This window comes from Gambusia affinis, linkage group LG02 (genome assembly GCF_019740435.1).
Source record: "Gambusia affinis linkage group LG02, SWU_Gaff_1.0, whole genome shotgun sequence".
NCBI classification, from domain to species: domain Eukaryota; kingdom Metazoa; phylum Chordata; class Actinopteri; order Cyprinodontiformes; family Poeciliidae; genus Gambusia; species Gambusia affinis.
This window is the reverse complement of record NC_057869.1, coordinates 22,247,646-22,386,840: the sequence shown is the minus strand read 5'-3', so window position 1 is coordinate 22,386,840 and position 139,195 is coordinate 22,247,646. Positions and strand designations below refer to the sequence as shown.

At 39.4% G+C, this 139,195-nt stretch overlaps 8 protein-coding genes, 1 long non-coding RNA gene and 1 pseudogene across 18 annotated transcripts; 6 read left to right on the top strand and 4 right to left on the bottom strand.

Annotated features, from left to right (window-relative positions):
• Nucleotides 1–16,740: 16,740 nt before the first annotated feature.
• Nucleotides 16,741–25,230, bottom strand: LOC122821378. The gene is made up of 2 exons (XR_006369003.1): nt 20,596–25,230; nt 16,741–20,374 (listed from the first exon to the last, which is right to left on the bottom strand). It is a non-coding gene; the product is annotated as an uncharacterized LOC122821378 (long non-coding RNA).
• An 8,192-nt stretch (nt 25,231–33,422) lies between these two features.
• LOC122821320 (coiled-coil domain-containing protein 81-like) lies at nt 33,423–45,226 on the bottom strand. Of its 3 annotated transcripts, XM_044099125.1 has the most exons (13): nt 45,168–45,226; nt 42,870–43,054; nt 42,699–42,773; nt 42,445–42,616; nt 39,759–39,864; nt 39,026–39,104; nt 36,487–36,582; nt 35,362–35,531; nt 35,191–35,269; nt 34,560–34,670; nt 34,346–34,455; nt 34,134–34,259; nt 33,423–33,821 (listed from the first exon to the last, which is right to left on the bottom strand). In XM_044099125.1, the coding sequence occupies exons 3-13, from the start codon at nt 42,765–42,767 to the stop codon at nt 33,743–33,745; spliced, it is 1,197 nt and encodes a 398-aa protein (XP_043955060.1). In that variant the 5' UTR covers nt 42,768–42,773; nt 42,870–43,054; nt 45,168–45,226; the 3' UTR covers nt 33,423–33,742. The 3 variants fall into 3 exon arrangements, with proteins under 3 accessions (XP_043955060.1, XP_043955051.1, XP_043955068.1); XM_044099116.1 differs by lacking the exon at nt 45,168–45,226 and having other exon boundaries at nt 42,870–43,538; XM_044099133.1 differs by lacking the exons at nt 33,423–33,821; nt 35,191–35,269; nt 45,168–45,226 and having other exon boundaries at nt 34,135–34,259; nt 42,870–43,538.
• Nucleotides 45,227–45,894: 668 nt separating this feature from the next.
• On the top strand, nt 45,895–58,468 carry LOC122819580 (interleukin-1 receptor-like 1). 2 transcript variants are annotated; one of them, XM_044096409.1, is made up of 10 exons: nt 45,895–46,360; nt 47,505–47,757; nt 49,326–49,512; nt 49,670–49,814; nt 49,903–49,962; nt 50,044–50,167; nt 50,297–50,442; nt 56,970–57,122; nt 57,479–57,631; nt 57,710–58,468. In XM_044096409.1, exons 1-10 carry the CDS (start codon nt 46,318–46,320, stop codon nt 58,042–58,044), a joined length of 1,599 nt encoding a protein of 532 aa, XP_043952344.1. In that variant the 5' UTR covers nt 45,895–46,317; the 3' UTR covers nt 58,045–58,468. The 2 variants fall into 2 exon arrangements, with proteins under 2 accessions (XP_043952344.1, XP_043952334.1); XM_044096399.1 differs by lacking the exons at nt 45,895–46,360; nt 47,505–47,757; nt 49,326–49,512; ... (2 more) ...; nt 50,044–50,167; nt 50,297–50,442 and adding exons at nt 50,719–53,716; nt 55,305–55,554; nt 55,723–55,912; ... (2 more) ...; nt 56,475–56,586; nt 56,702–56,844.
• Nucleotides 58,469–58,665: 197 nt separating this feature from the next.
• On the top strand, nt 58,666–66,741 carry LOC122821304 (annotated as a pseudogene).
• Nucleotides 66,742–68,907: 2,166 nt separating this feature from the next.
• On the top strand, nt 68,908–76,085 carry LOC122825300 (interleukin-18 receptor accessory protein-like). The gene is made up of 12 exons (XM_044106600.1): nt 68,908–69,043; nt 69,175–69,337; nt 69,536–69,686; nt 69,846–70,011; nt 72,643–72,714; nt 72,878–73,007; nt 73,085–73,233; nt 73,955–74,092; nt 74,315–74,416; nt 74,491–74,598; nt 74,688–74,803; nt 75,540–76,085. Exons 1-12 carry the CDS (start codon nt 68,956–68,958, stop codon nt 75,771–75,773), a joined length of 1,617 nt encoding a protein of 538 aa, XP_043962535.1. The 5' UTR covers nt 68,908–68,955; the 3' UTR covers nt 75,774–76,085.
• Nucleotides 76,086–76,191: 106 nt separating this feature from the next.
• On the bottom strand, nt 76,192–79,503 carry LOC122825310 (PEST proteolytic signal-containing nuclear protein-like). Of its 2 annotated transcripts, none has more exons than XM_044106649.1 (5): nt 79,394–79,503; nt 77,959–78,185; nt 77,606–77,674; nt 77,466–77,521; nt 76,192–77,220 (listed from the first exon to the last, which is right to left on the bottom strand). In XM_044106649.1, exons 1-5 carry the CDS (start codon nt 79,440–79,442, stop codon nt 77,109–77,111), a joined length of 513 nt encoding a protein of 170 aa, XP_043962584.1. In that variant the 5' UTR covers nt 79,443–79,503; the 3' UTR covers nt 76,192–77,108. The 2 variants fall into 2 exon arrangements, with proteins under 2 accessions (XP_043962584.1, XP_043962573.1); XM_044106638.1 differs by having other exon boundaries at nt 77,959–78,188; nt 79,394–79,492.
• An 8-nt stretch (nt 79,504–79,511) lies between these two features.
• On the top strand, nt 79,512–85,692 carry stk16 (serine/threonine kinase 16). Of its 2 annotated transcripts, none has more exons than XM_044106615.1 (8): nt 79,512–79,596; nt 80,551–80,677; nt 80,906–81,125; nt 81,210–81,343; nt 82,110–82,197; nt 82,818–82,946; nt 83,095–83,216; nt 83,601–85,692. In XM_044106615.1, the coding sequence occupies exons 2-8, from the start codon at nt 80,592–80,594 to the stop codon at nt 83,737–83,739; spliced, it is 918 nt and encodes a 305-aa protein (XP_043962550.1). In that variant the 5' UTR covers nt 79,512–79,596; nt 80,551–80,591; the 3' UTR covers nt 83,740–85,692. The 2 variants fall into 2 exon arrangements, with proteins under 2 accessions (XP_043962550.1, XP_043962558.1); XM_044106623.1 differs by having other exon boundaries at nt 79,542–79,619.
• Nucleotides 85,693–101,064: 15,372 nt separating this feature from the next.
• mnx2b (motor neuron and pancreas homeobox 2b) lies at nt 101,065–107,023 on the top strand. 3 transcript variants are annotated; one of them, XM_044143869.1, is made up of 4 exons: nt 101,065–101,085; nt 103,668–104,106; nt 105,082–105,242; nt 105,956–107,023. In XM_044143869.1, the coding sequence occupies exons 2-4, from the start codon at nt 103,674–103,676 to the stop codon at nt 106,412–106,414; spliced, it is 1,053 nt and encodes a 350-aa protein (XP_043999804.1). In that variant the 5' UTR covers nt 101,065–101,085; nt 103,668–103,673; the 3' UTR covers nt 106,415–107,023. The 3 variants fall into 3 exon arrangements, with proteins under 3 accessions (XP_043999804.1, XP_043999813.1, XP_043999794.1); XM_044143878.1 differs by lacking the exon at nt 101,065–101,085 and having other exon boundaries at nt 103,203–104,106; nt 105,085–105,242; XM_044143859.1 differs by lacking the exon at nt 101,065–101,085 and having other exon boundaries at nt 103,203–104,106.
• Nucleotides 107,024–110,794: 3,771 nt separating this feature from the next.
• Nucleotides 110,795–117,775, top strand: atic (5-aminoimidazole-4-carboxamide ribonucleotide formyltransferase/IMP cyclohydrolase). Its single transcript, XM_044143858.1, has 15 exons — nt 110,795–111,025; nt 111,185–111,311; nt 111,398–111,541; nt 112,412–112,500; nt 112,607–112,758; nt 114,496–114,652; nt 115,018–115,143; nt 115,238–115,345; nt 115,428–115,513; nt 115,601–115,690; nt 115,890–116,015; nt 116,096–116,188; nt 116,263–116,445; nt 117,252–117,407; nt 117,501–117,775. Exons 1-15 carry the CDS (start codon nt 111,007–111,009, stop codon nt 117,618–117,620), a joined length of 1,776 nt encoding a protein of 591 aa, XP_043999793.1. The 5' UTR covers nt 110,795–111,006; the 3' UTR covers nt 117,621–117,775.
• Nucleotides 117,776–118,308: 533 nt separating this feature from the next.
• Nucleotides 118,309–138,096, bottom strand: fn1b (fibronectin 1b). Of its 3 annotated transcripts, XM_044143850.1 has the most exons (46): nt 137,766–138,088; nt 137,486–137,611; nt 137,153–137,284; nt 136,841–136,972; nt 136,614–136,751; nt 136,382–136,528; nt 136,124–136,297; nt 135,791–135,973; nt 135,475–135,651; nt 134,893–135,048; nt 134,643–134,771; nt 134,390–134,533; nt 132,789–132,910; nt 132,158–132,326; nt 131,880–132,056; nt 131,617–131,748; nt 131,401–131,490; nt 131,131–131,325; nt 129,933–130,211; nt 129,540–129,803; nt 129,357–129,451; nt 128,956–129,124; nt 128,689–128,775; nt 128,321–128,512; nt 127,145–127,423; nt 126,688–126,879; nt 126,508–126,597; nt 125,779–126,045; nt 125,554–125,670; nt 125,304–125,465; nt 125,049–125,204; nt 124,844–124,960; nt 123,992–124,261; nt 123,724–123,911; nt 123,547–123,634; nt 122,667–122,846; nt 122,481–122,570; nt 121,739–121,927; nt 121,510–121,599; nt 120,721–121,145; nt 120,494–120,632; nt 119,670–119,825; nt 119,463–119,588; nt 119,268–119,374; nt 119,095–119,181; nt 118,309–119,002 (listed from the first exon to the last, which is right to left on the bottom strand). In XM_044143850.1, exons 1-46 carry the CDS (start codon nt 137,905–137,907, stop codon nt 118,925–118,927), a joined length of 7,344 nt encoding a protein of 2,447 aa, XP_043999785.1. In that variant the 5' UTR covers nt 137,908–138,088; the 3' UTR covers nt 118,309–118,924. The 3 variants fall into 3 exon arrangements, with proteins under 3 accessions (XP_043999785.1, XP_043999769.1, XP_043999777.1); XM_044143834.1 differs by lacking the exon at nt 127,145–127,423 and having other exon boundaries at nt 137,766–138,096; XM_044143842.1 differs by lacking the exon at nt 127,145–127,423 and having other exon boundaries at nt 136,124–136,294.
• Nucleotides 138,097–139,195: the final 1,099 nt, after the last annotated feature.

Here is a 139,195-nt window from a genome sequence, read left to right as displayed (position 1 = left end):
GTTCTCTGTTCTTCTATATTGTGAAGACTGGCTAAAAGTTTTATTTCTATTTACTTCTGAGGCCTTTTCAGTGTGAGGTCATAGGGAAAGGAACGAGGATATTTCAGATATTTCTCTTCATCTCTACAAAGTTTGGCAGTAATTGTGAGATGGTGCTGTTTTTATCACCAACGGTGCCTTCAACGTTTTCCATGTTACCAAGACAATGAGATCCACAAAAGACCACAAACCCTTGTTGCTTATGATCCTTGTTTTCCATTTCACTGTAAACCCCTGCAATCTGTTTAGGTCCTAACAAGGAGGACGCATTCTGGATCTTGTTTGCATGTTTGTGTTTTTGCATGGTGCAGATTTTTGGGAGGATTTGTAGATGCAGCAGTAACTCTGTGGATAATGTTTAGAGGACTTTTGAGCTGTTTGGAGTGATTTCAAAAAGAAACACGTCTGTTTTCAATGCAGCACCTCCTCAGAGGAAGACAAGCGTGGTCCTTTGGTTCACTTTGCATGACGGGATGTTGTCATATTTATCAAATATTGCAGCAAAATATTCAATATGAAGTTGTTGGAATCACATTTTTACATGGGATACCACATGATGGATTTTGTTTCCTAAGTCAGAGCAATTTGGAGACCACATATACTGCGTACACTGTGGCATTTGTACAAGCCAAAGGTAAAGCTGCTCCCATTGTAGTTGCAAAGAAGAAAACCTTTTATTACTTTTTTTATGGTTTTTGGCAAGGAAGCGCATACAATTCAAAAACACTTTTCAAGGTCTTCTGTAACTGATTACGGATCAGCACCTTTGCCAGAACACAGGGCGGACCTGCTGGCTCATCGAACACTGCTGAGAATAAAAAAGAAAAGAGCCACACCCAGTCTGCAAATTGGCTCGCAGTCATTTACACACTTGGACTGTGTCTAAAAAGTGGGCTGATTAAACACTCACAATTTAACCTTTTTGTTGTGATTCTCCCGGGTCTAATCAGCTCCACATTCCTCAGACCAGCTGATTTGATCCTTTCTAAAGATAAAAACCTGTTGAAGAAGCGCATGACAAAAAAAAGCGGCATTAGAGCTAAATGAGATACAAGGGAAGAATTATTTTCTTCCTTTTTACTTCAACTGGAGGGGATGCTTCCATCTTACCAAAGCCAGAGAGCTAATATGAGAGACATGTCTGTTTGCTTTGAAATGTTATGAAAGGACCCGTCTGTTTGGCTTTGCCGACTGTCGTCTAGGTAACCGGCATTCCCCGGAGTGCTGTTCATGTTAATTGTTTTATTCCTCCCACCGTCCTCCTCTCGCTGCTGGCCACAGACACAATCAAGCGAGTGTGGACAGGCTCACCAGTGAGAATGACGTCTCTCGATGCTCCTCTGCCTGTCCTCCGTTCTGTCGCCGTGTTTTCCCGTCTCTGTGCCTCTCGTGTTTGATTAATCTCTCCCATCCTGGAACTCTTCTCTCTCACCCATCCCTTGTGGTCGCAGAACAGCTGTTAGGCGAAATGAGATAACCGAGGAGGTCTTCGGAGAAATGATTTGCTGTGAAATCTTTGGATGACCTTGAGCCAAGTCCACCACTCACTGCAAGGCAGGATAATAAAAGTGCTGGCAGGCATATGTGACATCTAGCGTTTACTTCCTCTTATAAAAGCCTGTTAACACTCGTTCAGTTGCAGTCAAAGGAAATGAGCTTTTTCATGCATGTGGAGTTTTTGCTTTCCGCCATCCTGCAGTAAGCCACATGCTGTCATTTTGCCAATCCTTGTGTTGCCATGTAAAAACACAGCAGATTTCCCACAGTAATAATGTTTATGATTGCATGCAGCAGCTAGAGAGAAATGTTATAGGGTAAATGGGTTGCAGCCATGTACTCACTTCATGTTCTGCACAATGAATGCAGATAATGCAAAGTTTCCAAACAACAGAGTGTTAACAGTTAATCCCCCACTGAGAAATGAAGTTATGGGGGCCAGCTGGATCAGGACTGAGGTAAATCGTTGAAAGACGAACCCTTTATTAGATTAGCTTTTTGTATTTTTCTCATGAGGTGTTTAATTTTACAACACTGCATTCAGATTTATCCATTAAAATGGATAAATGTACTTTCTGGGCACATAGTGCCACTTTATTTCACAGTTTATTTACGTTTAGTTGTTATAAAAATGCTGTATATCAAACATGACATAAAATAATAAAACTTCGTCTTTTAATGCCTGGCTGCACGGTGGGCAGTTGGTAGCACTGAAGGTTCTGGATTCAAATCCTGGAAGTCTTTCTGCGTGGAGTTTGCATGTTCTCCCTGTGCATGCGTGGGTTCTCTCCGGGCACTCCAGCTTCCTCCCACAGTCCGTCAGTTTCATCCTTTCACCCTGGCGACCTGTCCAGGGTGTTGCTTGTTCATTGCTGGAGATAGGCACCAGCACTCTTCGTGATCCCACTAGGGGTAAGAGTGTTGAACAATGGATTGATTGATGGATTTTAACGCCTTGGAATGGGGCTTCTGTCTCTTTAAGAAATTCCTGCTCTTTCTGACACACTGCCTTCACCACATCATCACAACAACATTGCTATAGCAAACCTCTAACAACGTTTTTTTTTTTGTAGGCATTTCAATAACTGTGGCTAATTTATTAGGGAAGCATCAATCACAAGATATAACAATTCAGGCACTTATTAAATATTTAAATTACATTTAAATATTTAATAATATTTAAATGTCATTAATTGGGAGGATTTTAGTATGCATGTGTATGTGTGTGCATGTATGTATGTATACAATATAGTTATTGTATTGTCCTTTAGGGTTTTAAAAGATAAATTGAATTTCTGGATTACACCTCCGTTCAGTTGATAGCGGTAAAACTCCAAGCCTGTAAACACCAAAGAAGAAGTTTTTACCCGCATTTCACTGAGAAAAAGAGGCTGTCCCACCAGGTATTTGCTAATTGCTGCTGCCATTTGTGCGCGCGTGTCAGTCGATCTCGCGCGTGACTGTACGTGTCTAGCTTTTAGCCGATTTAGCTCTTCATGTTCTTCAGCTCTGAGGATGAGCTTCGTGGAAAAGGCAACGCCTTTTGAGACCAAGTTTCTGCAAACACAATGGCTACCAGGAGAGATTTAAAGGATTTCTCAAACATGAAAGAATCAAAGTAACATGCCAGGTATGTTTTTGAGTTTCCATAATACTGATCCTTTACAACAGGATGATGGGACTTAATGAACATTATGTAGAAATGCATAAAGTGGTAAACATATGTGGCAGAGAGAAAATTTAAAAGTAAATGAGCAAGATTTATAATATCTTTGTTGCGTAGGTGTTAACACTGTTAGCACAGCGTAACTAAAAGATTGTTTACCTGACAATTAGTTCAATTCCTGCATTTAGTTTCTTTCATTAGGCGTCTATTTCACAGCTTGACTTGATCATATTTGCCCAGGTAGTGATGACATTATCTTGTCCACAGCTTTCTATAGCTGACCTCATTCAAAAACTTCTATTTTCTTCTGGTGAAACCATTCTTTTGTCGAATTAGCTAAATGTTTGAAGTCACAAGGATGCTGAACAGTTCAATCTTATTTTTACCTTCAGTTGCTGAGCAGACACTTGAAGGTTTGGGGTCAAAACTAAGCGGTATTTAGAACTGTTCATAATTTTATCTGCTATGTTGGAGAAATGTTGTCTTAGGAAGAAAAGGCTTCTGTCTTTCAATCCTACTCGTCAGACCAAACATATGGAGACATATAATAATTACAGGAGATGGCTGTCACATGTGGAAAACAACCAGTTCTAACCAGAAATTCCTACAGATCCCTCAGTGCTCTTGGCAACCCTCCTGAACATTTTCTGTTCAGTTTTGGAAAAATGGCCAATTTGAGTTATTTCCCAACGGCTCCATGTTTTATCAAATTACTGATGACTGTATTTACTGTGTCATGGTTGGGTTTTTGTGCCTCTCTGGTGACTAAGACTTTCACACAATTGATCCTTTTTAACCGCTTCAAACTATGGCTTTAACCACAGGATAAAAATTAGTAAAGCATTGAGTGGATTGTATTTACAGTTAGTAAAACTCTAGAGCTAATAGAAGTTTAAATTCAAAAATACTGAATGTTGGAATTGAATTTAAAGGTTATACAAAGTATTAGTCAAAGTGTGTGCATGCCACATGACCAGGACAAATGCAGTTTGACATGACGTGGGGCTCAAGCTTGAATGACTCACGGTGCAGTGAAATTCACGGCAAAGCATTTATGGCATCCTATGAGAATTGGGGTTTTTCTATGTCAATTTTTATTTTGGGTGATGTACTTGATGTTCTCACAAACCCAGTTGTGTTTTATAGGCAGGTAATAATTATTTGAACTTTGATTTCGCTGATGTTATTTTTTTCCTCATAAGGCTGGAGCTTGTAATAGAGTTACAACATAACGTCGTCTGACAATGAGTCGTGTAATGCAACATTCTGTGGTAATTAACTGTAAGTCACAGGAACGAGGGTCATGGGAGGACGTTTTATGTGAGTTATCCGACAGAACAGATGGAGGAGAAATAAAACAAAGCGGGTAAATCAGTTGTTGAGGCAAAACTTAAACTTGGCAGGTCCAATTGATGGCGTCTAGGAGGCTGGATTGAATTAACATAAGTAAATCTGATGTTTTTGTCCTCCACCCTGAAGACCACAAATCTACAAACGCAGCATCTGCTTTATGTTAGCGAGATCAAACGATCATTGCATTATTATTTTGACCTTTTGATCAGGGTCTAATCCTGTGCAACTACAATATGTATAAAATGCAGTTTTTAGCTTAAATGAGTGACTCAGCGGACTGATGTCTTGAAGTTTCCATTGAGCATGCCAATTTGATCTACAAAAGTTGTGAGTCTCAAGCACGCAAATCTCCGGTAGTGTTTGATGGTCTGAAGAGCATCGTTGCTATGCCAGAAAATTAAAAGATAACCATGATGGCTTGCCTTAAGGAGCAGGGGGGAAAAAACCCAGAAGAATCTGAAACATTGGGAAATTTTACCGTAAGAATATTTATTTTATTGTATTTATACGGTATAATTCTGGAAACCACAGCTGCCAGTATGTTATCGTAAATTAGAGATTTCTTTTACAGTGTAAGGGTTTTGACCTGTCTCTCTTGATCTTTAACTTGACCCACTGACTTGTCTAACACCTCTTAATATCTTGTTGAGCTACCCTTAGAGGACCATCAGCATCCAGAGTCTTGTTATAATTCCTTGTCTCAAGCAACAGTCAACTATCTTATCTTGTTAGCGTGTTAAAAGGTCAAATTCCCTCCATAAATATATTTGTGAGTACTTTATCATATCTCAAAATTCAGTCCATGACATAAACCTGTTTAGCATAAAGGCCACATTCAGGAAAGCCGTGTTGCAGTTGAAGCTTTTTCAGTCTGACTCCGCTTCTTGCCGTTTTATCACAGCATCTTGAAACTGATTCCAAACTTCATCTGTTTCTTGAAAACAAATCATTTCAACGGCTCTGTTTCTCAGATGAAAACAGTACCAAACATGACCCCAACATGAATCCCAACAAAGCACAATAAATCTAATAGACTTGTCATCATACCATTCACATGACTGCTCATAATATATGAACATGCTTTTATAAATCAAACCACCAGCTTGCCTGAAGAGACGGTGACTAAGACGAGCTCCATCTTTGCTCATGGTTGATTGTTGTCTGATCCAAGTTGTGTCTCAGGGTATCCACCCATCCCTGAGAGAGCAACCACACACTGCAGAACGTGCAGCCGTCAGCCACTGATAAGCCACAGATCCCAGAAATCCTTCTGAATCCAATTAATCTTTAAACCTTGTGACTATTTTTCAATGCTTTTGCCTGGCCACCATCCAAAGCTTGCTACATTGTTCAGTTCAAAATCTTGTCCCACGGCTATCAAACTGTGTGTAAGTGCGGCAAGCCTCACTAGTTTAGCCCCTTAAAGCTCTTTCGAACGCGACACTTTCTTCTTAAAAAAGGAGGTCTTGAATCCGACGGTATTTTCTAGGTCTTTACTGAACTTAAAAGAAATAAAAATAACAAACAGATTCAAAACAAATAAAGTGACGGTCAAAAGACTGTGTTTCTCCTAAGGTGCCAAACTTCTACAAAGAGCAAGTCCTTTTTTCTTTCATAAACCAAATATTCGAAAACCAATCAAAAGGCACCACGTCATAAGCTTAACAACGATTCAATTACAGATGCTTATCAATTCCAAAAATTTACATATGGCTCCTACATTTTCCGGCCCCTAATTGACTATGTATTAGCATATCAATTACAAACTCAACTTAAACTGGAGCCATAAATATTCAAACAACTTAACAAAAAACCTTTGTTTTAACTTGGTAACAAAACAATCTACTAAAAAGTCCTCTATTGTTTCATTCTCCTTGCAATAAGCACAATTTTGTAATCGGCCTTTGGATGATGCTCGTCTTCGTCTTGATTTCTGCACTCCGGACTGTCCCTTTGGAGTCTGGCATGACGTTGACGATTCTCCCCAACATCCAAGAATTTCTCGGAGATGATGAATCAGCAACTAGGACGACATCTCCGACCTTGAAGTTTCTTCTGAGGTCAAGCCATTTTTGTCGCTCCTGCAGTAGAGGCAGGTACTCCTGTGACCATCTTCGCCAGAACAGATCTGCCATGTACTGGACTTGTCTCCATCGACGGCGAGAATAGATATCCTCCTTGATAAACGTACCAGGAGAAAGGGTAGGTTGTCCCTTCAGCAGAAGCAGATGGTTCGGCGTAAGAGGCTCAAGATCATTAGGATCGTCTGTGTTCATAGTTAATGGTCTTCCATTAATGATGCTCTCGACTTCACATAAAAGAGTCTGCAGTCCTTCATCATCCAGTATCTGTTGCTTAACAACGGAACTTATGACTTTTCTAACGGTGCGTATCTGGCGTTCCCAGACTCCTCCATGATGAGATGCAGCAGGTGAATTGAAAATCCACTGTACTCCTTTTTGCATCATGGCGTCATTAATGCGAGAGTGGTCCAGCTCTTTCAATGCCTCCCTTAACTCTCTCTCTGCTCCAACAAAATTTGTCCCATTGTCAGAACGAATGATGGAAACTTGTCCTCTTCTGCTTTGAAAACGACGCAGAGCGTTAATACATGAATCTGTATCAAGAGACTGAGCAACTTCAATATGTACAGCTCTGACAGTTAGACATGTGAAAAGCACTCCATAACGTTTGACCCTGACACGCCCTCTTTTGACCTCAAAAGGGCCAAAATAATCCACACCTGTGTTGGTAAAAGGTGGTTTATCAGGAAGCAGGCGGTCATGTGGCAGATCTGCCATTTTCTGTTGCCCTGGTCTTGCATGCAGTCTCCTGCAGAGATTGCACTCTGAGAATACCTTTCTAACAGCTGCATTGGCTGCTGGTATCCAATATTTTTGTCGCATTCTGGCCAGAACATAATTTCTGCCACCATGTCCTGCCACTTGATGGATATGATGCAGAATGAGGTTGGCTATTCTGTGATGTTTATGCAGAATGGCAGGATGCTTGACCTCTTCTGGCATTTTCAATCTATTCAGACGTCCCCCTACTCTCAAAACACCATCTTGTAGGTATGGATCTAATCTGGAGATTGAACTGGTTCTGCCCACATGTGTACTTCCGTGCTGCAAAGCTTTGATTTCAGCTGCATAAGCTTGTCTCTGACTGAACTTGATCAGCTCTGTTTCAGCGTTGGACAAATCTTCAACAGTGAGCATTTTCTTTTCCAACTTTCTTCTAAATGTGATCATCTGTTGTTTAACAAAAGTCTCAACTTTCTTTGGTTCATTTTCAGACTGTTGCACTTTTAGTACAGTTTCTTTTCTCTTTTTACTCAGATGTCTCAGAGTCTCTTTGAGGCGCAGAATCCAGGCAACGGCTTTTTTGAGCTTATGCCAGCTGGAGTAATGGTCAATAAGTCGACTCATTGTCTCATCATTTCTCCATGGTTTTGCACACGTCGTTGCAACTGTTGTCCTAACTTCATTCTGTTCCATTAACCTAGAATGTTTAGGTTGTTTTGGCCAATGCTCTTCATTTAACAGGAAACTTGGTCCCTGAAACCAAATTACACTTTTGATGAAGTTTTCAATTTTCAAACCTCTTGATGCCAGATCCGCTGGATTTTGTGAACTGCTCACATATTTCCACTGAGATCGGTCTGTCAGTTCCCTGATCAAAGAGATTCGGTTTGCCACAAATGTTTTAAAGCGAATGCTGTCACTTTCAATGTAGCTCAGTACTGTGGTACTGTCGGTCCAGAAGACTGATTTCTTCAGTGGTAGTTGAAGTTCTTCTCTCAGCATCCGATCCACTTTGACTGCAACCACTGCTGCTGTTAATTCCATTCTGGGAATTGTCATTTGTTTAAGAGGTGCTACCCTGGATTTTCCTATCAGAAATGACACTTGTGTTTCACCTTGTTCATTAGTCAACAAAAGATATGACACAACTCCATATCCATCCTGGCTAGCGTCGGAAAAGAGATGAATTTGTGCAGACTCTGTGGGTCCGAATGAAGCAGGCTTAACACATCTGCTCACACTGAGTTCAGAAAGCTTGTCGAGATCTGACAACCACCTTAGCCATGTCCGCGTGACTGTTCTGAGATTTCTTCATCCCATCCTCGCTTCTCTTTACAAAGTTCTCTCAGAATAAGCTTAACAGGTAGTAGAAGTGGTGCCAAAAATCCTAAAGGATCATACACAGAGCTGGCAACAGATAAAATACCTCTTCTTGTGCATGGCTTGTCTGGCAGCTGCACTTTGAACTTGAAGCTGTCAGAACTTGTGCACCACTGAACGCCCAAAGCTCGTTCTACAGGAAGCTCATTGGGTTGCAAATCCAAGTCTTTAACAACAGGTGCTCTTTCACTGTCAGGAATGGAGTACAACAGAGCTTTATTATTGCTCATCCACTTAGTCAAATGGAACCCACCACTTTCACACAATGTCATCAGTTCTTTTGCCAGTTTAACTGCTTCTTTTTCTGTTGGCACTGACTTTAGACAGTCATCTATGTAGAAGTTCTTCAGAACTGTCTGTGTCGCTTCTGCTGATGTATTTGTGGCTCCATCTTCAGCAGTTCTTCTCAGTGCATATGAAGCACAGCTGGGTGATGACGTGGCTCCAAACAGATGCACGCACATTCTGTATTCTGCTGCTTCTTTAGTTTCGTCACCATCTGGCCACCAAAGGAATCGCAGCAAGTCTGCATCTTCATCTGGGACTCTGACTTGATAGAACATAGATTCAATATCTGCCATCATGGCAACAGGCTCCTGTCTAAATCTGAGCAAAACTCCAATAAGAGTATTCGTGAGATCAGGTCCTTGCAGTAATTGATCGTTCAATGAAACTCCCTGATAAGATGCGGTACAGTCAAACACAACTCGCAGTTTTTTCTTTTTTGGGTGGTACACTCCATGGTGTGGAATGAACCATACTCGACCATCACTGCGACTCAGTTGTTCTTCAGGGACTTTTACAGCATAACCTTTTTTCAATATGTTGTCCATGAAAGCTTTGTAGTCTTGACAAAAGTCTGAATTTCTACTTAGCTTCCTCTTCAAAGAGTTAAGCCTTTGTTCAGCAATACCACGGTTGTGTGGCATTATCACACTGTCATTTTTCAGAGGCAACTTGATGCAATAATGACCATCGATGAGCTGTGCTGATGTAGTTACAGCATGCATGAACTGCTTATCCTGCTGAGACAGTTCTTGCTTCTCCTCATACTGTCGCTCTGGGAAATCTGCATTATATTGCTTCTCCAGCATGTCTTCAATGTTCAATACAGATATTCGATTGACAAGAAAATCTTGTTTTTCAGTGAGACGTGATTCACTATCTTGACATCTGCTGACTGGTCCATTTACCACCCAACCCAGGGCTGTTTTCACGGCGTATGGTCCGTCATTCTGGCTGTTGACAATCTTCCATGGCTCCATAGCCTTGTGCGCATTAGCACCAATGAGAAGTCCAATATCTGACTCTAAACTTGGAAGATGAACTTGTTTCAGGTAAGGCCATCTCTCCAAATCTTCTTCCTTTGGTATATTACCCTTTGTTGCAGGAATGTCTGGTTGCGTGTACACATCTGGCAACATAATGAAGTCTTGTTCATCAAGTCCACAAACCTCTAAATCTGTAAGGACATAACTACAGACTTTCTGTTCCTGCGTCATGGTTCGAAGAAGGATTTCTTTCTTTTTTCCATGTACATTCAACTTTCTGGCGAGATCCTCGGTGCAAAAAGTTGCTGTGCTGCCTTGATCCAGGAATGCATATGTCTTGATGATGGTTCTGTTTTTCTTGTGTCTTATCTGCACAGGCACAATAGGAAGTATGCATTCATTTTCTCCGGCCCCAGTGACTTCACCTTTTTTATATCCAGTGGACACAAGAGCACTTGTTACTTCACTTGTGTTTTGTGGGTTGTCATCCTTGTTTTCTTCTGACACAACACTCTGCTTCACCACATGTAGAATAGTTGGGTGCTTAAGAGTACAGTCGGAACATGAGGCCTTTTTTCTACAAGCTTTATATAGATGACCTGCTGTTAGACATCCAAAACAAAGACCATGTGACTTCAGAAACTGTATTCTGTCTTTCGAAGGCTTTTCTTTGATTTTGTTACAAACACTCAAAGCATGGCTGTTCTTACAATAAAGACATGGACTTTGAAAAGCACTGATGGTCTTGACTGAAGAAGTTGTTACATCACGCTGGCTCTTGGTGGTATCCTTTTCGGTGCAAGATGTATTCACAGCAAAACTGCTTCTCTTTGAAAGGCCTTTTAGTTGGTCAGATTTTTTCTTCAAGCTGCTCTGATTAGCTGGTGTGACATCCAGAATATCTCCAAAATGCGGATCATTAGCAACCTTTGATTGTTGGTAGATGAACTCTTCAAGATCAGGAAATTTGGCTCGTTCCTTTTCTTTCTTGAATGCTGTAAGCATGGTTTCTCCACTTTTCTTTCAGTTTATATGGTAGTTTGTACAAAATGCTTTTCATGTTGGTTGGATTGTTCATCTCACTCATGTAGTCGACATCATTCACTGTGTTGGAACATCCAATCAGAAATAGTGCAAATGCATTCAGTCCTTTTCTGTCATCTGGTTTTATCTGAGGCCATTCCATAGCCTTTTAATATATGCTGTGGCAATGGTCAACTCATCTCCATAGTGTTGATCAAGCAAAGCCCTTGCTTCTCTGTAAGCTCTGTCTGGCTTCATGTGCTCACAGCTGCGTACAAGATCTAGTGGTTCTCCACCCGTGAACTGTTCTAGATAGTATAGCCGATCTTGTTGGCTGTCAGTTTGGTTCTCAATAGCATGTTCAAAAGCTCTTATGAATGATCTATATGAAAGTGGGTCACCTGTAAATACAGGAATTTCTCTGTGAGGAAGTCGAGATATACTATGTTGTTTTATGAGCATCTCAGTATGTTGATTTTGTTGCTGTAGAACCCGGTACAGATCATCTGAAAAAGAATCAGGACATTGAGCTTGTGTTGAAATCCCTTTTAAGCAAGACTTCCTTGATACTGGAGGATCAATATTTGCCTGTTGTTCATCATCTGAGAACATTTCTTGCCTTTCTGATTTGCTTGCAGAATGAACAGATTCAACTTTAAGTCTTGAAATAGCTTGTAAGGAATTAATCTCAGACTTCTGAGCATCTTCATTTTCGTCATACACCTTTAATTTTGCATCTGAAATGGCAAGCTTCGTTTCAATTTCTAGTTGCTCTTTTCTGAACTTAAGACGGGCTTCTTCCAATTCAATTGCTTCTTTCTTTTTCATTGCTGCTGCTCTTGCTAAAAGCGCTTCACGTTCTGCTTTAATTTTTAGCCGCATTGAACTTGTACTTGATCCTTGGGATGTACAGCTTGCAACCGAGGTAGCCTTTGAAACACTATCATGTGGGTGCACATCTTCCTCTGGAGATCATTTTGCATCTTTTATCCATTCTTTAACGCTTTGTAAGAAAAGTTTAAACTCAGAATGTCTACCCTCGAACACATCTTGGTCTTCACGTTTATCTTCTTCACTTATCAGTTCACATAGTTCGTCATTAATGCGTTCATACTCTCTCAGGCATTTGACAAACAATGGAAAAGATTCTTCATTTATGAAATCAGCATTGCATTCATTCTGTTTCAATCTTTCAATGTTATTCTTCTCTTTTGTCAACTGTGACAGCTTTCCTCTTCTTTCTCCTTTTAGTCTGGTGATTTTGTCATCTCGAGCTCGTTCTGTGGGCTTTGGCTCCCTCTTCTGTCCAACCTGCGCAACTTCACCGTCATCGTCCGCCATTTAGTCCCGTTTAATTTTCTTTTAATTCTTACACATAAACTGTGAGCCTCCAAACAGCTTCTTACTCTTCTAAAACGTTCACAAACATGTGTGACAAGAGTTCCTTTATGTGCAGGATTTCTATGTGTAGTTCACCGGGCTTTTCTAGTCGACACGTGCTGGCTTAGTTAGCAAGTTAGCTTAGCAACCGAGCTGATGCGGGGTAGCTTCTGTGGCCCTTGACGTGGTACTTACGGATTTTACCACTTCAACTCCGTCGTTTCCTTCAGCTGAATTGAATCTCCGTTCGTCTTTAAGTCCTCTTTTCGTTTTTACTTAGTCTTGAAAGAGTCCTTCCATGAGAAAGTCTTTTGACTTGATGTAAGTGCGGCAAGCCTCACTAGTTTAGCCCCTTAAAGCTCTTTCGAACGCGACACTTTCTTCTTAAAAAAGGAGGTCTTGAATCCGACGGTATTTTCTAGGTCTTTACTGAACTTAAAAGAAATAAAAATAACAAACAGATTCAAAACAAATAAAGTGACGGTCAAAAGACTGTGTTTCTCCTAAGGTGCCAAACTTCTACAAAGAGCAAGTCCTTTTTTCTTTCATAAACCAAATATTCGAAAACCAATCAAAAGGCACCACGTCATAAGCTTAACAACGATTCAATTACAGATGCTTATCAATTCCAAAAATGTACATATGGCTCCTACACTGTGTGAGCCTGCATTTGGCTCACCAAGTATTAAAAATTTTAAGGAGAAAGAAAAGAATCTTCTTTTTCCAAAATAATAAATTTACTGTTAGATTCGGATATCAAATAAAAAAATCTTTTCACAGGTTAAAATTTCCTCCTTTTTTTGACTCATTGCCATTCAAACTTTAAAGCTTAGATTGTTTTTGTCCATAAATGGACTGTCAATGTGACACAAGCCTAGGGTCCATCAAAAGAGCAGTAACGTCATCTGTCTATAAAAGCCAGTACACCATAATGAAATATCTTGGCACTGGTGATTTCATGACATGATCACAGTTTCTTACGTCTAAGCTTTGTTGATTGGCTGCATTGTTCTGCATGGAGTTTTAGGTGCCTGTTTGACTGTGTGTGGCCTTGTATTTAATGCATTGTAAGGCCCATTTTTCCAACAAATGCTACACTGTGAGGGGTGGCTGGTCCTTGTGGGCCCAAACCCCGGGTGTGAGGTGTGGAGGATGTTAATAATGGGATTAGGAATAAGTGAGTCACTTTGAGGTTGTTTATCCACTTGATCTGTCCAGTCCCTTTCCTCATGAGTCAGTCTGAATTTGGGTTTTAAGCTTGGGGATTTATTAATATAAGGGCTTAATTTGATATAATTATTACAGACAACCACTTGGTATTTAATTTTGTATTACTTCTAAAAATATATATCCTACATTTTCTTTTACAAAATAGAAAAAGAAAGAAGGAAAGACAAACTTGCATTTATCATGGCATTAAATACGTACAATATCCTCGCTCAAAATGTGAGAAATACATTTTTTGTAAGATGAGAAGTGCAGACTTTACGTAAGATGGCGACTCTGAGGCATGGTGGAGATTTACCAAAGAAAGAAACAAAGTTGCAAACTTGACATAAACATGACTAGATTTAGCATGAAACGTAGAAAAACCAAACTTGGAGCAGGCACTGAAACCAAGACATGGCCAGGCTAGTCAGGAGGGGCAGCTGGCATAAAGCAGCTCCCAACTCCATGTGTGCGCACCTGTGGAGCGGTGGAAGCTGCTGTGCTGTGGCAACTCCATGGAGGCGCTGAAAAGAAAATTTAAACCTTAATTTTGGGTAGGCTGTTTTTCCTACACTGTAACTGGAAAAGTGTCCTTATGATAAGAATCTTTAAAGATTACTAATATTTACAGTGAGGAAAAAAACCCTCTGAAGGCGTTTTCTTAATATGGGAAGAACCTCATTGACTGTTTCACCGACTTAACGGAAGAAAAGGAAAATGTTGCAGTTAGCTTTTGTTACACATTTCAGACACAGATTATGATGGTGAAATCCCAACTTTAACTCACTAAGTGTAAGTTTCCAAACCACTTCCAATTTAAACAGTGTTTTGACCTCTGTTTCCATCTGTTTATATAACGTATTTCCCTTTTTTCCACATACTTTGATTAACTACGGGATGGGACTATCAGTCTCTGAGGCTGAATCCTAACATTTCAAATTCAAGCAGGCAGATAACGGTCTGCTCAGCCACGGCATCCTATTTTAATGGTGTGTTTGGAGGACTCTGCCTTGAGAAGAAGCAGATGTGCTGTATCGCATCCAGAAAACAATGCTGAAGGGGGAAGATGTTTATCTTATGAAACAGAGCACGTCAGGTGGAAAGGCCAAGCTGATGGTTTAACACAATAAAAGCTGGATTGGGCTTCTTGTTTTTTTTTTTTGTTTTTTTGTGTGGAAATTACCTGCATAACTCAGAGGACCCAGAAACACACCAGTAAAGCAGGATCTGTGCAGATTCGCTGAACAAGCTACAAGGTAATTCTCCTTCTATTTGTAGCTTTTTATGAAAATCTTTCGGTTTCAGTCAATAAACCCATTACATCTTTGCATCAGATGACAAACTTAACATCTCATTCCTTTTGGATCTTTTATGTACTCATCAAACTGGCCTCTCCTCCACACTCCCACGAAACCAATGTTCCCATTGTAACACCGTAACCAGGCCGTGGTGACTGACCAGCAGGAAGAGTGCAGGATTTCGGGTTAATGAGTCCACAGCAGGAGGGAGACCTCTGCGTCATTCAGACAAAGGGATTTTCCATGTTTTGATGTGGGAGCACTCTTTCAAAGCATCTCTGCGTTGGGATAATTTAAGCAACCTCACACCACCCAGACAGCTTTGTGTTCAAGGTATTTTTATTTTTCCTGTCAGGGATGCTGTAGGTGGATTCCGACTATTGTGTAGGTTAGGTGTCAACTATTTCCGCCCCACCCTGTCAACTCCAACTCAGAAAGCTTAAAGTTAAAAAAATAAAATAAAATTGCATACCTATTTTTTCTATGTCATCTTGGGTAGATTTGGTGAATATTTGCTGCAGGGTTAGATAGGTGAACTGCTCTTCAAAGCAAACAGATTGTCCTGTAGTTCAGACTGTTTTTCACTGAGCTTGTTGAGTTGTAGCTTTCAGTTCATGTTGCTTGAACCAGGGGCCTGCAGCAGGAAGTGGCCTGGGTCCAGCATGGCTCCGCTTCAGGTCTGTGAGTAATTTTGTTATGATATGTGCTGATTTTGGATCTGAGTTTTAGTTCCCACGCACACATAAACAAATACAGACTGTTTGCTCTATAGTTGTGAGGACAATAGATTGAATCTGCAACCTGTTTTATGTTCTGATCAAATTCATCTCGTACACTTTTTTATCAACAAACTTTAATCTACAGCCTGAAAATTTAACTTTACTGACTGCATGCTGGAGGTGTTTGTCTTTTGATTTCTCTCTGTTATTGTTTGGAAAATTATGCTGATGAGGTTGTAAAGTCACATAAATCTCTGACATACTTCTTCATCCTGTGAGCTTTGAGAACCGCCTCATATGTTATGACAACTCAGATGACTCAGAGCGAACTCATGTGACCTTCATGAGAAACAGTTTAATCAACAATCAGAAATAAAGAAGCTTTTATAATGAGGGGAGAACATTTCCAAATAAGATTTCTTGGTAGGGCCAAACAATATGGCTGAAAAGTGTATCATGATATATAAGTGTTTCACAGCAGTTTATTGATAAGTATTGATTACATCTTGTTGATCTAAATATATTATCGATGAATCGGAAGCATGTGATCACACGTGCAGAAAATCAGTCAAACACAAATAATCAGACTTTACTTATTTTATTCTTTTTAGCGCTAAAAAGAAAGAGACGCTTACCCTCACAGGCTAATTTGTTGTGATGTGAATACACCGGGACTAAACAGCATCTGATCAAAAACGGACGATCCATTCTTTATATCTAAGACACGCCTTATTGGTCGTCTGATGAACTACGTCAGCTAAGGAATGCCATGATATCATGGTGTCAGCTTAAGTTTCACTTCTACTGAAAGCCTTTTGTTTGAAAGTGAAACATGCAAGGTCAAGTTCCATTCCTCCAAAAGCTCTCTGCGCATAAATGAAACATACTATGTGTGAAATACAGCTGTATGTGCATGAGTACACGTGCAACCCTGGATAAGCGTCTCAACAACTCCCCCTTTTGGTCTCTAAGAGACCACAAATAGAACATCGAACAGCTTGGGGAGCATCACACATCCTGAGGAAACACTGCCCACTGTTCGGAAAACTCCCCGGGCCCACTACGATGTTTGTTGTTGTCATTTCATTTCATTCTTATGGGGTAAAAATCGAACAGAGCGCCCCCTGGCCCTGGGCGGCGGGTAGAAACCACAGTGTTCCTCTTACAGGCTAACAAAGAACATTCAACAAAAAATAAATAAAAAATAAATAAATATTATTTAAAAAATTTATGAATAAATGGTAACTGAAATGTAAAATTAATAAAATGTTATTTAATACCTGAAAAGACATGCAAAATGAAGAAAATAATAAAACATTAGATTTTATTTAAAAATAAAATTAAAATGAGAAATGAATAAACATTAGTGAAAATTTTGATTTATTAAACCAAAAGTCAAGAAGATAAACCTTAAAATGAATAATTGTTAGATGATGCTTAAAAATTTTAAACGTAAACAAAGAAATTTTCAGATCCCTTTTTTTAGATGAAAACCATGTGCAATGCACAGAATAAGAGACAAGCACATTTGAAATATGCAAATCAATGTTATTTTCAAAAATTCAGTAGAAGTACAATGTAATTATTCTAGAAGATTCATTAGAATTCAGTAGTATTGAGTTGTAATGCGATCTACAAAGTTTAATCAAGGCAATGTCTTCTAGCAAACCCTATCAATGTCAAACCGGTTTGAATTGCACACTTGCATTCAAATGTGCAATTTGAATGAATAAAGGGAAATTAATGAGTTAAAAGAGTAAATTTAAAAATAAATGTTAGAAAGTGAAGCCGGCATTTGAAATCCGTTTTATATTACTATTAATTTAAAAAAATAAATTTGTGAATACAATGTGAGGTTAATACTGTGAATGCCGGTAAACTATAAATTGAATAATGCAAAATGAATAAAATGTTAGTCAATATGCAAGCTTCAATAAGCCAAAACTTAATGAAAATAGGATAAATGATTAAATGTTAGATATAATACTGACAAATAAAATCCTAAATAAAGTATTGTTAAGATCCCTTTTAGTACTCGAGCGGTGAAATCTTTAAGTTCAAAATGTGAAAGTAGTTAGTGGTCATAAAGAGATGCAAACTTACCAACTGAAAAGAAATATGTTTAGTGAACAAAATGAAAACACATTTTAAACTTGGCAATCAATGTTTTAGATAAAAATTCAGTCTTAACACAATGTAATGATACTGGCCAAATCGTAAGAAGTCAACAGGATTAATTTGTTTTAATGAGATCTACAAACTTAATTCAAAATTGTGTTGTCTAGTATCTGTTGATGTCAACCAGTTTCTACGTGTGTCCAGATGCCTCATTTTCATCCAGGCACACCGAGAAAGGATTGGACTTTTTACATTTAAAATCTGGAAAGTTGCAGCTCCACAGTTGCGCTGCACTTGACCTGTGAAAAAATGCTGTGATTCAGAGGTTGTTGTTCACCTACCATGATGACACAGGCTCTAAGTCTCACCATAGCACAGACACCTGTCACACCTGTCTATATTCTCTCAATTAGTTTATTACCCCTGCATAGATAAAATATCCCATCTCTAGCCTATTAAGTGCCCTGGGAATTTGATGTTACACCAACTTTCAGGGATCCGGCCCACACTGCGGTTACCTGTTGTAAAATTGAAATAGACATAGTTATCTTTAACTGGAATAGCGGCACCATCCGGGCTCCGCTGTTGATTACTGGAAATAAAGCTGTTAAAGTGTCACATCCGGAGGGTTGTTTAAAGTTAGTCATATTAAACATGCAGTTAAAACCCCAAATGTCAGATGGAATCAAAGAAGCAGGTTCAGTACATTCTGGGTCGTCCAGCTGTGCAGGTCACACAGTTAGACATTTGATATTATCGTGCTGTTGCAGTTAATCAGTCTAACCACAAGTTGGTTCCTGTGTAATGTATCGACCTAATTTAATTTTGTTTGTGCACAAACCTTAGCCAATTTTGTTTTAAATTTTGATTCATTCATTCTGCTTTGCCTTGGGAGGTAATGATTGATTAGACATTTTATGATGATTTCACTATCTTCTGTCATTGCTGGCCAGGCTTCAGGCCATCCTGTGAAAGCATCAACACAAATCAGCAAATATTTTTGTCTTGCACCGGGTTTATCATGTCAGTAAAATCCAACACAATTTCTTTCCCTGGACATGTGACTGAAGGAAACTGTCCCTGATGTGGATTCAAAGTTTTCTTAGGATTCAGCTGTCCGCACACCGAACAATTTTTCACAAAATGTTTCACCATGTGGATCATTTGGGGGTGCCACCACTCTTTAAGATTGTGCATCATCTGTTTTGTCCCAACATGTCCAACCCATGAGCTTCTTGGAGTAGCTCTTGTATTTTCCCAGGAGGCAGAATTAACCTGCCATCTGGGCCCCTCCAGCACCCATTTGTTTCACGTTTTTCTCTTCAGGTGATGCCCCCTTTTGGCATCTCACCACCTCTTCCAGGCTCTTAACCCTTGTGTGTTGCTTCTGAAACAACAACCATCTGTAAAGAACTGTCTCACCTCTGGTCCCAGCAGAGGAGCTGCTTGAAGTTCTGGTGTTACCTTGTCTGTCTTTGCCACCAGGTCTGCACACACGTGTGGTTCTCCTTCTGAAAAACAGTCTGCCATATTTATGTCTTGGTGTGTGAATGAAATGTTTGGAGCTTTCAGGACTTTGGAAAGTGTTTGTTGTCTCAACGCTGTCATGGTGAAACTCAGTGAATGTCCCATGACTATGTGTTCAGTTTTTGTATCGGGTATCCCAGCTGCCTGTTGCGTACAAGGGTGATGCCCTTTTCCTCCCCCTTTTTCTGAAACAAAACAGTCAGTTTTGTTACAGAAATATCCTCAAAGAACTGAGGTGGCTTTAACGCAGGTCTCCATAGTTGGTGCAGCAAGCAAAAGGTCTAGTGGGCAGTCCTGCAAAATATCTTGCAAAACCTGATTAAACTAAAATCAATTCTATTATGAGGGAATAGTCCGTCTTAAAAATATTTATATGTATTGCATATCAGATGTTAATTTATTTTAACTAAAGTCTTTAATTCTAGTAATGATAATAATTTTCTGCTCACAGTTAATGGAAATATGACATATTAAATTTGAATATCTTACCAAACAATATAAAGAAACTATTTAAATAAGAAATGTAGGTATGCTGGGAAATATGTTTGAAGATTGTTAATTTTATAAAGCAAGGAGCCTCATCAGAATGCCTAATGTCACTAATTTATGGAAAATTGCATTACATTTTACTTCAAAATTTATTATGTGATCAGATCCTGAATGACTGATCTTATATTTTTCAAGAGAGCGGGAGAAAAACAAACCTAGTGCTGCTGTGGCAATCGAATCTGTGGCTGCCAGGGAACATTTCATCATCACGCCCAATTCTTTCACTTGGTGCTCAGGGTGCAAACAGAGAGAAATGTGAGACATTTAATACCATTCTGATTGTTTGTTTTTTTTTTTTTTTTGTTTTTTTTTTTTTTTGCGAAAGAGACAACAGCAGCTACACCAACAGGAGCTACATAAATGTCCGAGACTTTTACCTGCCAGGTTGTTTCCTTCAAAGTGGAAAGGAAAGGTTCCTGGTACCATTCAGAGACGTCTCTGTCGCAGAACAGGGTCACATGGTGGATCCGGAGGAGGAACACAGAAGCGCAGACACAGGAGCCAGGGCTTCCAGGCCAAGAACGTTGACATTAGGCTGCTGTAGGGTAAATTTGTTAAAAGTTCTCAATAGATGTCAGCAAAGTCAGACACCACTGGCTGGATCAGATACTGTCCTTCTGTTTGGAAATTTCCACAACGAAGGGAGGTGCCATCAGGAAATGCAACAATTAGTCCATCAGCCGAGCACATGATTGTTGCTCCCATCTTTATCAGCAAAGCTCGCTCAAGTAAATTCATGGGAGCCGTAGGAAAACTTACAAAAGAATGTTTCATATTCTGATTACCCAAGGTGAAGGTCAGAGGCATCGTGAATAGCAGACTCTGTTCAGTCCCTGAGAACCCTGTTAAAGACACAGTTCTTGATGTCAGAGAAAAAGGAGGATCAGAGTCCAGAGTGGAATGTGTGGCTCCGGTGTCAACCAGGAAGTCTGTGTGTTTTCCTTCCACTGTTGCAGACAACATGGGGTCTGCTGTACCCACATTGTCTCTGGGGTCCTCAGCAGTGTGTCAGTAGATGTTCTGTGTGGCCTCAGTATTCCCCTGAAAGCAATGTCCAGGAATCACATAAGGATTGTTGGGGATCATACCTGGCAGTCTTTGGTATGTTCACACAGTGTTTTGCCCAGTGTCCAAAATGTCTGCACTGGTAGCACGTCAAGTTCCTTTGGTCCTTGGCCTCGTGCTCCGTGACCTTGCCCCATGGCCCTCATCCACATCCAGCCAAACGCCATCCCCGTCCACGAGGAAACGCTCTGTATCTGTTTGAGGATATAAAAAAGAAAAAGCAGGAGGAGGAACCAGTTCCCCCCCCAGTATGATTAGAGTTTTGCCAGTAATTTGGAATTTTACCCTGTGTAGATTTATTTTGAGAAGATGCTGCTGCAACCATCACATGTTCTTGTTTACTTTTTATTTAATTAATGTAATTTTGTTTTGCTTCCTGCAATTGGAGTTTCAGCGTCTGAGTGTCTAAGCCCTTAAGACTGTTTTTTTAATTATTATTTTATTCGTCCTGCGCCTTTAAGAGGTGATGAAGCAGGTGTCATTTCCATCTCACATGTTCACACCCTGCAAGATCTTGAGTGTGTTTTATAGACTGCATAACATATCCCGGGACGCCTTTTAAAACTGCTTCTTTAAGCATTTCAATTAAGTTTGAGTATGGACCTTTAAGATTAACTGTAGTTTTTCTGAGCCAGGTTTCTAGATATAATGTCATTTAGCTGGGACCAAACATGGGATTTGGGGAGGATGGGGTTTGATCTAATACAGTCCAAGTCGGGGTTCTATTCCCAGTGTGGACTCCTGAAGATTTGTGGGGTAGCAGTTCCCCCTTGACTGTCAAAGTTCCTTCTGTGATATTTAATTATTACGGGATATATCCCCTTAGAGCACGTGTCAAACTGAATCCGGGCCGCTGTGGGTTTGTGAGGCCCTCCAGATTCTAAACTAAACATTAAGTGTGCTTAAATATTATGTTATCAATCAAATTAATGCAGTTCTATCCGTTTACTGCCAAATTATATCAATCAGTCGCTCCAGTTTCTTTTAGAATTATCAGGGAAATTCACCAAAATCAACAAATCCCTGCACTTTTCTGAGCAAAAAAAAAAAAAAAGTGAAACTTCCTTACTTGAACTAAACAGCTGCCTCAAACCTAATTGATGTCACATTATATGACCTGTACAGCGAGTAATAAAAAGTCAAATTTACCGTTATAAATAAGTGCAAATATTTCCAAATAACTACCACAAACACTTTCTATTACAAAAAATCACAAAAATTCAATGATATTTAAGAAATGCGTGATATTTTAACAGTTTGTGAATGGCTTTTATCAATACATTCTGGTACAACTGGCCCTTTAAGAGCAGTCATGTTCTTGATTTTGCCCAAAACGAAAATAGTCAAGTCTGTATTTTTATGCTAGTGTGTTCAGAGCTGGTGGCAATGACCCTTTTTTTAATTTTCTTTTTATGTTATTGTCCCTGTCAGGAACCCAATAGTTTTCATTTTGCCTGAGTTCTGTCTCTGCAGTCTGCCTGTTTTGTCTTCAGCCTCTTTTAGTGAAAACTCCTGCCTCTTTCTGTTTTTATTTTTAATTGAAAAAATTTATTATCATTCAGTGTTGCCCCTTTTAATTATTCTCATTTGTGATCTTGCTATTGGAGCATTTGCCTGCATGTCAGCTAGAACAATTTTATCTATTGTTTGCTCTTTTTTATCTTAATTTAAGAGGATTCCAGTTCTATGTTATCCTGTTGCTGCTTTTGTTATTTAACATTTGATCAGCTGACCTATGTCCCTTATAGAGCCTCATCCTGTCCTGTGGTGTGCATGGCACGCTCACAAATTATTAGTTTTACCTGGCAGTTATATTGTTTGTAGGAGATGTGTCAGCAAAAAAGAAATTAATTAGAAATCTTACATGTAGATGTTGTCAAATTCATCAAAGTGGAACACTTCTGTCTGATTCCTGACAGATGACACAACCCAAAGTTCGCTCCTCTCCAGAACATTGTTTTTTTCTTGGGTTTTTACACTTTTTAAACAAAAATTACCGTCCTAAAATTAGACCAAATCTAAAATCCTCTAATTCAATATTTCTTTATGAATTTAATAATCATCAATCAATCAATCAAACCTAGTTTAAACTTTAGTCTAGAAAATGTTATTCATATTCACAATCATCAGTTTGAAGTAACCAGTTATTTAAATCAAAGTTTCCTTTAATCTTTTATTTTATAGCAGTAGACATCTTTTTATAATTATTCTTTATTAAATAATTAATAACTTCATCAGTTACTCAGTGCTTGAGTACAGTTTGTTTGTTCTCATAATCACACTAATTTTCATCAACCAAAGCAGCACAAACAGAAACATAAATATTTATCTGATTTTCAGTTAGTCACAAATTTTCAGTCTGCTTTTCTTGTTGTCCTATGCTCAAATTATCAATTTTATTGAAGCTTCATGAAATTTCCAATATTAGTTAACATATTTAATATGTTAATATTATCTTTTAGTTGTCAGGTTCCTGTTTGTAGGTAATGCGCACATTTTTATTTATTATTTATTCATTCATGTATTTATTTATTGTTATTAAAACTATCTCAGACATATGTTAGAATCCAGCAGTAACTGAACTACCTGCTGCTAGAGCACTTCACCCATTGTAATAAAATGTAAATTCATTTATAGAATGAAATTCTAAATTAACTGTTCAGTTTAAATGCAACAAATACTTTATGGTATATAAACACTTCAGTCTCAATTATTTTCAGCCCTTAAAACTGTTCAATTTAATTTCAAACTAGCATGTATTACCGGAATATTCCTTCTTTTCTTTTTTAATAAAGGAGAGAAAGTTTACAAATCATTATTAGCTTAGACTCTGATAATTTTAAGTTGGTGAAATTTAGTAGCATAAATTTTGTTAGATCTTTTGCTGAAATTTTAGTGATTGTAGATTTTCTTCTAGTTATGCTAGTTATTCCCTCTATTTGCTCACCAACCATAAACAAAGGTCCTATACCCCCTTTTAAATCAAATTTCTTCCTGTCGACCTCGTCTGCCATGCCTGGAGCAAGAATCACCTCTTCTCTCCTCCCTGCCTTTTTTTTTTTTTTTTTGTTATAATTTATTACTCACACACACGGCGGAGAGCCTCTGTGTCTCTGTTTTTATTTTTGTTCTTCCCCTTTTATTTTGAAATTCATCATGTTCCGCCAGATAAGTCATTAGTCCGTCTATTTGTTCCCCGAGAGTCACCCAAGGGCCTGTGCCCCACTTTGAGTCGTAACCCTCATCCCTGGAGTCACTATCCATTTTGCAAATTCCGAAATCACCTTATGTTTTGTTTAGTGGGCACAGCGGCACCTGCTCGTACGGCGACGAGACAACACCACAGACAAAGTCAAACCCCTTTTACTGTCCGCACGGCGGCGGGACGGCACACAACTGATAAAATTAAAACCTTTTTCCCCAAATTAAAGTTCACAAACGCCAACCATGGTTTCAAAACATATTACAACATTAAACAAGCAGAGAAGCAACACATGAGAGCAAAACGTCTGCAGCTCTCACACACACAGCTGACACACACGCACTCCGCTCGGCGGCGGAGCTAACCAACAAACAGAGAAGTACACATAAAAGGATCCCCGCTTTTCAGCTCCTATTTTAGTCCTGGACGTTCTCTTTTATTCTAACTCTTGTAGGTTCTTTCCACACAAAAGAACTCTTATTCTCTTTTTATTTATTCTCTTATTCTCTTTTCATTTATTCTCTTATTCTCTTTTCATTTATTCTCTTATTCTCTTTTCACTTATATTTCGTCCCAGGAACAGATCGCGATGAACTCTAAACCTTTATTCTCTTATTCTTTTTCTTTTCCTATGATGGCCAGTTATCACCACTTTTTGTGTTTCTCTAACGGGCACAGATTGGCTACGCGTTCTTTTTTGGAGCTTAGTCACTTCTCCGGGACTTAAAAACCGACAAAAACCCAGCCAAACCCTTGGTCGCGTCCGACGCACCCGCACACCTGCCAAGTGTGTGAGTGTCACAAGGGGGAGACGGCCACCTCTCACTAAATAAGCCAATCACCAAACTTTTTTTGTTATATTTTATTATTTTTATATTTTTATTTGATTTTGTTTTTAATTAACTTCCTATGAATATGAGAGACTTTGACCTAACAAACGGAAGCACAACAAACGCCAGTACGAACGCACACACACACACCGACAAATCAGCTTACTCCGTTAACCCCACAGAAATTACTACGTCTGATATTTAACTTTAGGCAGCCCCACAACAGACAGTGCAAATGCGTTCAAGGAAAAAGCTTCCTTACTAGATTTTTTGGGCCCAACGCTGTTACACTGTCCGGCCAGCAGCCCAAACGGCTGGCCAAATCTGCACAACTCTGCACGTGTGTCAACATGCAACCATCCTCTGCGCTACCAAGTTGTTGATCTAAATATATTATCGATGAATCGGAAGCATGTGATCACACGTGCAGAAAATCAGTCAAACACAAATAATCAGACTTTACTTATTTTATTCTTTTTAGCGCTAAAAAGAAAGAGACGCTTACCCTCACAGGCTAATTTGTTGTGATGTGAATACACCGGGACTAAACAGCATCTGATCAAAAACGGACGATCCATTCTTTATATCTAAGACACGCCTTATTGGTCGTCTGATGAACTACGTCAGCTAAGGAATGCCATGATATCATGGTGTCAGCTTAAGTTTCACTTCTACTGAAAGCCTTTTGTTTGAAAGTGAAACATGCAAGGTCAAGTTCCATTCCTCCAAAAGCTCTCTGCGCATAAATGAAACATACTATGTGTGAAATACAGCTGTATGTGCATGAGTACACGTGCAACCCTGGATAAGCGTCTCAACAATCTGAAACACACTGGGGGTGTGGCCTTTCCTGTTTTATCCTCAGTTTCTTCTCATGCTGGTGTACTGTTTTCTCCACAGCATTTAAAAAATTTTTTTTCAGTAGTTATGAAGCATGGTGGCGAAACCTGAAACTGCTGCTGCGCAATGTACTTAACAAAGTTGTTGCTAGGTAACCAAAGATTGAGAGAGTTAGTTGATGCTTCCTACCTTTCTTAGCTAGCTGTGAGAAGTAGAGTGGTTAAAGCCTTTCCTCTGCCTACATCCCCCAGAATGCTGTTCAGTTCTGGATTGGAGTTAAATATTCTATCAGACATATTGTCTATTGATATTGGTCATGTGTTCATCGTGATATATTTTCATTGATATATTGCCCTGCGCTACCTCTTACTTTAATTTGAGGTATTCATTTATGACAATAGTGAGGTGTGTAGTTAAAAAGTGCAACACTCTATTTCACTCCAATTGTACTACATTTAGTATCCATGACATTGCAGATTTTGATTTTGATATTTTTTGTGTGTTGAAGCCCAAATCAATAATGATCAGATTTGATCTAATGTTTTTGTTGTTAACTTTAAGGCAATGTATTTTAGACTAGATATGACAAAAAAAAAAAATCTACTTTGAAGGTTTACCTAAGGAAACCAAATGGTCCATGGCAATTAAATTTATGTACACGCAAACTGATGAACAGTTGATGACATTTATACATCAGGCATCCGATTAATTGCAAGTAGACATCTGGTTTGTGAAGTTCTGTAAACGCAGAGCTTTTGGCATTCGGCTGGTTTGGAACTTTCTTATCAGCCTTACCACGATGCCAATCAGGAAAACAACGACAAATGATTCTTCCAGAGGCAATTGTTGCAGCCTTTCAATTGTTCTCAACGTGGAAAGAGTTACAGAGACATTTCCCAACTGGTCAGAGTTTATCACTCTACTGTGGGAAAGATTATTCACAGGTGGACAGCAGTCGAGTTAGCTGCCAAGTAATAGATGATCTATCAAGTTCAGCCTGAGTTCAGAGGGTTTAATGCAACAAAAACATGAAAAAGGCACAATAACTGAGGACTGCATCTAGTTTTCAACAAGCTAAAATGCAATTAAAACACTGTAAAAAGGAAAGCATTTGTTGTGTTGCTCGTTTGGATAAAAATTCAGAGCTGCATGTGCACATTTAGCCAATCTGTAAAAGTGGAGCGAAAGTGGGAAAATTCTAATAAAAAGGAGGTCAAGAGCAGGTTTTGCAGATACAAACTGTACAATCAACATATGTTTCAGTTTTTACTCAGGAACTTTGGCTCGGTTTATGGTTAAATAATACTAACACGATGTACCAAATCCTATTCGGATTTTTTTTTTTTTTCGGACTGACATCAAACGTAATTAGTCACGGTGCAATACATTTACAGTGGATTTGCTGAAATCCTTTGAGGTTTCTCTCGGCATTATGAGCCAGACTGACTTTAATCTGTTATTTCACAATATAGCAAACAGTCGGCCATCACAGCATACATAACACGTGCAAAGAGATCGGAGAGCATGGGCTGCGTCTGATGAACAGGTGATGACATGCGGCGAGGTCCGAAATACAGCTGTGTACGTTTGTGTGAAGGGGAGATTAAGCACTGTGAGATAGTTTACAGTTTTCTGCAGTGTGAATATTTCCTCCTGTGATAAGACCTCTAACGTATTACCACTTAAACCATCTTGCTATTTAAATTGTTTTCTCTTATATGCAAGTGGCGATGAGTGAATGAATGAGTCTCCGATGAGAAAGTCTTTGTGTGATCACAAAGGACCTGATAAATTTGTGCACACATCCTCAAGACACCACTGGGTGTTGCACTAGAGCTGCAGAACGTCAGACTGGAAGTAAAACACCAACTTGAAGCCTTCAGTGTCCCTGTGTGTCCTAGTCTGAGCTGCAATGTAGTCAGAGATGTTTATGACAAAAAATAATGGTTTATTAAATCTGAAAGTTCTCAGTCAATGCCAAATTGCATTCACCAAAGCCTGCATGAGCTGATAAACTGCAAAGATTTCAAATACTATACCAACATTTAATTATTGGAAAAAGTAACTTTACTTTGTGCAGAATAAACTGGTCATATTCGTTCGATATATGTGTAAATTAACTAATACCACACTGTAAATAAGTGCTTGTCAAAACATCTTCATGCAATGGCTTTTAAGCTTCATTTTACATTTTAATTTTCAAAAAATTGCTGTCTCTATACAGAGAAGAAAAATATTTTTGCCTCCTCTTAGCAGCAGACAAGTCTGAACAGCATGCACCATATAATAAGTAGTGGTTGTCCTACAGCAAACATACTGGCGACAGGTAAACTGAAAAGGTAATTTACGGTAAACGTATGACTCAACTAATGAGTGTGTGATGGATCAGATCTCATGTAAGGACAACCTTCAAGCTAAAGGTCAAATGTTGTGCAAATTAATTTTTCCACAAACACACTGATGCATACACAGGGTGAAAACAGAAATCACAAAAGGCTTTGGTCCTCAGCCAATGAATCCTTCAAGTCAAGACAAGTCTAGAGTTTTACGTAATACAAGTTTCTAATTGTTCTCATCTCAAGGAATAGTACATAGCGTATCTGTCCAATTCATTTCAGAAGAAAACCCACCACAGGCCAATTTGAATCCAAAATTATTAAACTATATAGTCAGATTCAAACCCAATTAATATCCACATTAAATGAAAATTATGATACGAAACAATCAAATTTAGCTGATCTGGTTCTAACCAGATGTGACATTAGATTTCCTACCAACTGGTAAAACGTCGTCTCTCTTAATGCGTCAAATTTGCTAGCAGTGAGCTGTCCTGTCCACAACCTTTAGTGATGCAAGAGTCCTGAACAAATTGTTCAAAACAAGTGAATCACTTCACTGACTCTTAATTAACTTCCAATTAGCTAGCCAATTATAATGTAGAAACCCTCCACAAACATGTAGCAGCACAACAGCTTTTGGTAGCTGCATTTATATTGACATTTCAATTTAACCGCTGTAATTTCCCTATGGGAAAAGCAACTCAACTCACCGTTTCCCTTCCTGCAATGAGCTGTGAAAAAGAAAAAGAATAAAAGTGCCTGCAGGATGGAGGAATCGTTGAACTGGTAACTCAGTCCAGCACAGCATTTTCCAAACTCATTTCCAGTTTAGCACCTCATTCACTCTTCCACTTATGGCTATTAGTTTGCTCTTTCTGAGCTGATTAACGCGGCGTAGAAACACATTTCTTGCAGCTTCTTGAGTCATGTTCAGTCGTTTCACAAAAAGAGAAACAGTTGCAGGATTTATTTTGAGATCAATTTTGTAGAATGGTGAAAATCTTTTCCTTTATTTACAGTTAAAAGTCAGGGGAGTAGCTGAATTGCAAAAGGATACTGTTGCTTGGTTTGGGAAACATTGTGAAATATCAACAGATCACACCACTTATGTCTTTAGGGAAATTGTTATTTTTCTTTGTCCCCTTTTTTCTCGGTCAGCCTGTCACTTTCTCTTTTCCTTTTAATGCCCACTGGCTGAGCAGTGGGAGAGCATGCAGTCATATTTTGACCATAACCAGGCATGAGACACGGAGACCAAGAGAGAGAGAGTGCAGAGTTTTTGAGAAACATAAATATGCACGAACCGTCAGCAAAACCAAACGGTGGAAATATTTACCCACGTCATAGCAAAACGGAAAAAAAATAAAATAAAATTCACCCTTGATCTCATTGTCTACACTGTCAGCAGGACATTAGATGAGATGTTTCCTCCGCCTAATTCGGATGTTCTTCTATTCAGAGTACGTTTGAACTCACTGTTGAGCTTAAGAGATCAATTTTGTCTTGAAAATAAAACTCCTCAGTGCCACAAACCACAGATGTCTCTACTTTAGCACATCCATCCCGTCCTCCCAGTGTTTGCTGCCAGCTGCAGGCCTGTTTTCGTGCTTGAACTGAGCTCCCCTCATTGTATTCTTAGGCAAAACAATGAGGGGAGCATAATTCTATATATATATATGTGGAGGAAAAAGATGGGTTGTCAAGAAGGATGTTAATCACATTAAAAAGAAGAAAAGTAGAGAAAGAGAAACAGTGACGCTGTTCCTGTAAAAGGCCAGAGAGAGAAAAGGATGAAGGAGGGTGAAAAGTGTGTCCAGTAAGAAGAAGTCAACACTGAGTAAACTGAATCAAAACCGGCACTGGACTCAAAGAGTAAATCCCCTCGGATGAAATCCACTCGGTTTTGTGCTGCCTTTTAGAAGCTGTTAACATGACCTCCAGGCTTAGCAGGTAGAAAATAACGCTGGAATTTCAAAACTGGTTTACAAAAAAAAAAGTTTCACTTCAACATAAACTGTAGGTTTGTGTCTGTGTCTCGTGTTTTGGGATAAAATATGTCTGTTCTTCATTTCTTCACAGTGGGTAGTGTCCTGAAATTTTACTCAGGTGAGAGTAGCGTTACTCCATATTAACATTATTCAAGTATAATGAACAGTATGGTATGGTAAAGCTACTCGAGTTTGATGTGGAACATCTTGTCCTCAAACTGGTAGAAAACCTTTAGACTAGTTTCTCGTCCAACATTAGTGTCTGACCTCACAGATTCACTTCCAGAAGAATCAAAGCTTCCCACAACCCCTGACCCCTGTGAAAAACGATCCCAGAAGAGCTGCAAACGATGAGGCAACATCATTTTACATGGATCAAGAAAGGGGATGTTAATCGAGTTAATATCTATTAAACTGACACAAAGTTTAAAATTAAGAGAAATACAAGAAACGTTTACTGTAATTATTTAGTCAGCAGTGTTTGATGGAAGTGCTGAAATTGAACATCTATATCTGCTTGTTTGCACCTGAACTTTCTAGCAAAGGCACAAGATATTTTATCCTGTCTCCTGCAATCCCTCTACCGGGGCTTTTGAAATGAAGACCCCAACCTATCAATAATATAACTTTTCAAGCTGTTTATTGATCAAATTTCTTTCAGCTTTTGATTACATGCAATATTTAGAAGACTTATGAGACACTCTAAAAAGACCTTTCTATGTTGTTGTAAACTGATGCAAACATTTATAATTAAATGTGTTTTTGTTGCTTTTTTCCCACTGTAAACCCTGCAGGGTATTGGCTCACTCAAGTTATATTTTCTGCTCGTTTCTCTCAAACAGTGACTGAACTCTGACATTTAGGAAAGCATTTTGTTTGCACGTCGCAGCTTGTTTATTCGGGTTTCTCTTCTGGTCATTTTAGGGTGGCTTGTGGGGAGGGTGAGACCATTAGGATCTTTAAACAGATGTTTTGGATGGTTACTAAAATAAAGTCAAGCACCATCTGGCCGCCTGTGGACTTGAATGGATTTCTCCCTTTTCTTGGAAACAGAAAGCAGTGAGACATGCAAACACGGAAAGCCTGAAAGAAAGAGAGAAACTGAGAACTGTGTCCGTATTTCACTAAATGAACTATGATCCGCTTTGAACCAAAGGGAACACATTTTATAGTGTTGAACAAAGAAATACATCTTAGCCTCTCAGAACCCTAAGCAGACATTCTGTGGTAAAATGTGGTATGTTTGAGCAAAAAATAGCAGAAATAACAGCCCTTTCCCACAAGTATGCACAAGTTGACGAAAGATCTTTGTCAGGTTTTACTCAAAACATGTAAAATAGTGTGGAAATACCCTAAAGTACCCTGTCTTCAGACCAAATCCCTTTGCAGCAGATTTAATTAGTGTTGGTTTATCCTTGACTCACTTCTGGAGAAAGGTGAAAATTACGTTCAATAACATTTTAGCAAAAAGTTTGCAGTAGCACTCAAATGTCTGCGTACCCAAAGCCTTACCTTTGACCAGGAATTACTTGCTTTGAACAATCTTGTCAACTTGACTAAAGTCTAAACAGACCATTTATCACATCTAGTGAATGTCTACAGCATTATTGCTCTAATTTTTTAAGTTCTTAGAGAAGGCGTACACTTGAGTTAGCCAGCAAGACAGTTTTCATTGGTTGTCTGCAATAAATACAGAGTAAAAATGAATATATATCAATGAATCAACAAACGTTTGACTCAATGACAGTGCTGGCTTTTGTTTCTGGTCCATAAAGTAAACATAACGTTTATAACATTAAAACGTAATGACTCAAACTTTGAAAATTAATTTAGTTTTCTTAGTGTGATATGAAACATTATAAAATATCTATTTGAAACTAAAATAGAAAAGAATAATTTAAAGCAGGTTGTTGGCATGGGGAATCAAACAGGCTGGAGCCGCCCCACTGCTTAAGCTAACAATTAATCAGACTGACTCTTTTGAAACAATAAATGAACAGGTTCAAATAAAGCTTGTCTAGGAATCTGTGGTTGGTATTTATTGTTTTGCTGTCTTTGCTGCAGCACTTTGACCAGTATGTGCAGTCTGTCTGGTTGAAGTCTCCTCCCTAAGGCGTTACTTGAAACGGTCTTCGTATTAGTGCACAGTTTATAACTTTTCACTGAGCGATTACAGGATAACGTGGGATACAGGTGTGGCATTGGGGTTCAGCTCAACTAAGAAAGGCGCAGTTCAGCTTTAGATATTACTGAATTTCTATTTGTGATCCTAGAGACGGTGTAGACAGCTGTCAAAAAGGATTCCCAAACATAAAGAGGGCAATGTAGCTGGGAGCCCTGAGTAATAAGTTAATGTCAAACTCTAATATAACGTGAACCCAAATAAATAGATAAAAATGGAGACGATAAAATGACAACAGCAAGAACCTTACCCATGTTCCTCTTGTTGAAACTTACTTTTGTAGCAGGTTTTTTCTAACTGTGGGCCTCATGTGGGGGCATAAATAGGCAGGAATCTTAGTAAGTTTATGAGATGCCTCTAATCATCACTTTAGAGATGATTACATGCATAACATGAAAAATTAATTCCAGAATATATCAAAATAGTTACTGAGGAGAGTGTTTCCTAAATCTGTTTTTTTAAATTCAATATCATGGACTAATGTTTGTATTTATTAAAGAAAAAAAAAAGCATATCCTGAAGTGAAACAGAATGGCAGATAAAGCTGGAGAATTTGAGGGAAAAAAATCTTTTCTTGCTGTTATTATCTGTAGTTTCTGTTATTTTAAAACGTTATTCACTGCCATGTACAAAGCCTGGACATGTAGGGCAAACAGAGTGGTTTTGTTGAGATACTGTTTTGTTTTGCCATTTCCCATCTTTCAGTCAAAAGAAAAATCCCCACGCTTTGTAGGATGGAAAGTGATCTTCCACACAGGGCTTCTGCAGCCTCACTTTTTGTTGTGGTTTCTGAGGAACTCGCAGGTGGTTCCAGGAGATTTAAGAGTATTATTTAGAAAACCTTTCGAGTGGAATAAATACTGCAAAGCAGGGGGTGTTGCACTCATTCACAGTAACTGCAGCAGAAAATGTGTTGTAATCCTGTTCACGTTGCAGCTGGTTAAATTAGGGGACACTGAGGGATACTTTTTTTCCCAAGAATTTCCTAAGTACTAATTAAGCTTCATTTAGACTCTGCAGTGTAAGTAAAGGTATTTCCATTCCACTTTAAATCTCTCTAAGTACAAGTCGCCTGTTTTGAACAGATTCTCTCTGAGAAAGCTCGTATCATTACAGAAATTCCTTAATTTAATGATAATAAATGCACAGCAATAAAATGAAGCTCACAATCATCAAATCCTATTTAAAACTTATTCTGTAGAAACACTCATTATGGATCTCTGAAAAGAGTTTCCAGAGTTTAAAACGACTAAAAAAATAAATAAAGCACACAGAGCAGATACGAATTGCGTGTGATAATTGTGAAAGAGTGATCAAGAACAATTAAAATAGTGCATATTGCGCTGGGCTGCAATGCAGCAACAACTTGTTGAATTTGTTAGTGTTTTCCTCGTTCTGCTTCAGATCATAAACTGTGAACCTGAAGGGTAACACGAGTCCTTCCATACGCTGGTTTCTCCTCAGTTGGTGGTCCTCCTTCTACACCTCCAGCAGCGTTGGCATTCTTCGAGCTTGTCTACCAGGAGTTTTCCAGCAGACCTGTAATCAGGGAGGCATGGAAGGCAGAGAAGGGGAACGTGTTTGGAGACGAAGTGAATTATATTTTGATTGAAGAAAAAAAAAAAGATATGGAATAGTGATTTACAATCCTTCCACAGAACACGTAGAGTCTGAGCTCAGGAATCACCTGCATCCTTCCTTTCATTTCCCATGGTTTTATTGTGCGCTGTTGAATACCCGTCTAATTTATTGCTTTATTTCCACAAATTTCAATAAAAGAAATTAAATTGAGGAACCCAGATTCATATTTCTATCTGCTTCAGGAAGTTTGAGTGTCTTTCAACAACGCACCTCAGGAAGCGCCTCTCCTCTTCCTCTCGTTTGTGTTTGAGCTCAACACTTCGACTCCAGTCGTCCTCCAGGGATTTTCGGAAGGCACGCTTCTTTTCAAAACGATTAATGTTGTCCTGCATTAACCTGTCCAGAGGGCAGGGGAGCACATTTTAGCTGCACACTTTTTTTTCCCTTGCATTTCTTTCTGGGATCAAATTTTATGTCCTCACTGTGTCTTAGTGTGTTTTAGCATTTCCTTTTCTTTTTCCAGCTGTAGTTGATGATTCTGGATCTCCTCCCTCTTTCTCTGAGTGGCAACGCTGAAGTTCGCATGAAAGAGCTTACGAGTATGAAACACATGTGTGAAAGAGCAGTTCTGATGAATACCCAGGCCCTTAAAAAAACAATCAATAGCTAAAAATCAAAAATCAAAAGGTAGGTAACCTTTTGTGCTCTCTTTCGGTTCTCTGCCCTCCTAATTGCTGTTTCGCAGCGATTTGGTCTTGGTTTGTCAGGCGGACACTCTGGACACGATGTGACAATCTTGTCCTCCACCTAAAAGAAAATCAACACAAAACATTTTGGTTGCAAATGCTTCATAAATTTATGCTGAGCTATGTTTGAGGAGGTTGTGGATGAACATTGGTAAAGCACATTAAAAAAAGATTATATTCACCGTTAATGTCAACCATTGACCTTAATTTACTTGCTATTGCCACTTCCAGAAACAGGAAGGGCACAAAGATAAGTCTTTCCAAGTAAACGAAAGAAAAATGAATAATCAGAGATGGTTTCGTGTTTCTCTCTCCGTGTTCTCTGGTTTCCTCCCACAGTCCAAAAACATGACTGTCAGGTTAATTGGTCTCTAAATTCTCCCTATAGGTGTGAGTGTGTGTGTGAATGGTTGTGTGTCCTGTATGCCTCTGTGTTGCCCTGCGACAGACTGGTGACCTGTTCAGGGTGAACCCCGCCTCTTGCCCAGAACGTAGCTGGAGATTGGCACCAGCAACCCTCCCAACCCCATTAGGGACAAGAGTGAACAGAAAATGGATGGATGGGTTTTGTGTTTCCTAGCCTGAGTGTCCAGAGCCTTCCTGTAATGCTTGGTTTTCTCCAGGTTCTCACGGAGCTGCTGAGCCCTCTGCAAAGCGATCCTGAAATTGAAACATATGGACACACACACACACACACACAGGTTGCAAAACACATAAAATCCAGATATCTGACTTGTTGCTCAGTAACTCACTCCTGTATCAGCTGCATCTGGTCCAGTCGCTCTGTAAGAAGGCGGTACTGCTGGTCCTGAGCCTCGAGTTGCTGTCTCCTTTCCATCTGGCTCCGTAGATCACTCCTGTAACGATGCTGCTGTATCCTCTTCGGGGGAGTGACTGGTCGAGCCGGGAAGATGAATGATCTCTAAGCACAACCCGGAGGAGGCACGGCAATAAAAAAAAAAAAACTAATATTTTTCTTAAGTTAGTCTTGCACAAATTCTCCTGATGTGAACAAGAAATATCTGAAGGATTCTGGAATGAATGCTGACGCATGTGCACTGGCATGGAAAGAGAACTTCCTGCACTGCAGTGAAAACGTCAGTATTCAGTACCAGTAAGACCAGTTCACCTGTTAAACATCAAAGCCCACATGTGATCAGTTAAAGTAGTCCAGTAGAGAGACATGCAGTCATCCTGTATGTCTGCATTCCTCTCATTGGTGGGCAGGATTTTGGTAATGTCTGATTTTGATAATTTTATTATCTGTGAGAATGAAGCAAAAATTATAACAATAACAAATTAATTTCATGCCAAGCAGTCTGGAGGAGTCTGTGACTTGGACATAAAGTTTACTTAAGTTTTCAAGCAAAAACTTGGAAGAGCTTCATTTCAAGCACAGAACCTGGAGGAACTCAACAACTACAGCATATGAGGATGAGTCATGGATTAGACATATAAACTGGAAAAAATCAAGATAAATATAACTTAAAAGGTCTTCAGAGGTCAGTGAACTACAGCCTCAAAAGGGAAAGTTGCTGTGCTTACTTGTGTCATGTTTCCCATCCCCTTTATCACAGTTCTTTCAGAAATATCTAAGCTTCCTGCTAAAACAAACCAAACTGATTCCAGTAAAGTAAAACTGCTTTCTATCGTGGTCAAAACATAAAACTGACGCATGTGACCAGAAGCAAACACAATAAGTCACTGAACTGCAAATAGATGAGCAATTAAAAACACCTTAAGAAATTCCCACAAACCAACTCACTGGTGCAAACCGCTCTCCTACATGTTGCTACCACGGTAACCACCGTTGCCATGACGCTGTACAATAAAAAGGATGTGTAAAGGTTGTTGGTTTTATGTGTACTTTTACTCACAGGACAGTCGAAACAGGAGCTCTTCTCCTGTCTTGACATGAGCAAGTTGAACGCAGCCACCTTCTTTGCCTGTTCACGCCGCTCAGTTAGCTTTGCCTGAAGACAAACACACTTTCAATCAACATGTTGACAATCATTATTAGCATTTTTTCACTTTTACATAAATAAATGTAATTAAACGTATTCTTATGGATGTGGAAATTTAATTTGTTGTAGTCGTTTCATTTTACACAAAGGTCATCTTGTCAATACTGGGATTGTTCTAGTTTTGAGAAAAGCACCTTTGGAATGGGTGCAATAATGTCGATGGCCACTCATCTCCATACTGGCATACATGGCTGAAACATCACAGAAACGGGGGAACCTACAAATTTAATTTCAGCAGTTTGTTACGACAAACTCTTTGCCGTAACAAAGAGTTTACGACTATTGTTGTGGGGATCCGATCTCATCTTCACTGGAAAAATGAGGTAAGGTGACCTCAATAAATCACACAACACGCTCTGCTTTGTTCAGCTGTGTCTCAGCCAATGGAGAGCACTTAAGTAAACCACTGTTCACAGAGTATCCTTTTTTAAATTAGTAAACAGAGATTTGTGAGAGGGATTCATTTCCTCTAGTTCAGTATTAGATCCATGGCCGGAGTTACCCTCATTACTGAGCTTTCGTTGGAATTTTCTGTTTCAGGAATCAGAACATGTCATTATTTGCAGGGAACATTTTCTGGTGAATCACCGTCACAGGATCGAGCAGCTTCTAAATGTGTCCTTTTCTGGATGAACCAGTCCTCTGTTTCCTGGTCATTTCTTTTGTGTTTATTGACCCTGGACTCTATCTGGGAACTCCTGTCATCAGTCAGGAACTCCCTAATTTTGCTGGTAAGTTGGTTTGCTTTTCCATGAAACAATTCGTCCTGATATGTGGAGAGGATTTTCCAGAAAGGAATTCAAAAGTATTAAAAAGAATGAGGTTATCAAGATGAATTAATACTCATAACAGTAAAGCCCCAGTTGTTTTCCAACTAAAGGAAGATATTTTTCGGAAACGTAGGAGATTTTTCTTTTTTTAGTCGTATTCACATTTTTCAGACTTGCACAGCACTCCTTTACCTCGAATGTAGCCTTTTGTAATTAAAACTCTAAATACAAATAAAATGGTGAGTTCTGGATGTACACTGGCACACACCAGCTCTTGCTTCATCTCCTGCTCATCTCTCAGTTGTTCTTTAAGCAGTAAAATGTTTCCATGAGCTTGTACATGCACTTGTAGCTCCTGCTACAAGTGCATGTACAAGTAGCTACTTGTATATGCTACTTGTGCACAAGTAGCTGCACAAGTAGCATGCAGCTACTTGTACTGCATGCACAAGTAGCACAGCTCCTACGGAGAGAGTTGGAAAGTTAGGTCTCTCGGAAGCACAGAGCAACAGTAGCTGCATTCTTAGCCTGGCAAGCATTGTGCCAAAAAAAGCCCAACAGGACTTGAACCTCTCTCAGTCAGCATACTCTACATTATATAATATGTTGGGTGTGTGTGACACAATGAGTCCACAGTGGAATCTTGTCAGAATGATCCAACAAAAAAAATATCAGTTCAACAATAAATACACAAACATTATCACTGTTGTTTTTATTTGGTCTGGTCATAACTTAGAAAAAAGGGACAATAATGACTTATGAGTTGCAGTAACAAGTCATGTTGTCACGCTAAACATCGCTTGATATTCCCCATAGATCAACTTTAGATGTAACAATAGTAAGTCGATGAAAAAACTGCTGACAGTCACACAGTGTGAACCCCATTTTAAATCTCATCCATTCATTCTATGAAAAATTTATTTGACACAGCTTTGCATTAGGACTGGTTATAACATGTCAAGAATTTTGAATGTTTTATAGAGCAAGAAGTGTTCCCTGCTCAAACCACCACATTCAGTGAATTGCAGAGCCCACACTCTCCTCCTGACCTCTAATCTCTATATAAAAAAAAAACATCAACATGGCTGCAAGCAACAGATCTAAGGCAGAGCTAGGTTCACCCGGGCATTTTGCACAGCTGAATGGTTGCCACGGGAGATTAAAGGATTTCTCAAAAATGCATGAAAGAATCAGAGTAACACTCCTGGTAAGTTTTTGATGAGAGAATAACATGATGTAAAACTCAAGAAGTTTATTTTATATAATATTGACCCTTTAAATATTTGTGTAACTTTAGGGATGTTGGAGGAGTCTTCTTCTTCTTCTTTTGAGGAAATTGTCACAACATCCTCACTCAGGAGGAAAATCACTGCTGCTGTGGTGGGCGTCATTTGGTAGATGACTTCTCACCAAGAGGAACTATAAACTGAACTATAGCCACAGTAAATTAAAACTATGACCAAAGTGGGATACACTCACAATTGTAGATTGTAAAGATAGCAACGCAGATATTAATTAAACAATGAGTCAGCAGTGTTCAATTACCAATTACATCAATGGAAAAAGTTGTGGTATCCATGACTGATCAAAGATAATACAGAAAAAAAACTGTGAAAACTTACCTGTTCAGCAAGGATCTGACCAGAGCAGCTGACATTTCTGAGATGCTGGTCCAGTTTGGGAGGTTCTTCATGTAGCACACTGGGAATAGTGGGAATGAGAGTAGAAGCAGACTGCTGCACACATCAGAAAGACCGACAGGATGTTTGAAATAAAAGAAAAGACAAAGAGTTTCTCAACCTCAACACATTTCCATCAGTAGCATTAAACATAACATCCTAACATGATGTAAAGCCCAAAAAAAACATAAATTTTACACAAGACTTCAAGGTTTGAAACAGTTTCATATTTTCTCAGGTGAACCATGGAGAGGTTTCGGTGTTTGGTTACAGTACATGTGCACTTCAGATTGTGTATCTTTCCTGAAACGCACAAAAAGAATCAGCATGATTCAGAGTTTCCTGGATTTCCTTTCAGACGTTCCTTGATGAACTCACTGTTCTTGTGTTAACATTTGTTCCAAAGATTGCTTTCATGTACCATTTGCATTATAAAGGCTTCAGGTGTGCTTGTCCAAGCAGAAGGCTGAAGTGAAAAGAAGGGGGGAACAGAGGAGGATCTGTCCGTTCTACATCATTTATGGCGTCTGAAGCTGTTAAAGAGGCAGTGACATTAATCTGAGACCCCCATGAAGCTCTCAGCTCTCCCTAATTAACCTGCTTATTCAGAGCGCTGAAAACTGACCCGCCGTATGAAGTCTCTGTGTGTGTTTTCATCCACGTGTGTGTTGACTACCTGCTTGAGGGCTCCGCAGGGGGGATTGGATTCAGTTCCTCAGTCAGGCCAACAGCTTTCATCTGCAGTGACTGATTGGATTTAGACTCTCTTTGCTGGGGAACCTCTGCAAAGAAACACGACACTCTGAGTGGCTTCACTGCTTTAAGGTTCTGCTAACTGTCTTGGTTTCACGATGGAAGCTATTAAAATATGTCGTTCTAAAGACTGAATCTAATCCACGTCGTGGGGACATCTTAGGGGACATGTACGAGTTGTGGACTGAAGCTAAAGTCAGAGCCGTCACACAGATGCTTCCAGGACGTAACTGTTGTCTCTGAACCATAAACATCATAAGCAACTTTAAAAACATAACTGTTGATCAGCAGTCCAACAGCGTCTTTTTTGTCGGACGTATGCTTAAGACTGAATTTGAAAATCTCTAGCAGAATGAAAGGTTACAGAACAGGACTTGCTCAAGGTCCAGTGTGAAGTTTCCACAGTCGCTGGTGATTTGAGGAGACATTCAATCCTCTATTTTATTGAGTCCGAACTCAACTTGGCAAGAAGCCCTGATCAAGTGAGTGCATGTATCCAACAGTGACTTACTTTTCCATATACATTTTTGTATTCAAATGTATTTTTATTAGTCTGATGTACTATGTAAATATTCAATGAAACTGGATTTTAGGGTTTCTGTTACTATGAACGTTAAAATGACCCAGAATTACAACTCCAAATACAACCCTTTATTATTTATAATTTCTTAAACTGAATTACTGAAATATTTTGTATGATAAATCTAATTGATTTTAGATGTATCTATTGGTCATATTGAAACACAGCTTAATCCTTTACAATAATAGGCTTGAGTTTCTTCACTGAGAACTAAAAAAAAAATGCTGTTCTGATTATAACTCAGAGTACTAAAGAAAAACTATGAATACCAGCTTCCCTGAAAAGCTCAAGCGATGTTGTCACTGTCGGTAAAACAAATATATCTGGAAATTGAAACAAGAGTGCAGGAAAGTCTATGACCAAAGGGCAGATGAAGATAAGGTCATGAATTGGTTAATAAATGACGTTACAAAAAACAGATCTGCTTTCTGTTTCTTAAATCGCCATGATGCTATTTTTACTATTCTTTTTGAACTTCAAATTCAACAACAGTCTCTCATCCTCACCGTGTGGATCGAGCCTCTTTAAACTGTCTGAGGAAAGTTGAGAGGAAGGGAAAAAGTGCAGCAAAAAAAAATTGCAGCACATACACTGTTTTGATGGAGTTGTGCTGAAAGTAGCTCTGGGTTCCCACATGTACGCTTTTCATTTCAAAGTTTCATTCTGCATTCACACCTGCTCCATTCAGTCTGCTTTAATCAGGGTCATAGTTCGTTTACCTAGAAAGTCCAGTTCGCTTGCTGAGATGTGAATGCATAATTGATCTCTGATGCGGACCAAAAAAGTGAACTCCGCTCTGTGTTTTTAAATTTTTTTTTTAAAGGGTACAGTGTGAAAGTGAACCGCACCAACTGAAAGGTAAACAAATGTTACATTTATTATATTTTGGCATCTGAACTAAGTTCACCTTTATTTCAAAATCTGTGACTCTTGGACTTGTTGAATAAGGATTGGAGTTTCATAAAACATACAAATTCTTGAAAGCACATTTTGTGAGCTTTGATATCTTTAGCGTGTAATAAAAAAAATGGACACAGTTCAAGAGCTACATTGTATTATCTGGTTTTGATATTGACTCTGGTGGAGGCAACAATCAAAAAGGCAGATGTCAGGATAGTTTTTACAGGATTGAAAAGTTCAGTGTGTTTCCAGGGGAGGACACTGAAGGGAGAGGCGAACAATCCAACAGTGTTCAACATTCCAGCTATTAGAGGAGTCAAGAAACTGGGAGGAGGTTTGTCGCTCCATTGATCTGAGCCTGACCGTTCTCTTGTTTTTCCCTCTGGTATTGTCGACTGCTGGTGGTTTTTGTTGGAGGTCGGACTTGCAGGTGATCAGCAGATAGACAAGTGTGAATTCGACCAGGGCAGGAGCGCAGCATGAGGAGCATCCAGGAGAACAAGCTCTGCTTCGGACAAAGAGACCAAAGAGGAGACCACAAGCCACAACTTCAGGAAGAAGAGGAACGGCTTTCCGAGTAGAGAAACAAAGAGCTAGTGTCAGGGTGAGTCAAGCATAACATAGGGGAGAAGAAAAACGATGCCTGATTATGTCTTGGTGGGAGTGAAATCTGGTTATCAGGCTGAGTGGTTTCTATAAGCACCTCTGTGATGAGGCTGATGGGCAGCAGCTGCGAGTGACAACCCTGCACACACATTCGTCCAGCTCAGCCTGAATTTAGACACCAGGGAGGTTGAACAATTGTTCATTTGTAATTCCTAAGCCCATGAGCCTTTAGTTTGTTCGTCAAAAGCAAAATAAAATACATAAAAATTCAAACTTAATGTGTAAATTCAGAAATGAAAGGACAAAGCAGGTCAAATTAATGTAGATCAGTGTGAAAATCCCATTGAACCACATTCAGTGTTAGACCTTTTACCTTTTAGTAATTGAAGGAAATTAAACAAAATAAAATTGTTTTTTTTTTTCTCCAATACTTTTCTAGACCTTAAATATTAGAAAAGTAGATTCCTTTATTGTCCAGATGTGCCAAGGCTGCACAGGGCCTTTCAGCAAAGATCCGTTTCACCTTTTTTGTTCCTCTGGTCCCCAGATGGCAAAACGTTTCCGCCTTCTTTGCTGATTCCTTTGTTATCCATCTGAGAAAAGCCGATAGCTGGGAGGGAGACATGGCAGGCAGCCTGTGGCCTTTGAAGTTCAGTAACGTCACCAGATGACAAGGAAACGCTGCTCCCAGCTCTCTACAGGGACAAAAGTACAATTAATCTGCAGGTATATCTCTGCAGACTCATTGCTAATGTACACACACTTTTAATCCCTTACCAAGCTGGAATCTTTCAGCGTCTGATGTGTCCCACTGATTGTATTAATGAAATCCCTGCTGAACTTCATCTGAACCTTTCAGATATGCAGACAAAGAACACAATTGGTACAGCTGCCGTATCAATCTGGACAAGTGAAACAGAAACTTAGCCGGAACAGACTGGTGGTCACCTTGTTGTTCCTGAAGGACAGAACTCCAATTCCCTTGAAAGGGAGGAATATGTTCCTCTCTGATGCTAAGGCTCTGTGCAGCGCTGCCAGAGTTTCTCTAACGCAGCCCTCCACGACGTCTCGACTGTAGGGCGTCTGCTGTGACACGGCTGCAAAGTTCAGAGGCACTACAGGCACGTGTGCTGCTGGAGCGGACAATACACGGGTCATATCTTGCTTTGTATTTACTGTGTAACTTAGTAAATTCTGGGGAATTACTTCAAATCAAGGTAAGACTGTATTGTTCATCAAATCATCAGAAGCTTTTCAGTGGAAGTGGTCAATGAAATTACAATCTGCTTTGAAAAAGCAAAGGTTTGACTTAAGAAAGGTTTCGACTCTAAGAGATTACGTTGTCAGACAGTGGAGATAAATATCAGTGTTCTTCTTGCCTGGTAAAAAACCAGCCCCCCTTATTCAACGCTTTGCTTCGTATGAGTGTATGGATGTTCGGATATTGAGAAACGGTGGACCTGATTTAACCCAATTGCTAATGTTTGGCTGTGATGTGTGTGACACGCCAGCTCGATCGTGAAGTTAGCTACACTATGACGCTGCCTGGAAATTGCGTGCCCTGTAAACGACCTCATGGGGAGTAGGAGCCCACCACATCTTTGCTGTCTCTCCCAGCAATAAAATGCCTTAAACATTTGTCTTCTTCCATCTTTTATTGCTCAATACTTGGAAGCGTGGCCAGCACGGACTGATTGGCGTCGCTCACTTCTTCTGTTGTCATTGCCAAACTACCATCATGGGCAAATCCCAATTTTAAAACAACACAGAAACTTGACATCATTGTTCAAAACTCCTCCTTCTCTTTGCCAATTTACCAGGATGAAATGCATCTTGAGAAATCAAGCTCAATGGGGCAAATCCCAGATGAAGCACAGGAGGGAGATGAGAATCGAGCGGAATGGCTATGCTGGTATTCCTGTAATTCTGTAGTGATGTGATACATGCCCAAGAACTAGGTACCGCTGGATAAGAAACTAATTAAGGACTTCCAGAATGTCTGATTAGTTTCAGCAAAACGCGACTCTTATTTCTCTGCATTAATCCCTGCAAAGCTTTAGAGATCAAATCGCATCGTGGGAGATGTCCAGCTTAAGAAGTGTCTTTGCCCTGATAATGAGAAGACTTTTCTTTTATCTGTTTCTTTATCGTGGGCAGGGGGGGTTTCCAAACTGTATCACAGCTTTGTTTTGTTGACAGATTCGCAGGTAAACGCATCTTCCGAGAAGAGGGTAGAACTTGTAAGCACAAACAAAAGTTAAGGAATGGCTTTAGGTAATACGATACAGAATCAAAGACTGTCAGCTTTGTGTCACAGTCTGTACAGTGCTGGGAAAACAAAATGGGTCCCCTTCACAGATTCCTTTGTTTTGTCACATTTGAATGCTTTGTATCATCGAGCAAATTTCAACGTCAGACAAGGGTAATCTTATGAAAAACAAGCAATTTTCAAAAGATTTCATCCATGAAAGGAGAACGACAACCAGGTCTGATGAGTGCCATACCAGAAAAAAAAACAACAAAAAAATTATTTGAAAAAGAACCTATGTGTCAACATGAAACAAGCTACAGATAGAGAACCTAGAACCCATCTGTCTTAAAAAAATAAATTACTAATAATAATAATAATACGGTAATAACAATAATAATAGCACAACCAGTTATGTACAGGGGTTATTACTTTTTCACAGAGAAGTTGGGTTTAAGACTTTCTTCTCTTAAAGTATGAAATAACATAATTTCTTTTGTATTTCCTCTTTTCTTTGCCATTATTAACATTTCTCTGAATGATACCAACATTAATACAAAAGCGACAACAGAACAAAGTTGTAAAGAACAAAATATTTTTTTGTTTTTTACAACTTTGTACGGTAGACAGTATCTGTCTACAGTAGACAGATACTGATGTAGAGTTACTGCAGATTAATTATTCCTCTTGAGCAAAATCTCCAAGCTCCAGTTATCCTGCATGTCAAGGTTTCCCTAAGTTAGCTTACATGACCCTAAGGGGTCAATTATTTCCTTGGCTCTTTTCTGCAAAGGCATCTTTAAAGACAAGTGAATTTATAATAGAGAAACATTTAAAACCCCCGATAGGCTAGTTGACTTCTTAGGACAACATTCACTGTGCAACAATAGAGGGAAAACTAAGCAAAGACATGCTATTCCAAAATGCAATAATACATTTGTAATTGTGGCTCATCAAAAAGAGCCGCCTATTAGTTTGTTCTTTGCACATTTGCTCACCTTCGGCCAACCACCTGACCTGGTGTAGACCCAAAGACTGGGATAGTTTCCCTGCCAAGATGAAGATGGGATGATGGACCTTGATGAACCCGTGTCCTGTATTGAAATTCTGCAGAGAAAATGTGAAGGTCCCCAATCCTGATAGGTTGACCCCCTGTTGAAGACAGACAGATAGATAGATAGATAGATAGATAGATAGATAGATAGATAGATAGATAGATAGATAGATAGATAGATAGATAGATAGATAGATAGATAGATAGATAGATAGATAGATAGATAGATAGATAGATAGATAGATAGATAGATAGATAGATAGATAGATAGATAGATAGATAGATAGATAGATAGATAGATAGATAGATAGATAGATAGATAGATAGATAGATGGGTTTACCTTCTGCAAGTTCATCTGACATCGTATATAGAATGATACTTCTGTCCATATACATTCAACATCTGGAATTGGAAAAAAAGGTCGTCATATCTCCTCGCTTTTCTGTACAACCGGCGCCGAACAACCCAAACTATGAAAGTTGGTAAAAACAACAACAAAAAAACATTAATAACCACGTAACGTTATTTGAAGAAAAATATACCGTTTTTCGATAACTGCGACAGACCCCGCAACATCCGCGTGTCCCCTTCGGACACCAGCAGCAGGATGTTGCTCATCTCAGCATCTCATCAAGCCTCAGACCTGGAGAAGCTTTTGAAGTCGACAGGGGCGCGGAGACACACCTGGAGGACAGAGCTGCACGCATCATGCAAAGAAAAGAAAATCAAAGATCGGGCTCTTTATTTCTGTTACCATTAAAGCAAACCGCAACTTAAGCCTAAAGGGAAACCTAAAATATTTAGGAACATGCGTCATATTTTTTACTTGTATAGTTTGTTATTGAATAGGCAGACAGATTCAATAGAAAGGCGTGGGGGAATGATTACATTAGTGATAAGTAGAAGGTTTACCAAGCGTGTGGCGTACACAGTTAAAGAAACAAAAGCAAAAGTAGTGAACATTCAATGGAGTTGTGGACTGCCTGACAACTTGAACATTAACTGACAGATCAAGGAGAAGGGGGAGGATTTCTAGGGAAAAATCACTTCACGCATCAAAGTCATTCACACGTCGGAGTCAATCGAGATCACAATGGAGGCGAACGTTCTCCTGACGCTCCTTCCTTTCCTGACAGGTAATGTAATTTTTATTCTTTACACTACTTGTTAACCTGTTTTGCATGCATTGCTATCTCTCTCTCTCTCTCTCTCTCTCTCTCTCTATATATATATATATATATATATATATATATATATATATATATATGTGAGCTCTGTCTAAACTGTTGAGTACCCTTTATACACCTCCTCATATCCCGCAGTTAGACGTAGCGCTCATGATGTATTTTAAATGTCCGGTTCTCTGGTCAACAGCTGCTGTTTGGAATGTGTTACATAAATATTTTTTTTTTTTAAATTCACAAATAAAATTAACTATCTGTTATTCATTTGTTCTATCTAGTAAAATGTAAAGAATTATGGAGCCAGTATTGTTCATACCGCGATAATAAAGTTTAAAGTATTTATTTTTATTTTTTTTTTTACCAACATCTGGTAATTATTACTGGTAATTTTACCAGTACTCTTGCCAACAACTGTTGACCTTTCTTCTGATTGGTCGTCATATTAACGCTTAGGACTGGACCGGAGCCAAATTCTTACTCCAATCTGATAATCTGTGGAGGAAGCAACAGATTAGGATGGTGGAAAGGGAGGCATCTTTCAACCTCAAAGACTTGAGGCTCATTGTAAAAGATAAGGATCACAGTTTCCCCACGCTGATCAACAAGCCTGTTCATGCGTTTCAATGTCGTGAGAATTGAACAAGCAACAAGAAAAGTTTCGCCTAATTGTCAACATAAAAATGCCCCCACCCAAAGATTAAGTAATTCAAGTTTTGCAATGTCTAAATCATGTTTACTTAAATGTCGCTGAATGCCAAAAATAATTTTTAGTCAAAATGAACAAGACTTTTCATGTTAATGGAAAATATGAACCCTTAACTATGCAGTGTTGTCATGTGCTAGTGATTCACTAAGGAGGCTCCATGTAAATATTTGCTTTAAGATGTTTTTGAAACCGTTTAATGAGATAGCACAGTTATCTCTGCACTATCAGAACCACATAAAAACTTTCCTCTTCTGTTTTTGAGTTTGTCTCTGAACCTCTAATGGATTACAGGCTGCAGCTGCTAAAGCGTGTGCCGTTTTCAAACAGATTTATATTGCCTACAACCAAGTCCAACCACTAAATAAGCTAAAATTTCACTCTCTGTTGCAGGAGTATTTTCACTGAGACCTAAAACAATATACACCAGGGCAGGGGAGATGGTGGTACTGCGCTGCCCTCAGAAAACTTATCCTAACACGAATATTCTGTGGACCAATCAGACGAGACAGGGCATGAATCTGACCAGCATCCTGTCAACACAATCAGCTGATTTGAGTCAGATGGACGTGCTTCTACACGGACACAACCTTGTGATACTCAGAGCCTCTTTGAGCCATCAGGGAAATTACTCATGCTCAGTTAGGTAAGATGAAACACTCAAGACCTTCAAAATGACATTTCTGTGTGAATATTAGCATACATCATCGATTACATGTGGGCTGAATTACAGAAATAAGGGCTGGCTCAATGTGTCATGTGGATGCCTGATCAAATTAGACCAGGAAGTTAAATCCTTACGTCTTCATCAAGCTGTTCCTTAGACATCCGTTGGGTAGGACCTCTGTTCTGAAAGAGTGATGAAATAGGTGTGAAGCGTTCTTCAGTTCAGGTTGAAGTCAAGACAGCCTCTACATTTGTCCTGTGGAACATCGTGTTCAACAATATGATCAGAGTTGTTCATAAAATCTGTAAGTGGTTTCAGAAGAATCTGCTGAGCTGCTATATCTGAACGTAAAAGTCTGTTATTAAGCCTGGAAACACAATATCCACATATTTGGTTTTTCAGTTTTAGACTCATTTATCATCTGAACAGGCAATTCAAAACTGTATTTCACCCCTCTTCACAGTCATTTTATGACATAATCCAATAACTATGTTACCTTCAGTAGTTATAAAATAAAAAAAGGAAAAAGACAAAAGAGTTATATCTATCAAATATGACTCAAAGAAAATTTTATTTCCAGATCTTATGCCTTGAAATTGGGCCTCTGTTGCTTTAATAGTGTCTGAAAGTCTTCCTCCAGGAATTCCTCACAACATCATTCCTCTGGTAACCTTTTACAATCTTTGTTAGCGTTGCTCTGAGAAGTAGCTCATATAATGAGCTCAGCAGATGCACAGTTCCACCAGGTGTTTGCTAATTGCTTCTGACTAGTCTGAAGGAGCTGAGTGTTGGAGCCCCAGGGCAGGGCTGATCTGTGAGGTGGAGGGTTGGAAACTGCAACTTTGAGGAGCCGCTGTGCCTCAAAGCTCAGTGCAAGGGCCTACCAGACGTTTTACACAGTTGAATGGTTGCCATGGGATATTAAAGGATTTCTCAAACGTCCATGAAAGAATCAAGCTATGTTTTAGACAAGGATAACATGACATATGGCTCAAAACAGTAGATTTTTACACAATACTGCCCTGCTAAGTCTTATTGGACTATATTTTTAACAGTCAGTAAAACTGTATTGTTTGCATTGTGATGAATTTAAGGCTTTTTATTCTTTTTAAATCTGTAAGCCGGTGGGCTTTTCAGACAAAATATTCATATTTAGAATTGTTATTATCTTTTTTGATGGAAGAAGCTTGTTGATTTCTCTGTATTTCGCTGTTTACTGCTTTTATATTGATGTACCCTGAGGGATTACAGATAAAAACTAGCCTTTATGGCAAACTCTGGCATATGTGCATTGTCCCTTAGAAATAAATAAACATCAACAAGTGTTCATGCTGCACTTGAAAATAAGGAGAAAGAAGACTGAATTAGTTAAACAATCTCTTAAAAAACCAAATAAAATATGTTTGTAGTTGCAATGTGGCAAAAAGTGGAAAAGTGCACCTATACTTTTGCAAGGCACTGCCATCAGGTTTTTCATGCACCATCCTTGTTTTAATTACAGATGCTAAGTAAAAGCTCTCTTGTCACATTGCTTAACGTTTTGACAGGAATGCCAGCAGAAGGTTCTGGTTCAGCCTGATTGTCTACGAACCCCAGTCCAGAGAGTATGAAGAGAGGAATCGGTATTCCACAACATGCTACACACAAGAGTCCTGCACACTGTATTGTCCTGCAGCGAACATCCCGGCTCATGATACTCCTGATATCACAGGCAGAGGAATCACGTGGCACAAGGTATTTGAAAGCAGAGGAAGCATCGATGTGGATAGTGTCAGTCTGAGAAGGTTGCATGATTTTCTTTCCATTTCTTTTGAAAACTTTATTGCAAGGTATTAAAATCTTTCCACGTTTAAAGATTCACTGCTTCTGAACATATCTTCCATGTGGTCAGGAGGGCGAGACAGTGTCAACGCCAAATGACTTCCCGAGTGCGGTGGAAAGAGACGGTGGCATCTACAAGTGCATCAGATCTTTCTTGTACGACGGTCAAATTTACAATATGAGCTTCTCAGTAATGCTGGAAGTCCAGAAAAGCAGTAAGGACAACACACTTTGATGTATATTTATGCTCTTTATATTTTAAACTATTTTAAACAAAACCTTTCTTTTTTTTTGGTTGCATAGAATATGGGAAATCCGAGATCATCTCGCCACAGCAAAATGATGTGTTCCACATAGACTTAGGTGAGTTCTTGTCTGGTTTCATTCTAAGACGGTGTCTTAAAGTCGAATCAACAATTTATGTTTTTTCAACTCTGTTCTTAGGATCAACATTGGTGATCGATTGTAAAGCTGTTGCGTACTCCGACTATGACGTGGTGTTTTGGCTAAGTGAGGGTTCATTTGTCGATACGGATGAGAGCCTACCTGTTTTCTACAATTATTCAAGGTAAAAAACGTTTTCTACATATTGTCTGACCAAGCTTGTAAAAAACACAACACAGTCAGCATTTCGCCCACATCTAGTAGAGCTAATATGTTTGCTTTTTTTCTTTCCATTCTGTTTTGCTCCTTTTAGTACCAAATATATAGATGAAGTAAATATGACAGCCTCGTTGGTCTTCAAAGACGTGTCAGAGGAGGATCTGTTGAAGAAATACACGTGTAAACTGGAGTCTGACCACCAACAGTCAAGCTTTATCACCGTCTCTCTGGCTGAAAGACGTACACCAGGTGAATATTTACAGGATGAGATTAATCTTTAATACACCACCATTAAACTGAAGTCATAATCTGCTGATTCATAACATTTAAATCTTCGACGGAACTTATTTTAATTACTACATATCATGTTAAATTTTCCTACAGCTCATCTGGTCTCGGTCTTCCCAGTCCTTTGCTCTTTGGCGGTCATTGCTGTGGTTCTGTTCATATTGTTGTTACTGGCGTGCCATGTGAAAAGGTCCAAATATTCCAGTTGCAGAGTATAAAAGCATCTGTGGAGCTCTGGATCAGTTAATCATAGCTTTGACAAAGTAAGTTTAACATGTTTAGCACCAAAACAATGCCTTGGCGAGGCTGTGACTGTCAGTTTCTAAAGACTAAAGTCTGAAGGAGTTTATGTTTTCAAGCACCTGCTTCTACCTCACCGCAACCAGATAATACGGCACATTTATCAGTGTTTTTTATCCTTGGCTTCCCCCTAGTGGAGATCAATCGTAAGTGCAAGTTTAATTTTACACATTCGAATCACACAATGATTCCTAATAGACCAATGAAGTAAAATAGGCTACATAGTGGATTAAACAGTCTTCCACTGGCTTCACAGCTAATAATCCGCTAAGATAAAAAAAAAAAAAATTGAAAATAAACCCACCAGCGTAATTCTGCTTTTTTCTCAAGTACAATGAGTAGTCATAAAAGAAAAAAAGACATGAAAACTCATTTCATAAAAAGTGGAAGAACATCATAAATATCAATCAAATCAGTCAAATTTTATTTGTGCAGCACATTTAAGCAACGTGGCATTTCCAAGTGCTTTACATCGTAAAAACACAAAAATAAAAAGTCATAAACACAACAACTGAAATGTTACATTTACTCAAGTGCCATAGATACATTTTTCATTGATTATGTTTCAAAAGCAACTCCACAGGTGGGTTTTTAGTCCAGATTTAAAAGCACTAAGTGATATAATCACAAAAAAATAATATTCACTGACAAAACATTTAAGTCAGTAAAGATGTCGTCTGATTTTTATCAAACAGCTGACTGACATTGTTTTCTTGCTTTGTACATTATGTATTGTGTTTTTTATTCTACTCATGACATAAAAGTTGACTTCTTATTGTCTGAAGGTCTATGCGAGTGTTTAAGGATTTCATGATTTTTTATTTATTTATATTGAATCAACTAAAATAGCTTCTCCGAGAGGAATGACAGAATGCAGCAAGTATAAATGGGGGAGTCTTATTATTAATGCCACAAAAAGCAGAGATCATTTCTCTACTATGGATCAGTTCAGACTGCTCTACTTTTTCAACCTGCAACAACCAGTGTAAGCCAGCAGGGGGTGGTAGAACATCAACATCTTAAGCACTGAACATGAGCTTGGATTAATTTGAGATGAATGGAACAGAATTACTTCAATTTACTAAGTATTCAGAATTTGAAAGAGCATGACTTGAGAACAGTAAAATTTATCTGCCCAACAAATGAACTGAAAAGAATTTGGGGAAACCTCGTCGGTGATTGAGGAAATTTTTTATTGATACAGCACATGAAGGTCAAACATCAATAAAGACTCAGGCAAAGGAAACTATTGCACAGCGCCGATGTGGTTCTGGAAAAGCTTTGTCAGCATCCTGGGGGAAAACCCCCCCCAAAAAAACAATGATAATGATTAGCAAAGCTGTTTTTTTTTTTAAGTGTGAGATGGTTAAAGTATTTTAGGAGAAGCAACCTCAACTTCACCCTGAATCTTGGCTTTCAGTCTCCCTTCGTCAAATCCAAGACAGATGAAAAACATATGGATTAGCCAACCACCATTTTTTCCAGTTGACTTGTCTTTTATATGAAGAGATAAATGAAAGTAATAATCCAACAGATTCCAGAAGTTAAGTTTTGGTTAATGCACGTGTCTGCACAGACAGTGGTTGAACCATTCAACACGGTGCTCTATTATTATCAGTGTTTGCTCAGTGTTAGCTTTAAAAGGCTTTCTGCGTGCATAAATCCCTGGTTCACAGGTAATAATGAGACAAAGATGAACTAAACTGACTGTTTGACAGAATGTTTTGTGTTTGAAAATTATACGACAATTATACTTCAAAATATTTATTAAATGAACAGCACTTCGCATAATTTGTTCGTTGTGAAAATATAGCCTATATATTTTTATTTCAATAAAAGTTTCTCCAACAACATGACCAGACAGAAGATTCATAGAGTTCCTCCTTTTTCTTTCTATACAGTGAATTCAACAGTCTTTTAGGTCTAGTAATGCACTTCTTATTTTTATATTTTGTCAGTTTCAAATGCTTCCTGAGCTCACGCATATTATTTTAGCTCTTAATTATCACTTTGTTTTTGTCTCAAGTATCTTTGTGCCAACGTGCTAGCAGAGATGGAGTATGGGAAGGCTAACCAGCCGCAATGCTCACTTGTTGCTAAGGCCAGCTGTGCTACAGGTGAAAGTAATCTATCGGTTTACATGATAACTAATATCGCATAAAACGTTTATTCCTAAAAGGTGTTGACAGGTTCTCAAGCCGAGAGGAGCGGCTTTGACAGTAAAAAAAAAAAAAAAAAAAAACTTGAATTTTTGAAATGAAATGTTATGACGTCAGCAAATGTTTATCCAAGTGCTGTTGCCCACAGTTTTATTGCTGAGTATTTTTCACTTCAATTCTAGATGGAAAAAACCCCCAACAACATATCAGTAACTTTATACCACTGTAGGCCTATGTGGGGGAAACATGGTTTCAATATTCACTGTATTTTTGGTCAAATGCAGAGTAAAGAAAACCCGAATACAGATTATGCAGCTTCTTTGGAACAGGAGGTAAAAATCACACAAGACCTCAAAGCGTTTGTGATGGACTCTTCACCACAGCTGTACTGTTTAGTGGGTGGGCATTTTTCACGGATACAGCGCAGCTCATAATTGTCACTGGCCCAAAAACTCCGATTAGCCTACATATATTTTTATTTTCCAATTACGGTGGAATAAACGGTGGGAGGAGGGACTACCGCGACTCAGTTTACCAGTTTCTTAGACTATTAAGACGAAAAGAAAACGAGGGCGGCTTAAGGAATAAGCAACTTGGCGGTGATCTTCCTTAAGTTTCACTTCATCTTCCATCGCGCGTTGGTAACGTCGAGGACGTGGCTTTCAGCGCGTGGGAAGAAATTTAGGCAGGAGCCAAACTGTTCACAAACGCAACGCTGCTGGAGACAATCAGGATGCTGCTGCTGCTTCTTCTCGTCCTTCTTACGGGTAAGTCAATGGTGAGGGTTTCTACACACGTTTACTTTTGACAGACACTTTATAATGAAGGTTATGTGCGGAATGACATCACGCAAGGAGATAGGAGAAACTATAGTAAATATGATTTGGCACGTTGTTGTAATAAGCGCAAAATAAATGAAAGTGGTTTATACATTGCTGGGTTAGATGCGGATTCCTCTTTAATTAAAATATTAGATTTATTTATGTTATCTACATGACAAGTGATAATTATCAAAAGAAATCTAGTGAGGTAAGGTGGGCTAAATGTGCGATTATCTCAGGGGAAGCATTGAGGAGTAAAGCTGCATAATACCATCAACATAAAAGCAGAAAAGTGGAAGTGTCTCAACTTTTTAAAGAAAGCTGTCGGAAAAACAGGCATTGATGCAAGAAGCCTTCCTTAATATTGCACACACTAGACCCTCGCAAAAAGAATCAGAGAGATCTTCAAATGCTGGGAAATCTTGCATGTAGTTTAGAAGAAATTTGTCTAGTTTCAGACCCCTGACCCCTCCTAGAAATTAGGATGTGGTTAACTTGTTGACTTGGGTGTCTTGACAGCTACTGCAGATCATGTGGTTGAGACATCTGGCAGCATGGTGCATTATTATCAAAATTTGCATCGAGCTAAAGGGACTGTTTGTAGAAAATTCAGATAGCCTTTGCATGCTCCCTTCAAAATTGCAACACTTACCACATGATCACTGAAGATGGACGTCTTTTTAATGATTGTTTAAGGTTGGACTGTAGAAAGAAAGCAGAAATGTGACTTTTATTTTTTTAGCCTGATGTTCAAAGTCAGGCTTGGTTAGTAGATTTAACCCGCATTTAGACTTCAAGATACGTCTTTTATGTGGCTTTCTTTTCACCTTTTACCTTTCAAACCACAATTTCACATTGTTTAACCTTTGCTCAGGAGAAACTCCATAGTGATTTCTAATGCATACATGATACCATCAGTGCTGTGTGAAAGGATTGAGCAGGGGCACGGGTTACATCTGGTGTGAAACTAACATTTGAGATACAGAAGATCATATCTAGAGTCCAAGATTGCGGTGGTGTGATGATCAGAGGCTGCCTTGCTGCTTCAAGATCTGCACAATCTGCTGAACTTGACTCTCTCATGTTGATTTCTTACCAGAAAAACATGTATAAAAAACATACAAACAATTCTAAGTTGTCTTTTTTTAGTTGTAAAGTTGTCTTTACTAGCTGGATTAATGGCAAAAATGTCTGGTTTGTAAAGGGCATGCACTAGTTCAGCAGTATATGTACATCAACAAAAACTCAGTTCAGTGTGATATCATTTCATTCTAAATTCAAAACTAATTAAATAAGATTTCTCCTTCCTTTATTTATTTATTTGAACAGCTATAGTTTTACAAGGAAATCGACTGATTTAGTCTTGTAAAATTAACAGCAGGAATCACAATGAGAAAGAGAGAAAGTGTGAATTATATATGTATATATATATATATATATATATATATATATATATATATATATATATATATATATATATATATATAAATATAATTACAAAAGCAAATTAAATTTGTGGTTTTTGTTTTTGCAGGCATTTGTCCTGTGACGGCCAATGAGATTTATGCTTACGCTGGTGACCTGGTGATGCTACACTGCAGAGAGTCTAAACATAATGGTACCGTAATGCTTTGGAAAATGGAGACAGACCAGAAGATGCACCTCTACAGCAACATGTCAGCGTCTGAGCAGCAGAAGCTCGGTTTGGTTTTTTATCGGCGCAGCCTTGTGATTCTCAGAGCATCTACAAACCATCAGGGGAATTACTCGTGTGGTCCTTTCAGGTGCAACCCATAAACTGATGCCCACACTCCATACCTTAAGAGTCTCTTTTTAGAAATGTATTTCAAAAGAAATGTAAACTTTCCTTTAGATGTACATCTTTAAACATAGACCAAGCCATCTGAATAATGATTTTCATGCTCTGTCCATCTTTCTTTGATGATTTACAGGAATTCCAGCAGACGGATATGGTTCAGACTGACAATATGCCCAAAGCAGTCCACAGAGTGTACCATACCCAGATACTCTAGGGTATGTTATGCAAAAACCGCCTGCGACCTGAGTTGTCCTGAAGGAAGCATCCCTAATGCAGGAATCCCCGCATTAGGGATGACGAGCATGGAACATGTGTGGCACAAGGTATTAAAATCAGCAGTGGGTGTGGTCTGATTATATATATCTGATTATATATAATCAGATTATATATGTCTGATTATAACATCTATCTGGCAAGTTCGAGTGAGATTATTCTTGCTAACATTTAAATCCAATAGTTTAATTGGTTTAAACTGTGGCTCCTTTCTCAGGAGAATGGTGAGGCCTCAGTTAATTACTTCCCAAGCGTTGGATTGGAGAAAAGTGGAGTCTACATCTGCATGCGGTCTTTCTCGTATTCTGGTGAAATATATAATACTTCCTCTTCAGTGGAACTAGATGTTCAAACAGGTGTTACAAAAATGCCCTCTTGATATCTATTTATGTTTTTTATAATTAAACTTTTGTCAAAACCTAAATTATATGTTCTTGCGTGCAGGTGAGCCTCAGCCAAAGTTAGGAATCTATTTACCCAAGAATGGTCAGATTTTTGAAGTAGAACTCGGTGAGTGTTTTGTTCGTAACGTTAAGACACCGAAATACATTCGATATTTTTCTGTGTTATTATTATGTTTTCACTCTTCTTCTTTATTTTATTTTATTGCAGGCACAAGAAAAGTGATTGCTTGCAAAGCACTTGTAGATTCTTGCCAAAATATACCATTTTGGACGAGTGACGGGGAATTTGTGGACGACTCGGATGTTCTCACAGATCCATGGCAAGAACTGAACTTACATTTTACATATACTGCAACTGATGATAAATAGAAATGTCATGTAGATGTAATGCAGTCAGTGAAAGCTCATTGACGTCCCTTATGTCCTTCCCATCAGTGAAAATGACGGGATGCCAAAATGGATGAATACATCTTTAATTTTCAGAGAGGTGTCACCTGGAAACCTGTCAAAAACCTTTACATGTGCATTTTCAAGTGACAAATTCATCTCCATTGTCAACATCACCCTCGTTGAAACAGGTGTGGGGATTTTCAAACGTTCACTGTTCTCAATTGCTCATTTCGTGAACGGATTAGCTCTTACTGCAGAACAGTTGCAAAATGAGTTATCTAATAATTTCATCAACTCAATCGCCTCCCTGCAGCTCAACCTTCGCATGTGATGCTAACTGTGTGCTCTGTCTGCGTTGTGGTGTCGATGGTGGTGATCGTTGTTGTTTACGTGAAGTTTAAAATTGACGTCACCCTTTTCCTACGAGATAAAGTTGGCTTTAAAGATTGCCGAAGCAGCACTTCAGGTGAGTCTTGACCAGAAAAAGCTCATTTGATTTTGTTTGTGATCTTAGATTCAAAAAGGAAAATAGGCCCTTTTTTGATTGTGCGAGAAGACTATTAAACCAGTCATCCATATAACTTTATTTGCTTAGAGACCGCACATAGTCAGTAGTTCACACTGTTGCCCTATAAATGATCTTTCTAGTCATCAGATAATTTGCAAATCCAGACCATTTTCTGGATTATTTTCTATCAAGACAGTGTAGTTATCAAGATTTGTCAGAAATTCTTAAAGTATTTATTTTATTTATTTTACATCAGAATGGGTTTTTGAAGGCAGACGTGGGAGCCGTTAATAATGTATTTTTTGTGTTTTTAGATGAAAAAAGCTACGATGCGTTTTTGATGTGTTATAAAAGCGTCACTGACGGAGGACTGAATGAGGAAGACAGAAAATGCCTGGCGAGTACCTTGGAAGACGAGTTTGGCTACAGCATCTGTCTTTATGATCGCGATGTCTTACCTGGTCAAGGTGAGCTGAAATGAAACGCGGCCTACTGTATAGTAAAATTGTAATATTTCCCCTCATTTACGCTCATATCCTTTGCAGCTGTAGCCGATGCTGTGTTGGACTGCATAGAGCAGAGCCGGGCTGTGGTTTTGGTTCCCAGCTTTCCAGATCCTGAACCAGGAAGTGCAGTGCTAAGCGCCATCCACACTTCTCTAGTGGAGCGGAAGACCCGCTTGATTTTTATAAACACAGAGCAGGCGGAGGCGTCGACGTCGGGTTCGTTTCCAGAGGCTTTGCAGCTTCTGAGTAAAGCCGGGAATAGTGTCACCTGGAAGGGACGGCCGCCCTCCACCTCCTTCTGGAAGCAGCTGCGTTATCACTTACCGGCCCCACAGCAAACACCAAAAATGCAACTTTTATCGCATGGATGCTAGGATGATATTTAAACCTAACTCTAACCATTTTATACTGGACATACAACATGAGAGATAAGAAATGCCAAGCATCTTGTTTATGCATTAACAAAATAATGCAGAAATCAATTTAATGAATGTGCTTTTATTTAAAATATCTTGTTTATTTATGACTTTATATTACAGAGTAACTCAGTGCAATACCACTGACATGTGAATGCAACAATTATTTTTCTTCCATTGCTTCAGTACAAGTTGAGTATTTGCAGTTGTTTATGCAACATGTTAACAGCACGGTAAAAGTGAACAGCAGAATGTGAATTAATCTTTTATTTTAATTATTTTATTTTTACATTTTTGTTTCTTCATCTAGAAATTCAATTTCTGTATTTATTGTCAACTGTTACTGTTACTGCACCATTAAATATGAAAAGCAAACGTACAATGAGATAAATCAGTGTTCAAACACCCCGCGACTTTACAAGTTCTCCCACTTAGAAATCATGGAGGAGTCTGAAATTTTAATTTTAGGCGCATGTCTGCTGTGAGAGACATAGTGTAAAAAAATTTTTTTTTTAATCCAGAAATCACAATGTATGATTTTTTGAAATAATTTTTTTGCGTCTTACTGCTAGTATTTGAACACCTTGCAATCAGCAAAAATTCTGACCATCAAAGACCTGTTGGTCCATTTCTAGAAAGTCCACCTCCACTCCATTTGTTATTCTAAATTAGAAGCATCTGTTTGAGGTCATCAGCTGCATAAAGACTCCTGCCCACCAAACACAGTAAGACTAACATGGCTAAGACCAAAGAGACAAAACTGTAGACCTCCACAAGGCTGGAAAGGCCCAGCCTTAGTGTGTTTGAGTAAAATGGATGCCTATGGATGGATGGTAAACTGAAAGTTGCTACTGACACAAAATCCCTCACATTTACCAATAAAGATGGAATACGTAAAATTAAACTGAAATACATTTTAACAAGTTTTACTTGTACATTACACAGGAAATATGTAACTAGGGAACGTGGGAAAACATGCAGCGATAGTCTCAGGGTCGGGAATCAAACACTGGACGGTTGCATCAAGACCTCCTGTTAGAGAGGAAATAGTGTTCATGCAGCTGTTTTTGTGAAAGGATTCTTGACATCACTTTGGGTCAAAGTGACCCGTACCCCTCTCTTTCTTGTGCGTGAGGTCAGAACTGGACACTATCTATGACTCGGAGAGAAAGCTGTTTGAACAGATAATGGAACAGATGTTGATATCAAGAGGTCCCAAATAATTTCTAGGAAGTCCCAATACCCACTAATAAATGACGCCAAGAAGCCTTAAGTAAATCATGGGTCTTCTTTCCAACTCACACCAGTAGAGATGAGACTCTATAAGTAAGGTGATGTTAGGAACAGAAGGGGGAGATTTTTGAGTTATGATTGAGAAGATGTACTGCTGGTAATAAATCTCCACCCGTCTTTGGCCTAAGCAGCAAGAAATTGAGTCCTGTGTGCGTTATTTCTTTTACTCATATATTTGAGAGTTAGCCACCTGTCTAATCTCCTAAACTCCAAGCCTCGTTCATGATGAGCCGCGTGCATTTCCTAGAAACCGGTTTTTAAGAAGGTTCATAAGTTTCTACTAAAAATTGCAGAAGTTGGGAACAGAGGAGGAAGTCTTGATTTGTGATTCAGAGGCATAAAAGACAGCGTGATGCTCTTCCTTCAGTTTCATTTTCTCTCCAATCTCACCCTGCAGTCAGATTAAGGAAATCACTGTTTGCTCTGAAGGAGAACGAATGTAGGCAGAGGGCAAGCTGTTCACAATGAAGTCTCTCGCGGCAGTGCTGAAGATGTTCCTGCTACTTTTATTCCTCGCATTTATCTCAGGTGAGTTAGAATGGGCGCCAGTCGGGTAATGTCTGCAAAGGAGATGTTGGATGTGTTTCCCTCGAGCACTACTTCCACATTCGTACAATTCGTACAATTTTCTGTTCTTTACACCATGATCATATGGAGATCGTTAAAGTTATGAATTCAATATTATCAAGTAAAATTTAGAATTTTAACTTGTAATACACAATAAAAAGGCTCCTGTGCAAGTAGCTGTATGAATTCAGCAAGAATAAGCCTTATTAAGGAAGCAACCCAGACACTTAAAACCGCTCTGAAGCTTAAGTGGGCGAGATAGGGGAGAGTTTACATAGAAATGACCGGTCCAGGTTGTCCAATACTCAAAGTTGTGTGGGAAAGACAGAAAAAAAAAATAGATCTACTGGAGATCTTACATGGAATCTTTCCAAACATGCCAGAGAGACTCCAAGAAGAATGTTATTTTGTTGGTGAGAGAAAAGCTGTTGATGTGGAAAAATTACAATAAGGTCACACCTGCTCGTTGTATTGCTATATGTTTATTCTAAGTTCCTGTACAGTCCCACCAAGATAAAGATATTTTGGTTACATGTACAAGGGTGGACATTGTTTTTCACAGCTGCATGGGAACCAGTCTGTTTCCCATGCTTATCCCTTTTGTATAAAACTCATGTGTTTTCTCTGCCTGGCAGAGCTTTTCATCCAGACTTGCTTCATTATTGATTGTCCCACAAGCTCTCTGTATTGTGCACAATATATGAATAAACCTGATGGAGTGATTTCACCTGACAGTGCTTGGTAAAATAGTTTTTTTCCACAACACTGTCTATTTTCGTTAACAGACGATATGTTATGTTTGGGGAACATCAAACATTGCACGTCATCGGAAACAAACCATCTACGCCATGAAGCATGGCGGTGGCAGTCAGGTGTCAGGGCGTAGATGGCTTGTAAAGGTGGAGGGGAACATGCATGAACGTGAATGAGGAAAATATTACAAAATCCAGCAGAATAATCTGACAGACGTCATCATATTAAATCTACAATTTTAGCTATTTCAGGTGGAAACAAATGTGGAAGAGTCTTACTTTACCCTTTCTCAGAAAAAATTGTTTATGTATTAAGTTTTCACTTTTAAAGTTACAAACCTACATGGAGTTGAAGCAATATATGAGCAAAGTTATCACAATTAACCAGGTTGTGTGATGATTTGGCAGTGAAACGTGAAGGGTCCCCGTGTTTTTTCAGGTTTTTTTGTTTAATGAGATTTTACAAGAAGCTTAGAAGAATAGTAAATGTTTTGTTTTTGTTTTTTTATGAGAAACTAAAGCCAGGAAGCACAGCAACAATGCTTTTCAAGTTAACAAGAATAATGTAAACTTGAGTTATTTCAGAAATAAATTTGCTCACACTGTTTTTGGGGGGTTTTCTAGGCATTTGCCCCATGACAACCAAGGAGATCTATGTCAGAGCTGGTGACCTGGTGATGCTGCAATGTGGAGAGTGTAAATATGACGGCACTGTAGTGCTTTGGAAACTGGAGACTGGCCAGAAAACACAACTCTACAGCAACATGTCGGCGTCTGAGCAGCAGCGGCTCGGTTTGGTTCTGTATCAGGACAGCCTTGTGATTCTCAGTGCGTCTTTAAACCATCAGGGGAACTACTGGTGTGGTCCTCTCAGGTATGACCCATAAACTGATCAACACATCTACAATCACTCTGTATATTCATTCTGTCCATATTATACTTAAATCTTTCATGATTATATTAAAAATATGGCAGACAAAATAAAATAACCTGGAAAGAAAAGCTTTTGTTTTCCAAAGGATGATTTCATTATAATGGGAAAAGCAATCTATGCCTGGACTTATGTGAAAAAGTTATTCATAACATTTTACAAAAGGTAAAGGTAAATTTCTCTAGCCTGACTTCTAACCCTGCTGGTTGAACATAAACCAACACATCATGCTTCAGTCGGAAGAGAAACAACACCACCGACATCTCAGGCAGGAAATGTTCACACATCCATTTCTGAGAATTGGGGACTCCAGTGAACCACCTCCAGAGCCTTTATCCACAAATGAGGAGAATTTGGTCTACCTTCCCCAAGAGTCGTTGGCCTCATAAAATTACCTCAAGAGACAACTGGGAATTAATCCAGGTGGAAATCAAAGAACCCAGAACAACATTTAACACAGCAGACCTCATGTTGTTATAGTTAAGGTTGGTGTGCATTGATTCAGCAACAAGACAAAAACCCGGCAAAAACGTCATCCATAGGCGAGTTTCAAGAAAAAAACCATAAAGGTTGGAATCACGTTTGCCTTAATCCACACCAAACATGTTTGGAACGTGTTCTGTGGACTGATGAGGCTAAAGTGGGATTGATGCGTCCTGGTACATCCAACACTTTGATGATCTGGGTCTGATTTGCTTCTTCTGGATCTGGGAGGCATGTAATAACTGAAGCAACCATGAATTCTGATTTCAACTAGAAAATCCTGAAGGAGATGGTCAGCGATTAGATTGTGACCTTAAGCTTATTTCCACTTTAGTTATAAGCAGGACAAGGATCCACAGCACACCTACAAGTTTAGTACCAAATGCCTGAGGAAAAGGTTCTCTTTAAAGTGACCTTATTCAAAATCCTTCATTAAATAAAATGATGTCTGATTTTGAAACTGGTTAATATTCTTCAAGAGCTGGAAGATCATTTTTGTCTTCACTTTGATGATTTACAGGAACACCAGGTGCCAGATGGAGTTCAGGCTTACAGTATACTCAGAGTCGTCCAGAGAGGCTGAGTTTGGAAATAGGTACAGTCAAACATGTTACAAAAACCAAACCTGCGAACTGAACTGCCCTGAAGAAAACCTCCCCAGCAGCACTGCTTGGAAGCTGCTGGAAATCACATGGCACAAGGTATAATAATCAATTACTGCGGCTGTGATCTGATTTCATAACAATAACCATGAACATTTAATGGTGCTTTCCTTATATTTCAGTTTGAATTTTAGTTTTGAATGTTTTTTTTATTATTATTATTTATTGTTCCTGCTTTCCCAGGAGAATGGTCAGATCTCAGAAGATTACTTCCCAAATGTTGATGTAGAGAAAAGTGGAGTCTACTTCTGCACCAGGTCCTTCTTGTATTCTGGTCAAACATACAACACTTCCTTCACTGTGGTACTTGATGTCCAAACAGGTATAAAAGGCCCTTTATTTACCAGACTAAATGTTAGTTAAAGAAAAACACAAATAAATGTGTGTTTTTATGCGCAGGAAAGCCTCAGACAAACTTAGGAATCTATTCACCAATGAATGGTGAAGTTTTTGAAGTAGAGCTTGGTGAGTTTTTTTTATTATTATTTGAAGCATTGAGATAGAAATAGTTAGGTTTTTTTTGTTGCTTTATGCTATGATTAGTTCTATGACTTTTTTTGCTTTTCAAGGCAAAACAGCGGCGATTACTTGTACGGCACTCATAGATTCTAGTGACGGTTCTCTGTTCTGGTTGAGAAATGATGAATTTGTGGAAAAAAACGACACCCTGCGCTATTTCTACAACAATACATTCTCAAAGTAAGTGCAGAACTCACATTCCTATGTGAAATCGAGTTGATATTACACACTAAATGACAAACACATTAATATCTTGATGATGTCCTGTGCTTTCCAGAAACACGTCACTGGATGACGTCATTTGGCTGAGTGCGACTTTAGTCTTCAGAGAAGTGTTGGCAGAGGATCTGTCTACTGAATTCAGCTGTAAACTTGAAAGTGCTGAACTCACCCGTTTCGTCTCAGTCACCCTGGATAAAACAGGTGTGTGAATTTGTAAACTTGTCTTTTTTTTTTACAATCGCAGAACGTTTACTATGCTGTGGAAAATGAGTTTCAAAGATGCTGTACTAACTCTCTGCTGCTAACTCTCCGTGCAGCTGGCCCTTCATATGTTACCCTAACTGCATGCGTCGCCTGCGTTGTGGTGGTGATGGCTGTGATTGTTGCCACGTATGTGAAGTTTAAAATTGACGTCACGCTTCTCCTAAGAGGCATACTTGGTTCTAGTTGCCAGAGCAACAAGTCAGGTGAGTTTCTTTTTTTGCTTTGTTTTTGCTTTTTTACTATAAAAGCAAACCTTGTAACAAAATGCAGTTCAATCAGGTTGACAGAAGCGTCATAAAAATAAACGGATGCCCTTAGTCAGGCAAAGAAACTTGGATTTTAGCTGTGTACGTTCTCTAATATCAGCAGCACAAAATTCCTATTGAATTATTGTATTGGCCAAACTTGGTTTAAAATCTGATTGAGAAATGATGAATTTGTGGAAAAAAGCGACACCCTGCGCTATTTCTACAACAATACATTCTCAAAGTAAGTGCAGAACTCATATTCCTATGTGAAATCAAGTTGATATTACACACTAAATGACAAACACATTAATATCTTGATGATTCCAGCTTCCTTTACAACGGCGGCTTTTTCTTTGTGTTCAGATGAAAAAAGCTACGACGCGTTTTTGATGTGTTATAAAAGCGTCACTGATGGAGGACTGAGTGAGGAAGACAGAAAATGCCTGGCGAGTACCTTGGAAGACGAGTTTGGCTACAGCATCTGTCTTTATGATCGCGATGTTCAATTCTCTGGTCAAGGTGAGCTAAATGAACGCGCCTCATTGTATAGTAAAATTGTAATATTTCCCTGGTACTTTTACGCTTCATATCCTTTGCAGCTGTAGCCGATGCTGTGTTGGACTGCAGCAGAGCAGAGCCGGCTGTGGTTTTGGTTCCCAGCTTTCCAGATCCTGAACCAGGAAGTGCAGTGCTAAGCGCCATCCACACTTCTCTAGTGGAGAGCGAAGACCCGCTTGATTTTTATAAATACAGAGCAGTGAGGCGCCGACGCCGGGTTCGTTTCCAGAGGCTTTGCAGCTTCTGAGTAAAGCCGGGAATAGTGTCACCTGGAAGGGACGGCCACCCTCCACCTCCTTCTGGAAGCAGCTGCGTTATCACTTACCGGCCCCACAGCAAACACCAAAAATGCAACTTTTATCACATGAATGATAGGATAGTGGGTGTCGTGGTGGCACCGGGGAAAGTGCGATCCATGTACGAAAGCCTTAAGTCCTCGACTACTGAAATCATTTTTAACAAAGCCAAGGGGCAAGACAGACAACCTGGAAAAGACTGCAATGAGCTCCAAGAACAAGTGGTCAGAAAGTGACAGCTGCTGGAGCAATTACTGAAAAATGGTAAAAATACAAAATTACCATCGTTCACCCTCTGTTTGGAGCTCCATTTATGGTCTTGATTTAAGACCATAAATGGTGAAACCCTGAATTAGAAATCTATCGATGAGTCCTGGATGAGTCTTCCAGCAGGACAATAAATGTAGATATAATGCTAAAACAAACATGAAGCGGCCAAGCCAGAGGTGCATTATGGTTATGAATCAATCAGTCTCTAGATCTTTAATCCTGTAGAAAATCTGCAAATTCAAATTAGGCTTTGCTAAGGGATAACAAGTGTATTCTATTCAATAGTCAATCTTTTCTTATTGTTTATGTAATTTATGTTTTCTCTGATTTAATTAGTTCTGTTTCCCTTTGTTTAAATGAAACAGCCCTACATCTATGAGACATTAGAGGGTTATTGTGTTTAAAAGTAACAGAAAAACAGCAGGGATCAATTTATCACTTTGACCATCCAAATAATGGGATTTCATTACAATACTTCGAAGTAGTAAACTGTGAATTTATCTGTCATGTGTTTTGTTGTTGGTGCGTACACCGACACCTCAGCTTTTGCTCGTCGTCTGTTTTTAAATTCTTTTGCTAAGATTTCTATGACATGTTCTCACTGGATCGTGAATATCTACTCAAAACAACTTTATTTCCACAAATGAAGTCCCAGAACTGCAAAATATAAAGAATGTGTGCCTTTGCTCATTATAACCTCTGTTTATACGAAAGCTGCCAAAAGACATGAAAAGTCTAAAACGAATGAAAGGTTTTTGTTACATAATCAAAATTTTTGTAATGATGTTAATTTACAATTAGTAATCATTTTGAAAATTGATTATTGATTAGTAAAAACTTTTTGAAATAAAGTACATACAATTTGTTTTCACCATTAACTATGATAAGTTTCTTATGTTCTACTATTCATACAAATCTGAACCAAAATCTTTTCAAATGCTGGTAGTTACTTCTGGGTAATTCTGCTTCCAGCTACTTCCACAGCCAGTTGCTGTGAAATGGTGAGGCGAATGTTGTACCCCAGGTCCAGTCCAGCTCAGTGTGCAGCACAACATTGTTTACTGCCGCTGCTCTCTGAGCAAACCACAACAAAGAACGCCACAACACACTACGAAAGCAAAAAACACATTTTAAGGTCTTTAAAAAAGATCCAAGATTCCCCAGGAAATAGATTTTACTCATCCCCTTCTTGTAACTTTGTTGTGTGTGCGTGTGTGTAGGGTTGGGGAGGGTTTCCATTCAAGTTCAAAGTTGTTGGATGTTGGTAGAAGCACCTTGGCGATTGATGCCCTTCACAAACCCTACGTTCTCTCTCTAGTAGCCATGAAGCTGTCTTCTTCCTCCTGACATCAATCATATATCTTCTTGCTCATCTCAGTTTTGTTTAAGTTATTTCCGCAGTCATCTCTCAATGCTGGGTACTTCGCCTCCTGCACTCCTCTTAAACAACAATTCATCAGAAATTTAGTCAACCAAAAGACCACTGATGCATTCAGGTGTCTAACCTGAGCCAAGTGTCTAACGATGGATCACAATAAAACAGTTTCTGCTCGATGCTACAGAGCAATGTGGAAACATTCAAAAGAAAATATTAGCGATGCATAAAAGAAATATTTTGGGTGTTTAAAAAAACATGCTAAAATTACTTAAAGAAGAATATTCATTTTCTTCAACTCTTCTAAATAATGCAAAGCAAAATAAAAGGCTGGATTTATTTACACAAAGCATAAACAAAATGATGGGCAATTTGAAACATTAGCACAGGAGTGCATTTTCCCCCCCACCTGGGGCTCTAGTGTCCCTTGTATGACAGTAGGCTGACAGGAAAGGGGGGAAGACATGTGGCAAATGTCAGCCGGGTCCGGGAATTGAACCCACGACAGCCGCGTCGAGGACTCAAGGCCTCCAAATGTGGGTCGCGCTATCCCCTACGTCACCACAGCACGCCCACAGCAGTGCATTTTAACATCAGATATGACCCTGTGAGACCCTGAAGATTAGAACCTGTCCCGATACTGGATGTGGTGAACTACTTCTTCAGATTATCTTGTCTCATCTGCTCAGACAACGCTGCTTGTCACGGTAGCAAAACAGATCATATCGATCTGCTTTGCTACTTCTCGTTTCCATTTCTGCCCCAATACTTTATGAACATAGAATAAGTCAACTCCACTGAGTTTAAAGTTTCTGCACAAAAATGTGCACATGAATCTAAATTAGTCCCAATATAAAAAAAATCATCCAATTCTCAAAGACCAGTGCTGTTTGTGACTCACAGTTAGCGTAAAATAAATTACCGTCCTCTGAAAATTGGTGTTAGTCATGAGGCAGATTTTAGACTTCACAATCACAAACATGTCACCAAAGCTATGTTAGATACAGTTCCACAACACTACTTAATTTATATATACATTATCAAAAGAATATGTTGCTCTATTTTAAAAATCTGAGATTAGACCATGAGGGCATGCGAAGTTAGTGCAGGGAAAATATTTTGATTTTAAATTTTCTTTCTATTTGTAATTCTACTTCAATTTTAGCCATGAAGATGATTTATTTTTGAATTTATTGCATATGGGATTTTCTGGCGGTTTCTAACTTGATTCCTATTTCTGTTATCACCTTTGTAGCCAAGACAACATTCTTTGTAAAGAACTTCGAATACAGCAGGCACTGACGAAAGTGCTGAACAAAAACGAGTGGAAATAAAATTCAAGAAAAGTGTTGAAACAAGAAAATACAATACGAAATACAAAGTAGAATACATATAAAGAAAATAAAAGTAAAATGAACTACTTATACCAGATTGAAAGCTAAGAAGAAGAGGTGGGTCTTAAAATCAAAATTAAAATGGTAAGCGAAGAGACTTTTCTAATTTGTGGTGGAAAAGCGTTTTATGATTTTTAGGAGACACAAAGGCACATCCACACCGGAGGCACAGAAAACTCCCTCATTATATGGAAATCCAGCAGACTGTAACTAAGCCATAGAAACAAACTCTTCCACATAATTTTAGTGCTCTGCTCATGTGACATGAGTACAGCATGCAGGTACATACCTGCATCTTGACATTCTCCTCCGAATTACACAGTAAGGAGATGCAAAATGTGGCAGGGATGCAAAAATGAAAAAGCAGATTTGTATCAACTGATGTTTGCATGGAGCAAGAACCATAAGAAACGGTGGGATGCTACAGGTCAAATTTAGAGAAGTCATTTCAAATAGGTCATGCAGAGTTAACCACAACTTACAGGTTTAAAGAAGGGCACCTGCTGCAAGAGAAAAACTGCATTCCAAAGGAATATATATATATATATATATATAAAATTCACTTTCTAGTTTGTAATTTCTGTCTGACCTGTTTTTTTTGGATGTTTTCTATCTTCCTTTCTTGCTTTTATGCTTATCTCCAAATTGCCAACCAAATAATTTTGCAAGACCAAAAAAAAAAGACATCTCAACACCATATACTTCCTATATGTAAACATAGGAAGAGGAAGTTGCTACTTCCTATGTTTACGTAGGAAGTTGCCATCATGTTAGATTTCATAGAAATCATGTTCAAAGACAAGCAAACAGGAAACAGTGTGTCAACCCACTATGAGCGCAGTTTGTCCTTTGAAAATAATACCACAAGTTTCAGCCCTTAAGAGAGAGGTCGATAACGTTTAAAATGAAGAAAAGAACATATCCGAAGCATCACTTCTGGCTGGTCATAAAAAAGAAAAAAAATTAGTGCGATGTAAAGATCTGCAACATCTTCTACCGACAAAATCAACAAGGCTGTGGTTGTGGAGACGGAGCATGCGACCCGGAATCGTTCTGTTTTACTTTTTCTTTCCAACTGTCACAAAGGGATGCTGCGGGAAAAAACAACAGAGGATTTTGACAGGTAGTCATTCCAGCTTTACATTAAAGTGCCTAAAAATTCAAAGCTAGCATGCAGGAATTTATAAAACAACTGAATAATTTGGACAAAGAAACAAAAAGAGTTTGGTGCAGCTGCAAAGCTCCTGTCTGCAGATCAGCTGTTTCTTCACTACAAAGCTGTGGAGGGGGAAGTCTTTGCGATGCCATGCGATCCATCTGAGAAGTCCAATGTGAAGAGAGCCGAAGCTGGTGAAGGCAAAACATGCGGGGAAGAGTTTGTGGCTAAAGTTGCTGGAGCAAACAGAAGCTTCACAGGGTAACTAATGTGGTCATTGTAAAAACATTTATTTTAACTGAAAGCTGGAGTTTAACTCCATTCACTAAAGTGCCTTGAACGTTGGGTTCATGTTTTTTTTTTTGTTGCTCCTTTAATATGTATGTTTTACGCTGCATACTAAAAGTGGCTTGATTGAAATCTTGTTGATCCCACCTCTCCACTGGACTGTTGCTGCAGGTCAAATTCGACGCTGCAGGTCATCGCAAAATCCAGTTTGAGATGCTTTAAGCCTGAAGAGAGCAGCGTGATGTTGCTGGTTGACGCTGGTGGAAGCATCCCCTGCCCCGGACATGCCTGTTATAACAACACAGGTGTGGTTTGGTACAAGGTGAAGTACATACAAGTGCAAAGCAGCACCTTTTCACAACACCCGAAACCACTTCCTTGCAGAATCCATTTCTGATTGTTTTTCACAGCTGAGGTACTTCGCCAGTGCAACGTGCTCCTAGATCTCAACAGAAATTCACTCCTGTGTGCCTTCTTGCAGAAAAACAGACCCGTATCTATAGCTAGAGACTCCTGTGTTAAAGACGGGGAGCTTCACCTCTGCACAGTCTACAAAGAGGACACAGGTGTATTTTATTGTGACAGACGAATAACTGAGCAAGGAGTGGCGTGGATCTTCAGGAGGGCCGTCCACGTTAAAGTCATACGTAAGACGTTTCGAAAATTTCTGTAATCATTTAAAAACCTAATCTGAAGCCTTTTCATGCATGTGCTACACCATAACTGCCACAGTGAATCACAATCATGTTAAGATCAAAGACACAAACGTCTGAAGATAATTCTGAAAGTTTGAATTTATCACTTAGCACCTCCTCTCTATTGCAAACCAGACATACTGCTCACACCTGTTCTACAAACACACAAAGTCTGCACTGAAAAAACACAAAGTCACAGTTCTGCAAAATGCAGCGTGTGTGTAATCTGTAGACAAAACGAATAAGTCTTACTTTTTTGCCATGTCGTTCAATAATTAATTGATAAATGCTGGCAAATGCGTTCAAGCAGAAACATTTTCTGGGTGTTTTAAACATAAATTTCCATATTCCTTCCATACATATGTCCACCTGCTCCGAGCCTTTCAAGCCTCACTCCATTTAAAGGATTACATTTTATGCATGCATCCACTTGCAAGCAGGTGCAGAATCATATTCAAAGGATTGCAAGAACTTCAACAAACCTTTGCAGTTTATAAAGTCAGTTTTTATGTCTGAGGCAGAGAGGAAGTTTCAAAAATGCAAGATTCAGTTTTTCCACTGTTAGCGAGAGCGACAGCGCTCATACTTTGTGGTTTTCCTTTTCCCACTAAACAGATACATACAGCGAGTAACGCTTTCCTGCAGTCATACTTGAATGTAAAGTTCATGTTCGTTTAAAATTTTAAATATTTTCCAGTTTCTTTGTCTTGTGCTTTTAATTTTCCAACTTTATATAGCGAAGTGTTAATAGTACAGATGCAGCAGATCTACTTCATAATAATAATAATAATAATAATAATAATTAATAATAAAACCAAGAGAAAAATGAAGAGATAATTCATACTATTTAACACACTTACTGGACATTTCATAATGTACAATGATTCAAGTGCTTTTTAGCTCCAGCAGAGAATTAATTCGTTACATGTGGACAACTCAATGCATGTAGACGCCTGAATGCAGTGGAGAGACAACCAGCATAAGAACTGGGAAGTATGTGGGTTTAAGTAACATGGTGGTTGGAGACCATATTTCAAAAGCAACATTTTGTGGCTCTAAGAAAAAGGCAGTTCTTAAAGCCACTGAGTAAGTGTGTGTCTCAATAGGGACACACACAATAGTCCCAATGACATATTTGCCATTGTAAGTATTTTTCCCTCGCATTGTTAACTTTGATTTTCCTAATCGTAATTATTTCATTTCTGCAGTGTACAATGTTTACTTAGAGGTGAATACCTGATGCTACCATGAGGAAATCCACAGCAGCCTTTGAAACCGCTTTTTACTTAAACCAGCTACTGACTTTATTGAGTTTAATGTATTTATAAAAGTATTAACGAAGCCCTATCTGTTAAGAATGCTGCTATTTATCCTTCTTGGTTCACTTGTTTGCCAGAGCTCTGTTTTTGCAGTTTTTTTTTTTTTTTTAAGAAATATGAAACTAATCTAATCGTTCCATATCTGTGGCTTACCAGTGCTTTACTGTTTCACCTGAGTTTCTCAGTCATTTTCACTTCCTACATTCTCCACTCCAAAGCGTTATCTAATTTGGTTTTTATTCTGAGACAAGTTATCTGGAGCTGTGCAGGAAGCCATGCTCCAAACAGTTTTGTTGTGTTAATCTCGGCAATCTGAGCTTCGTCTCTTACAGTTTGATGGAGGATTTCCAGACTCATAAAATATTGGTTCCAACTCCAAAGTGTATCAAAATATTTACTTAAACTAACAGGTTGCACGGAAGCATTTTATCGCAACACGTTTGACAGCATTTGTCAAACGCTGTGAAAACATGCGAGACGCAAAAACTGGGCTCATTTTTTTCCTATTAAACCAAATTCATTTAAATAAGATTTATAGTCACCTAAAGAAAAATACTGTTTCAATAACTATCAACTACAGACATTCTTACAGATTTTCTATGACTGAAGAGGAAAAGCGGAAGACAGGTGCTGTCAATTAGATTCACTAGATCAACTGAACAATCAGTAAATGTGACCACCATTATAAAAACTTTAGTTCAGCACTTTTAAGGAAGAAATTCACAATAATCTTACAGATCAGTGGTTGCTGCCCACTGATCTGTAAAAGTTTATGTCTAAATAATTTGAAATCAATCATTCTACAGCAAGAAAAAATATTTAGTTTAGTTCAGACAACTTTATTAATTCACTTGTCACCAACCTGTGTAAACATTCACCTCTAACATGCATCCACTAGCCATAATCATCAGTACATTGATCAAAAACTCACATTAGTACCACAATCATCACAAACTCCAACTAGTGTTTGGAGACAGAATCTAAGGATCTAAGCTTTTCATGACTCATTCACATAAAACCTTAGACTTCACCTTGACTGTGGCGAATTATCCGCTAGCCTCCTATTTCTCATGTAGAATGGAACGTGAAATAAAAATAAATCTGTTTTAGTCCAAAAGACTGCTGAAAATAACATGTTGATTTGTTTCTTTTTGCATTTTTATATGCAAGACTTTCTAGCAAAGTTTGTATCTGGATAGTGTAACATCTTTGAAGTCTCGTGTTTTGCAGAATGAAAATATAACTTTATTTCTTGTTACCGCAGCATATTTGAAAGCAAACTTTCCTCCTGTGGTTAAGTATCCAGCTGCTAACATGAGTGAGGAGGTCGAGCTTGGTAAGTGCTTTGATGCAGCTATCTGGACTAATATCAAAATCCTAGATTTTTTTTTTTTTAAATCACTGATGTTTTATGTAGCTGATATAGTCTATTAAGAATAGCTTAGTTAAACCAAGCATTTTATACTTGTCCATCTGAAACAAATTGTTTTCTGTTCCAGGTCAGCCTCACAACCTCACATGTGAGGTAGACTTTGATTTTGAGGTAAACATTTCTCGAAAGGTAGAGTGGTTCGTGAATTATGGCGGCGATATGGACAACATGACCCTGTTAGACACGGAGCAACATCAGTGAGTAAAGAAGAGCACTTTCAACTTACAGTTTTGCTTTGAAATAGAAAGTAAGTCAACATTCTGCTACATTCCAGCGAAGTCTCGTTTTCAGAGACCAAGGTTACGCAGACACACACCATGAAGGAAGTGACGCCTCAGCACCTGACGCACGCATACACCTGCTTTGCCAGCAACGCTGTGGGAAACAGCAGCGTCACAATTACACTTAAACGAAAGAAGCAAGGTAGCTCCTCTGTGCTCCATTTGTTGGGCATTTTCAGTTCAGGGTCTGACTTTTTAAATGTTACGTCGTTGCTCCAATAGCTGCATATGAAAAACAATAACTGAGTCAGCTGCATCGGTATGACTAGGTGCTTTGGTTATTCCGTTTATAGTTTCCTTGAATCAAACTGGTGTGGGTGTGAACTGTGCTATGAAACAAAACCCAAGGCTTAAAATCACAGAGGCTCAGATTTTGATTGAGAAGATAACATAATCTTATCAGCGAAACAACACCTATAAAGAAGAATGCTACTCAGGTAGCCGTACCAAGATAAAAATATGATTGTTAATTTTTGTCTAGACACAAGGTTGTAGTTTCCTAATATAGTAGATTACAAGATTTTAAAAAATCAGTTAAAATTTTTTATTTGACTTAAATTTGAACCCAAACTTACCCATTTTTTCCATTATTTTAGAAAATTCTCCCCATTCTCACTCAGTCCCATAGAGGCCAAAGTTCAAATCATTTCGCAGCCTTAGTTGATTTTTTAATCATTTTAAAAGCTTTAGTAAAAATCGATAATATGTCATACTTGTTCATTATGCAAAAAAAAATAATCATTGCCTGGTTGGGGTGCCAATAAGAAAATAAATACCTGTAGTTAGTTTATCTGATTGTGTGTTGTAGTAATTAAGCTACACAGCAATGCCAATTTTAAGAGGTGTGTGTGCTTCCAATCCAGTAAAATGGCCGTCACTGGTTGGGTATCCGTTTGGCTGCTTTCTGCTGGTAATCTGCCTGGGAATCATATTGAATGTGAAGTGGGTGGAATTACAGCTCATCTTCAGATCACGCTTCCAGTTTGGAAAAGATGATGGAGGTCAGAAAACACCCACACACACACACGCACACACACGCATGCTACGGCTGATCTCATTGCTAAGACCTGACATTGTGAAATCTCATGTTATTTTATCAAGCAAATCAATGCAGTTTTCTGATAATACACAGCAATGTTGCTTATGGTAGAGAAAAAAAATGTTTTAATTTCTATTTTAATATTTAATTTAATTTAATTTTTTTTTTTTTTTTTACCTTACAGAGAAGGAATTTGATGTTTTTGTGTCATATGTGTGGACGGGTCCATCAGCAGAGGCGGTAAATGGTTTGACCATTTCCTCCAGGCCTTACAGTGATGCAGGAGGTATGAGCGAATATGCGTATCATTGTTTGGATTTAAAAGAGAACAAAATAAGTAACGTTTTGTCTCCTTCGTAGAGATGCAGAGCCGTGAGGAACCGATAGAAATGCGGCTGCCACGGGTGTTAGAGGACCAGTGGGGGCATCGCGTCTGTCTGCTGGAAAGGGACATTCTTCCAGGAGGAGGTAATAGCATCAGCCGTGTGTGAGGGCGTGTGTGTGTGTGTATCTGTCTCCACAAATGTTTTAATTAATTATCTGATTCTGCTTTACAGCTTACACAAACGATGTGGTTCTCACTATAAACAGAAGTCGGATGCTCATCTGTGTCCTGTCAGCTGAATATCTGGCCAGCAGCGACGCTGTTTTTGTACTGGAGTCAGGAGTCAAGGTAGGGCGGCATATTTCAGAGTGGTTTCTATCGCCATAGCTGCTTTTTTGAGCGTGTACTGCAGTGGAAACTGGAAAATACAATTAAAAAAAACTCACAATTTAATTTTTTTAAATATTTTAGTCAAATATTTGTTTTTACAAGGATAGTTTCTATACTTTCATTGAGAGCTATCAATTATGAGAATGGTATCATTTAGAAACTGGACAAAATAACTTAAGACCAACTTCCTTTTCAATACTTTGATTTCATTTATTGCACGAATGCAGCTTAGTGTGGATAGGCCTAAAATAAACATGAAATTTTTTTTTGATTACAGCTCACATATACACACATATATATATATATATATATATATATATATATATATATATATATATATATATATATATATGAGGAAACACAAGTCAGTACCTTTCCCACTGCTTTTCATTCACAAGAATCTCTAGTTCTTCAATATTTTCTACATAATTTTTTAATGGAAAAAAAGAAAACAGCATAACTGTTACAAATCCAGTTTATACTCATCCTGAGAGTAATACAAAACCCGCTTGGTTTCATTTTGTGGCTGTTTTGACATAAACTGAAACTGGTACCGGTGCAAGGAATAAAGAAGCTCAATCCACAACAAAACACAAAGAATCCTCTGTAGTTTCTGAATGGTTCAGTTCATCATCCTCATTCACTGTCAAGTCATTTTAACCCCAGTGACTCACATCTTCTTCCACACCTTTAGGCCTTACTGCAAAACTCTGCCCTCAAGATGCTGTTGATTTGGACCAGAGGAACTTCGGCATCCTTCATCCAGCCAGAACCTCCACTGCCCAAACTGGTGCACAGAGCCTTGAAGGTGCTTCCCAGTCTGCAGTGGAGCACAGACACACCTTCCACGGCCACCAGGAGCTTCTGGGTCTCTTTGCAGAAAGCCATGCCAGCTGACAGAGCGAGGCTGGCTTCACATTTGCAATAAGCCTCAGATGTGGGAAAACATGTTTCCCCGCTGGCACTCTACTCATTATGCGTTAGTTTTCAAAAATGTGCATCACCAAGAGACCATATCAAAAAGCTAAAGCTGAGTCTGAACAAAGAAATGTGTGAAGAGCGGTTCCATGGTGACGCACACGCAGGCGTACCAAATGTTAAAAGTGTCAATTTAAACTGCTCGCGGGGGGGAAAGTCATTTTCCACCGGCAGGAGTTTGTCCGTCTCATCAAATTTCCATCAACACTTCAGTTTAAAACTATGAAATGAAATAAAAACTGAACTATTAAATATAAATAAATATGGAATTTATCATGATTTCTCCTACTGCTGCAATAAATAAATAAATGAAAACCATTTTTTTTATTCATATTCAGTAGACATGATTGAAACAAAGACTATGGCAATAGGTGTTGATATATTTTATTCGGAGATGTCAGAACGAATGGCTGCGTAATCCACAGAAAAAAATCTAAACTATACATTTTGGATAGTGGGAAAAGAGTTTAAGACACAAAACATATTGGTGAGTTATAATATTAAATTCAAAAGGAAAGGAGTTTGGGAAAGCACTTAATTTTAACTAAAGTGCAACCAAGAAAGTGTATATGGTAACGATTCAATGTTTAAATATATGACGACAGAGAACATTTACTGTAAGTGTGACGAACTGGATTTCGGCTGCATGTCTGAATGAGGCAGAAATGAAAAAAAAAAAAAAAAAGTGTTCTCATAGAAGAGGGAGCTGGTGAAAGCAAAGGAAAAGTGAGGATCTAAATTCAAAAAAAGAATTTAATCTGAAAACAAACAAAAAAAAAAATCTACACTTAATACTTTAACCCACCGTCTAGTTTGTGGATTAAGAAATAAAACATTGTCACTATGTACATTTTTACACCAACGTCAGACAAGCAACGTGCTTGTTGGGATTAAACCAAACCAGCGCATGGAGGGAACAAGAACGGTGACATCATGAGAGCAGGAACTATCCCAATCATCCAATTAGCCAACAAAACAAAAGCAAGACGTAGCAAAAAAAAAAAAAAAAAGTAAAACTATTTTCTGGCCAACTCCTCCCTTTGTCATTACCACTGCACATCTGTGGAGACAGAGGCACCTGGCAATTTCTCCTCTTGAGTTAAGATCAACCAGCCGCGGTTAGAAGCCTAAACACAAAGGTGGAAGACTGAAAGTAGCCTCCACTGCTGTGCGGCGAGTTGTACAAACCAAAGCTGCAGCGACAAAAATGAGAGCCTTCGTAGAGATCTCATAACGTTAACAAGTATAAAAATGTCATTTAGTGACAGAAGTTTGTGGCAGTGATTTACAACTTGTCAGATTGGGTCTTCAGCTTCCTCTCCCAGAGTTTCTGATTATCAGAGAAGCCCTGCTTGCCCTTGTTGAAGGAGTTGGGGCCTGCAGATGTTGGGGTCTCCCTGAAAAGATAAGTTTATCATCTTACGTCAAGTTACAAAAAAAAAAACCTTAACACACATTTGAAAGCGTATGTTTACATACACTGCATAAAAAGTTTGGTTTTTTGGTTTTTTGGGGGGGTTTTTTACAAAAATTTGATTTTCCTTTCTTTTTTTGAAAAAAAAAAAAAAAAAAAAAACAACAAAAAAAAAAAACAATTGATTTACTAAAACAAAAACGGGCAAAACTGTCACAGCTTTTGTACCTCCCAATGTTCTTCATCCTCATCTTCGCTTCTGGAGGCATTTCTTCTGGTTCGCTCTATACAAGGGAGAAAACTAACATCAGCTACTTTTCACCAATTCCAATCCATGTGACGTTTCTTTTTTATGAGCGGGTACTTACATCATCATCTTCGTTAAAAACTGACACCAGCTTTTTTGGAGGAAGTGATGGCACTGTCTCCTTGGGTTTCTAGAACACGTCAGGGACAAAAATAAAGTAAAACAGCATCACACTTTCTTCTTTTGTGACATGACCAAAAGACAACCTCATATTTAGTAAGAGTCATGTGAAAACATATGTAATAATTAACCAACTTTAAGTTGTTTCAAAACCTAAACACATAGGAATAGAATCTGCCTCAAAATTTCCATGGCTCAGACCTTAGTGTGTTCATTTTCAGGCTGTTCTGCAACTACTTTCGCAATACTATCTGCACAAATCGTGTTCTGTAAAATACACCGCTTAACACTTACCGTTGCTCCTAGTTTGATAGAAATAGGGTTTGATTTCTTCGCCATCTTACTGCCCATGCTGAAGCCAATTTTGGAGGTTTTGCATGGTGCTGGTTGGTCTGCTGAGGACTCGTCCTCGTCTTCAGGGGTAAGATGCTGAGATGTGCGTTTGACAGCAGTCCCATCTCCTCCCCCAGTGCTACAAGAGACAGGCTTAGTTTTCACTCTGTCCTCCTCCTCCTGTGGCCCTGCTTGAGGCAAGACAACTCACCAAGGTGAACAACTGCTTTGTGGGATCTGGGAGTGTTCAAAGCTACAATTTAAGTTCTGATTTGCTTAGAATTCAGATTACAAGTCTTATTTATGAACGTCACAGTTAATGGCAGTAGCTGATAGAGTTTACACCACACATTAAGCCGAAGATGACACTGCAGAACAAACTAGAAGAAAACATGAATCGATACACTGAAGTCACTGCAGCTGCCATTTTAACAGTGGCAGTGCTAGTCAAATTATTCTAGAATAAAAGGTTAGTTTCTTAAAAACATTTTCAAATACCTTTAAACCTGATCATACAGGATTTATACTTTATATCAAGGTAGTCACAATGTAGTGACTACCTACACTACATATTAGGTAGTGTAGGTAGATTATTTTAATCCCTTTTCCCTAACTCCGTAAATGGTTTTTGATGTGTTGGGGGAGAAAAAAACAAAACAATGATCAGATATGAAAAATTATATTAAAATGTCTATTCAAGATTTGTGAAAATGAATGCACATGAATATCACTACTATAATGCAGCATAAACAGAGCATATTCTTAAAAAACATGCTAATTATTATTTCAATATAGTATATAATATATAGTATATTTAATATACTAATATTACTACCAATGCCTGGTTACCTTAAAACAAAAATACAAACCATATAGATAACTGATTGTGTGATTTTAATTAGACACATTTGATCTGGCATTTAACACGAGCCAAATAAAAATGACAAAATAAAGCCAACAGCATTCATAGCTGAATGCAGTTGTTTCTTTTATCTGCGAGTTTAGCCATCAGTTAATCAAAAAGTAATTTAATACTGTCTCCTATTCCTTTTGCATCAAGACGTTTATTTGTGGTAATTTAGCTTAGCAAATTCTTAGCTTAACTTAGCAAATAACAAAATACTAGTGTTACCCAAACTCATGTAAATGATCAGTAATTCTCTTCGCTCATGGTTTGCACTCTCATTAACACACTTTAAGTAACATTATTTGTAGCCTCAATCCAGCGTTAATGATCCTAGCAGTAGCCAGCTAAAGCTAACATGTAGTACTCGCGTTGAAGTTCACAAAACGTCTATTTGTAGGACGAGCTTCTTTTAAGCAAATGGGTAGCACATCAATGCACTATTTAACAGTTTTAACTAGATTTTAAACATCAAAACAGCACAAGTATCACCTCCGTCGTCGGAGCTATTTTTCCTGTTAGGCCTGTTATCCGCCATCATATCGTTTTCTGGGATCTGCCACTAGTCTTTATTTGGCGCTGTTTGATTTATGGACTTCACAATGTTCGTAAACTAGAGACGAAGAAGAAGCAGCAGAAGGGGAAAATCACAAAAAATGATAGGAAGCTAACTTGTAAGGGAAAGAGAGAAGCAGGTAAGAAATAGTCAGTTACCAAGGTAAGAAAAACATTTTGTCAGGAGAACAGTTTAAATAATACATATAAAAGAAATTAAGACGGTAACGGTATTCCAAATTGATTGAAAATATTGTCAGTGGGTTGTGTTAGCTAACCTTCGTTTTCTGTGGCACTGCTATCTTAAGGTAGCATGCGACTAATATCCTACATATTAATTCAGATTATTACCAAATAATGTCTCATAATTTCTTTTTCGCTGGTATTTTTTTAAAATCCACTCAGGGGTTGAAATGTTTTACAACTTAGTTTCTTGAGCTTTGAAACGTTACCTCGAATCGAAAAGGTTTCTTTGATGATGAAGGCATTCCTATATTCCTGGGTTTGAATAGAACATAAAACAATTTTAAGTATTCGGAATTAATGTATTTAGTAATTAATTACCCTTCAACTAGCATAACCATAGGTACGCTAGTTTAGACAGGCTATTAAAGACTTATATTATGGAGAAACTTAATTGGATAACAGAATCAGTTCTCACTGTCAGACTGTTCCACCCTATGAGAAAGAATTCAGTATAAGAATTCAAGAGCCAAGTGATGGCTGAGTTGACGGCAGAGTAACCAAAGTTGCTTGGTTTAAAAAAAGTACACTCACACATTAGTATAAGAGAAGGCCTTGCCTCTGACCAATGACCTTTGGAGATGTGCACCAAACCCCAGTGACCCTGCAAGGATAAGCGGGTTTAGACGACGGATTGCCTACATGTCACATGTCAATACTAATTAATTTCACTCTTGACAGTGATCAAGAAAACAAATTGTATTTCAAAGTTCACAGCAGTTAATAGACCAAGACTTGCAACTCAATTAGTACTGGTGAAGCATTTTGGATGGGAGGCCTACATAGAGGTTAGAAACAGTTGCCCTCTGTGTTCATGCATGTTTTTCTAATTTCTTTATTGTTTCTTTTAGGTTCTTTTTAAAGTTTTTAGCTAAACAATGTACCAGTCGGCATGGGACAGGCCCTGTGTATATGCTCCCGTGGCTCCATCACCATTGATAACAAAAAGTACTACTTTGTCCAGAAATTGGATGAGGGGTGAGTTGACTTGATTGTGTTGTAAGGTTTCATGTCAGTTGCTGTGCAACTTTATTGTTATTGCAATGGATCTTGCTGTAAATCATGCAAAATATAATCTCTGTGTTTTACACTGCAGCCCTAATTAAGTTTTTTTTTTTTTTTAAATACAAACTAACATTTAGGATTCACATTACCCCCTTTTTAATGTCACTCTTCTTCTAACCTGCTTTCTCTCCGTCAATTCAGTGGGTTCAGCTATGTTGATCTGGTTGAGGGGGCAAAGGACGGACAGTTCTACGCTCTGAAGAGGATCTTATGTCATGATCGCCAGGCTCGCCAGGAGGCTCAGACGGAGGTGGAAATGCATCAGATGTTTAATCATCCCAACATCTTGAGCCTGGTTGCATATGCCTTCTCTGACAGCGGAGGCAAGACAGAAGCCTGGCTACTTCTGCCTTACGTTAGAGTAAGCTGATGCTGTTATTTGGACAACGAAGGAAACTTGTCAGAATGTGATCTTGTTGTGATGTGTTTGTGTATTTGTGAGCAGAAAGGAACCCTGTGGTCTGTCTTAGAGAAGCTAAGAGACAAAGGGAGCTCACTGCCTGAAAACCAGATTTTGAAAATCTTCCGCGGAATCTGCTCTGGTTTGAAGACTATTCACGACAAAGGCTATGCCCACAGGTAATGTCGCCCAACTTTCAGAGATGAGCAAATTGCATTTGTTGTACTTTATGTGAAGTTTGTATGCATCCATGTGCCAAAATACAAAGTGCAAGTGGGTCAATGTGAAAGATATGATCACAGAGGTTTCTATAAAAAAATACAGATTAGTTTCACATGTATTTTAGATGCAATGGTTTTAGCAATTGTTTTAAGTAAATATTTGTTTATTTGGTCCAAGAAAGAAATAACCATCAACAGAAACACTGGAAATACTCATTAAAGATGGACATTATGGAGGGGCGATGTTTGCACAGTGAAGAGCATCTACATTTATCTGACCGATCTGGTGGAACAGATAATCATATCTTATATGTTAACACGCAGCCTGCCTGATATCATAACTACCGAAGTTGATACTTATGCTCATGAACAGATTAATAAGATTAGTTAGTATATTCATCTCTGCCCAATCTGCTCGTCCATCACAGAAAAGCACGAGAGGAGTGATTAAGGCTTTTGATTATTGAAAACATAGTGTGATAAGTGTGATGTGTATGAATATCTGGCAAAACTGCTTTGTGAAAACATTTAAATTAGCAGGTCTGCTGATGTTCTGGTTTGGGTTTATTTTTTTGTATTTTTTGTTTTTTTTCCAAAACATTCTAAGTTTGTCATTCCTACAGAATTTAGCTTTCAGTGTTTATAATTTTGTGACTGACTTGTGTATAGAAAGCCTTCTGGTTATTATTGTCCTCCGTTTATGTCATTTTATTTAATGTGACAGGGATCTGAAACCCACAAATGTCCTCTTGGATGAGGAAGACAGGCCAGTTCTAATGGATCTGGGCTCAATGAACCGGGCAAGAATTGAGGTAAGAGTGGACATCTGTAGAGAGCTGGAAAATCTTTACTTATTAATTGTAAATATATTCACATGGTGATAGCCACCTATAAAATTGCAAAATTAATTTGATGTGATCAGCAGAGTGCGACACATATTGTCACTTAGACAGAAGTGTTAAAACACAGAATACAGTAGCCAGAAACTCTGCAAATAATCGATTCTTAAATAATATTGAATACTTATCAACAGGTTTTCTTTTTCAATAAATGGTTCTGTTTTTTTCACCACTAGGTGGCACCGTAGCATTGTTGAGGCTGTTATAACTCTTCATAAGATGAGATTCTCATCCTCACATCTTCTGTCTTTCTGGTAGTTTTTCTCAGGCCAGCCATTGTAATGTATTTTGTTTTCAAATCAACAGCACTGTTTTAAGCTGTTAATTCAGAATCTTTTTTTTTTTGTAATGAATGACAGAAAAAAGCATTTCTCTTTAAATTCATAACTTGGATGTTCAGAAATGGTGTCAAAGATTGTATTTTATTTCCGTTTGTGCTGTGAATGTTGAAGTTTACTAGATTTACTTTTAGGCTTTTCTCACCCTGTCGGGACTATAATACTAAATGGTCTATTTTTTATTTTTTTAAATAGGTCAGAGGATCCAGAGAAGCCATGACTATACAGGACTGGGCGGCCCAAAGATGTACCATTTCCTACAGAGCTCCTGAGCTCTTTAACGTAGAAAGTCACTGCATTATAGATGAGCGTACTGATATCTGGGTAAGACATCTTCCCTCCTGTTTTGAGCAAATTGTCTAGTTTATTTTCTGTGTTGGCCTCCGTATCCTTCTGACGCTTGAAATAAATGTGAACATTTTTAGTTCAGCTAATAACATCTTCTTCTGTGTGTGTTTTCATGAACCTCCAGTCGCTGGGCTGCGTGCTGTACTGCATGATGATGCTGGAGGGCCCTTATGATCTGATCTTTCAGAAGGGGGATAGTGTTGCTCTGGCTGTCCAGAATCCAGTGACCATCCCTTCAACTTGTAGGTCAGTATTCAAACTGCAACAACACGATGAGCACTTACCATAAATGTTTAAGTTTTGTAGCAGTTGTTAACCAAGATTTATTTACACTTCTTGCATTTTTTATTCACTACTTCTGTCTTGTACTTTGCTCCATAACAAAGTTAAAACTTAAAATGTACCATCTTGCTTATTTTTTTATTTTATTTATTTTTTTTTAAATCAAATTAGAGCATTACTTTTGTAAATGTAGCTTGTCTTGTTGCTTATGAAGACTTCTTTCAGCAAAATGACAACAAATCATATTCTTGTTGTTTGTGATTCAGATCTAAACTATTAGCTCAACATTTGCATCTCTGGATGTGAATTAAACTGTGCTAATCTTTTGTCTGTCTGTTTTTGAGTCAGTTACTCCAATGGTCTCCAGATGCTGCTGAGCTCCATTATGGTTTCGAATCCCCAGGAGCGACCTGGCATCGGCTGGGTCCTCGATCAGGTACAGGACCTGCAGAGCCGCAGCCCAAACACTCAGACCAACATGGTTTGATTCCTTCATGCTGCGCCATGGACACTTCACCACATGAGTGTACCTTTGCTTAGTTCCAGGTTGAAATCTCACCTTTTATTTGTTCTTTTAAAGTGTAAAATGTTTCTGTTTTTTTTTTTAATTGGGATGGTTGCTATTTAATTAATTGCTTAATCCTTCTAAAGCAAAATTAAATAAATGCCTTAAATTGTTTCACACTCTGAAGTGCAATGCATTACCATGTTGTTGGTATTAGGATAATTTCACTTTATTTATATCTTAATAGTTGTTAAAGGGGATGAATAATTCATGTTTTTCTTTAAATGATCTGCATTTTATTTTAGTTCTTGAATAGATCAGGGAAAAAGGGAGAGGTGCTAGCTGGGTTTGCCAGAAAGCAGACAAAATCGTTCATCATTTTATATCTTGTTGGCTTTATTTGTTTTGAATAAAATTACAAAACATACATTATGTAAAAAGGTACATTTTCAGTTAATGGCTTGTGGATTTAGTTAGTTACACCTTAAAGGGTGCAAATCTGTCCTCCTTTTTCCAAAGCTAATCTGGGACAAATAGCCAGTGGTGTATATTTAGTTCCTGCAGCTTCCTAACCTGCTTCAGTAAGAAATATATTGTAACATTTGGGCACAGTAAATCAGTGACTGCATCGCCATTCCAATGAAGCTGAAATCAGCTGCCAGCTGATTGCACTAATAGACGGCCTAAATTTGTTTCCTTTGACACACATAACACACGGTTGTTGTAGAGACCCAACTTTGTGAAGTTTGAATGCCTAATATTTTGCTTGAAATATGTATTTTAACAAAGAAAATGATTTTATGTCTGTTAACGGGGGGGGAAAAAATGAAGCAAGCGTTCTTTTCTTGTTGGACATAGTTATAGTTTTTATGAATATTGTCATTATTTGTCAAACATGAATGCAATTGAAACTTTCCAGTGAATGAATGTTGCTTGAATTTAGCATGTTGAGTTACATTCTCCCAGAAAAAGGACTAATGTTTATTTATTATTCCTCGGTTTCGGTCCAACATCTGCTTTTAAAATGTCAGCTGTTATTTTTAGACAACACCTTCACGTTTTCTCTGTTTATAATCACAATCTTTTAGCTCCAACCGGAGTCACCAGTGCAGTATGTGTCTACATGGTGCTGTGATTATTCATCTGTGTGTACTGACACTTTATTTACAATTCCAGATTCAGTGTCTTACATCACAAGTAGGTAAAAAATAAAATAAAAAATCTGATGATTAGACAAAGGATATGTGATCAAGAAAACGGCTTTTAGATTCAGTAATCCCATAGAAAAACATCTATTGACAGCATGTTAAGGATTATGCTACTGCAGGATAACATTTTTCTTTTCCTATCATTTTTATGTTTATAATGGTGTTTTAATCTAATTAGTACTTGGCATTCCACAATTACTTGTGTTTAGTTTTGATTTCCTGACACGTGTGGGTGGGTGTGTGTGTGTTTCACACTTTAGTTTTCTCAGGGTATGCTTACATAACAGAAGATCCACACTAGAGGATTACCAAGGTACCTGGAAAAACAAATGTTTTTGGCATTCATGATTAATTTATTGCTTTTGTGACTGTAACACAGTAATATTTTGACCATGAAGAGTCAGATTGGCTTTGTTATTGGACTTGTACAGTTGGAGCTTATTTGACTCTTTGGTGTAAAAACATTTTCTTTTGATGCAACGGTTGGTTTGAAGCAATGACTGTAAAGTCTTTTGTGTTCTTGCAAACTAAATCCTACTTTAATGCTGCTGGTAAGACAGTGCAACGATGTGAGTCAGTCGTTATTAAAGGTTATTTATCATTACCGGAAATTAAATCATCTCATATTTTCCGCACTGTAATGAGTGTATAAATGTTAAAAATGTAGCATTCTATATTCTGTATACTTTTTAATAATTATGAAATAAAACTACTTCCTGTAATTTGCTCTATTCTAAGCGCTCCTTCCTCTGCTTATACTTTAATAAACACAAGCCAATAGAGACCCCTGCTGTCGAGAAGTGGTGTTGCGGTAAAATACTGCGTGTAAAGGTGAGACGAGGAATGCCAGGAACCAAGGTTGGCAAGCAGAATGTCACACCATAACAGCACGAAGGCTTCTGTCTCACTTGTTTTAATGTTTTAGCTGAAAACTAAATGGTAAAACAAGTCTTGAAACTGAATTGTAGACTTAAATCAAATATTTAAGCAATCGTTGGTGTAGTTAGAATAGAAGCTGCAGTCAGATTTAGTAAAAAATGAATCTTGATTAATGGGTGTAAAAATATGCTCGAGGCCTCATAGAAAACCTGAACATGCAGAGAACTTCATGCAGAAAATATACATTTCGGCTATTTGAATAGAAATGAATGAAATGATATGCATAGATGAGATGAGCTGCATCGCTATGTCGATCTTGTTGAACACTCCTGTGTCGTTTAAGTTGATCGCTCCTGAAATGTCAAATGTGTAAAGTAGAAGAAAAACAAAGTGGGCTCTAGTTACACAAATGCACTAAAATCTGTTGCTTTATGCAAAGATAGCTTTCAGAGTAATGGTTTCCTCCTCGCTGGGTGGCCAGCCAGGCCATCTCTGTTCAGGTCATGAGTTTTTCACTGTGAATAATGACACTGTCTAACCAGCTTCAGCCAGCATCTATAGACCAGACAAGGCAGTTTATATGTATGGCACATTTTCAGTAACAAGGCAATTCAAAGTGGTTTACATGAGTAAAAGGAAAATCAAATAACAAATGAGCAAACACATTGCAGAAGTAATGTAAGGGAAAGCAATGAGAGATTGAAGAACAGACTGCAGTTTTTTGTATTCCTGTTTTCAAAGACAATACTAAACGAATTAGTTTTTAAGCCTTGATTTAGAGGAACATGGAGTTTAAACATTTTTGCAGTTTTCTGGAAGTTTCTTCCAGATCATTGGAGCATACAAGCTGAATGCTGCTTCTCCATGTTTGGTTCTGATTCTGGGAATGCAGAGCACAACTTGAACCAGAAGACCTGAGTGGAAGATAGATACAACAGATCTTAAACGTATTTTGGTGCACTGCTGCAGTCAATGTGACTGAAGATAAACGCAATGACGAGTTTTCTAGATCTTGTTCAGACATTAGTCATTTCATCCTGGAAGCATTCTACAGGTGATAGAAGACTGACTTTGTAACTGTGTGTATGTGTCTGTGAAGGCTCAGGTCTGAGTCCATCACTGCACACAGATTTCCTCCCTGTTCAGTCGTTTCCATCTGTAATAACAGAAGTGGCGTACTGACTTTTGATTGTTTACTTTTAGATCAAAAATTATCCACATTTATTTGTTCTGTGCATCTCCTCAGCAGGGAATGCAGAAACCGGTTTGTAAGGATTATCTGTTAAGTTTTTGTTTCATACAAAGTGAGATACCCTAGATATAACGAGAATTTCTCTGATTCTAAAGCAAAGCCTCTGAAGTTTAAATGTTGCTTTGTACTTCTAAATACCACCTTCATCTGGCAATAAGGCAGAGTTTACTCTTCATCTGCCTCTGTGTACTTGCGCCGTGCTTGGAAATAAATATTAAACTGTTCATGCAGGTGGATTTACAACAGTTACATCTTCTCCAATAAGTGAGATATTACATTGTGCCTTTGCTTCAATTACATTTAATAAAAAGGTTTGCCTTTCCAGGTTCAGGCCTGCAAATGTGACTTATTGTAAATAGAGCACAATCTGCTTGATGTTAATAATTTAGATGCCTTTTAGTATCCAAATGTCCCAAGCAGTAGTTATGCTTGGAATAATAAAATCTTCTTCGGTTTCTTCCAGAAACTCCCTGACAAAACTTGGACTCCCTAGAGATCTAGGGAGTTCACGTGCTAAATTGACAATCATGGTCTTCTGAGGGGCAGAGTGAAGTCCTACAACACAACCACAAGGTCAATTATTTTGAACCTAAGGTCAACTGTAAGGACGGCTCCCATTCATTCATAGTGCTGTTGGTTGCACCTGGTCTTTTTACTGGAAACCGCATGTATTTCATCTGCAGCCTCACCCAAGTCCTCTTGCACAAGCTGGCCTCACAATATATAAACCATCTGCAGTCTTTATTGATTTGGCAATGAATCAATTAGTGAATTATTTAATTAGCGAAGCATTATGGGTCAGCGAGCGCAAACCTGCTCCTCGCCTGCAGTGCGTCTAAATCTTCTAAATCATTTTGCACGTTTGGAAGCCATGACGTGTCTATAAAAAAATGGCCAAACAAGCCCGACTAAATACAGAGAATTATTTTATGATTCCGGTAAAATCTTGTAAAGTCATCTAGTGAGTTTCTGTTGTTACGTGCCAGGGAGATCTTATTTCTTTAAGGTTTTATGTGCGCAGAGTCAGAACTTTTGCTGTCACTTGAGTCCAAATTGGTCTTGGCTGCAGCCGAAAGAGTAAAATATGGACATTACGTCTGCCCCGTTGAGTGGATGAGTTATGACTTCTGCCTGCGATCAGGGCGTTGTTTCCGTCCAGGAGCTTTCTGTGCGCTCATTAATTCACGGGAGTGTTTGGGTTAAAATGCATAATGAGTTCATTAAGGGGGACTGGCGTAATCAAGAAAGGTATTGCCTTAATTACTGGCACCAGGCCAGACCTATCCGTTCTTGGAAAGGCTGGCCACCCACCCAGTCCACAGAACTCACTAATTTAATTAAGTGTACAAAACGCTACACCTAACGTCGCCTTGGGGGGCAATTATGGCACTAGATATTGAAAGATCTCCATCGGGGGTATTTTTACTTACTGGCAGGAGATTGCCTGTGTCAGTTAGCTGATTGCATGGATTATATTGATTTGTAACAGCTTTTTGGGTAATTTCATCTACAAAGGTGAGAGCAACACGTTGGTCCAGGAATTTGTTTTATTTATTTACCTATTCATTCTTTATATAGACCCTGGACTCTTTTGCCAAGTGATTAGATGGAATGGAGCTCCACAATAAGTCTTTTAAAGTGGGAGTTGGGGGAGAGGACGATCGATAGTTTTTATTTGCCACATAAGGTCAGTACAGGTAGTACAGGTTGGTTGTTGCAGATTCTTTTACAGGCTCTCTCCACCTGCGAAGAAGCAAGAAAATGGCTAAAAAGAGGAGGCTAAAATAAGAGGATTTGCAGCATTAAAATAGATACAAGTCACCCAAACCACCATGAAAGGCAAAATCTTGTTTTTCTACACTTTAGCCAATGTTTAAAATAACAACATATTGTGAGTCTTTAACTAGTTTAAAACATGAATATTTATTTTTACTGATTTTTAAAAACCGAACGTCCAAAAATAGTGAGTTTGACATTTTTGGCAATAGGTGAATATTTCGAGAAATTGGTTCTAACCTAGGAAAATACAAAATGCAAGGCAAGTAGTTTAAAATGAAAGAGATTGCAGCGACACACAGCTTCACCTTATGGCTTTCTCTTTGTCACTCTGTCATATACGGCTGATTTGTATATTGCACGATTGATAACTGTCAAAGTCTACTGCCAGAGTTGTTGATGCTTGCACTTCCTCCAGAGTTTCCATGAATATCTTGGCTACTTCTCTTATTAGTCCTTTCACTAATGTTTTGTACAAATCTTTGAGGCCTGAGCAGAACATCTTTAGAGTAAAGTAACTGAATAAGAAAGAGACACACTTACATTTTGCATTGAGTTTCCACAACAATTGACACAATTAACTCCTTCCTCAGAGGAACCTTGTGTATTGAACCTGTTAATTGATTTGTCAGTTTTCAAATTGACATGTTTATAGAAGCTGTTCAAGCCTGTGACATGTAGCAAATGGGTGAAAACGGAAGCATGGTGCAAATAAAATCAAGGGATTTGAATCACATGTGTGACTCAGTCGATAAGCTCAGCCAACACTTTTCTCTGACAAATGCAGTGAAACGTTCTTTTAGTGATGGTTTTACAAAACCACAGTCACTCCTTCCCTCTCTACTATTCGTTGTGTCTACAAAGTAATAAAAAGGATTTGATATTTAAGGACCCAAACCAGTTGCTTAAAATCCCTCTGTTTTACAACGCCTATTCCTGAAGGTTATCACACATTTTATTTTATCTTCAGTACGAATTAATTGTTAGTGTTAACACTTTTTCTTAGGGTGATGTTTTTCTTTTCCACACTGTAACATGAGCCTTACATTCATCTGCACAGATGTAACAGTGAGTGCACAGGATTTCTTATAACCTCTTTACCATTCTCCTTATTGTGTGTGTGTGTGTGTGTGTGTGTGAGGGGCTCATGTATCTATTTTGAGCCCTGAGAGTCATAGTTAAATTGTTTTTTATTTATTACACAGTGGCTTCGTTCTCTTGTTATATGTGTTCACACAACATGACTTAGAAAATCTGGCCTCTGTGACCCAACACTTTAACACATCTTAATAAATAAACCATATATTATAAAAATGGGTTACTCACACACTTTGCAAGAATTTCTGCTTGACTGACCGTCTGTCGCCACGTATTTTTTGACAGAATTTTAATGGTGGTGCACATGCTGATCAGCAGAACATTTTATCCTTGGTACACAAGAGCTTAACCAAGGTAGTGGCCATTTTGTCTTGGGGCCTGTATTTCTTTAGTAATTTTTAAATAAGTGAAATCACAATTTTGTATCTTTTTTTTTTTTTTTGCGTCAACAACAAATTTAGAAGCAATGATGCAGGTGTAATGCCGACTCTGGCATTACACCTGCAGGCACCAAGTCCACTTCTTAATACTTTATTTCAATGACTGTGTTACATCACCACGAACAGGCCTGGGACAGTTACCATGACATTTTAGGTCTTTTTTTGTTGTATGGATGGAGACGCACCTAAAAAGGACGCTGTAAGCTCGTTTTAAAAAATGCACCGATAAAACCATGTTTCCAAAACACGTGAGTGTGAATATAACAATAAAGCCATGGTGATTGTCATGCATAAAATAAACTTTTGTTGATAGGTTAAGGCACCAGAACTGATTGAAGACCAGTGAACCCGTGTAAAACTGAAACTCATTTATCCGAACTGTGGCTGTGAGATTTCTTTTTTTTTTATTTGCACTTGTGCTCTTCTGTCTTCTGCTCATTTAAATAAAAATAAATAAATAAATAAATAAATAAATAAAAATAAAAAAATAAAAAAAAAAGACCACTGCTGCACATTATCTTTTGCCAATTAAAGAGAAGAACTGCTGCCCGGCAGATAATTTTTAATTACAGGATTTTAACCTTTGCTAAGCTCAGCAAAGCAAAGGAGAAGCTTATAGTTTGATGAGCAGTTAATCAGCGCTGATTAAGAGGGTGAAACGACAAGATAATCCAGAGGTGGCACGGTCTGTAAGGGTGACCAGAGGAGGGCAAATTAGTTGATTAAACAAGTTGCTGGCCGTCCAGCGCTGAGCAGGCAGGAGGGAGATCCTCGCTGGAGTGATGGATTAGGGGCTGCGGGGGAAAGCCTTTATGTCCCCTCGCTGGTGGCGTTGTCACTGAATGAGTGAAGTGGCTTCATCAATTTGGAGCCATTATCATGTCAAAAGGCGAGGATGGTGCTTGGAGGAACAAGTCGGAGGAGGAGGTGGGAGGGGCAGAGCCTATCTGCATACTTCAAGTTTATTCATCTTCACCCACTCCCCTTGAGCCCCTCCTCCCATGGTCCGGCCCGTTTACCGTAAGGCTGTTTAATTTTCCTGAAATAGGGCTGTGACAGCTGTGTCATGCTGATGAGAGGAGTGGCAGCCAGTCTCATCTCATCTATTTCAGCTCTGGTACAGGCGAGCCTCCTCCTCTTCCTCCTCCTCCTCCTCCTTCTTCTTCTTTTTTTTCTTCTTCTTCTTGCTCCCCGCCATCCGAGATGTCAAAGCTTTTTCTTAAATAAACAAAGAAGTCCCAGTCTGTTAAACTGGAGTGTGTTGATGGAGGGAGGGAAGGGGGCTGAATTTGGGCGGTGAAACGCAAGACGGGGACAAGAAGTAATAACCAGGAGCTGTTTTTTATTTCCCCTCCACTGATTGTTATAGGTCTCTTTATCATCTGACCTGGCTCAATTATGCCAATTGGATATCCCGGTGACAGTGAGGTGGCGGGGACAGTAAAATGAAGCGAGAGGGGGGATTAAATTGTGTGTGTGTGTGTGGGGGGGCGTTTGAGAAGGTGGCTTAAAGATGCTGCAGATGAGTGTAGAAAACAGCTTGTTGGTGGAATCTGCATTAGCGTGTATTACTTTGCTGAAAGAAGGACAGCAACTAAAAATTTTTAGTGATGTCATTTCCACCTGTCAGTCACGGCCGGGCGCGATAAACGTAGAGCCATTATATAAATGAGATGTTGACGTGACCCTCGGTATGTATGCATGCGGACGCACGCCCGCGTCTCTTCAGTTTTTATGTAAATAGAAGACAAATCTGGTGAATAACTTGACCTCCGTCTGTCAGCAGCAGCTCAAAGAAACCAGCAACATCAGGAAAGATTTGTCAAAATCAGGCTCATTCAGATTTGTTATTATCATGTTTAGTGACTGAAGTTGCTCTGTGATCAGGTAACCCCAGAGAATTGTTGGTGAATGTAGTTGAAACAAGATATGGTTTTTAAGCTAGTGACTGGTAAATTTAGGCTTGGTCAACTTTTTGAGTTAAATGAAGCTGCACCTGTGTTGAACTCAACAGCTCAAACATGCTGCTTCCTTGTGTGGCGTCAAGGGAAATTAAAAGAAATCAGCTGAGATATCAGGAAGCAAATTGTGGAGCCCCAAAAGTATTAATATCATTGAAATGCCTCATCAACCTGTTTGGGAAGAAAACAGGTCTTCTGCCATGTAATCAGGTGCAAGATGTGTGTATTAACACCAAACAGAGGCAAAATACTTAAGTTTGCCAATTGACTCCCAAAATGTTGGACAGAAGCTATGTACTTTATACTCAGTAGTAAGGAAATGCATGAAGACATTTAATAAAAAAAAAAAGAGAGAGAATGTAAAATAAGAACAATGGTAATCCAAGGAGGAAACATTTTCTCAGATTTATTATCAGACACTGAGGAGAAAAAATAATCTATATTGTATTTTTATAAGAGTGCTCAAATATCTGGTTTTACAGCTAAGGTAACTTCAAGTGTCTGAGAACTACGGTACAAATATGTAGCTGTTTTATATCAATATCACCAAAACCTTCTCTTCTTGGCTGCCTTCAGTAACACCAAAAATTGTTATTGAAAATTTCAATTTGGTAAACTAAATTATGTATGTAAATTAGGAATTTATTGGAATTCTACTGATTGATTATTAACTTGTTTTATTGTTGCTGTTTGACTGGTTTTGTTCAAGAATCTGTTGTGTAGAAAAAAAATGACTATTTTTAATTCGTTTATCATGTTAGCTTTAAACTTAAAATCTGTTTGAATCTTGTGTCAAAAACTTAACCCTTAACCCTGCTGTAATGTGTGCCATATAATCTGGTTTACATATTATTCTGCAGCATAAGTAAAACCAATGTTTAACAATGTGAACCAATCAATTTATTTGTTTGTAAATATAATTAGCTCATAATTGTATTTATGAGCTAATTATAAATATTAGCTCATAATAGTTTGACAGTTTTTCAAAGGCGCACATTTTTATTTTTTTTTTGCCAACCAACATGTTTTCTTCTTATTTGGCATCTGGCTGAAGAAAAGTTAACTTACAATCCCACAGCGACGAATTTCTTCCTCGGGTTGCATGTAGTTGGAAGGACTATTTCTCCCAACAAATAAAATACATTTAAATGTTGAAAATTAAGCACCGTTCAGCTTAAAACGTTACATAATGTTTAAATGTTGCATATTTATTTTTCCAAATCCAATTTAATCGATTCCTGAACGCTAACTGAGAATTTAATTCATCTCTAACTCAAGTTTGCCTGCAAATTAATAAAATAAAGTGTTAAAATATTGTTGATATTCTATTTTCAGATTAGAAATATTTCATGCTGCATATTGAGTCAATGCCATTGTCGATTTTCTTTAGTTAAAGCCGGAGGCAGTTTTCTAATTAATGCGTCTTTCCACGCGACCTCTGATCCAGGTACTGGCACGCTCATATAATCATGAGTTCATGTGTAACTTTCCCAAACAAGCGGCCCGGGAAACGCCTCCCTCCATGTGAACGGTGCCAGTTCCTTTGATGCTGTCATCTGGACAGATGGGCCCGCTCCTAACCTGGTTTTGAACTCTGCGTGCCCCACGAACGCCAGAAACCAGCGCAAACACCTTTTCACATTAATGTCATTTTTATTTGCCGTTGTCACTTTAGAAAGCAGAGGAGGGATACATTTGTTTTGAGTCAGCGATACGATCATATGTGACAATATTAAAACATTTTTTAAAAATTAGATGGATTAGAAAAGGTCAACAACACTGTAACAACAAACAGAAAGGGCAAAAGCATCACCATCATCATCATCATCATCACCATCATCATCATCATCATCATTTGTTGATTACCTGAGCAGGCCTGGGAAAGCAAACATTGTTATTACGGACAAGCACAGTGCAGAAAGAAACCTTAAACAGTTACTGTGTTTAATTATGATAAGAACAAAAACCGCTGTTCTTTGAGCTTTGAACTCCTCGGCACTATAAATATATAAGGATGTTCCCATTAAATGTTCTTTGCAGTTGAGATGACTTTATGTATAAACATGCTTTTGCATGCGTCGTTGCGCTGCAATAAGTTCCAAGGACAATCCTTCATATAAAACTGGTCATTTAATTGAAATGTGTTATTTATTATCCATGTCAGTGACACTGAGTGTCAGCTCTGATTAGACCTGAACCGTCTCCGCGTGTCTCTGCAGTTTTGGGGAGCTGAGGTGGGAAATGAGAGCAGCCGGGCGGGGGACAGAGGTCGGGAGGTCAGTTGTTTCCCCCTGCCAGGGGAGGGCAGATCATCTGTGTTGGTATGGGCGGGTAGACGGTGGGGGGATTTAATTAGAGCAAGTGCCTGCATCCCCCCTCCAGTGTCCTGCTCCGAATTACTACTTGCTGCCAAGGGTTAACCAGTCTGATAAATGGGATCAGCTACACAATACCAATACACACGCACACACACTTCTTCCTGGAGGGAAGGAATGAGGCCTGAATAATTCTAATAAACTATCTGTACCAAAACAACATGAGGTCAACATTTTTTACTGGATTCATGCACCAAACACCAAGTCATATTCTAAAATCCTAACCAGGCAGCACGTTTCTGCTCCTATGTTGTCGCATCACTTATTTGTGAGTTTAACGTGCGATGCACAAGTTTTGAGTTGAATTTTGCTTAGAAGAGATCCAGAAGACGTTTACTTGAAAGTGAAACAAGCATATTTTTTTTTCAAGATGTTTTTTTTCCCTGTGCACATTAATAGGTTGATAAGATTTGGGAACATGCAGAATTTTGGAAACAAAGTATAACCAAGGAAACAAAATAGCCTCTTTGAATATCCATATTTCTTGAAAAATTCTTAGCAGTCATACTTCAAAATTATGAGAAGCGTTTTAGAAAGATTCTGAGTCGACATACATTTAGTGTTTAATAAAAAAAGTGGGGATGTTTGTACCGCTAACGAGGTCAATCAAAGTTCCTGTTTGGATAAATAAAAAGTTAAAGGTTTGGGAAACAAAGATGCTAATTTTATCCCCTTAATTTATTTCAAATACTCCTAAAATACACCCATGGTAAAGAAAGAAAGTTAAAGTTTTTTATTTCTTGTTTTTGGTGTATTACTCAGATCTGTAAAAAAATAAATAAATAAATAAAATAAATTTCTATCTAAGGAAACCCAGCAGCTTGCATCGAGCATTCACTACACTCCTCCTTGACGAGCATGTGGCGACAATGGAGAATGGTGCAAATTGAAGAATAAAAGATAAAACATGGAGAGTGAGGAAACGTGGTCAGTTTTTCCTTCTGCAGTCCAAGTCAATAGAACAACAGAATAACTCCAGGGTTATCTCAGAGTAACCTAACCCCTGTGAAGCAGGCAGTGCGAGGGAGAGCAGATATTTATGCCTCACACACATTAATCAGTAAAAATGGAGAAGAAATAGGATGTTCCATGTTTTCAACACCTTCAAAAACTATTGTAAATCAGACTCTGATTTGCTAAAAAGACGCATCTAAATATTTAATCTGAGTAGAACTGTTATAAAGAGTTTTCAGAAATGTTCACATATCTTAATACAATGTCATATTTCTGTTGTAAGGCCTGATAAAATGCTGCATAAGGGTTTGGGGCATACTTATATAAATTCAAAATCTCACTTAATGGCACATGAGGCTAATCTTTTAAGCAAATTAACTTCTTTGTATTCTTGCTAGTTGTGCCACCTCCGCGGAGTAATCGTTGTTAGGAGATCGTCAATAGTCCAAACACTGGAATGAACCCTTCAGTCAGTATTTCATCAATAAGTAGTAATGGAGCCCAGTTGAGATTTGTCGATAGATGAAATTAGGTCAGATGTAAATCACAGCATTGTGCCCTTTTTTTTTAATGATGCTGAATTGATAAAAACATTTGGAGAGGTTTGACAAAATAATTCTTCCACCTTGAACAAATATTAATAGTTTATCCCTGTTGTGGTACAATTTAAATGCAAATTGGAAATTGCATAAATAGAATTTTTTTTAAAATCTTCAAGCAAGTGCAAATCAGTAGAGAGTATCTTGATTTGTTTAGTTTTGAGTATTTTCTGTGTTTCTGATGTTTGTTGTGTTTACTGGCTAAAAGAGTCAAAAGGGAAACAAACGCAATTGTCCCTTGCAGTTTCCTAATTGGTTTTATGGGCTGCTGCTCCCAATAAACAACACATGGTCTGCTTAATGGATCATTGTTTTGCCTGGCACAAAAAAAATTGATCAAAAATTATCGGGGAAGCTATCAAAGAAGCTGACAAATGTTCTCCACCTTAAGTAATGTTCTTCAAAACTATAAAAACAAAAGTTTTTATAGCTGCTTCGATATTTTCGAAGCAGCTTTCATCTGTGACCTGAAATTAATATTTACAAAAGTAACTTTGCTCAAGCTTTTTAAACAAATTTTTAATGCTTTTTACAAACAAAATACAGTTTCTAATTGGAGCCTTTTGTGAAGTTACCAAAGCTTAATATGAAATAGTTTTAATTTAGTTTGCCACCACATGAATATGTTGGCTTTTTTTAGAACCAAGTTTTCCAAACAACATGTCCTAAATTTATCTTCACTTATTATTTTCATACCTTGTTTTTGTAAAGTACTTAGTACACCAACCATATTTACACATGTACAGCCTATTGACATTCACGTCTGTCTAAATATTCGCAGTAGATTAGTACTGTTTGTGAATACCTGTTTGCGTTCGGGCGCACTGACGTGGTGCGTTTTGGGAAACAAGCTGGGGAATGACCTAACGTGAACCCTCCCTGAGGAATTAGCTGCTCAATAACCCACACAGGCGGTTATTGAGCAGGAACGAAGCTGTCAGTGAGACGTTTGTCTTCAGCTCAAAGTCACGCTGTGTCCAAAACTAGAGACTTCGACAAGCGGATTTATGAGGTCATCTTCTGCGGTGTACAGTACGCTTACAGTGGCAGGCCATCGGTCGTATTGGAGAAGTAGTTCAGTTTGGACCAAAAGTGGCGACAGATCAAAATCTGCTCAAACGTTTTTCATGCAAACATTATTTCTCAAAATCAGAATAGTCATTAATTTAATCGGGATCCATTCAAATCTTGGTATTTTATTCTGTGATTGTCTTTCTCTTCTCACTAACCTTTGATTGCCAGACAGTGAACCATGGGATATTTATTTCTCGTGAGTCTGAATGGCAGCAGGTGATTTTTGCAGCATGTCAGAAGGATATCTTTGACCGACGTGTGCACAAAGTGCCAATTATTTGCTGATTTAAACGTGATTTCTGACAAAGAGGTTTGGCTCTCGGTTGGAGAGAAAGAGACTGGATTTATAACACGCTGCAGAGTTGAAGCTAAGTTTATCTGTAAAGAGGAGGAACTGCGAGAGAACTATAAACACCCAACTGACGGAAATCTTCAAAGCTCTTGATGACTCTGAATATCCTCATAAGTGGCCAGATAATGTGTGATGAAGAGGAACGGCGAGATAGGAGGGTGAAAGTAATGATGCCTTGTTGTGGCTGATAAAGCGCATTTATCTCCTATCTCTCGTATCTATGCACAATGGGGCACTTGTATGACTGACTATAAAACTCTGGGCTGTTAAATAGAAGGACCCATTAAATGATAATAAAAGTCACACTGGGCTGGATGCTGTTGAAAAGGAGCTTTTGTTTCCATTGTTGGATCTCTAAAAGTGAAACCAGTGATCTGGGAAGCAGACTGAAAAGTTTCCCTAAATTAGACCAGGGCAGGTGTATTTGTTCTGAATAGATCACGGTGTTTCAGCTGTGAAAACTTTATTACTTTGTCATTAGTAAGCTCAGATCTAACAAGAAGGATCTAAAAGAGTTGTTGAGATAAGATAAGTGAAAACAACATTGCTGTTTTTATTTTTCTTTGCTTTTTTAAGGGTGTGGGGTTAGGTTTAATTTAACTTAAAATTGGACCACAGGATACTTACTTATACTTATTTAGCAACCCAGAACAGGGATTAGAACTTGGAATCCAGAAAAACTATTTTATGTTTTACTACGTTTTAGACTCCCATTCGTCCAAACCAGAAAAGGAATTAGAGCAAAGGATACTTACTTATACATACCAACCCTGAATGGTAACTACGGTAAGTATTTAGTTTATTTACTTTAGATCGACATTATTAGCTTTTTCTTCTTTTGCTCCTTCTTTTGGTTTGTTATTTTGTTTGTATTTTCTTTTCATTTCCTGTAAAGCACTTTGTATTGCCTTGTTGCAGAAAACGTGCTATATAAATAAAATTACCTTTATCTTTACCTTCAAAAGCCAGGAAAGGTACAAGTATAACAGAAAGTTCCCATGATTTAAACATTAAAAAACAAATGCAACTACCCTCACAAAGTAGTCCAAATCATAATCCCTCTACTATCTAATTTAAATTAGTTTGTGTTGGTGTTTTATTCTTTCATTAACGTCAACGTTCCACATGTTACTTGAGGATAATGTGCTTTCAGGTAACTGATAGACTTTTCTGAAAAACCTCTGACCTGCTCCAAGCAACACAACATTGTCCAAACAGCAGAGCTCAAATCAATGTTTTCAGAAGTTTAGCAGCAACACAGAGCTGCTACAAATCCTCTTAAAGGGACAGTTTGTTGTTTTGGTAGTAGAGCTCTGCTGCGACACTTTGAGTAGTTAATAACTTACCTACAGTAAATGAAGCTGCCAGAATCTCCACTGTGTGTCAACAGATTAACGACCAGTCGGACTGGCCAAAAGAATTTGAGTCATAGTTCATCCAAATGTTACTTGATAGACCTTTAAACTGTTTTATTTCATTTTGAACAGAGAAATGCTAAATACCACAGTTTGCATTTGGAGTTGTTCTAATTTTGATCTTCAGGTTCCTTTTCCCTACCAGCTAATATCTTTCTAACAGAGACTTCTGAAACGTCAGAACTGTTTAACCCTTTTTGGGGGGTTTTAAAAGAAACATAACAATCTGGTAATCCATGTTTTCACTTATATATTAAGCACTTATTTTCCAAAACTTCAACTCACTGAATATGAAATCTCATAATGTTTTAGCCCCACAGTGTCAGTGATTTGAAAATGCTGTCACTCTCTTAATATGTATAACCTAGGAAAAGCAGTCTGGGTGTAATTTGATTGGTTTAAGTTATTTTTCAATGGCATAATTAAACAAAACTTTTAACAAAATGTAGCCAGCCAATTTATTAGGTTAAAAGCCAATCTCTGTTTCATAAATGGTAAAACAATCACACACAGAGTTACTTACAGAAGGAAAGATGATTACCGCTTATAAACGCTCAACAAAATCCCCACTTAAAAAGCCCGAGCATTCAATTTAATTCCCATTGTTGATCCCTCCTGTTCTGTTTTGTTTTCTGGGTCGTCTCAGCTTCTTCTTCTTCATCTTAAAATAGCACGAGGTCCTGATGAGCCAATACTCAAAGTTAGCTCAAACTTTGAGGATTTTTGTACGATGACTGGAACAGAACCAAATCATCTATAGAATATCTAGAACCAGAATAATAAAAAGGTGAAGCTTCTGGCTTTAGATGATTTTTTTTCTATAAAATCTTGTGCATAAAAAAACAAACAGCCTAATTGTCTAAAGTTTTGTTGCCTTGTGGACCTGCACTTTAGCTGTGATGCACAGCAAAGAGGTTTTGCACAATCTAGACTATATACATGTACTTATTTATTTATTAGTAAGTAAACCCTTTCACTTCAGCCACATGAGGGAAGAACTTTCTTGTCTGCAACAAGCCTTCGCATTTATGAATCAACTGTCTTGTTTCTAGACAAATTTGGCTTTTATTGTGCAGCATCTGTAAGCATCTCTGTTTTTATTGCTTTATTTGGTCGGGTCGCCCGGGCAACCGTGAAGGTAAACATCCAACTACGTGAAAATAATCAGCTCAAGCACAGTTTCCAGGCTGAGTAAACAGCTTCAATATCTCTGATGGAAGTGCTTCTTCACACCTGATGGGGATGGGAGGAGTGAGGTGGTGGTGGGGGGGGGAATCAGAAAGGACCAAAGTAGCAAAGTCAGACAGAAAGAGATTCATGTCCAGTGGGCTAAATGTCATATGGCAAAGCTCAATATTGGTTAATAAATGATGGGGACAAGGTACAGAGCCTGAAAAGAGAAGTAAAACTTTAATAAATTACCTTTATCTCCATAATGAGACAACACTAATTTTGGTCTCAAGGTCTGGCAGAAGCAAGCTGATTTATCGCATGCATTAGACATTGTGGGAATTAGTCTAATTACCACTGGGAGGGAGAGCAGATTTTCACTTCACAGAAAGCTCATTGTACACCCGGACCATTTATCACAGCCTCGGCCACCGTGCCGCTCTCAAGGCCTGGTGGGAAAGGTGGTGCCCATCCACAATGTCCCTGAAAGCCTCGTTGTGTGTGTCACAAGACGACACAGGAACACGCCCACACACACACACACACACACGCACACACACACACACACATACTATCAATGCTGAATGAATCGTGGCAAATTGTCACACCTGGAGACTACCAGTGACTGAGAATCAAATCATCTGGAGAAGCATCAAAGGTTTTCAGCAGGACAAACTGCGGATGCTCCAGAAATGTGCTCCCTAATCACTCGACAGCAGTGTGAAGAATCTTATCGGCATGTTAAGGAAATCAGCGGGAATCTGTGACCTGAAGGGTGAATATTGCACCGGGGCATACAAAGAGCACAACAGCTCACCTGGATTAGTTTAAGGACAGGGCAAGCCGTCTCAGAGCTGTGGTAATGATTGAAAAATATGCCTGTAATTGCTGATAAGCTCTTTAATGTTTCAGTAAACTCCTGTTGGCCGCTAAGTTTACTGACGCATAACTCGTCGATAAACTCTGGCTTTGTAGTCGACGGCCGGCGGCCTCTTTGAATCAATTGTCTTCTCACGGTGAGAGGGGTGTGAGCGCTGAATTTTCAGAGCGCTGAAAAAAGTTCAAGAGGGCATGAGCATGTAATGGCTCGTGATAGAGGACAGAAGAAGGTGGGAAGGGGAGAAAAAAGTTCAGATTGAAGTAAATATAAAAACCAACTAACCAGCAATAGTGAGCTAATTTATATAATGATCTATAGAGGCTAATATTTCATCCTTTGCTCCAAATTCACCTGTAAACACAATCAAAGGTAAATCAAACTGGCTCCTTTGGATGCAAATCATACTGGAAAACCAAATATTGAACTGATTGCCACAAGACTGAAAACTCTCTCTTTACAAGGTGTAACGACTAATTCAACATAACGTAAGGCTTAGAAAGGCAAAAGTTTACAATTATTAATGATGAAGCAACACTAAATACCACAATGTGCCTGTACTTTAACTCTCCATCAACAAAGTAAACTAATGGCAGAAACCCAATTTCTCAACTAAAGTTCTTAGTCTCTGGGACAACATGTGAGAAATAGCCGTTTAGCTAATTCTGGTACATTTACTGAGATACTGCGTAATATGAGTTGTCACTGCCAAATAAATGGATGAAAGTTCTTATATTTTGTGGGTCACCCATTTATTGCAAATGAGTGTAGTAACTTTGTGGGTGTTTTGTTGGGCAAAAATCTCTGGACAATAATTGCAAAATGAAGCCAAGAAATGAGAAACGGTAAGAACAGCGTTTGTCACGTTTTACCTGTGTGCTGAGATCTGACCGTTTATGGAAACTGTTGCATTCAGGACATGTTTTCAGCATTGCAAACTAGTGTGTTCACACATACTAAATCTAAACATCTTGCAATAATAATAAAGCTATGACGATAAAGAGTCTGTGAAAGGAGCAAAAACCCTCCGAATGGTAAGTGTGCAAGTTTTATAAGGTTACATCAATTACTCATGTTCCACCCTTTTTTTGGGACAAACTGAAAGAAAAGAAATATATAAATATCTGTCCTACCATCATATTTACAAACCATTACATTGTAAGCATTATCAATGATTTCATTAACATTTTCATATTGTAGATTTGTGGTTTAGAACACAGCTTTTTATCTTTAATTTTATTCAAATATGCAGAGCAGACGCCTGCAAGATTCACCCATAGAGGTCCCTTGCATGTTTTCGAAAGACTGCATGTGTAATTCAGCCGTCCTTTCATACAGCACACAATGAAGCAATTCTGTAATAAGTTTTTTGAACATATGTTTAACTCATGCAAAACTGATTAAATATACATATATATATATATATATATATATATATATATATATATATATATATATATATATATATATATATATATATATATATATATATATATATATATTAGAAAATTTGTCGAAGCAGGCTGCAGACATTTGGACACAAGTGAGGGATCTTCAGTGACGTTTGATGAGAATTTGTCAGTGATGCACCATGAAGAAACATTTCTGAAGAGATACAAGGGATCCATCACCTCCTGTCATTTCCCCAGCAACCACTGAATGAGACTCATCTTCAGCTGACGCCCTTTGACTTGTTCAGTCTTAAAATGGCATTAGTCCACATTAAGTGGGAGGCCAATTAACTTACGGCCTCCTCTGCCAAGTCATTACAGTTTTATACGATTTGTGTGCAATTCTTGATCGTAAACTTTAATGGAAATGGTATGCCCTTAGCATGAGGCGTTCGTATTAAAAACCCAAATGATGGACAGATTGCTTTCTGAGCAGCTCGAAGGCTGTTTCACTGCATCTGATGCCTGAGGAGGATTTCCGCAGCATCTTTTCTTTGAGCCGAGTTGCTCCGATCTCGGGAGAGTCCTACTGAACATATAAGTGTCCAATCTTCTAATGTAACCCCCGCGCTTCAATACAGTTGAAGGTGTTTGCAGGCGGGACAAGGGTTGAACATTACCTCACTCTGAATGCTTTCTGCGGGGGGAAAAACGAGCGAGTAATTAGCTGATTAGAGGCCCGTCCGAGCAGCTCCGCTCCCAGCCAATCCCAGCTCACTCCGGCCCCTCGAGGTGGAGAGGGGCGGCTGGTGGAGAGCCGCATACCTTTGTAGTTTTATTGGTGCAGAGCGATATGTCTGAGGTGCGCTTCAGAAGAAAGGATGACTGGATGCAAGCGCCATAAAACAGCGTTGAAATTGTGATAATTCGTTAATGAATGTTTTTTTTTTCCCCTGTTCGCTCCCACACTAATTTTATGAAAACGTCTCACTGAAGAGGCTTCACTGTCTGCGTGCTGACGCACGGCACAGGTGCGCACCTTCTCAGCTTGTTTTCGTCAAAGACTTCAGAGTTTCATCACTTATTTAGGGCGATATGGAAAAGTCCAAAAACTTCAGAATCGACGCCCTTCTCGCCGATGAGACTAACCGTGGCGGTCGAAACGTCTCCCCGGGTCTGAGCAGCGACAGCCCCGGGGGAAGCCCCGTCTCCTGCCACCGCGCCGACACCCCATCCCCGCGGGGCTCTCACCTTCAGTCGGGAATAATCCCCAAACCGAGCGTCCTAAATTTCCCGCACCCAGGCCTGGCCTCCCTGACGCCGGGCGCCATTCCCGGTATGTACCCGGGACCGATGTATCCACTGAGCGCTCTGGGAGGGCAGCACCCAGCCTTCGCATACACCGGCTTCACGCAGCTGACACAAGGCTACCCGGAGCACCTGAAGGTGGCTGCCATGGCCGGATCACTGCCCCTGGAACACTGGATCCGAGCCGGGATCATGATGCCGCGGATGCCGGATTACACCTGTAAGTATGAGCGAATGAGATTATTTCCGCCTAAAGTGTGAATTTTAAAATATGGGAGAAAAACAAACAAACAAAAAAAGTTCCAAGATAAACAAAATAGAGGATATCGCTTATAATGTTTCTGAGACATCGGGGATAGATTATTATCATTATTATTATTATTATTATTATTATTATTATTATTATTATTATTATTATTATTATTATTATTATTATTATTTTCGTTTAGTTTATTTGGTTTGGTTTATTTTCTCTTAAATTAATAAATGTCCCTTTTAACCTTTTATTTTTCTTACTGTTTCTTCATAATTTAAAAAAATAGATTACTTTTATTCATTTTTAAAGAATAATATTTGCATAGCGTTTCCTCCAGAGTTTTGAAGTTGTAGTGCTCCATCTCTGCAAGCCTCAAGTCTCTCGCAGTACAGTGCGTCTCCATTTTTATTTTTTTTTATTGCTTATCCTTGTGTCATATTTTTAATTTTGTCTCATTTATTTCTCTATAAACGCCAACAAGATGAAAATTGTCTTTGTGTGACGAAGTAACTATAAACAAACACCTAAAACGTACTGTAGTTCATCAATAAAACCCCAAAAGCCTTCATTGGATTTTCATTAAGTTAATGGCATGCCTGCGTTTTTATGGCCCCTGCGCCCGCTGTTGCTGCGTCCCCCCCGTCAACAATAAACTGCAGTGAAGCTATTATAGTTAATGATGGCCACAGAGTGCTGGCATATGTGTCCCTGTTCCCACCCACAGCATCACAGTGAACTTCTAATGTCCTTGGTGTTTTATAATTAAGAGAAGTGTCTGTGTTTGTCCCAAATATGTTGATATAAAAAAAAATGTAAACGAGCCTAAATTTGCTTTGCAGCGAACTTCAAATGCGTTGTTTGCTGCTCTCGAGACAAATAGCAAGAAATTAGTAACAGGTTGAAATATATGATTGACAACTGATGCTCTTCCTCTTCCAGCAGGCCCTCAGTCCGGCCTGCTGGGGAAATGTCGCAGGCCTCGTACGGCCTTCACCAGTCAGCAGCTCCTGGAGCTGGAAAACCAGTTCAAACTAAACAAGTACCTCTCCAGACCCAAGCGCTTCGAGGTGGCCACGTCCCTGATGCTGACCGAGACGCAGGTAAGACGGCATCATCGATCAGGAGATTTGGCTTCTGAGCTCATCGTGCCTCAGGGCGAAAGTCTTCAAACGCAATCACGCAAAAGGTTCTCATTCCAGACTGCTGCTTGTTATTGCCTTTAAATTTGATATATGGATTTTTGTGGCTAAATCTCAGGATGTTCCTGCATTTTCTAACGGTTTGTTTTGGCCTGTCACAGCCATTTGAACCTTTGAACACTGTGTGGAGAAAGAGTAACTGTAAAACCAAATGAATTCACAGCTTTAAACGCAAAAATCAATATATTGTTTTTACCATAATAGCTTCGATTAAAATATTGCATGGACTTAAAAACGACCAATAGTTCACACAAACATGCAACTTTATACATGATTTTAACAAGGACTAGATTGTTCATAAATCTAGCCAATGATGTCTATGATCTCCAACTCTAGAACTATTCTGCTTCATTTCATGTCTTTAAGCTTTAAATGCATTTTGTGTTACATTTTACCAGTGACAGGGTTAAATGAAAGACTGAACTTTACTCCAAAAGCGATTTGCGCCAACAGAAAAAAAAGAAAGAAAGAATGAAATTACATAAGATAAAATTTAGCTCCCAGCAATTTCTTTACAAATTCAATTGTCTGAAGAACAGCTGTTGTCATACAGATGTTATTTTTCAGATGTATTAAAAATATCTATCACGTTCCATTTCTCCCCCCCCCGGCAGGTCAAGATTTGGTTTCAGAACCGGAGGATGAAGTGGAAGCGCAGCAGGAAAGCCAAGGAGCAGGCATCCGCCTCCAGCAAGGCGGAGGGGGAGAAGCTTAGAAGTGGAGGAAAAATAGCCAGCGCCAAAACAGACGAGGCCAGACGAGGTTTAAATGTGGACGGCAGACGGGCAGATTACGGGTTGGAGGACGGAGAGGACGGGGAGGAGGACGACGAGGTAGATGAAGAGGAAGAAGAAGAGGAGGAGGAGGAGGACAGAAGCCAGCATGGGTATCGCATCACTGTGAGCAACAAAGTAGAAATATCACGGTCCACAGACTTCTTGCAGCACAGCAGCAAGCTCGGGTACGACCCCCTCAGCCCGTTCTCTGATGATGAGCTGGAGGGGGTTCAGGTAGGAGGAGGAGGAGGAGGAGGAGGAGGAGGAGGAGACCGGAAGATTGGGGCAGGACTGTGAGGAGACCCCCAGGAAGACCCTGAATGTTACAGAGATTCTACCAGGAAAAGTGCTCAAAAAGCAGCTGTTTGTGTTTACTCTAAAAGGCAGTTTCCAAATCTGAAAATATGTCTGTTTTCATTTCCATCAGAAAAGTTTTGTTTTGTTTTTTTGTTTTTTTAAGAAAAAAAACCCTCACTAATAATTAACACAGCACATTCTGGACTAATTAGTATCTGAATAAAATCACTTTATGTACTGTAAACCTTGTAGCATGTGAAAAAAAATGAGCTTTTATCCTCCTGCCGATCTGTCACTTATTATTTGTCAACATCCTGTTTGTTCCACCTGCTGACAGCTGGAGCTCAACCCTGCACACACACTTTCTGTAAATGAAGGATGTAAAGACAGTCTGAGGACAAACAGCTTGTGCTGCGTTCAAGAGACACCAAGGTAAACGGGTTGCATGGTGCTCGTCACGTGTTGCATTGTTTTAATGTAAATATCACTGTTGGTCTGTCATTTCTAACGTTGATGAATCCGTTCCTGTCACTGACATGCAAGTGAATGAGTTTAATTTATTTGAATGATTGCAAAGATTAATTAGAGTCGTATTTATGTCAAACTTGTCTGTGGTACAACTGTGAAATAAAAAGACGAAAGCAACACGACTGGAAATTATTCAACAGTTTTCACACTTTCTCATTCATTTTTCATTGGTAAACAAATTTTTTTTTTAAAACTGATTGTTTACAACAACAAAATAGTAAAGAATAATACAATACCCACTTGTGTGCACGCGTTAGCCAAACAAATCCCAAATAATTTTATGTTTGACCTACAAGTAGGGTGGAACAGTTTGGAAAGTCTTGAAATAAAGTAAGTATCTGGTAAGCTTTTCATTTCAAGCCAAACTGAATTCAAACCTTGCATTTCCCAGTTCACAATATACAAAATGAATGAATTTGTGTGGATAAAACTCGCCTGGCGAAATTCTGTAGTTGTCCGTAATACAAATGCCATGTTTGTTTCTGTGTATACTGGGCCTGTTGTACACTCCTGCTGGTTGCTTCCTGCAGTTGTGTAATGCACATCAAATTGTTCACATCAGCCGCAATTTACCACCAAGGCTCCCAGATATTAATTACTTGGTGGTGTTTACTGATAGCCAAATAATTAAACTAATGAAGGGAAGTAAAGCCATCAAAAGCCTGATGGCGAGCGGTCGCACAAGGCCGTTTTTTTTAACAGCAACAGCACATTTAGTGAGCTGAACTGGCTCAGACTTTTATTGGGCACCAGTGTGATTAAGGAGCCGATTGGTGTACAGCTGATGAGGTGTGTTTTCACCCCATGTTAGACCACAACCACATGTGAGATTATATGATTTCACAGAAGATCTTGGCTCTTTTCAGCACAAAATAAGTTTCTTTAAAAGCTGGAATTGCAGTTTGTTATCTTGTCCTGTTCGTTCAGCCTCATTGGCAGCCCGGGATCAATCACAGTTGTGAATGGAGAATGAAGGACTAAACTATCACGCGTGTTTTATGGAGTGGGAAAAGGCTGAAGGAAATCAAGAGCAACCATACAGCATGCAGACAAATTCACATAGGCAACATGTGAACCTATGCGACACAGTGAGCATCCACCTGTTAGAAATGTCCAGATTTATGATGAAAATTTTTAAAAGCAAAAAAAGGGGCATAAATATAAACTAAAGCTTTGCTTTGCCACTGTTTTGTCCAATCATATCGTGCAGTTTCCCTGTGTTTGCACCTAAAACTAATTACTGTAAATCTGATTAAAACAGTTCAGCTGTCACTTTCATTCCTGCATGGCTGCAGCTGGTTCCAGTATGCATCATTCATGTGTCTGGATTGAACTAGATAGAAACAGTTGTTATGAAATCAAATAGTTGAATCTTCCTCTGTAATAAATGACGTATTTGTTATTCAGCTGAGTTAAATGACTTCTACCATTGATAAAATGTTCATACCATGTCCCTAAAAAGGACAATTGAGTGTGCAAAGCAAATAATATGCACACTACAAACCAGCTATATATAGATATTAATTTAAAATGGCTATACATTGAGAGCAAAGTGGGGCCTCTGTCACATTCTTTGACCAAAGGAAAACTGAATCTGATCACACCAAAATTAATAAACATCAATATTTGTTAGCGTCACGAATTTACTCTAATACCACGTATCTTAGTGTGAAAGGAAGAACACTGAAGCACACATTTTGTCCACACACCCAGCTGATTCAAAGATGTGAGCTGCAGTGTTTGGTTCTGTGACGCACTTTCATAACTTCTGATTGAAAAATTATTTACAGAAAACAAAACAATTAAACCGAACGAAGAAGCAAACATCATTTTCAAGAGAAATTGAAGATTAGGGTAAACTTTGTATTCAAAACAAATTGTTTCAAAAGTCCATCCGACTGATTGTTGAATAGTTTACTCAGTCAAATGTCCCAGCTCCAAAAAGAGGATTTCTGAGAATTGTTTTTTTTTCTCCTTTAACTCAAATTACAAAGAAAACCTTCCTTGAATCAACCACTGTGTGTGGTTGTGTGTGGTTGTGTGTGTGTGTTTAATTAGGCTGATGAAAAATCATGCAAATCAATAGGACCTAATGGTGACTTGTCATCTGTTTGACAAAAGGCCCCTTTGACACAGAACAAAAATCACAGCTAATTGATAAGGCAGGAGAGCAATAGAGCCCATTGATTCTATTCATCCTGTAATTTCATCCAAATCCAGGCGTCATGTTGACTAAAAAAAAAAACCCCGCGCATAAATTGCACCTGGTGCTGATAATGCTGTCAGTTTTCTCAACGGCCCTCAGACAAAAGTGCTGACGGGTCCATCACTTCTTTCATTTTTGAACCAATAATGCATAGTGAGCCTGTGTTTCACCATAAAAACGCTTCATGGTCTATTGAATCACTCAAGTCACCTCTGAGATGTCAGAGTGGTTACCAGAAACCCCCATTTTCATGGTTACACAAATAAATTGGCGTCTTTTTGCTTTGTTGGATTATAAATCAGGGGCCTCTTAAAATATTTACACCCCGCGGTTTAATCAATCAGCAAAACGTCGGACTCATTACGTAAATATGAACAGATTGCGCGATCTTTTAGCGTAATCACACGTATTGCTGCTACTTTCTCAAGGCCCTGTCCTGTCACTTAACTAATGGACAAGTACTGCGGGGCCCAATAAATCCACATCTGTCCGACTTAAAACGCTGTTCTAAAGTATGAAAATGCAGCATTTTTTACCAGTAAAGTTTATTGAAGAGGCGTCAGCGGGGTGAATATATTCATAGAGCGTCATTTATTGCTGCAGGAAATATGTGTTACAGGTGTCGCGCCAATTATAATGAGAATGGTGTCAATCCCCACGTCAGCGTAACCTTCAGCGCCGGATTACCTGCAGAAACACTTAAACTGAATCAACAAATAGAGAAAAGTAAAGCTGAGACTCCTTGTTCTTAGTTTACATCACTGGTTCAGGGCAGAATGACTCGTCAAGAAAAGTTCATTGTTTTTCTTTAAAGTTTTAATTATGTAAAGAGACTTGAAACAAAATTCTTTATTTATTTACATATATACTGCAATATATTGTACTATAGTATGCATCTGATAAACTGCTGATCAGATTCGTCCATTGAGTACATGAGTTATGTCTGCCCTCTGGTGGGAAAATGAAAGAAGACACTCTCAAAACACAAAAACTATTCAGTTATTTTTTAAAAAAAATATGGTATTTTTAACCTTTACTATTTCCATACCTCAGCAACGTTGTTGTAATGTTTTTTTTTTGTCACATATATTTATTTATTTTTATTTCTTGGTCCTTGAAATGTTCATGTCTTATGTGCTTTTTTTATTATTCATGTAGTTTTAAGGAAAATTTATAATAAAATGTTGTTCTGTTTTGTTATTTTTGTTGACTCCGAGCAGATGCAGTTTTTCTTTTAATGTACAAAAACATGATTTATTAATTTAGGTGCAAAATATCAGCGACAAGAACATGAGGCTTATATAGAACATTTTTGACTTCATATTCAAAAAACTGAAATTTTGCATAAAGACTTGAATTCGATAATTATCAAAGGATTTATCAAATATGCAAGGAAGAATCAAAGCAACACAGGCTTTGAATATAACATGATACAAAACTTTAAATAGATAAATGAATAAATACATAAATAAATAAATAAATAAATAACCGCTCACAACAACTTTTTAGGAGCACGTCTTGTGACATGGGAGTCGTTGGCTCGAATTATGAAGTTCTGGCCAGGATTTCTATGTTGTTTCTCCCAGACGGGCTCCGTAGCCCTTTGCGTAAAAAAAAAAATGCACATTTTCTGCGCTGTTTGCTCGTTTGGGGTGCGTTTGGTATGTGGGACTGGCCGCCGACCTCAGAGGGGCGGTTCCCTGGAGTTTGGAAGCACATGATGAATTTGTGAAGAGCTTGAAAACTTCTCGTCTCTTGCTGGTTTTGCGCTTCAGCGCTGACTGAAAGTGAAACAGCCTCCGCAGAAAGAGCCAGCTGATATCCAGACGGAGCGTTTTCTGACACTGCAGCAGTGAACATGGCCTCCACAGAGCTCGGTAAGCGGGGATTTTTCTCTCCCAACTTCTATTCAAGCTTTGTCCCCTGATGAAGTGTTTCTCTGCCACTTGCGCAGAGCTAGCTCAGTAGCTAGCATTAGCCAGCGTGCAGAGCGTTTACTTCGCTGAAACACTTTGAACGAGTCTCTGTCGTTGCAGCTCTTTTGAGTGTGTCAGATAAAACTGGATTGGTGGACTTCGCCAAACGCCTGGTTAACGTGGGCCTGTCTCTCGTGGGCTCAGGAGGCACAGCCAAAGCCCTGCGCGATGCCGGACTGGCTGTCAGGTTGGGAGTTTATTTATTCCTCGGTTGCATTCAAACCCTGTGCTGAGGGCGGTTCTTTTTTTTAACCTGTCTCTGCTGTGTGCCAGGGATGTGTCTGAGCTGACCGGACACCCCGAGATGCTGGGAGGCAGAGTGAAGACCCTGCACCCTGCTGTCCACGGAGGCATCCTGGCCAGGAAAAGCGCCTCTGACTCTGCAGACATGGAGAAACTGGGATACAGCCTGGTCAGGTGAGGAGGGGACATTTCCAATATTTAAACACATATCCAGTTTTTATTTTATTTTATTTACCTTCTACAGTTCTTTCACCACAGTGAGGGGGGGTTTCTTATTTAAAAGCAGATGAGAAGCCTTTGCGAGGTTGACTTAAATCAAACAACCTCTGCAACCTGAGGTTTTGAAGCTCATCAGATGCGTGCACATGCTATCAGCAAGCACGTGCATTGGATTTGGCATCTTGATAATTGGACAACTGCTGATCATCTTGTGACTCTTGTTTAGCTGAGACCAACAGAAAACGATTAAATCGCAGACGCACTGTGCTGGGGCCTCTGGAGCTGGTTTTGTGGGAAAATGAATACATTTTTTTTGGAGAGTTTTAATCGACTTCAGTGAAGATAATTGTTTATTTCAATAACAGCAGATTCTGTAAAAAGGGTAATTGGGGAAATTTACTGTTTGAGGCTTAGAGAAAAGTGTAGCAGAAGCCAATGAAATAAGAGCAATGCACACTAAATATTTAGGGTTCTTGAACTGACGACTAGTGATTATTATTGTATAGAAAGCAAAAAAAGAGGAACTGGATCTGTAATCTAATTGATTTCAGAGGTTTGGTCCACCATGACTAATATTGTTGAAATGTCTTTGTTCCCAAAACTGATTTAAGCCTAAAGGTTTGAATTAAAAGGCCAAGTATTTTTATATATATAAATTTGCATTTTCACTGACAGTCAATAAAACAAAAGGAGGAAGCATTTTAGAGATCCAGTGTTACGATGCTTTGACTGTTAATTTGTAATTATTTGTGAATGGATGAAGCTTTAGTTTACACCTGAGAAAATGAGTAAACTTGTCTTTCTGTTTCTTTGTTTTTTTTAAAGAGTGGTGGTTTGCAACCTCTACCCTTTTGTAAAGACAATCTCAAGCCCAAATGTGACTGTGGAGGATGCGGTCGAGCAGATTGACATTGGTAAGTCAGGCTAATGAGAGCCTTCATGCAGTCTAAGATTTAAAATTTTAAATAAAACCACCAAAAACTTGTTTTGTAGAAGCCTGAACGTTTCGTGTTTCTTTAGGCGGTGTAACTCTGCTGAGAGCAGCAGCTAAGAACCACGCTCGCGTCACCATTGTGTGTGATCCAGCTGACTATTCGCTGGTTGCCAAGGAGATGGAGAATTCAGGACACAAAGATACGACCCTGGAAACCCGCAGGACTTTGGCCCTAAAAGTGAGGCATTTTCTTTTTCTTTTTTTTTTGCCCCCACTAATTACCTTTCCCGTGTTTAAAATGCAGAAGTTTCTAATTGACTCAAGTTTTGACACTTGTATGAAAAGTCTTGCTTTGTTTTTCTGTCCTTCACTACAATATATATATATTTTTTTCAGAAACTGTTAGAAACTTTTAAAGAGTTTTTTTTTTGTTGTTGTTGTTGTTTTTGTTTTTTTTGTTTGTCTTTCATTTAAGACAAATCACTTTTAATTTCTTCTAAAATCTGAGATTCTTCTAAACTGGTCTTGGTTTAATTTCTTTCATGAGTTTTTATTTTAATAGGTACTAAATTATGTGATAACAGAGTTTTATTTGGCTCATTGACTCTTGGAATACTAGAAAATTGTGTGATTTTTATTTTTATTTTTATTTTTTTTTATTTATTATTATTTTTTTTTACCATTCTCCATGTCTTTACGTATGTCTTTATTATATTTTATAGTATAAAAATCTAATAATGAAAATATATTTTTTATATGTATTTAAATGACATGATTCATGTTTGATTAAGCTCGTCACAACTTGATTTTAAAACTTTTCTCGGTGATTTAGATATAGAAATAAACGTTATAGCCCCTCAGTGGGGAATTTCAGCTGTACCAGTAACAACTGCGACAGACTGGTGACCTGTCCAGGGTGAACCCCGCCTCTCGCCTGGAACGTTAGCTGGAGATAGACACCAGCACCTCCTGACCTCATTAGGAACAAGGGAGTTAGAAAATGGGTGGATGGACAGTAGCAACTGTGACTGTGCAGTCAGGACAAATTTACAAAATAAGAGAGACCGTGCAGTTAACAGAATCATTGGATTTCAAAAATGTACAAAGTGAGTACGTATATTTTTGCATTTAAGTTAGAGATAAGCAAAGCAAATTATAAGAAAATCAAAAATGCAAACAATAGCAGGGTTGTAAAACCTTCTTGAGAACAGTGGTGGTCATAAAGTCAGCAGGAGGATCTACAGTGACGCTCATTTGTACCTCTAGGATGCAGCAGTCTGTCACTGAGTTCTCCAGTTCAATGCTACCTTAACTATTTTTTTTTTCCCTCTTGAAGTTCATTTTAATTTTTTCAAACAATTGAATAAATTTGCAGATGTTCACAAACGCTTATACTTGAGCTGCATTTGCTTGAATAAACTCCAGATCTTATACACAAATCTTCTACAAATCCAAAAGTAACATATTTCAAAATTGAGTTAATGTATTTTGAGTCTTGTTGCCGAACCAACAGTGACCTAGAGCACACGCTAAAACTGGAAGACCATTTGAGCATCGTTTTGTTTCATTACTTCTGGAATCTGCAGCCAAGACTGATGACATGAAAGCAATTAAATGCATGGATTTTGTTTTGTGTGCATTTGACTTGGAATTGGTCAGGTAAAAAAAAAATCCCTAAAGAGGGTTACATGATTGGGTTTTTTTTCTTCTTCTTCTTCTGCTTCTTCTTTTTTGTGTGCATGTGTAAAGGTGACGGTCAGAGTAGAACAAAGTCCAGAGTAAACTTTTCATCACAGGTCACAGCTTTAGCATTTCAGGCACCTGAACTTTAACCGTAACTGATTGGTGAAGCTTCCAGACACAAATACTTTCCTCAAATTTGACTCTAGGTGGATGAGTGGCAAAAAGTGAGGTTTTTAGTCAAATTCTTAAAAGTGAACTGGGCTCATGCATGCGTCTTTGACTCCCTCTCCAGGCCTTCACACACACAGCGCAGTATGACGAGGCCATATCTGACTACTTCCGTGGGCAGTACAGTCGCGGAGTGTCCCAGCTGCCCCTCCGTTACGGCATGAACCCCCACCAAGCCCCCGCCCAGATCTTCACGCTGCGCTCCGAGCTCCCGCTCAAGGGTACAGACGCACCACAGACGGCTCAGCTGACTGGAATATTTAAAATTTAAAAGTGTGAAAACCTGAACACAATGCAAGTTTCTCTGTAATTACTAATAATGTGTATATCAAACTTTGTTGTTTTGATGCATCGAAGGAAAAGAAAAAAACACCAAGATGTGTTTGCTGTATTTGACCTGCCGACTTTAACATAAATGAAAACGGATCATCTTTTGCAAACTCCTTCTTACGTTATAAAACAATGTTCTCAGCGACGTGAACATCATTTCCTATCTGCAACAAACTTTTTCTTCAGATGAAAATATTTCTTGAAACATCCGCTTGGGATGTGAATAATTTTGAGCTCAACATTTTCTATGCTCCAGTGGCGAATGGCTCTCCGGGCTTCATCAACCTCTGCGACGCCCTGAACGCCTGGCAGCTGGTCAGAGAGCTGAAGGCCGCCCTCGGCGTGGCTGCTGCAACGTCCTTCAAACACGTCAGCCCTGCCGGTGAGTCGATGACACGCTGCCGCTCCTCCATATGTCGGGAGGAGGGATCTGTGCTGCTTTATCTGCATTGGTTTTTTCCGCCTCCTCGCTGCAGGAGCTGCAGTAGGAGTTCCTCTGAGTGAGGAGGAAGCCAAAGTGTGCATGGTCCATGACATGCTGAAGGATCTCACCCCCTTGGCCACAGCGTACGCAAGAGCAAGAGGTCAAACAGGCTGAGAGTTTACTAATGTAAAGTATTTTGTGTTTGAGTCTCTATGCCGTTGACGTTAATGAAATCCTTCCAGGCTCAGACCGAATGTCGTCTTTTGGGGATTTTATTGCTCTGTCGGACGTTTGTGATGTTCCCACAGCCAAGATTATATCCAGAGAGGTGAATAAAAAAAAAAAAGAAATGAACATGAGTAGGTGATTCTTATTTTGAATTTAACGCTGTTTGTTTCGCGCTGGTGATTTTCAGGTGTCAGATGGTATCATAGCTCCTGGTTATGAGGAGGAGGCGCTCAAAATTCTTTCGAAAAAGAAAAACGGCAACTACTGCGTTCTTCAGGTGAACATGGCACAAGTTTCACTGATAGACGGCTCCAGTTAAATTCTGCTTTCCTCAAGTCTGTTAATAGAGAAAATATGTTTTTACCTTCCTACGCAATCAAAGGAGTAACACAAAAACACTGAATTTCTTCAGTTTAATTCTTTTTCCTGTTTAATAAAATCGATTTTCTTTTTTTCACCTTGTTCCTTTTTTCCAGATGGATCCAGATTATGAGCCCGACAGCACCGAGGTGAGGGTGCTGTTTGGTCTCTACCTCAAGCAGAAGAGGAACGGCGCTCTGATCAACAAGGAGTTCTTCAGGAATGTTGTTTCCGAGGGTTCGGTGAGTCTCTGCGACGCACCACTGCTCACCTGCACGCCCTGAACGATCAGCGCTAACTGCTTTTTGACCTTAACCACAAGCTGTCTGAGGATGCCCTGCGTGACCTCACTGTGGCCACCATCGCTGTCAAGTACACCCAGTCCAACTCGGTCTGCTACGCTAAAGCTGGACAGGTCAGTCCAGTCAGGAAGCTGAATGAAATGATCCGACTCGGTGTGAATTTTCCACTCGTCTGCGGTGTGTCCAGGTCATTGGCATCGGCGCCGGTCAGCAGTCTCGTATCCACTGCATGCGGCTGGCGGGCGAGAAGGCGGACAACTGGTGGCTCAGACACCATCCTCGTGTTCTGAGCATGAAGTTTCGCGGTGGCGTGAAGCGAGCAGAGATGGCCAACGCCATCGACCAGTTTGTGAGCGACACCGTTGGCGAGGTGAGGAGGAGATGAGCACCATGTTTCTAGCAGCTCTGCCTGCATTTCATCGGTTCAGAAGTGTGTGTATCTGTGCAGGAAGAACAGACTGCAATAACAAAATCAGGATTTCGCCGCAACTAATGATTATTGCTGTATAAGATTAATCTATTCATTATTCTGACAATCTGATAAAAAAAAAGGTGCATTTTGCAGATTAGAAATGCAGTAAAAAAATGCTAATAAACCAATATTTATTTATTATTTATTTCTGTATTTAAAAAGGGAATTGAACAGGGTTTTTTGCCTACATTGCGATAATTGCATTCCTTTTGCCTCATTGTTTGTAGCAAATTATGCAGCGAAAATAATACGTCTAACATAAACATGCAAAAAACCCTTTTTGCCCTTTTTTACACATTTTGAACCAGGTTATGCTAAAACTGTCATATAAGAAGTTGTGGGTAGTACATATTTATAAAGATGTTTTTTTTGTTTTTTACCTTAAATGCAAAATGTATATATATATATTTTTTGTACAGTTTTGGCTTAATTACTGCTGTGTTCTTTTACCTTTTTGAGTCTTCATAAACCTTTTAATAATTAATCGATTACTAAATTAGTTGATGATTATTTAAATAATTAATCCATCCCAATTAATCATGTCAGCCCATGCACAACTTCACTTCACTCACTGTTTTCTGCTGCTGGTCTCACAGCAGCAGAAAACAGAAGAGTGTTTAGTTTGAAAGATTTGTGGTCTGTGACCAAAACGGGAATTGTTGTTTGTTTTTTTTAAAGGTCATATATGTGTTTTGTCTTTGCAGGGCCCAGACTTGGATGTCTGGAAGTCCATGTACGATGAGGTACCGGAGTTTCTGTCGGCTACTGAAAAGAAGAACTGGATCAGCTCCCTGCAGGGCGTCGCTGTCAGCTCTGACGCCTTCTTTCCCTTCAGAGACAACATAGATCGAGCCAAGCGGGTAAACTGCACTCTACGCATGTACACGCTCTTTAGCACGTGTGAAAGTCAGCCCAGTTTGCAGGGCAACCACCTCTCATGTCTCTTCTTTCAGAGCGGTGTTGAGTACATCGCAGCTCCCGCGGGCTCTGCTGCTGATGAGGTTGTGATCAATGCCTGCAATGAGCTGGGGATCACTCTGGTGCACACCAGCCTGCGACTCTTCCATCACTGAGCATTGCCAGCGTTTCTGATACTGAGACATTCCTACTGTTACCATTGTAGAAGTGTAGAAATCACTACTGGTCTGTTTTTGTAACATTAGCTGCGCTCTAATATGGCGGAGCAATAAAGTAGCTGTGAATGTTGAATGTAGGTCATTCAAATGAACTGCTGAGTAGTATTGTTTTTATTCTTGTGGTCTGTCATCTTGCGTCTCCAGTTTTTAACTTGGTATTCAGTTCCATCACTAGATCAAAACATTTTCTACTACATTATTTTTGAATTTATCACATTCATTCCTGTTTTACAAATTTACAAGTTACAATTACAAGTTTGTTCCACCAATATTTAGAAAACAACCACTTTAGCATCACGATACTCTACAGAATATGCATGAACGAATTTGCAACTATTTTTGGTCATATTCCTCATTTGGTTTCAAAACTCAGCTGAACTGAGTGTGTTATACTAATTTAAAGTTGGCAACATATGAAGAAAATGAATGTTAAACAGTTGATTGCATTCTAGCAAGCAAAGGTTCGTTAGCATGCAAGCTAACTACCCAGAAAAAACATCTGTTTATTTGCTTTATACAAGACAGCAAGACACCGGGGGAAGTTCAGTTATTCCCCTGGTGTCTTTAAGTTTCTGTTTGTATGCAGAACAAAAAAACAATATAGCACAAATAATCACACAATATGCAAAATTTAGAATCTCTCCAGCTTTATTAAAACAAGGGACTTTTGTCAAAGACAAAAAACATTGGCACTGACAAGATACAAAAATAGACCGGTTCACATTCTCACAGCCAAGCTCAAACTTTCGAGCACCGTAATTAAAGGGATGAACTGGGGGGGGAAAAAAAGGATGTTTGAAGGTCGTCAACGACCCTTCCACCTACAAACGAAGGGTTACAGAAAGAACCAAATGCTTGTAGACAGTTACAAATGCTAACTACTTGCATTCTTAAACACAGTGCTAACTTTCTGACAATGTTTTATGATGAGTAGATCCAAAACATGTCAATGGAAAACAAATGCCAGCTGGATAAGTAGCCTTTATAACCTTATTTACACTTAGCTGTAATGGGTCATTGGAGCCCTCAGTTCAGTCATTAGGCAGGTGTTTTCAACAGTGAACTGACTGGCTTGAAAAAGAGATCTGGACAGATCAGGCAGCAGGGCAGGAAGCTACGTGAATGTGCCATAGAAAGTGATAATGCAGTCACACTAACAGCATGGCTTCTACAAGGTGAGACAGTGCAGCAACTGAGGCGGTGACGGAGCGAACGCATGAGTCACGCGACCGTGCGAGAAGTTACTTCTGAGCATTTTGATGAGTGATTCCATCCGCTAGCAGCTCAGGTCGGAGGCACTCGATGGGGCAATGGATATTCTGAAAAATAAGAAGAGTGCAACGTCAACATGAGGAGTTGGCAAAAAGAACTATTCAATACTTGTAAAAGAATATAATAATATTCATCTCACTTTTCGAAGTGTGTTTTCTCCATATCTAACCGACTCCAACAGGGTGACCTCAGAGCCTGGTCTGCGGCAGTTCTCACACCGCCATCCCTGTGAGACACAAACATGCACGGTTCCGCGTCAATTAAGGCTCCAGCTAATTCACCACAAATAAATTGAAGGTTGATTGATCAAACCTGTTGTCCTCCATCGCAAGTGCAGGTGCAGATAGAGCCTAGGTACTCCTTCTGCCACTGGCTGCCCACCTGGTAGGTTTTGCCTTCATCGTAACACACTGATGCGTCTGTGTGAAAAGTCACGCACAGTAAAACTCGGCTGTATCGAAAACTCATCACAGCAGAAAAAGTCTCTGGGTGTGAAAGAAGCCTTACGTGGTTCACACTTAAATTCTCCTTTGCCGTTTCCCAAGCAGGTGCAGCTCATGAGGTGTCCGTTCTCGGCCTGGCGATCCCACTGCTCTCCGATGCGGTAGTTCACGCCGTTGTCATGGCACCACTCTGTAACACAAGACAAACTGTTACGGAAGTCGAGAGAAACCTGCTCGGTTTTGTTCACATGTGCGCACCCCCGAAACTTACTCGATGAATCACATCTAAAGTGACCGCCGCCCAGGCACCTGCACCACAGCTTGAAGCCCGTCTCGGACATGCGCTCCCATTCGCCTCCGACGTCGTGGTAGGTGGCAGTGAAGGCATCGTAGCATGGGTCGTTGGTGGAGGGGACTCCACTCGATCCTGGCAGAAGATTAGGATTGAGAATTTAAAAATAAATAATTAAACTAATCACAGATCAATATCATTTTTGTAGTCTGCTTATAAGCACGGTTTCATTTTCAGTAGTATAACGGTGAATAACTAAGCAAGTCTCCAGAAAAATGAAATCTGATACGAGTGTTGCAAATTGTTTCATATTTATCTTGAATATTTTTCCATCTTAAGGATTCGTTTTGTGAGAATTTTCTGGTTGAAAAGAACAGGATTTTAAAATTTCCTTTAGATTTCTTTAGCAATTCTAGAACTATGAATCTGGCTAACTTGCTAATCATCCACAATTCTGAACTACATCCATGTGCTAAAGTCTATGTTGACAGGTAGAATAAAAAAAAAGAAAAATTCAGCAACAAATTTCATTAATCTTAAGGAACATCATTTACAATTTTTCTATCATTTTTTTCATGAGATAAAAAAATGTTTCTAATTAGTTTTTCTAATATTTTATCCCAACATTTAATATCATTACAGTAGTAATGACTATGAGTCTGTTTCTGCTGCATATTTTCCCAAACGGATCAGAGGTGCTATATCTTAAAACATTTTTGTTTTGTCTGTCCTATTTGGAGTCCAGATTCCCCAGCAGATCATTGAAGACGCTGCATCGCTATTTCCCTGAACACTGAGCTTACCCGTGTTTCCAGCGGTGACTTTCTGCTCCAGAATCTTGTGTTTGAGTGCTCCCATCAGCGCCTCCACTATCACGTTATAGTCGTCTCCAGGAGTGAGACCTATCAGGGTGGCGGTGGTGGTCGTGCCTGGCAGGCGGGCCTGTAGACCGAGAACGGATTGAATTTGAAATGAGTTACGTGACTCCGGCTACATGCTGCTTTGACACGGTAAGGGCATCGCTCCTTACCGTGAACATCTTCTCATTTCTGCTTGTGAGGGGATTGCAGGACAGAAGGTAGGCGTTGCTCTGCCTGTAAGGCTTCCAGGAGATGCTGGTTTGAGTCTGGGCTTCCTGTGGCACTCCTGTCTGGTTAAAAGGCGAGGCTCTGATGGGAAATTTGAGCTTCACAACAGGCTGCCTACGGCCTTCTGCATCAGGGAGAGGGACAAAGACCAGGGGCTCACGGACTTGCTCATTGGGCGACTGCGGGTTGCCTCCATTGTTGTTAAACTCTGTGTACTCCACATGCTGGCTTTGACCCCCAACTACATCCTGGTTGGGTCCTGTAAACTGGACTTGGTTGTCTAAGTCAGTTTCGGGCACATCCAGCCTGTCGCCAGCCCCGGGGCGGTGCGGCGGCGGCAGAGGCTGGGGAAGCAGGGCGTCTGGCTCTGGGCGGGAGAGACGAGGTTAGGGAAGCAAGCTGGTTAGATGAGGCAGAGCTACGGTGAAGCTAATTTATCACAGCCACACAGGACGCCGCACATCTGCAGCTTTGGACCAAAACGCAACTATTTCACGATGTAGCGTTGCAAACACACGCATATATTTTTGAATGACATTTGTGAAGACATTCAAACTATAAATAGGTATTAGGCTTAAGAGCCAAACACTGCTTGACTGTAGGCTTCCGACAGCAAATAAAACAATGCATTTGAGCAAATAAAAGCAGAGGCTCAAATATGAAATTTTTCAACTCATTTACCTGCAACCACTTTGTTTTTAATATAAAAGGTAAATATTCTGAATACTTACGAGTCCTGATCCTTCCCTTCAGAGGTGTGCTCCTCTGTCCGTTCTGGATGACGATAATCTGGATGATGTACTCTGTGGCTGGTTTCAGACCTGAACAGAAACATCACATATCATCCGGTTAATTCATTAGTGCTAAAAAAATATATAGAAATACAAAGGGTGGCTATTTGGTACTATTTAACTCTGAAATTAGATCCTATTTCTTGGACAAGAAATGATTTGGACGTACCAGTTATGGTGGCGTAGTTTTGGCCAGCGTGGGGTTGTGGGATGAGCTCCTGCGGGGCTCCCCCAGTCTCTTCGTAGGTGATGTAGTATCCTGTGATTTGTGTGGGAGGAGGCTGCCAGGTGAAGGAGATGGATGTGGGGGTCAAAGATATAAACCGGAGGCTGGTAGGCGCCTGGACCACGGGTTTAACTGTGAAGAAGAGAAGAAATCACATTTGTCATTAACTATTTTCAAAAAAATGTATTCTCCCCCTTTAGGTTTCAACAAATGATGATTTCATTTACAGCAGAAAAGGAGTTGTTCAAACCAACCTGCCCCTATATTAAATATAATTGCCCTATTAAATCATGATTTAACTGCAGAGTTCAGAACACATTCAGTCAGAACGAAGAAATCACCTGAAAGGACCCAACCGACAACATGAAGTAGGCTAAAAAAAATAATAATCTAAAGAGCTGCTGCCCCAAAACAGAGAAAACATGATGGTAGTCTGAGCCTGTGTTGCTGCTTCAGGACCTGAATGACTTATCATTATTTATAGAACAATGAAATGAATTCTGTCAGAAAATCGTGAAGGAGAAAGTCCCTCCATTAGTTCATCACTTATATTCTGATAAGAGTACATCACTCTTCTTATTCAACCATATCCACGTGTGATTATAAAGGTCAAATTATGTAAAATTGCCACATCGATGCTTCCCAAGGTGTGTTAAAAGATAAGACACACAGACTTGTTTCATACCTGTATCAGCCCGGAGAGTAAACGGAGCGCTCCTCGTGTTTCCATTCAGAGTGTACAAGTTAATAGAATAGATGGTTCCTGGCCGCAGACCTGAAAAACACAAAAACGCACACTGTGAAGCGAGACCCATTCAACAAATCACTTCAGATGACAAACCAGTTCCTTTAGCTGAGACATGAGGCCCACCAGTCAAAGTGTAGGTGTACGTGTCTGCTGGGATGGTCCTCCTGATGGTGTCACGAGAACCACTCATAGGCGTAGCTTCAAGAAGGAAGCCAGTGATCGTCTCCCCCTTGGAGCGCCAAGTCAAAGTTAAAGAGGTTTCCTTCGAATCGATGATCCGCACACGGCGAGGAGCGCTGACCTCTGTATTGACCAAATAACAGACGGATCAGTAAGCGCTACAAATGTGACAGTTTACATCATGGTGGAAGAGTCTAAAGCCGTCTGTCATTTCTTTATGTTTTGCTTCCAAGATTCTTACTGTTCTAGTAATCGTTCATAGAGGTCTCTTCCCTCTGACCTGCCAGTAACAGGTTACGTTTTTAAAAATGTTTTCTATGCCACCAATTTAACACAAAAAGCAAAATTTCCTCTGTTACAAGAAAAACAATTCACATGCTGGTCTATTGAAGTCAAAGTGGTCCAAATTTAGTGCAAATGAAGCAAACTAATCCCAATCCAATGAGATTGTCAGATTTAGATTGTATTATGTACTGTGTAATTGAGTGCAGTTATTCTACAATAAAGTCAGATTCAGCTGATCACCAAATCCCGACCGGTGAAACGTTATCTATGAGGGTGAGAGTTTAGTAAAGAAAAAGACAAACACAGAATTCATGGGTCCCACAAAGTTGTTTAAAAGACAAGATAAAAACTGAGGACATAAAGTTGGTGCCAGCTATAAATAACTCCACTAATGGTTCTGACCATCTGTGGCTCAGATGAAGCCAAAAAGAAAAAAAAAAAGGATCTATTAATAATAACCACCAAGAAAGATTACAAAATGGCTTCCTCTTGGCAAGCAAACGATGAACACATTTTGGGAAGTAAAGAAGCCACAGACCTTCCAGTGTGGTTGCCTCTCCCTCCAGCGGTCTGCTGGTGACAGAGTTCTTCAAGGCGTAGACCTGAATCTGATACGTTGTTGCAACCTAAAGGACAAAGAGATACTGCAGATGTGCCACCACCGAATAAAATGTATTTATCTCAGTTTTCATTCATGTACAAGAACGCTGTTTACCATAAGCCCTGGTACAACTACGCGCGTGGTATCTGGGGCAACGTTCATTTCTTTGCGGGGGCTGTTGATATTCTTCGGGGTGATGACCACACGGTAGCCTGTCAGCCGGGCGTTTGGAGCCCGCCACGTAATCGTGAAGAAAGACGGTCCAACCTCAGAGACCATCATGTTGGTCGGCGCAGGGATTACTAAAACAAAGTCACCACAGCACACATTAAGCTTGCATGTATGCGAGTCATGCATAGGAATATGTTTCCTCAATTTCTACCTGTTGCTTGGGTTCCCACTAAAGGCGTGCTGGGAGTCCGGCCGTTGAAGGCGATGACCTTCACTGTGTACTCAGTCCCAGGACGGAGGTCTCTCAACACAGCGCTGTCCTGATCACCACTGGGGGCTGGGCGAAGTTCCCGCTCTCCCTCCTCTGAGCTGGAGTACAAGACGCGGTAAGACGTCACCGTGCCGTCGGGGCTGTCCCACGTGATGCGCATGGAGGTGGAGTCGATGTCGGAGAAGATCAGGTCCTTGGGATGATCCATGGCTGCAACAAAGAAGGAGGATGAAATATTCCCTTCATAGCAAAGCTTGAGTTTTAACTCGTTTTGTACACCATCTATTTTTACATCTCATCCTGTTGCCAAAGTGAGATTAACTCCACAAAGTCTCTATCTTTCAAGATTTTTTTAAACTCCAACCTTTAAGTTGTTTCAAACTGTACATTTCCTTAAAAGACGTTCACAATTTGTACACTGTCTTTACAGGGCTGCATCCAAAAAGACAAAGCTTTATAAAGTTGTTGTAGAGACTGAGAACAGCAAATCCGCTGTTCCTGTTTTGTGCTAAACTGTTCTCTAATTGATGGGATAACTCTAAAGGAGCTTTAAAATGAATCTAATTATTTTGAGTAATGGCAGCTTGTCGGCGGATGTCCATCCTATCCTGCTGTTTTCTGACATTTCTCAGGGATTTTCTTTTCTGTCATACGCCACATTTAAAGTTTGCTTTTCTATTACATAAGAATGTCACTGCAATCCTCTTAACAGCATCTAACACATTTTTTAAAATTTTTTAATCAAAGCAGTCCTTTTCTTGCATCAGTTTTAGATGTTTGAATTGAACTAACCAGTGAAAGCATTCTCCACAACAGGAGAAGAGGGTTGTCCACCGCTGCCCAAGGCAAAAACGCTAACAATGTACTCAGCTGTGGGCATCAGACCTAGGAAAGACTTTTCTGTCGTCTCTGCAAAGCAAAAACAAAACAGGTCAGTTTTTGAGGAAGATAACCTCAAGTACTTAGGAATGTTACGTAAGAACATAGCATATCTTACGGGGAGCCACTACTTCAGAGAAGGAAGGTCCCAAACCATTCTTGGGGGCAACTGTGATTCTGTAGCCTCCGACTGGACCCTGAGGCGGAGACCAGCGCACTTTAATGCCGTTGTCAGTCACATCGGTGACCTTCATGTCAGTGGGGGGTTCGGTATCTGAATAAAATGGGAATTAATGAAACCTTTAGATCCCTTCGTAACAATTAGATCTCTTAAAACTGTATTTTTTTTTTTTTTTTGTTCGCATCATAATACCTGTCCTGTGTGTTATGTAGACAGGTCTGTTGGAGGCAGGGCTGTCTCCTCGTGCTGTGACGGCATAAACTGTGATGGTGTAGTCAGTGCCGGGCCTCAGCCCAGTGATGGTGGTGGTGGTCTGGGAGCCTGGGATTGTAAACTCCTGGGGAGATTCACCACCTACAAGCAAATAAACAAACTGTTACTGTCAAACTTTGCACTTTGGCAAAGTGTGGACCAAATTTGGAAATGAATCACGACTACACACTTGTGCCTCCGAAGGTGATCCTGTAGTTCTTCACTTCAACAGAAGGGGCGTCCCAGCGGATGGTGATGCTGGTGGGTGTGGATGATGTTACCTCAAGATCAGTGGGTGCATCAGAGACTGAAAAGCAGGAACAGAAAAGAGGTAAAAGAATGACATTAGTCATAATCAAAGAAGAAAGGATCAAGCTGCAGGATCCCACTTCAAAAAAACATACAAAAAACTCACTGGTTGCTTGTGTTCCAGTTAGAGGTTGACTTTCCTCATTGTCATAGACAGCGTACACATATATCATGTACTCAGCCTCGGGTTCCAGTCTGGTCACAGTGAAGTAGTTCTTGGACGGGGGGAGCCGATCGTCCTTGGCTCGCCCACCGCTTGTCTTCTGGTACCGAAATCGGTAGCCCGTGATAGGAGATATGGGAGCCTTCCACTGAACGGTGAAGGAGTTGGTCCGGATGTCGGTGAAACGCAGGTCAGTCGGCGAGTCCAGAACTGGAAGGAGGTTTTAGGAAACTGAGCTGAATTGGAAGTCAGCATAAAAACGAATCTGGAAAGAACTCTAAGACAAAGGTTTGAAATGACTCGGAGGCTGTTTCAAATTAATAAATGTGTAGAAGAAAAGAAGAAATTACAGCAAAAATCCTTAGCAGACGAGCAATATCGGAAAGTTATGTCTTTGAGTGATGTGCATCACCCATCTCCTGTTCATTGAGTTTTCATCTAACAGTAGTTAAGATCCACATAAATTCCCACAAAGACTTTCATATAGTCAGGAGAACTACTGATTGAGAACAATGTAAAGCCACTGATGGTATACTGCAGGGTCTAAACTACATGAAAATGTAGTTTTCATCATGTAAGTGATGAAAATTGAGTTTTTTGGGGTTTTTTTTTGTCATTTTCCATCAGCTTTCACATCACCTTTCATAAGACAGCCTACTCCGTAATACTCACTCGTTCTCTGAGTCCCTGTAGCAGGTTCACTTTCTCGTTCCCCATAGACGCAGACAACACTGATACGGTACTCCGTGTTGGGCTGCAGGTCTTCATAGAAAAGATGAGAAATAATAATAATAATTGCAACATGCAATTTTGTTTTTTTCAACAGGCACCATAAGTTGCGTGTTGTCTTACTCTGCAGCAGGAAGGTATTAGTGGCGCCACCAACATTGACTTCCTTTACATCGTCGTCCGTGTTCACGGGGTGGTAGCGGATTACAAAACGAGAAATTTCACTGGGCGTGGCGATGTTGGGGATGGTCCATGTCACCCGGATGTAGTCTGGACCCACACCTCCAAACTGCAAGTTAGTTGGAGCTGGTACAGCTGGAAGAATGGAAAACTGAAGGTTATGTATCGACAAGACATTAGTTGAACGAGACATTATGCATATTTTACAGCTAAATTCAACAAAAGGCATATGAATGGCTTAATTTGATAAAAAGAATAAATCTGATTTTGCTAGGAATCTGTATTTGCGCATAAAAGTTGACACAAGGGTCAAACAAATAAAATGCAGAGTGTGTTGCCATGTCTCTAAAAATCTATTTCCCGTCCCTCCCCTTTAATTAAGTGGTAAAAAAGAAATCACCAGCTTCTGTTTGTTTTGTGTATGTGGTCGCCTTGCTCTCTCCCTCCTCTGTAACTGTGACGATAGTGATGTCATAGTCCACGCCGGGCTCCAAGCCGTGAATCGTGTAATAACCAGCAGACACCTCCACCATATCTTGAAAGATGGGCATGCTCTCGCCTGAGGTTGCTACCGTTATGCGGTAAGCAATGATGGCGGTAAAGTTTACGGGGCTCCAGCGCAGGCCAATGGTGGTGTCAGTAACGTCGACGAAGTCAACGTGAGTTGGGATGGGGATTTCTGAAAAGGGGTTTAGACCGGTTCCCAAGCACAAGCAAAAATCAGACAGAAAGGAGAATAGAATTACATCAGCAACTTGTCATCCCAATTAAAGCAGTCAGAGAAGTACTGTGTAACAGAAGCCATGCCAAATAACAACACAGCGAATGAAAAACACAAAAAACAATAACCATCAATTAAAATGAAAAATGCATGCAATGTTTAAAGTTATTGGCCATGCTGGAAAGTTTGATCCCATCGTCTGTTAACTGTGATCTTCATGCAGCTCAACCAGTGATCATGTTAGTTTTAGTATTTAGCACTGCATTTGCACAAAGATTTAAAACCTTTTTGCAGGTTTTTAATGTCTGGCTTAATGTTTGCCAAACATTGTCCTTGCATGAGATAGAAAGCAACTGTTTTTTGTTGTATTTGCCAAAATAAGACAAAAAATTTGGCTTTATCCTCCACTTCATTGTAATAAGAATCAACCCTTCTTATGGTCTTTTAAAGAAGGTTTGATTCTTCCCAGGTTCTTAAAAGCAGAACTCTCTGATTCTGATCATCCACAAGATATTTTTACTTGTATACAATTACATGTAGACTGGCTGAAAAACAGTTGATCAGGAGCCTTACAATAATTATAGGAAATCAGGCTTCTCAAAAGGTGAAGACATGTTAACACCATGGTAGACAGGGCCGACTGTGCTGCTGCACAGCAGCCCCTCTATAGGTTTTGTTCCTAACCTATAGAGCTTTGAGATTTTTGGTTTGAAACTTTGGCCCAAAGATGAGAACAAAGATGCAGCTTTTGATTATTTGAATAAAAAAAAAAAAACAATCTGCCTACTAACAAGACACTTTCTTTTGGCACAGCTGTGTGGTGAACAGGGAAAGATGCCTTCCTGGTGGCTCTACCTGGGGTGACAACAGTGGATATCGGTACGCTCTCCACTGGTCCCTTGAGGGTGAATACGCTGACGTTGTACTCCACCCCCAGATTGAGGTTTTCCAGAAGGCATGTGTTTTGATCCGCTGCTACAAACTCCTCCAAAAAGTTCCCTCTGTGGCCACTGGTTGGCGTACTTGTCACTCTGTAGCCAGAGATCCCTGAAGAGAATAGGGGAGTGAAAGATTTTGAAGAAGTTGGACACATTATCAAATGATTGTGAGAAAGAAGTAATAGAGGCATTTGTCCAGCTGGATTGGGGATCTAAAGCCAAGGTCTAGATTTTTGGTCCCATCCAACAGCTTGGCGGTGCGTGGGGTGCTTAGTCAATATTTACCTGGTGTTCTGGAGGCTATCCAGTAGACGGTTAGATCTCCCGTGTCCGGGTTGGACACCACTCTGAGGTCAGTTGGAGGAGACACAGCTGCACAAGAGAAAGGGTTTATGCAGCTGTTAAAGTCTTGCCAAATTGTTTAAACAGTGCCGCATTAGCTCACAAAAGCATTACATCATTCTGGTTATAAACACTTTAACAAAGATTCATGTCAAGCGGTTGTTATCAGGGCTGTGTTTTTTCCTCCAGTCAAATGAAATACAGACGCACTGGTGACAACGTTGCGGGTGATGGGGTTTCCACGGTTGCGGCCGTTGAATATGGGTTGAACGCTGTAGGTGTACTGAGTTCCTGGGAACAGACCACCAATGTCAATACGCCCAGAGTCCGAGGTCTCTTCTCTAGGAGATTCGCCTTCCTCACTCGGGAGCACAGAAAGCTGAGGAAGAAACACTGTGATCAGCAGATACTCATAAAATTTAGCACAGTACCTAAAATCTGCTCACAACTGACTGAAACGACATGCTGAGATTTCCCCAAACAACTAATCTCCTGGGGCTAGTTGCCCAACTAATCAGCTTCGTACATCGAAGATGGAGAAGTAGCTTTTCATTGATGTATAAAAACTGCGACAGTTTTGGAGCTATTGGAGTAAAAGCGCAATGACCTACCTTGTAGCTGAATCTGCGGATGGGCATCCAGCTAATAATGATGGAGGTGTCTGTGACCTCTGTGCTGAAAGGAGGAGAGTTTCCCATCCGAGGAGCTGGAAACAAGACAGAAGACATGAGTAAAGCCTCCGCATAAAAAGACATTCTAGTCTGGGGTGAAAGTTTTCATCCATTTCAACTGACCGGTAGTAAAATACGCAGTGGTTCCCTCGCTCAGCTCATTGTTCTGCACTGAGTGTAACGTTGCTGTGTACTGTGTGTCTGGGCGCAAATTCTTCAGAGGGTACTGTGTGACCATGCCGGGGATTCTCCTCTCAACGGGGTTGGAGCCCTCCATGCTCAGGAAGAGGCGGAAACCAGTAACAACAGCGCGGGGAGCATCCCAGATGACCAGTGCGCTGTCATGTCCAATGTCAGTGAAACGTATGTTTGCTGGTGAGTCAGGTTCTGCAGGGGAAAAGAAGACATAACCCATGTGAAAAAGTCAATATGTGTTTTGTTATCTGATGATTTTTTAAAAAAATAATCTGAGCTTTGAAGTTTAAAAAAAAAAATAAAAATCACAGCGCCACCTACTGGTGGAGTTTTCTCCAACAAGCGGCTGGCTCTCAGAATCGCCTCTGACGGCGTAGATGTAGAAGCGGTAGAGCATGCCGGGCTGCAGATGGGTGGTTTCAGCGTACGCGTTAGGGGAAATGGGCAGCTGAAGGGGCCGCAGCTCGGTGCCGTCCTGGCCCATTGGTGAGAAGACCACCTTGTAGCCGGTGACCTCGGTGGGAGGACCCGTCCAAGTAATGCTGATCCTGGTATCCGAAACCTCGTAGAACTGCAGGTCGGTCGGAGCTGGGATCTTTTCTGTGGAGAGGAAAAGATTCGGTCACACATAGTTAAATGTCAGGTGTTTCTCATGACGTTTATTGAAACTCTTGAGAACAAACATCTGCTAAGCATTACTTTCTAAAAGGATGAATGCTCACTTTATGGTTTAGAACAGCTAAGACTTTTGCCTCATTGGTATTTGATGATCTGTGTAACCCAATAGTTATCCTTTACTCCTTATGTGCATATTATTTTTGTCATGAAGCAAATGATCTGTAAAAATATTTGCAAGACCTCTACCGTATTGATATTAGATAAGGAAGAAAGGTAATAGCAAAAGAAACAACTGTTTATAATGGTAGAAAAGGAAACATCCAGCTTGTTTTCAAATTCCAAACTTGAAAGGTAAGTCCAATAAAGGTTTTAACAGTTCCCAAGTTGAGTTTTTGCCAAGGTTTGGCTCAAACCAGGTGGAAAATCCAGAGCAAATACTAAAGCAACAGAAGGAATTTAAGTAATAGTTGTTTCCTGCAACATCTGTTTTTATTTTTCCAAGGATAGATTTCTCATTCCAGTCACAAGAAAGTAAAAAAATGATTATCTTTTCTAAACTATGTGCTAAAGATTGATGAGGTGTTTGTGCTTTAGTAGGGGTGTTGGCTCCATAGGTATTTGTCCTTCCCAGTGTTCAAATTTTAGCTCAGAAGGCTTTGCTAGTCAAAACCTAGATTGCAAAGATGAGAAAAACATTTAAGTTACTAATGAAGTTATATCATATAACTCCTACCTGACAGCTTGTTTTAATAACCTTCCAAATCATTTTAAGAATTGTTTTTCTAAATCTAACCAGCTAAACCAAAGAGCCATCCAGCCTCATACACGGGTGCCGAATTTGATTATCTGTGCAGTTATTTTATTTGCAACATGTTGCAAAACAGCCATTTATGACGCGTACCTCGTCTTGGCGAGCCAGCCGTGCTGACCCGCACAGAAACAGGCTCACTCTCCAGGTTTTCCTCCACAGCATAGATACTGACGTTATAGAGGAGACCTGGGCTGAGGTCCACCAGGGTCACTGAAGTCTCCGAGTCAGGGAGGATGAGCTCGGTGCTGGTGCCTTCCTCTGACGGAGTGTAAACCAAGCGGTAACCTGAGAGCAGAAGCATGGAGTTGACTTACATAGCCCAAACATTTTAAGTGATAAATGCAGAAAGTCGGTTGTTACTAGTTATCGGAGCCTGAGGTCTGCTCCAGCTGATGCGGATGGAGGTTTCCGTGATCTCATCCACAGGATGCAATGTGGGTGTGTCAGGAGCTGGCAGAGAAAACAAAAAACAGAAATTAGGGAAGTTATGCAAACACATTTTTACAACGTTGGATAAAATTTGATGTATTCTAAATGTTATTCTTATTTAAGAAGAGTGGGAGAAATGTTTCCAACCAGTGGTCTGTGAGGTGGTCAGGATGAGGTTCGGATGTCCGTCTCCCTCGGGCATCTCGTACACGCTGACGTTGTATCTGCGGCCAGGCTCAAGATCGGCGATGGTGACCGACGTGGTGGTGCGGGGAACATCTGAAGAACCACAAAAAAGGTTTGATGAAACACCCAACAGGTTATTAGTTACAACACAACTCAAACAGTTAAATGTGAATGTGCTTTTCAAGTTTACTCCAAAGCAAATGAATTCTGAGTCAGACACTCACCCAGGTACTTTGGTGTAGAGCCGTCTTCGATGAGCTCATACTCCAACCTAAAGCCAGAGATGGTAGAAGAAGCCGAGGTCCACGACACCACAAAGCTGTTGGAGGTGATCTCTGTTATCGACTCAGACATGTCCACAATTGGCGGAGGTGGCGTCGTCTCTCCTTCCCATGTCTCCACTTTTTGAGATTAGTTGGGAAGGGGGAAAAAACATTTTCTTCAAGAAAGTGTTCTTGATTTTGTGGCATTCATAGACTGTTAAACCCTGCAGTGAACTTACAGGAGCCGTAAGAGGTTGTAAAATCGAAACGTGTGACCTCGCGTTGCCCGTAGTGCATAATGCTGATCAGCTGACCCTCGTAGGTCACACCTGGACGCAGTCCACTGATGGTGTAGGAGTTGAGGTGGCCAGGAATGGCGACCTCCCTCCATGGGTTGCGACTGTTTTTCTACATGACAGAGTAAAAAGACAAAGAGCTGAAGGCTTCCAAGTCTGTTTATGATGAAGAATATTTACTGAGAAGCTTTACATAAACAGAGGTGAGATTTAAATTAAACTAACTGCATCTATGAGAGCTCTTCAACTTAAACTAATGATCCCGGACGTCCAAGGTGTCCAACCTAGAAGGGTTACCAGTCCATCATAGAACCAAACTCAGAGACAAAAAATATGCAACATTTGGACAGGAAGCACTCAAAAGAAGGCTTCGACCTGCACAGGGAATGTGTGTAAACTAGCTGGAACAACAGTGTGTGTCACAGAGAGTTCATGGACTCAAACTTTGGACTAAATCAATAAACACTTTCCACCTCATTCACAACTCTTAGCCACAAACTCTATGCATTCTCACAAAAAAAAAAAAAAAATCACCAGGAAAGATAAAATTTCTAAACATCTCAGTGTGACTTACAAGTCTCCATTTGAGGATGTACTGGGTGACATGGGTAGACGGTGGCACATTCCACTGAATGGGGTGGGAGTCTGGCTGGTTTCCTGCTTCTGTTATAAGCACCTGGACGGGTCTTGAGCCGCCTGAGGGGTATCGGCAGCAAATGGTTGAAGAAACATCAAGAAAAAGCACAAAATGAAAATGTGGCTTACATAAAGAAAAAGAAAAAGACTTGTGAATAACATGACAGTGTGACCTGCGGTGGAGAGCTGGGGACTGTTTGATGAGTTACAACTAAACGATTCAGAGTTTTGGGTCAGAATCAAACCACCAGGCGACGCTAAACCGGCTCAACACCTACTGACGGCTTACAGTATGAAATGACACCTTTGTGGTATATTCATCACTTTTATTGGCCCCCTCGTTCTCATACGAACTCATTGCACGGGCTCACTGGTTGTTCTCCCTGACAGAACTGAACCCCGTTTAGGTCAACATTGGCTCCTCGACTCAGTTCAAAGTAACAGTTTACTTTGTGTAAATAAGGACAGGAGGTTTTCCAAAACTTTTGCCTGTCCAATGAATTATTTTATTCCAGCAGGACAACAAACATTACTCAGCAACAAATGGGGGAGGAGAAAAAACGCAAACTTTGAACTTCAAAGGTTAAAGGAAATGACAGGGGTGTTTTAGACTGAAAAAAACAAATCCAGCTTTTATGCACCAAATAGGAACAAGAGCTGTGTTTTACATGCAACATGGGATGGTAGGTAACTTTGCAAAAAAATTAGCATTTGTGAGGAATGTATTATCTAAAGTAGATAATAGATTCTATTTTGTTCGGTATTTGCAATTATTTTGCAAATACCGAACAAAGCCTTTAAGCTTTTAATGTATTAATAATTATTGACAGTTTGGTGAGTTATGATAACAGAAAAAAACCTTCACGTTAACATAAAGGAATGACGTGTCCAATTTAGTGACATCTTGTGGTGAAGTTGCAAATTGCAAAAAACAAAATGCTCTAAGGGCCCCCAACGTACTTCACTCCTCAGAGGTCCATGCAAACTCAAAGCGGACGTCCACAAAGGTAGATTTTTACGTTTGTGTACTTGTGTTGCACAGGAAACTGCTCAGGGGGAAGCACGGTTTTGTACGCAGCACCAAGCTGTTAAGGTTGAAAGTCGTTGCACTAATAGGCGTGCAGTGGCTTTCCTGGTGGAGAAGACATTGAGCTAGGCACCGAGCTAGCTTATCAAACTCGCTAGTATCCACCCGGATTGTGGGAAATGAAGGAATTTATCACGAGAAATGTAGGCGTCTGCTAAAGTTACGGATACAAATTAATGTCAGCATTTCCCACTGTTATGCAGGAGAATCTTAAATCACCCAAAAACCTCAAAGAAAAGAAAATACATGCAAATCAGAATATATGTTTTTCCATTAAAACGTAAATATTTAAAAATTGCGTATGAAGATTTTATGTATGTATTGTGTATTATACAGGAAACAATTCTACTGTGTTCCAAAAGGCGCCACAAACCCCCAACATTTTGTGACCAAAATCGGCTTGCACAAAAACAGCTAAATTCTGATGTTTATGGAAGAGCATTTTCTCTGACCTGGGTAGGCCTGCAGGGGTTCGCATCCCAATTCTCCTCTTCCTTTGCCATAGCAAGTGCATCTGTAGTGATATCCACTGACGGCTTTGTCCCACTGTTCTCCAATCTGATAGAACACATTGTTCTGTTGATCTCTGCACTGATCTAGTAGAGAAAAACCAATCAGATGGGAAAGTTGAGCTGGTTGGACAGAGAAGTTTGGATGTGGAAATGTGGAGTATCCACCAGCCAAGGTAGTGAGCCACAAACCAACCTATAACATCGCACTTCCAGTAGCCGCGTCCCTGTCCGAAGCAGGTGCAGTTCATCATGTGTCCCTCATTGTGGCGCTTTGAGAACTGCTGGCTGACTTCATAGGTCAAGCCATCAACAACGCAGTTGTCTGAACACATAGAGAAAAGCAAGAATTTACTCTCTAAACTGGAAAGCTTTCATATGCGCATCTTCTCAAGACAATTTTAGATTATCTTTATTTCAACTCCACATGGAGTCAGTTGTCTCACCTCGCAGCTGCGAATGGGCAACGCAGCTCCACTCTCCACGGCCATTTCCCAGGCAAGTGCACTCCATCATGTGACCCATGACGTCATGCTGTTTGTCCCACTTGTCTCCGACACGATGCATTACTCCATCATTGGTGGTGCATACCTCCTCATGGGCTAATTAGGAAGAGAGTAATAAAATGCATACGACCAGCTGCGTTTTTCTTGTTCTTTTTCTTGCACATGAAGTTCAAACAGTTCAGTTTAGAGCTGTGCTACATTTGTGGATGTGATAGTCTTTGCCAACAATTTTTTCATACTTACTAATTATTTGTCCTGGAAAAACAAAATTTAGTCTAATAAAACAGGAAGAGATAACTCTAAGGAGCATATTTGCACCACAGCCAGTCTCCTTTGGTTGAATAACCACGTGTGTTGGGTGACATGAACCCATTCTGATTCATCTTGACCTTAAATTACTCAGGACACATTCTGCTAGGAATGTACATTAGATAAAGTTATTTTGAATCTTTTTGCTTAATATTATGAATTTATAGGAAATCCTACAAAACATCTGAGGTACAGCAAACACGTCACACTAACCAGCCATGGGGCAAAAGCCAAAACGCTGGTCCACGTCGTAGTTGTAGGTGGTACCGCACCATCTCATGCCATCGCGGCGGCCATCAGTGGTGCAGTCTGTGTAGTTGCGACCGCTGTAGAGGTATGGGAAGTGGCAAAGGGCGCCGTTGGAGTTCCCACCTTGTGTCACCACAATGGCTGTCATTTTCACAGAAATGATATAGTTACTCCCGAGCTCCAATTTGGATACCAGTAAGTGACAAAAGTCAACACAATACCGCAACAAAGTCACTGTCATTGTTAAGATAAAAATGACATCTCTGTTTGAGAGTCTCACCAAATTTTTCTGTACAGAAGGAATACTGCTGATCACTCTCATAGTCGGATGTTGTGGAGCACCAGAGCTGCCCATCAGTGCGTCCATCTGAAGTGCAAGAGTAGTACGTCTTTCCCATGAAGACAAATGGGAAAACACACGGCTGGCCATTAGAATTGCCACCATACGCCTGGTTCCTGGTCTCTACACAAACAGGAAATGAATTAGTAAGAACAGACGTAAAATGACAGAAATCAAAACTGAATTTGCGCAAAATTAAATTTTCACTACAGCGGAACCCTAGTTTTCAGTAAGAAGCATGTTTTTTTTTGTTCCACTATAACATACACTCACCCCAATCCTGACAGCTGACTCCATTGCCCAGACATGTACACAACATCTGTTTGCTGCCCTGGCTCCTGATCCAGCGGTGACCGTCAAAGTACGAGGAACCAGAGTCTGTGCGGCAGGTTCCTTCGGTGGTGGGCACATGATGATGCAGCAGAGCGTGGGTTACACCAGTGCCTACTAACAGATCGTTAAAACGATGTCAAAGACTAAAATGAGAGGATTTGTTTTTGTGTTTACATGACTGCCTTTAACAGAACTCACCTCGGCTTGTGCTCTGTCCTTGACAATTCGATTCTCCCCTGCCATTACCCAAGCACACGCACTTCATAGCATTCCCCTTGTCGTCAGTCTTGGTCCAAGTGTCTCCGATCCGAAAAGACCTCCTGATCCGAGGGTCATTGCAACGGTCTGGTTCGGAAATAATGATAAATGAGCTGGCGATGAAAATCAAACCAGGCGTATTTGCTTCAACGCCAATTTAATTTGTACTTACTCCTTGCGGTACAGCTGATACGTCCATTTCCTTCCCCAAAGCAGGTGCAATCCAGCATCATCCACCCTTGGTATGGTCTTTCCCAGGTCTCGCCAACCAGATACGATGATCCAGAGTAGCTATCAAAGCATTTTTCAGCTGCAAGGATCAAAAGTAGAGTAATGGGTAAGCGTGGCTGAGGATTAAACACTTAAAAGCGTTTTAATGCTTTCGAGGGAGACACTCACCCACAGGTTTGCATGTCCATTCTCCCTTGTTGTTCCCAAGACAAACACACTCCAGCATGTATTCACCATTCTCACGAGGCTTCTGCCAAGTTTCCCCAATTTTATAAGACCTCCCACTATCATGGCAACGGTCTGTCAATCACAAAAAGGATCCGACAGTTTATTATTGACATATCAAATACTACTATTGCATCTTGAACACGCATCTAACACTAAAAGGCAACACAGTCTCACGCAGCATTTATAAACAAGACCTCTGTCGTTTCACATTGAAATTTGACCTGTGAGCTTTAGAATGAAAGTGTAACCTACATGCTATGGTACAGCTGATTTTTCCAGAGCTAACACAGGTGCAGTCCCACATGAACCCGTCCTTTGGTCTCTCGTAGATTTCTCCCACCCGGTATGTCCGGGCATTGTCCTTATCATAACAGGTCTCGTCCACTGAGACAAAAACAGAGGAAACAGAAAGGTCAACAGTTATTGTGAGCTTATCTTGGACTGTTGTCCTGCATGTGTGTAAAAATACTCAAATCTAACATCTGGATCTTTCCAGCACTTTTACTTTGCTTATCAGTGCTTTAATAAAAACGTCAGAAATTGTTGACATTGGCTTGGAGAGGCGGACTTCAGATTTAGACTGACCTTCAGGCTTTGTTTTACACTTGATGCCTGCTGCTCCATTGCAGGTGCAAACCAGCATACTTCCTCGGTAGGGTTTCTCCCACTGCTGGTTCAGTCTGTAAGAGTTACCATTCTCCTCACAACCGTCTAAAGTGTAAAAACGCGAAATAACACATTAAAAGTTGCAGTTAGCTAAGTTTAACCTCTCTCAAACACACATTAGATGCAACAACTCACATTTCATTCCAACCCGTAAGTTTAAAAGCATCATAAACTCGCACACGCAACAACTCGTGTTTACCTGGAGAGAGAGCAGATGCGTCGTACGGGTCTGGATACACCTGATACTGACCCGTTTGTCTTTTGCTCTTCTTCGGGGCGCAGTGGACTGCGCTACTTACGCACAGCGCAACCAGCAACCCCGTCAGTGGGCCACTAGTCATTTTGTGGATGGACGCGGATTTTAATGGGAAACGAAATAATATTAACAAAAAAGTTTAACTACAAAAGAGCACCTACAAAAACAGAAAGACAGAAGGAGGTGTGTAGAAGTCAAAGCTTGGAGAGATTTTGGAGATTCAGCTCTCTGCGGCTGCCTCTCCAGGCAGTTCTGACTGCAGCTTTTGCACCAGAATGAGGAGAGGGGAGCGGAGCGGTTTTATACCGGGACGCTGCTCTGCCCCAGGGGGAGGGATTTTACTGGAGTTTGGATCATCCTTCGGCGTGTGAGTAACACTCACCCGTCACTTTCAGTGCATGAAATAAGTCAAAAATAATTGTAAGGCGTAAAAAGAGTGCAAAAACTGCAGAGACGGGCTAAATATTTGTGCACGAATTGTTCCAAATTCAAGACAGCAGTAATTTATTGTACTGATAAATCAAGTACAATATTTATTGTAGGCTACCTCAATCTACTGGTATTTTTGTGCAGGGACAGCTACACTGGCTTTTGTTCAAATTAATTTCCGTGGTGTCTTTACTAACATCTATCGCAACATGCAAATATATTTTCCCTGTAAAGAATATGCACCCTTTTAGAAAGAAAACCTAAATGAAATGTGGGACTGTAGTATGGTAAAATAAAGTCAAACACATTCACAAATACATTTTTAAAATTGGACTCAAACTGTAACATGACATTACCTTTAGTAATTTCAGCTCAAACCTTCATCTCAGTCATGCAACATATATCAACTTGATTGATTTATGACTTTATGTACTCACTGTCTTCAAGGCCCAATCTAGTCAGTTAGACCATCAACATGCACATACACGGATTGATTAACTTCTCAACAGAAGGCCTTGACTGTTAGCATCATCCAGCCATAGAAGAAGAAGGAAAAAAAACTCCAAAATTTTTATATTTATTTACCTACACTTTGGTTTTTCAACAGCAGAGAAGTTTAGTTCTGGTGTTTTCCTGCTACAGGAAATTTAAACAAGCTTTATACTTTTACAATGAGAACATAGAAGTAGGTGCATAATTTTATTTTTATTTTGCTATTGTTTATTAAATTTACTAGACAACATCACACTCACGACCACTTGGCTGAATAAGGAGAAGCGAAACCCTGCTAGACTGAGGCAGGAGGTCACACATTATTTCTGTCTAGTTTGAGAAATACTTTTATTTCCTCAAAATTTCTCATGAGTCATTTTGCAACATTTTTACATGGTTTTGCAAAGAATTTTATTCTGTGCTAAAATTAACAGGAATCTCTAGCACCGCTT

Bases quoted from the DNA above. Each gene is read 5' to 3' on its own strand.
- atic (XM_044143858.1), top strand. The intron at 111,312-111,397 runs GTTGGGAGTTTA...GCTGTGTGCCAG, and splicing joins GATGCCGGACTGGCTGTCAG to GGATGTGTCTGAGCTGACCG. The intron at 112,501-112,606 runs GTAAGTCAGGCT...GTGTTTCTTTAG, and splicing joins GGTCGAGCAGATTGACATTG to GCGGTGTAACTCTGCTGAGA.
- stk16 (XM_044106615.1), top strand. From the start codon at position 80,592: ATGGGACAGGCCCTGTGTATATGCTCCCGTGGCTCCATCACCATTGAT. The intron at 80,678-80,905 runs GTGAGTTGACTT...CCGTCAATTCAG, and splicing joins GTCCAGAAATTGGATGAGGG to TGGGTTCAGCTATGTTGATC. The intron at 82,198-82,817 runs GTAAGAGTGGAC...TTTTTTAAATAG, and splicing joins TGAACCGGGCAAGAATTGAG to GTCAGAGGATCCAGAGAAGC.
- mnx2b (XM_044143869.1), top strand. From the start codon at position 103,674: ATGGAAAAGTCCAAAAACTTCAGAATCGACGCCCTTCTCGCCGATGAG. The intron at 104,107-105,081 runs GTAAGTATGAGC...TTCCTCTTCCAG, and splicing joins GCGGATGCCGGATTACACCT to CAGGCCCTCAGTCCGGCCTG. The intron at 105,243-105,955 runs GTAAGACGGCAT...CCCCCCCGGCAG, and splicing joins TGATGCTGACCGAGACGCAG to GTCAAGATTTGGTTTCAGAA.
- LOC122819580 (XM_044096409.1), top strand. From the start codon at position 46,318: ATGGAGGCGAACGTTCTCCTGACGCTCCTTCCTTTCCTGACAG. The intron at 46,361-47,504 runs GTAATGTAATTT...TCTCTGTTGCAG, and splicing joins GCTCCTTCCTTTCCTGACAG to GAGTATTTTCACTGAGACCT. The intron at 57,123-57,478 runs GTGAGTCTTGAC...TTGTGTTTTTAG, and splicing joins TTGCCGAAGCAGCACTTCAG to ATGAAAAAAGCTACGATGCG.
- LOC122821320 (XM_044099116.1), bottom strand. From the start codon at position 43,079: ATGACCCGTGTATTGTCCGCTCCAGCAGCACACGTGCCTGTAGTGCCT. The intron at 34,671-35,190 runs GCTAGGAAACAC...ATTTTCTTTTAG, and splicing joins GGAAGGCTCTGGACACTCAG to GTGGAGGACAAGATTGTCAC. The intron at 34,260-34,345 runs GTGAGGACATAA...CCCTCTGGACAG, and splicing joins CTAAAACACACTAAGACACA to GTTAATGCAGGACAACATTA.
- LOC122825300 (XM_044106600.1), top strand. From the start codon at position 68,956: ATGCGACCCGGAATCGTTCTGTTTTACTTTTTCTTTCCAACTGTCACA. The intron at 73,234-73,954 runs GTAGCTCCTCTG...CTTCCAATCCAG, and splicing joins ACTTAAACGAAAGAAGCAAG to TAAAATGGCCGTCACTGGTT. The intron at 74,804-75,539 runs GTAGGGCGGCAT...CCACACCTTTAG, and splicing joins TACTGGAGTCAGGAGTCAAG to GCCTTACTGCAAAACTCTGC.
- fn1b (XM_044143850.1), bottom strand. From the start codon at position 137,907: ATGACTAGTGGCCCACTGACGGGGTTGCTGGTTGCGCTGTGCGTAAGT. The intron at 134,772-134,892 runs GTGAGACAACTG...CTATGTGTTCAG, and splicing joins TGCCCATTCGCAGCTGCGAG to ACAACTGCGTTGTTGATGGC. The intron at 129,804-129,932 runs GTAGGTGGCGCT...TTTCCCCTGCAG, and splicing joins TGTTGGAGAAAACTCCACCA to AACCTGACTCACCAGCAAAC.
- LOC122825310 (XM_044106638.1), bottom strand. From the start codon at position 79,442: ATGATGGCGGATAACAGGCCTAACAGGAAAAATAGCTCCGACGACGGA. The intron at 78,189-79,393 runs GTGATACTTGTG...TCTTGCCTCAAG, and splicing joins AAATAGCTCCGACGACGGAG to CAGGGCCACAGGAGGAGGAG. The intron at 77,522-77,605 runs GTAAGTACCCGC...TCCCTTGTATAG, and splicing joins TTTTTAACGAAGATGATGAT to AGCGAACCAGAAGAAATGCC.